Source organism: Acipenser ruthenus, chromosome 42 (genome assembly GCF_902713425.1).
Source record: "Acipenser ruthenus chromosome 42, fAciRut3.2 maternal haplotype, whole genome shotgun sequence".
Classification (NCBI taxonomy): Eukaryota; Metazoa; Chordata; class Actinopteri; order Acipenseriformes; family Acipenseridae; genus Acipenser; species Acipenser ruthenus.
Window position 1 is genome coordinate 9,473,018 of NC_081230.1, and position 141,971 is coordinate 9,614,988.

The following is a 141,971-nucleotide window of genomic DNA, read 5'->3' on the forward strand; positions in this document are numbered from 1 at the left end:
TATCAATAGTAGTACAAACAAGGAAATAATAGATTTATATAATTTTCTGTTACTCTGCTTCTTAATAAATAAACTCCTGGTAGTTCCTGGTAGGCGCTCGGCTTTGTTTTTCGTTCTCATTTTTGTAACTTTCGCGCATTCAGGCTCTTTGTATTAGCATGTTACCAATAAAAGCAGCATAGAATTGGTTTGTTACACCGTTAGAACAATATTTTAAAATAATAATAATAATAATAATAATAATAATAATAATAAGTACTATTTGAGATAAATGTTCTCAACAGATCCTACCATTACAATTCCACAAAACTATAATACACACTTCAGTATATTCTTCTGTAGATTATTATTATTATTATTATTATTATTATTATTATTAGCACATGTAAAATAATGTACCTTTAGAATAAGTAAAGTATTTGTTTTTGTGGTTTTGATTGTTATGGCTTCTGCTTTACTTTCAAACAAACAGAAATAAAATGCCAAGGATTTCAGGAAAACTGAACAAATAAACAGGAGAGGAAGAATAATAAAGGGGAGAGGGGAAGTCTTGGAGCAGTGACTGCCTGCTGATCTTCTGTGTCAGCTTCAGTGTAACAGAAAATTCTCCTGCATGATACTGTAACTGACATGAAGGAAAGAAAAAGAAAGAAAGAAAGAACGAACAAACTTGCTCTAGTACTGTAGCAATGAAAGAAAGAATAAAATAAACACTAACATACCAAATCAGTTCTACAATAACAAGTATCGATGCCATCACAGAGAGACAGAGCCCACAGAAATGACCTCCAATGAAAGCAGCGGGGTCGCCCTTTCACTGCAGTGCACTGCACTGAGAGTCAAGACTATGAGAAACTTAGTCAAGCAGACATACAGTTCAGCTAGCGCCTGACTTAGAATACCGACTGAGTGTTTCACAGCTATGGATGATGCACTGTACTGGCACTGCACTGTAAGGTAAAACTACAACTAATCCAACACTGGAGGAAACGCTTGCCCACTGGACTTTGTGAAGTCCTGGGTGGCGGATGCACTGCGCTGTACTGTACCTGGCTGGCTGGCTGGCTAGTGCGAGGCAGACATGGACCAGGCTCCCTCCATCCTCCACACGGAGAAGGCGTAGCTGAGCCGCTCGTGGGCCAGGTAGTTGCAGCTGGCCAGCTTGCTGTCCATCTCGTCGCTCTGCAGCACCTGGTACAGGAAGTCGATGTAGCGTGAGGCCAGCTTGAGGATCTGGATCTTGCTGAGCTTGTCGGAGGGCAGGGTGGGGATGATCTTGCGCAGGGAGGCAAAGGCGTCGTTCAGGGACTGGGTGCGCTGCCGCTCCCGCACGTTGGCGATCACGCGCTGGGTGTGCAGGTCTTCGAAGGACTGCGGGGGCCCCGTGTCCACGGGGCTCTTCTTGGGGCGCTTGGGCCCCGCCGGGATGGGATTGGGGCTCCCTCCGTCCTCGCTGTCCTTCTTGGTGTGGGGGATCCTCTTCCTGCCGCCGCACTTCTTCTGCAGCTCGTCCTCGCTGACAACCAGACCCCCCTCCGGGGAGTCGGGGCAGGCCAGGTCCTCTCTCATACTGCAGGGGGCCGTGGAATCCAATCTGCCTGCTCCTGAAATCACTACCGTGTAAAATAACAATGACAATTAATAATAATGATAATGATAACACTTAGCACTGCTGCAGCCCAAACTGAACCTCTACTCCCTGAGCATATCCGTTTATCCAGACAGTACTGGAATAGATGAAAGGGGGTGGGGGACGCAAATGCTTGGGGAATTAAAACAAGATCCGTCTTCCCTCTTCAGTCCTCAAAGTGTCAAGAGCAGCCTCAGGTCTCCTGCTCAACTTCACAAAACATCTGGATGTTCTGGAGCCACTTTCACAAGATCTCCAGCTCTTATTAGCTGGGGGAGGAGCCTCGGAACCCATTCATCTCCGCCTCCCATTGGCCGAGCCCCGGTCGGGGGAGTGGACAGCCTGAGCGTGTCGGCCAATCAGTGGCGGAACTGGAGTTTGTACAGAAGTTGTCTGAAGTTTATAGGTTCCAGATTTTTTTATGCCCCCTTCTTTGTTTAGAAACATTTAGAAAGTTTAGAAGAAAGGTGGTACCTCTCTCTCTCTCTCGGACTGGTTAACCCTGTCATTCCCAGTTCAAAGATAAATGCTTTGGGGGAAGTTGTCGGAAATGTTTTGAATGTTCAGTGTGGCGTGTGGGGTGAAGGGGCAGTTATTGTGTTTATATTATATCCGAGCCTCCCTATACGAGTACCCTGAAATTACAAGTCAGACGGCACAAGCAAACCCTGGAGATATGATAAAGTAGAAAAAATAACGTGCACTGTACTTTCACATGTGTTCACTTAACTGCCTTTTTGAAGATATTTATAGAAGTGACGCGTACGAAACACACACATGTGCCTCCCTGCCCCCTAGGCTGACACTTATCATTGAGTACCTAAGTGCAGAAACCTGCCATCCCAAAATGGATGGGTTTAGGGTTAGCATTGCTTTACAATGGATTCACTTTACCCCCCCAACAGCGTCACTTTAAAACGCTCCTTCAGGAAGGTAAGGCCTTAAATCATCTGCTTTTGAATTAAAAAAACTCTGATAGGTTGTACACAGAAGTATTTTATCACGTCAGTACCTAGACAGGCATGAAAAACCTGGATGAATGGATCCTTATTAAATGACTGCATGGATTATAACCACCATCGCAGGTATGGTAAAAAAAAAAAAAAAACTTATTTTAAATAAAACATCTTTTAAGGCACAAAGGCAAGTAAGCCTTCACTCACGCACACAGACAAACACACACAGGATGGTTCAGTTAAGGATTTGACCAGGCGACCCTTTGGCCCAGAGGTGAGAGGTGAGAGGGGAGAGGTGCCACCAGTTCCCTTCCGGCTCTGGCCCTTCCAGGGAGCCCCAGTGTGCGCGCGCGGATCAACTGTTATTTCTGCCTGATTGTCAGTAATTTCAGTCTACAGCTTCATGTAAACAAATTACATGGCACTCTCTGCACGGTTTAGGGAGAATGAAAGCAATTAAAATTGCGGTTCTGAGGAGCAGCTGGGGTTTGGTGCAATAAACATACTGAGGGTGGCCTGGTGGCTAGAGCAGGGGCCTGGAAGGCAGGTTCCCTTGGAGCTTGTGATTCTTCCATACATATATAACAGAGCACAAATCTACATCTAATAAAATATTTCATTTGATATATTTATATTACATAGATAGATAGAAAGCTAGACAGCAAGCTAGATAGATTGAAAGAGATAGATAGATACACTGCCCGGTAGATTAAAGCTAAAATATACTGACCAGCGAAACTAACTAACTGAATGAACGACTGACTGACTGTGAGAGTGCTGGAGGCTTTGCTTGTGTGATTCTGCAGAGCTGGTTTGGCACGGCACGTCTTGGGCAACGCTCCAAGGTGGGCGTGGCACGGAATCTTTTCGAAATACATGTGTGCCGCAATGGGGTTGCCATAGCAACGCAGGGACATCCAAGACTTGCATGTGAAATGTGCTTCTAGAACCCAGCTGCACATCGTCATCGCATATATCTCTATGCATGTATATATTATATACACTATATGCCCGCCGGTCACGATGTTTTAATTTCAGTTTTAGAAATTTTCAAAACAGTTTGTGTGAACTCTGTGGAGTTTGAGAAGTTGCCCTGCCCCCAAAAAATAAATAAATAAATAAATAAATAAATAAACATTATGCATTATAAAACAGATATATAGATAGGAAATGTAACATGGTTCAATTATACACACAGTGACTGTGGGGGAGATATATATACACACACATCACTCTACACAACACACTAAGTTTGCTTCATAAAGTCGAACGAAATCTGCTGAATAATGTCACGCTAACATATTGAATTACACACCACCACTTTGTATTTATCCCAGAAAAGAAACTGACAAATTGAAAGCGACATTTCAAAATCTAACATGAAATGGTAGACTTTTGCGATATCACTTTGTAGTTTTTTTTTATACATGATGTTAAACAAAATATCTAAATTATGTTCATATAGATTTTTTTTTTTTGATTTTTTTAAATGAATCCCAATCCTAAAATTCTAGGTAATACAAAACCTTAAGAATAATGAAACAGTCTAGCTAACTGTAATGTGACATTGTTTCTATCTGATACACACATTTCAGGTAACGTTGTATCACTGAATCAAATCAATAAAAAAAAAAAAAAAATCCTAAAAGGACATAAGAGCAGGGAGCGGCTTGTGTTCGATCCTCACCACGTCCTGTCTGAGTCGAAGCTCTGGTTTGCAGTCTGGCCCAGCCTGCATTGTTTTTGGCTGAGTGCTGTCAGTGTTGAGGTGGAGATAGTCCTCAGTACAGCCCTGCTGAGCTGCTGGGAAGCCACAGGGCTGACCAGACATCCCCCTCACTCACTCACGCGTACCCTGACGTCTCAACTGCCAGCCTGCACAGGCGCCAGAAGCCAAGGAGAGACAGTGGCAGGACGGCACCCAACAGGGATGGAAATAAGACTGCCATTGTATAGCAGTTTAATCCACTCCTGATTTTACTATGAGTTTAATAAGACACACCTGAGCTTGTTACTTATACACTAGTGCTAATCAAGCTGATAGTAAAACCTGGAATTGGGTGGAACTGCTGTGCAATAGGAGTCTTATTTCCGACCCTGCACAAGCCCTTTCACAGCACAGACGCTTCTCCTAAAATCGCAAGTAGTTTTCATTTTGACAGCCCTGCTTGAAAGACTAACACAGCGGCGGTGGAGTGACGATCTCGATGAAACTTTCCCCCCCCCCGTGTCTCCAGAAGGAGGCAGAGCGCCCCCTGTGTTTGGACCGCACTGTGCGCTCAGACTGTCGCTCAGTATAAACATTTCCAGCCTGCAGGTTTTTGGAATGTTCTCGCATGCGACTGTCTCCGAGTTTCATATACAGAAGATATTTGACTGCCTTGAGGTTTCTGCGCTGAAACAGCTATGTAAGCAACGGCTTACAATAATAATGTTTTCCATAAGGTAGCTGTCATAAAAAAATAAAAAAAATAATAAAGGTTCTGTACAACACACATAAACATACATAAAGCATCGAGCACGCCAGGCTGGCATCGGCGTACTTCAAAAAGACTCTGAGAGGATGTACGCGGACAGGCTGAGGTTTTAAAGAAAGCGGTCTGTCTCTGTCTCTCCGTCTGTCTGTCTGTCTGTCTGCGCAGATCCCTGGTTTGGAAGCAGTTAAAAGACGGCATTGTTCATTTAAAAAAAAAAAGGGTAAGCGCTCACCTAGCGTGCCATTGTCATGGAAACCCTGAGGAATGTTTAACAGGAAAAACATGGAAGGCCCTCGCTACGAAGAAACAGAACCAGATGCGCTGGTGTCGAGATGCCTTTGATCTCCGCAACGGGCCCTGATTGATGTTGCACATTTCATTTCCTTGTCAAAAAAAAAAAAAATAATAAAATGACATAATGTTTGGGTAACGCTGTTTTTTTTTACCCCTTCTTCTCTGCTGCTTCTCTCTAAAGACAGGGCGCCGCGAGAACGCCAAACAGATGAGCGCTTGCAGAAAGAAAAGAAAATGATCGGCCTTCGAGTGCCACGTTCATCCATCTACCGTCCCATATCTAAATCTCTCAATCACACATTTAGAGATATTGAGAGATCTTGCAAGCGCTGGTCCTCAGTGGATACAGCATGGATAGAAATAAGACTCCTATTGCATAGCAGTTTCCCCCATTCCAGGTTTTGCTATGAGCTTGGCCACAGTGTGTACAGGTAACATGCTCAGGTGTGTCAAAGTGTTAAGTGAGCCGCTCAGAGCAGCTCAGTGAACGAACCCACTTCACGGCACGCTCAGTTCTGCTCCCCCCTGAGCAGCTCCGAGCTGCAGAGCGGACTTCATCGGTGATCCGAGTGAGAGGAAAAACTCTCGCTCTGAGCCGCTCCGTTACTGAACACACCCAGTGGGTTCTGGAATGAGTGAAACTGCTATGCAATAGGAGTCTTATTTCTATTCTTGATGTACATTATTTATTTCACATGTCGTTTATTTAAGGGATGGAGAGGGAGAGGGAGAGCGAGAGGGATCTACGTCACTACAGGCATTACTGTGAAGAGATCCTGTGTCCTTCCTCTCTGACCCGCGACTGATAAAATACAAACCGCAGACAATCCAACACACACGTGGAGCCCGTCTCTTTCTCTCTCTTACACCCCGAAGCACCATCCCCAGATATTCCAGTGAATCATCGATAAATCACATGCCATTTCACAGGGACAGTCTCATTCCAATTGCACTTTGAAATAACGTCTGCAGTGCTTCACTCAAATTCATTCAGGATCTGTGGTTAGGTTATCCGTGCGACTGTAGAATTATCTGGAGGACAGTTACAAAACAGATACAGCAGCAGCTATTCAGATGGCACTCCTATAAGATAGATGAACGAGACTGCTTAAAATCGAGACAAAAAGTTATAAACATGCAGATGTGTATATCTCTCATTGAATCCTTATTTTTGTGCATCTCCAGATAATTCATTAAAAAATGCAATAAAAACTATACACCGACAATAAAACTAACCAAAAAAACTATACACCGACAATAAAAGCTAACTATTCTTCACTCAAAGCTTTAACAATTAGAATAAAAAAAAAATGAAAAGCATGAATGAAGTTGCCTCTATCGCCTTCCTTTTACTGCCTGACAGACAGCAGATCCCTGCGTGTGTCACTTTCAATCCAATCACACTGCGCTCAGCTCAGCTCAGATCCTGCAGTTTACACCTTAACATGTGGGCAGACAGGTACAGCACTCACACATCGACGGTACAGTGCAGTTTGAGATTTCCAAAGCGACTGCAAGGCAGCGAGGAACAGCAGGACCTGAAAATGACCTGCGAGTGGAAGACAGATTTGAAGAGTCGCAATGCAATGTATACAGTTTACAGTTTAAATCTAATTAGAATCAAAGGCAACCAGTAATACCCTAAAGGGGAGTAGATAATTGGGCTTTCTGCGCATTCCTGTAATGTATAGGTAGTGTGTATGTTCCATACTGCTACCACACCCCCCCCCCCACAACCCTGTATCCTGGGGTTACTAGGAGCCACATCTGGCATCCATTTCTCTCTGGTCAAGCGGCACTTCCTGTTTGATATATTTACTCAAGAGGAAGCTGTGTTGTTGAAGGCGGTGGAAAAGGGGGGCTGTGACAGACTGACAGGGATTGGGGGGTCTGGGGAGCACTGCAGCCCCACTCCCTGCTCTCAGGACCAGCGGCCCTGGACAGTCAAACACAGACCGGCAGGGTCCTTGCACCACCACACTACACAGCCCCCCCCCCCCCCCCGGGGCATGGCGATTCAGACACAGCGTTTATTCGATTTGTATACTATAGTATATTTTCTTCACAAAGCAACATCTGGGATCTCTGACCTGCAGTCAAAACTGAAGTGTATTGCAATAGACCCGCGATACAGTGGTGTCTTTTTTTAATGCATCGACTGCCAACTGATTGCATTGCAAGTTATAATAAAAAGGCATATTTTCTACAAAAGGAATACCTCACCAATCCTATTAAAATGCACACCTTTGTGGTTAAATGAAATAATGAAGAGAAATGTACGATTCAGGGCAGTCTGCACTCCAGCACTCAATCAGCAGAGTGCCTGTGAACCGTCCCAGTGTCAGTGCATTGTAAACAGGCTCAAACAGTTGTTTTGCGTGCTAACCTGTGTTATTTCTCTGCCCCCTTATCTCCCTTTATTAGGCAGTAATTTATAATAATATTTGGCATGCAAGCTTCCCCCAAAAAGTTTGCTCCTTTCATGTGAAACTGGGCCGCTATCCTGCCTTGGATCCGATTACAGTGTTTAAGCTGAGGGCTTGTATCAGAGGCCTGCTCTGAGCTCCTTAGGGAGCTGCAGCCCCACACCCCCCCGAAAACCAGCGCTTGCTGTTAACCCCTTCAGAGCTGGAGATTTGTCACACAGTATGCCAACTGCCCTTGTGAAGAAATGACTGCGGTGTGCCATGGTAAAATCACAGCAAAGTGTAGCAAAACCCAGAGATCAAGAGCAGGCAAGAATCACAGATGAATGTCTGGTGAAACCCAGCAATCCAGGACTTGTACAGCACTGTATTTATAACGTGTGCTGGGTGGGTGTGACTGAGTTTTGCATGTATTTGTGACTTTTACTCTTGACCACTCTGGGAAAACAGAATGTAATCTATTCAACGGGTTACCTATCTAGTAAATAAAAAGGTTACATAAACTAAAAGTACTAACTAACTGTCAGAGATTAAAGAATAGACCTGATTCAAGACCAGGTGATGTAGGAGTTACTTTTCCCCTTGCACTGGAGCACAACCTCTGAACGTCTGTCCCTTTAAAGTTAAATATGTCCTAATAAAGTGGCCTGCCCCCCTCTGAGGCGTTATTTGTTACCGTCCATTGTTATGGGACTTCATTAAGATGCAAAGAGATCTGATATCTCCACAAACGACCGGGTCAACTGGTGAGTGCAAAAAGAAAGAACCAATATTAATAAGTGACTAACGACCGACTGCCCTTTAGGAATTAACACCAGGAAACTTTTGAACCAGAGAGTGTCTGCAATTTGAAAGCCACAGCTACAGCAGAGGGAATGGTATACAGCACAGGGGAGCAGGGTACAGCACAGGGGAGCAGGGTACAGCACAGGGGAACAGGGTACAGCACAGGGGAGCAGGGTACAGCACAGGGGAGCAGGGTACAGCACAGGAGCGCGGGGTACAGCACAGGGGAACAGGGTACAGCACAGGGGAGCAGGGTACAGCACAGGGGAGCAGGGTACAGCACAGGGGAGGAGGGTACAGCACAGGGGAGCGAGGTACAGAGCAGGGAGAAGCATCGTGAAGGCACATTTATTTAAAATCTGCCTTTTATTTTTATTAAAAAATGCAGCGTGCTGGAAGGGAGTGCTGAACACAGAAGGGATATTACAACTATTACTGCTGCTGGTGTTATCGAACAGATACTGTGCGGCGCTGGGAGATAGCCATTTATATGACTCTGACATGTGTTTCAGTTTGTAAATAAAACCCTAAATTGCACTGGATATTGCTTAAATATCTGTGGGCTTTGTTCTGTTTTTGCGGAAGTCTTTCGAGAATCATTTTGAAGCTGCTTTTCAAAAGACTTTTAATGTTGAAACGAGCATCTGGTTCTCTACCGATTCAAGATGTTTCAGCTGTGTGTGTGTGTGTGTGTGTGTGTGTGTGTGTGTGTGTGTGTGTGTGTGTGTGTGTGTGTGTCTGTGTGTGTGTGTGTGTGTTTTCTTTTTGCAAATTCTTTTAAGCCAAATACCAAATAGCTAAAAGGCTGAGAGAGCTTTTATAAACCTATGAACGGGGAACAATGCACAGTGTTTTGCAGACAGAACTCATGCACGTTAATGTTTAGAAAGGGTGCTGCAGTCCGTCTCACTCTCAGCCTCAGCACCAGAACATCATGTAAATGCAAGGATGGAAATAAAACTCCCGTTGCACAGCAGTTGGATCCATTCCTGGTTTTACTAGGAGTTTAAGCAGATGCACTTGAGCTTGTTACCTAGACACACTGGGGCTAATCAAGCTCGTAGTAAAACCTGGAACGGGTGAAACCACTATGCTTATTTCCATCCCTGTAAATATATCCACAAAATGCTGTTTTATTTAAATAAAATCAAGCAGGTTTAATATAAATCTGCAATGGATTCTTTTTTAAAAAGGCTTTAATGGCAGAGAGTTGGCTAGTGCTCCCTCGTTTTAACGCATTGGTCAGGAACCCCGGGTTATGAGACTGTACATTCTGCTGAATATATCCAGCTTCATACTGAGGATGAAAAAGTCCAAGTGAACAGGAAGCAACTGCCAACCGAGCTCCGCGTATAAGTGATCCTTTAAAACAAGCCCCGGTGTTCTGCTTGACTGCTCTGTACCTTTAAACAGGCTTGCCGCAAGCGGGGCTCCGTGACCTACTGAATGACATCACAGAATTGTCTTACGTGTCGGATTTCAAACAAAAACCTGCTGGCAATCAAATCCTGCTCTGGCTGCGGCCCAGTCGCCAAGAGCGGGTTATAAAAGACGTGTCATTATGTCTTCACAAGGAACTTGGTTTTTTTTTCCCCCAGTTAGAGGGTACGTGTCATTAGAGCGAGGGGGTCTTCATTGATCAATCTGGCCAATCCCTGTATTATTATTATGTTCTCCTTTTCTTTGCTTGCCTGTAACTCTGCTGCCACATCAATGATTTCGTTTTCCAAGTGCAAGGAAACGTGTGCCGTACACGGGAGAAAGTGCTCCCGTTACTTCATTACTTTTGGGATTGCTTCTCGTGAAAGAGCAGCAACTCATGGAGCCTTGGGACGGGAAGCACCTGCCAACCGAGCGCCTCCTATACGTAATCTAGCGAAGTGGACAAGCATTCAGACAAACTGCATTTTTAAAAAAACAACAACAAAAAAAAACATAAGGAATAATGATTGCTTAGGATCCTGTTCACAAAACATTAAGCTCTGTTTTAAGGAGTATTTTGTTAAGCCCATTTTGATTCATTAAATTAATTTGCAAGAGTCCAGCAACCTGTTAGTTTATTCTCAATTTTAAGAAAAAGCAGAGTTTAACCTAAGAGAATGTTTATCTAAACGTTTACCATAGTAGAAGCATAGCAAAGTGGAATGAATCACAGTGAAAGCCTTGTAAAGAATAGCGAGGTATGGTAAAGCATATTAATAAACACGGCAAACCAGGGTACACTATGGGAAATGAGATACTGTAGGTACTGGCAGGGCGAGCCACTGGGTTTTGCTCGGACCCCACCCCACCCCCCCCCCGCTCGATAGTGGCGTCTCGCTCTCTGCTGGAGCCCCCTGCCTGCCGCTCTGCTGGGCCCCCCACACAGCCCGTCTCTCAGAACCCCCCCTGCTCCCAGACCACCCCTGCCATATAAAACCCAATCCATGCAATTATTTCCTTCCTGGCTCTGGAGAGAAAGGGCAGCGCGTGTAATTAGAAATAAAATTACCCCTTTCTCTTCAAATGACTCGGTCGAAAGTGCTTCAAAAGAGACTCCGAGGGGTAGCGCGGAGGAACTGAGCCCAGCCCTGTGATCTGAACACAGCTCTATGCAGGGTGCAGCCAGCGCAGTGTCCTTGGGTGTCCTGAGTTTACATGATGTGGGTGATTGCTGGTCCTGCACGGGAGCTAAAGCAAACACTAGCGAGCCCTACCCACCAGTCCACCTGCCTCCCTGCCATTGACACCACTGCATAACTCCACCGATTGCCATTCATTGATTTATGCTGGTGATCAAACGTTTACAGCCAAAGCATTTTATTGGTGCGTTGATTGCATTTTTTAATTTTTTTTTATTTTTACAATTATTATTTTCAATATTGCATGGTGCACTGATTTCTGCATGCTATTTGAATTTTAAAAGCCTCTTAGAATTATCCAGCTAATACAGCCCAATAAAAAATAAAAAAATCTGCTTGTTAAAAATGTGTCTTGCATCTGTGACTATTTTATTGTACAGAACCTGGTGACTATTTTTTTCTACCTGGGCCGTCTCAGCTGAGCAGAATTCAATATTACTTACAGTGCAGACTGGACAGGTCATCTGGAATGGTTTACATTAGAAGTGCCTCTCTCTGGCTTGCATGTCATTTACATTTTCTGTGTGCCTATTCGGATGTGTTCAAAAAACCTAATTAAAAACTTCATCACAAAAAAAAAAGAAAAAAACCCAGAGTCTGCTCTGTGGAGGCTGGCAGGCTTTCCTGCGCGGGTTTCTCCTGCACAGACAAAACAGCAGCCTGCAGATACAGTCTCACTTTATTAGAGGAGAGAAACTAGGCTCATTTTTTTATGGAACAGTAAAAGGCAGTTATTTCAGCGTTTCGAAACATTATTGAAACGCTCTCAAAACGAGAGCGACGGATGATTGAATAATTACGCTCACTTCAAAGCACAGGTTATTACCCGGAGCGGTCTGCTGCCCGCAGCGCCAGTGTGTTTTATGTGGACTGGGAAATGCTAAATCCTTTTGATTATAAATCCTTGTGTAAACTTGAGTCTGCCTCTGTCCTAACCTCTGCCCTTTTTGTTTTAACCGAAACTAAAAACACAAAAGAAATCTTAAATTATAAAAAAAGAAAGAAAAAAAAGAAAAGCAACATGGCCTATCAGTCTCTGAGCAGAGCTGCACCCAAACCAATGGAAGAGGCAGCACTGAAAGTCGTCTTGGTATTAAAATTACTGCACAGTACGTGGTGTTTATAAGACTGCAGTGTACTGTGGCAGTACAGCACACAGAACCCGTAAGAAGGCAGGGTAAATGAATTACGAGATGCATCTTCCATATGTGCTGGAGTTACATGTGAATTTGAATGTCTGATGCTTTATAAAATACAGAACGTCTCCATACCGGGTGACTCTATCGCTGTACAGGTGTGCTAAAAGGGAACTCTTCATTTTTGTCTGCGAAAAAGACAATTCTGTGTCAACAGGAATGAACCCGTATAAAATCAGCTAAGCGGGGAAGCACAGTCTAGTGGTTTTGAAGCTCCCTGTTCCAGGAATCGACTCCCACATTCTCTTGAACTATCCTGCATTTAAACCAGTTTGGAACTGGACTCGTGTTGGGTGTTTTTTAATGGGATTCAAGCAGGTCGTTGATAATGCCTGTTTTTTCAATTCCAATCCCATTTTAAAATCAATTCCCCTTTCCAATTCCCATTCCCTTTTAATCAATGCCAACACTTCACTGATCAAAATGGCAATTCGCAGTATTCTGTAAAAAACGAGTTTCTCACAGGCAGACAAATTGACGTCGCTGCATGTTAGCCAATTAAACCGGCTTCAAATGAAAGCAGTCGAACAATCTCAGCAATGACTATGTCTCTAAAATATAAATTCCTTCGAAAGAACTGGAAATGGAATCGAGAATTTATTCTAATTGGAATTGAAAAAAAGCACTTGAGCCGAAACTCTGGATTCAAGTGCTCACAGATTCAGAAGCATTCATTCCTCCAAGCCTCGCTGAGCTGGGCATTCGAAAGTACAGAAGGACTGATTCCCTGTGCATATAAAGGCGTTTTACACAGGACGGAGAGATGAGGGAGAGAGAGAAGCTGTTTTTTTTTTACCTCTAGAGCTTGTTGTTTCCTCCCCTCCCCAGATGCATCAGTCCCCTGCAGACTGCGTCTGTCACATCGACACTTTTCATCAGCCCCTAATTCAACACCAATCTGGAAAAGAAACATTAAAAAAAATAACATATAATTTGCAGGCAGACTAAACTGCATGATAGCAATTACATGTTGTACTGTAGCAGATGTTGAATTTGCTTTAGGGGGGAGTGTATGTACCCCCTAACGCGGTCATTATCTCATCATAACGCCCCGGCCTGCTTGCTGCTGTAGCGGCCAGCAACTCCGCTCCAAGGACCCCTGTCTTGTCATCAAAGCTTTTGATTTCCAGCGTGCATGTTTTTTTTTGTTTGTTTTTTTGTGTGTGAAAAGGAAATTAAAATAGCTGGCATTGTTACAAAACTGATGAAAAACAACTGCAAATTGAAGTACTAGTATGCTGAAGTCCTTCTAAGTTGCCCTTATTTTAACATTAATAAGTTTACCATGTTTTCTTCTCCCCCCCATGCTTCTCCCATTGTTATACTATGCATTTACTATTTTTTAGTAAATAGTTTTTAGTTTTTTTTTTAATATGCTTTACCAGACCTCTCTGTGCTTTACAATGCTTCCCTATGCTTTGCCAGACCTCTCTGTGCTTTACAATGCTTCCCTATGCTTTACCAGACCTCTCTGTGCTTTACAATGCTTCCCTATGCTTTACCAGACCTCTCTGTGCTTTACAATGCTTCCCTATGCTTTACCAGACCTCTCTGTACTTTACAATGCTTCCCTATGCTTTACCAGACCTCTCTGTGCTTTACAATGCTTCCCTGTGCTTTACCAGACCTCTCTGTGCTTTACAATGCTTCCCTATGCTTTACCAGACCTCTCTGTGCTTTACAATGCTTCCCTATGCTTTACCAGACCTCTCTGTGCTTTACAATGCTTCCCTATGCTTTACCAGACCTCTCTTGTGCTTTACAGTGCTTCCCTATACTTTACCATCCCTACAAAATGTATTTTGTAGTATGAAAAAGCTTTGAAAACAACAACGAATCTGGCATACATCCTAAACCACGGTACAGGGATGAAAGTAAAACTCTATTGCACAGCAGTGTCACCCATTCCAGGTTTTACAACTACAAGCTTGATCAGCCACAGTGCATAGCTAACGAGCTCAGGCGTGTCTTATTAAACTCACAGTAAAAACCAGGAATGGATCTCACTGCTATGCAATGGGGGTCTCATTCCCATTGCTGTAAGATATTAACAGAGGCTCTGTAACAGAACGCCGGAATGCAGAGATCTGAATTCCGGAATTAGTGCAGACAGTTCCGAGGCACGGAGAGCATTGTGATGTCAGCGCTGGACAGCGTAGGGTTGGACGGAGAGCTGAGCTGCATTTAATTTGAGGCGAGCGCCACGCCTGCTCTTGGACCGCACTTCAGAGGCAAAGCCCCAGAGGAGGTTAACCCCAGCTGGGCAGAAGCAAGGCGTAAACACCAGCAAGAAACTGGGGCCATTAGCGGCCCTGTCACGGCTGTGCCTGCTGGAGGGATGCATTTCAATGCTGCAGATCGTATGGAACAGGGGATTCAAACAGAACAGCTCTTATTCGTTTGTTCCACAGATTTTTGTATTTCTTTTTGAAAGATAAGATTGTGACTCAAGCCCACATGTTGATGACTGCACAGCACGGACGCATCTCACCCGTAAAGAGCTGGCTTTTTACTTCCCTCTCTTTTTCCCTACAGTCCAATACGATCTGATGAATAGATAGAAGGTGGTCACGGTTTGGGTTTTTTTTGTAACACTTCATTACCACAAGCTGTGCTGGTAGCAGAAGATCAACACGTCACCCAAATACCTCGTAAAAACAAACAAGAAAAAAAACAAACACAAACGTTTTATTGAATACTGGTGAGCCAGCGTTTCAGGGTAACCTCAGCAACCCGCTTACCCATCACGAGGACTGGAGATGATTGCCGGCCGACCTTGAGTGACGGGCGTTACTAAGCAGCTGAACCCTGGAGGCGAGGACGCAAGGACCCAGCCTGGGGAGACTCTGCCTGGACTCACGGGGTGTCTGACCAGCAGGGGGGGTCTGCAGAGTGATGGGGTGACTTCCCTCCTCAACCCCCAGGGAGCGCGAGGACCAAACCAGCTCATCCTGCGGGCCCCCAACTTGGTGAGACCAGGATTCTATCCAGCAGGCTCCGGATTGCATGACTGCACTGCACTCTGAAGAAGAAAAAAAATGAACAGCATTGTTATTAAAAAAAAAATGAACTATTGACTTGGTTAAAATGCAGAGGATATCTGAACCTGTTTATGAAACCTCTGTGCAGGATTAGGACACTTCACCCTGCCGTCGTTTTCTTGATCCAGTGTAACCACTACATATACAACTCTGTGCATTTTATTTTAATATTTTTATTAACGTGGGGAACATATGGGGACCTTTGCTACCACGGTAACTTCAAAATAGCCTCCCCCCTCCCTTCCCCCTCCTCCCTCCTTTCCATGGTAGTTGAAAGGTTGACTTAATTAGGGGAAAATAAACTTTGAAAATATACAACAGCATTTTTTTACGCTATATCCAAGCCCTCCCCCCCCCCCCCCCCTCCCTCCCTCCCTCCCTCCCTCCCTCGACTTGTGCTGGACCCCATGTGGGAGAAATGAAGGAGCAGCTCTGTGGTCTCTTTGAAGGAGAAGCTTTCTTCCTGCTTCCCACTCTGGGCTCCCGCACCCCAACTCTAACAAACACACACACACACAGACACGCACACACGCGCACACACACACACAGACTCGCTCACACACAGACACACACTCGCTCATACACAGACACGCACACACTCGCTAACACACAGACACGCACACACTCACACACACTCGCTCACAGACACGCACATGCGCACACTCACACACACACAGACACACAGACTCGCTCACACACACAGACACTCGCACACACACACACACAGACACACACACACAGACACGTGCACACACACACACACAGACACACAGACACACACACACAGACACGTGCACACACTCGCACACACACACACACAGACACACAGACACACACACACACAGACACGCGCACACACACAGACACACAGACACGCACACACACACACTCACACTCTCCTGATTGCGCCCCTTCCTCCGATCACTACAATGTATATATACGTGCTGGTATTTATTTATTTGATCCTCTTTCTCAGTGGGTGTTCCCGGACCCCCCCACCAGCCCCCAGCCCTGGAACCCAGAGCCGCATTCCTACCAGATTATAATTGTGTTTGTGTTCACCGATCAGCTGCGGCGAGAGGAGCAATTATTTTAATTACAAGAAGATAATTGGAGGAGAGGGGTTGGGGGGTTGCATGTGTGTGTGGGGGTGGGGGGGAGGGGTATCCAGCCCCTGCCCCTCCACCCCAGGCCGGGGCAGCACTGTAATCCTTGTGTATCATGACAGAGACGTAACCTCACACCGACCTCCGAACCAGCTCTGATTGAAGCAGCTCTGGTGGGATTAGGAAGTGGATACTAAAAACTTCCCGCTAACAAGGAGACCAGGTGCCCAGGGCGGCCTGTTTTAGGGCAGGATGGGGGGGGAGGGGGGGGGGGGGGTAGATCCCAGTGTTTTGTCTAAGGTCACTGGAATCCAAACTCAACAGGTCAGGGCAATTTCATGTTCGAAAAGTCAAAACAGTAACCTTTCTCTTGTTTTTCTTATCACTCCCCCAGTGCTGCTACTGCTCCCTATTACTGACCGTGCCTCACTCAAGAGACAGGGACTTTTTACACTCTTCCCAATCAAGTACAATGCTAGATAACATTTTGCGTTGGCGAGAAGTATGTTTGAAAGTTTTCTCAATCGTAGTATATATATATATATATATATATATATATATGAGAGAGAGAGAGAGAGAGACTTATGAAGCTTGTTACGCTGTGATAATACCAGCTCTGTTAATCAAAGCATCAAGCATTTTGTTTAAATATTTGTGATTCTTTGTCATGCTCTATACAAATAGCTTACTGTATTGACAAACCAAACTATACAAACTGAACTGACCTTAACGACTTTATGACAGTGACTTTTCGGCAAATTGATTCCAACATATTTTAACTAAAACAATTGTCGACTTTTATAAAATAAAAAGCCTTAAAAATAAAAAAACAGGATCTTAAAAAATAATTATATATATATATATATATATATATATATATATATATATATATATATATCAGTAACCGCTGGAGAAAATCGCTGTTGTTGACATCTGGAATTTTAACCAATTTCAGACAATTCAGTTAAACTTCCACAGTAATAATTATTTTCATAATTACACAAGGTCGTGCAGTTATGGAAAAAAATGTCTTTAAATGCCATTCCACTGTTATCAAGATTAACTGAACGTTTTTTCCATGAGACGTCAACTTTACATCAATTTCAATAGTTCAAAATATCCAGTTAGTAATATACAGAATTCCATTGTAACTTTGAGACAACAGCGACCCCTGCGGGAATGAATTATAAACGTCATAACTTCACAGTTTTTTGTTTTGTGTGTGTGTGTAATGAAATGATTTTACGAACCGGTATTCGTGGTATTACCGTACCCTGTAACATGTATGTAATTTGTTTTTTCCCAATGGAAATCACATCCGCATCACAACCTGTGTTTGTTGAAATTACTCTTATAATTTCGCCGAGTGATGAAATAAATAAATAAATAAATAAATAAATAAATAAATAAATAGCGATACATTCAACGTGTTACTCGTCGTAATTCCAGATAACAACATGAATATCGTAAACATTTTTTTTTTTTTAATAACTACAAATTACTTCACAACGACTCAAATAACGATCCAAACTAACCTGTGTACAAGGACGCCGAAAGTTTAAATACTGTGATGACACGTGCGCTGCTTACCCGAGCCGCTGTGACTTGGACTGAACCATTTCAACACAGAAATGGGGGGGGTTGCGTGTTCATTTTATCGTGTTTTGTTTATGTTCACCGGCTACCTCTACTCGTACAATATTGATTTACCTCGTACTCGCTTTCTCTTGTACTGATGTTATCTTAGAATATTGCATATTACTGTACTTTTAAAAGCGAAACATGTTTTTCTTCTTCTCGCTTACAGTGTACCTGGCTAGATTTCCCTGTAGTTGAGGCAGAAAGTTCAAATCCATTCGAAGAACCGTCTCGCTCGCGCGCAAGTTTTTTTAAAAATCTGAAAATTCCAAACAAGAACGCCGCGTCCGTTAGGACTTACGTCAGCATTATTTGCAGTTATATATAAAAAAATAAAACTTTCAACACAGCTAAAAAAAAGTCCAAAACGTACTGAAATAATTGAATATATATATGTGTGTGTGTGTGTGTATGTGTGTACAAAATGACACAAGTCTAAATGATAAAATATTTTAATTTTCTTTAATACGTTGTTACATACACAAGTACTTTTTTTTTTTTTTTACCACCAAAAGCAAACATACTAATTGTACTAGGAAACGAAAAAAAAGATCTGTTTTTAAAAACATGTAGATTAAAAGCGGTTTCTCAAAAAAAAATACCCACTTACTTTCATATTAGTTTATTATTTATCATCAGTTAAAACATGGACATGCGCGCATCGTAAGGTAAAGATGAACAGCGGCTGACAATTCATATCGACTTTACATGTGAAATTCACCTATGTAGCATAAACAGCGTTAGACTGAGAGAGGGCTGGGAGCCAGGAGATTGAGTCGGGTTCGAGTCCCATACAAAGCGCCATCACTAATTCACTGACTGCCTGTGTGAGGTGGGGTAGCCTAACGGTTAGGGCAGAGGGACTGGGTTTAAATGCCACTGTTCAGCCACTCGTGGTGGTGTCCAAGGTGTAATATCTAATATAAACATGCCCGTGTCCCGAAACAGGCGCTGCATCAAACTGTGCAAAGGGAATGATCCCGCAATATTAAACATTATATTTTAAAGTGCTCTGTTACGAACAGGTCTGTGTAAATTCACTCCGCTCATTCCGAATGGGAGACCTGGCTCCCCCTAGTGGACAGCAGGGATTACTGCAGCAGTGCGTTTCAATGCTGTAATACAGTGCAAAACAGCACAGGAAAAAGTCAAATTAGTGCCGGCTGCAAAACAGAAATAATATATCTTTCTTTTTTATTTATTTATTTAAGTGCTGACGTCAGACCCAAAAGGATTCCATTTTTTCAACATGATCTTGGCATTGACCCTTGACCCCCAGCCCCTGTTTGTTTTTCAATGCCCTTGCAGTTTTTCTCCTCCGTTTAGCGTTTGTTAATTTAAAGCACACGGGACAGAGACAATATACACTGGGTGCATTCGGCTCTGCGCAGAGAGAGCGAGAGAGTGTGTGAGAGAGTGAGAGAGATTGCATGAGTGCACCTAAATCCTGACGCGTAAACCAACTAGCCACTCTGTCCTCAAAAAAAAAGGACAAAGCGAGAAACGACCTTCCGTCTTTGCAAACTGCCTCGCAGTCACTGATGAACTGGAACACGAACGGCCGGTTTTAGTTTTTAATCTCCTCCTCCTCCTCTTCTCTGCTCCGTCCATCCGTCCGCTCACAACAGTAAAAAAAATCCACCGAGCCGGTAATGCATTTGAACAAAAACAATGACAGCATTTGAAACGGGGATGGGAACAAGACTCCTGCTGCACAGCAGTTTCACCCACTCCAGGTTTTACTCTGAGCTTGATCAGCCCCGGTGTTTCTAGCTCACAAGCTCAGGTGTGTCTGATTAAACTCGTAGTGAAACCAGGAATGGATCACACTGCTGTGCAGCGGGAGCCTCGTTTCCCCTACCTGAACAACGCTAGAAACGGCATGTGTTTCCAGTAATGATGTTGTTCTTGGAGGTGCTGTTAATGCAAAGGGAGTCTGCAGCGGTGCTGCACTGAGTCCCTCTCTCTCGGCTCTCAGAGGGGCACAGTGCAGCGGCTGGCGGGGGGGGGGGCGGGGCGCAGTGCAGCGGCAGGGGGGGGGGGCTGGGCGGGGCTCAGAAGTCACTGAGGATGCTGATGTCAGCGAACTCCCTGCGGTACCGGTACGAACACAGAGCCAGCAGGAAGGACCACTTGAGAGAGATGAAGCTCCACACAGACGACAGGTACAGGCTCCTCGGGTCTGTAAAGGCTGGAGAGAGAGAGGGGGGGGAGAGGAGAGAGGAGAGGAGAGAGGGGGGGAGAGAGAGGAGAGAGATAGGGGGAGAGGAGAGATAGGGGGAGAGGAGAGATAGGGGGAGAGGAGAGAGGGGGGGGAGGAGAGAGGGGGGGAGAGAGGAGAGAGATAGGTGGAGAGGACAGAGAGGGGGAGAGGAGGGGGGAGAGGAGAGGGGGAGGAGAGAGAGGGGGGGAGGAGAGAGGAGAGGAGAGAGAGAGGGGGGAAGGAGAGAGGAGAGAGTGGAGAGAGAGAGGGATCAATCCTCAGTGCCTGATTACAAGGGAGCACCTCACACGGCGAGACTTGGTCCCCTTTCCTTCCATCTATATTATAAATCATTTGATCTGCTTCTTTGCACAGTTTCTTAACAGATTCAGTCTTCTCTATGTTGCTGTGTTAATGTGAACGGGGTATTACTCTGTGTGTGTGTCTAAAGACTTGTAGCGAAGGGAGCTCTGTGATTGGTTAATAAGACACCTCTACTAGGAGGACTGCAAGCAAAGGGAGCGCTCGGATTGGTTGACTCACACTGGTGCTGGGTGATGGCGAGGGTGAGGAAGGTGATGAAGGCCATGACGGCCAGCGCGGAGAAGAGCACGCCCATGACGAGGAAGAAGCGCAGCCCCTTGAGCCACGTCCGCCAGAAATCCTGAACATACATGATGTGAGTGATGAGAGTCCAGAGCGCCAGCACACCTGCAGGAGAGGAGAGGAGAGGAGAGGGGAGAGGAGGGGAGAGGAGGGGAGAGGAGAGAGGGAGAGAGGAGAGAGGAGAGGAGGGGAGAGGAGGGGAGAGGAGGGGAGGAGAGGGGAGGAGAGGAGAGGAGAGGAGGAGGGGAGGGGAGAGGGATAGGAGAGGGGAGGAGAGGAGAGGGGAGGAGAGGAGAGAGGAGAGGAGGAGGGGAGGGGAGAGGGAGAGGAGAGGGGAGGAGAGGAGAGGGGAGGAGAGGAGAGAGGGAGAGAGGAGTGGAGAGGAGAGGAGAGGAGGAAAGGGGAGGAGAGAAGGGGAGAGGAGAGAGGAGAGGAGAGGAGAGGAGAGAAGAGGAGGAGAAGGGAGGGGAGAGGAGAGGGGAGGAGAAAGGGAGAGGAGAGGAGGGGAGAGGAGAGAGGAGAGGAGAGGAGAGGGGGAGAGAGTGGAGAGGAGAGATTAGGAGAGGAGAGGAGAGGTGGAGAGGGGAGAGGAGGAGTGGAGAGGAGAGATGGAGAGGAGAGGAGAGCAATTCAATATGTTAACGCAACATTATTCAGCAGGTTTCATTCGACTTTATGAAGCAACATGAGTTTATTTTACAGGGTGATACAGGGTCACAGCTGCAGACATCAGGGCTGCACAATCCGATTCCTCACTTCTCGTATGGAGCTCTGACCAGGCTGTCGATCGGGCTGATTCACCATTCAGAGTGACAGGAGTGAAGAAACAGCTGCTTGGGTTTGTGTGGATCGCTGTTCTGCACAGAGTCTAAGAGAAGCAGCGATCATCACAAACCCAAGCTGCTGTTTCTCTAAGTTGTTTTGCTCCGGTTGGTAAATGAGCTCAGTCAACAGCAATGACTCTCACCTGATTTCAGTGGAGCGCTCCACCTGAATATCCTCATCTGCCTCAGGTTATTTGTTTAGTTGCTGTACGAGCCAGCACACTCAAGCAGGAAGGGCAATTCTAAAACTTTTTTTTCTCTTCTTCCTCTCGATTGACTCAGCTTATTAAAGTGCTGTGTCAGTGAAGCCTGGTCTCCTTGTGATTCCAGGCTGACTCAGGAGGGGGGGGGGGGGGGGGGGGTGGCCGGGTCAAAGGGCACTGAAAGCATGACTCTGCAGAGAAAAGCACGCTCTCTCTCTCTCTCTCTCTCTCACTCAGGACTGCTCTTAATCAGCTATTTTTTTTCGTTCTGAATCACGAGAACACATTTTCTCTCTCTCTCTCTCTCTCTCTCTCTCTGTAACAAAACAGGAACCGTGACTTCCGACAGGCCGGGTCACTTCACGTGCCACTCTAACAAAACAAAAAAACTCCACTGTCATTGTTTTTCATGCAGTGTTGAAATTTGCCAAGTCATGTGAGCTGTAGGGGGGGTGGGTGGGGGGGTCCTTACTTGACTCAGCAAAAAATAAAACCTGACTTGTTTCAGACGTATGCGAGGGGTCACTGTTTAAACGCTGTGCAGCCCGCATGCTTTGAATCTTGAGGACGGACGGACAGACGGACACCTCCTCTGCATCCCGCTCTCCAGGGAACAGCCTGCCTCACCGCCGCTGCTAACAGACACACAAAAAGACTGAAGAAAAAAAACAACTACCTCCAAGTGGAATTCCCCTGAGCGAAAGAAATCTATTTGTTCTTTCAGGAAGGTTTTTTGAAAAATAGGACGCGGGTTTTACTTTCTGTTTGTTACGAACATCCAATCCAGTCGTGTTCCATCATTCTTCATAATGTAGTTATTCAGGGATGGGAATAAGAAAAAAGACTCACAGTAAAACCAGGAGTGGATCACACTGCTATGCAATGGGAGTCTTATTTCCATCCCAGTTATACACCTTTTTTTAATTATTATTATTATTAGTTTATTTAGCAGACGCCTTTATCCAAGGAGACTTAGAGACTCGGGTGTGTGAACTATGCATCAGCTGCAGAGTCACTTACAACTACGTCTCACCCGAAAGACGGAGCACAAGGAGGTTAAGTGACTTGCTCAGGGTCACGCAATGAGTCAGTGGCTGAGGTGGGATTTGAACCCGGGACCTCCTGGTTACAAGCCCTTTTCTTTAACCACTGGACCACACAGCCTCTTATAACATTTCTTAAGCCACCTAAGATTAAGAAATGTTATAAGAAAAAAAGAAAAGAGAAATCAAGTTATTATTATTATTATTATTATTATTATTATTATTATTATTAACAATATTTGTAGGTTTCCGTGCACAGCACAATTGCATTTTAACTCCAGCCAGCTTTCTGGACAGGATGTGCATCCTTCTTTAATATACAGTGATGTCTTGTATATATTTCACAGGAAGCAGATGAACACAAAATAAATAGTTTAACATGATCTGCTTTCCCTTCATAAAGTTTAAAGTTTGACAGGCAGGCCAACGAATATAAAAATATCACGCAGCGGCGACTCCAAACTGAACTGAGGAACTTTCAAAACCGATTAAAACAAACAGGCTTTACAAACAACTCTGAGGCTCAAAAGTATTTTTTTTTTTTTTTTTTGATGATGTCGAAAGAGCCGCCCCTGTCGACAGTACAGAGCTACAGCGGCCCTAAACCCTGAGTTATATAACAGTGCGCTTCAGAAACAAGATTTTATATTATTATAGATCTAATAGAAACTGCAGCCACCGCCACGCCACAGAATGCATTTACACAACGTATTCACAGCAACATTGACACACACACATTATATATATATACAGTGCCTTGCGAAAGTATTCGGCCCCCTTGAACTTTGCGACCTTTTGCCACATTTCAGGCTTCAAACATAAAGATATGAAACTGTAATTTTTTGTGAAGAATCAACAACAAGTGGGACACAATCATGAAGTGGAACGAAATTTATTGGATATTTCAAACTTTTTTAACAAATAAAAAACTGAAAAATTGGGCGTGCAAAATTATTCAGCCCCTTTACTTTCAGTGCAGCAAACTCTCTCCAGAAGTTCAGTGAGGATCTCTGAATGATCCAATGTTGACCTAAATGACTAATGATGATAAATAGAATCCACCTGTGTGTAATCAAGTCTCCGTATAAATGCACCTGCACTGTGATAGTCTCAGAGGTCCGTTTAAAGCGCAGAGAGCATCATGAAGAACAAGGAACACACCAGGCAGGTCCGAGATACTGTTGTGGAGAAGTTTAAAGCCGGATTTGGATACAAAAAGATTTCCCAAGCTTTAAACATCCCAAGGAGCACTGTGCAAGCGATAATATTGAAATGGAAGGAGTATCAGACCACTGCAAATCTACCAAGACCTGGCCGTCCCTCTAAACTTTCAGCTCATACAAGGAGAAGACTGATCAGAGATACAGCCAAGAGGCCCATGATCACTCTGGATGAACTGCAGAGATCTACAGCTGAGGTGGGAGACTCTGTCCATAGGACAACAATCAGTCGTATACTGCACACATCTGGCCTTTATGGAAGAGTGGCAAGAAGAAAGCCATTTCTTAAAGATATCCATAAAAAGTGTCGTTTACAGTTTGCCACAAGCCACCTGGGAGACACACCAAACATGTGGAAGAAGGTGCTCTGGTCAGATGAAACCAAAATCGAACTTTTTGGCAACAATGCAAAACGTTATGTTTGGCGTAAAAGCAACACAGCTCATCACCCTGAACACACCATCCCCACTGTCAAACATGGTGGTGGCAGCATCATGGTTTGGGCCTGCTTTTCTTCAGCAGGGACAGGGAAGATGGTTAAAATTGATGGGAAGATGGATGGAGCCAAATACAGGACCATTCTGGAAGAAAACCTGATGGAGTCTGCAAAAGACCTGAGACTGGGACGGAGATTTGTCTTCCAACAAGACAATGATCCAAAACATAAAGCAAAATCTACAATGGAATGGTTCACAAATAAACATATCCAGGTGTTAGAATGGCCAAGTCAAAGTCCAGACCTGAATCCAATCGAGAATCTGTGGAAAGAACTGAAAACTGCTGTTCACAAATGCTCTCCATCCAACCTCACTGAGCTCGAGCTGTTTTGCAAGGAGGAATGGGCAAAAATTTCAGTCTCTCGATGTGCAAAACTGATAGAGACATACCCCAAGCGACTTACAGCTGTAATCGCAGCAAAAGGTGGTGCTACAAAGTATTAGCTTAAGGGGGCTGAATAATTTTGCACGCCCAATTTTTCAGTTTTTTATTTGTTAAAAAAGTTTGAAATATCCAATAAATTTCGTTCCACTTCATGATTGTGTCCCACTTGTTGTTGATTCTTCACAAAAAATTACAGTTTCATATCTTTATGTTTGAAGCCTGAAATGTGGCAAAAGGTCGCAAAGTTCAAGGGGGCCGAATACTTTCGCAAGGCACTGTATATACTTTATATATATATATATATATATATATATATAATTTATTTATTTCTTAGCAGACGCTCTTATCCAGGGCGACTTACAATTGTTACAAGATATCACATTATTTTTACATACAATTCCCCATTTATACAGTTGGGTTTTTACTGGAGCAATCTAGGTAAAGTACCTTGCTCAAGGGTACAGCAGCAGTGTCCCCCCCACCTGGGATTGAACCCACGACCCTCCGATCAAGAGTCCAGAGCCCTAACCACTACTCCACACTGCTGCCCTCTATCTATCTATCTATCTATCTATCTATCTATCTATCTATATCTATATCTATATTAATAATAATAATAATAATAACAGTGATAGTGATAGTGATAGTGATGAAGATGATGGTGAAGCGGGTTTACCTGACAGCCCCCCCATCGCCGCTGTCCACGGCTGTTTGAACGCGATATTCCAAACGAGGAACGCGGAGACCCCCATCAGCACACCGACGCTGGCATAGCCTATACTGATGTGTGTCTTATTGAACCCCATTAAAAAAACAAAAAACAACAGCAAGACAACTGGGAAGAAAACAGGCTAGGATATTAATATACAATACACACAGATCGATCTATATGTGAAACACACACACACACTGGCGAAGAGAAGCGGCGCTACGCGTTATGCAATAGATATGAAAGCATAACAACATAAAGCAAGTATTTTATAACGCCTGCACCTATCTCATGTTTACACCCAGTCAGCTACCAGCGACACCTGTCGAAAAGAGCTAGATCCTGTAGTGCCGGCATCTGCGTGTCTGCTCTTATGACAGAGACCCCTAGGGCCCCGGGGGCGGTATTGCACGCTAGAGGGCTTAGTTTATTTGTTTTATGAGAAATGCACACAATTGTTATTTAAATGCGTTATTAAAGAAACCATTTCTCACGGTTTTCAGATCTTTCGTTTTAACGGGTTGTGAGCATAAGGGATATTGTGAACAGAATCTTGCTTGCTTGAACCAAAGTCATTGTATTTATCTTGCTCTTAATTGTATTATTACTTGTACTGCGATACTTGAAATGCATTTGCTTACGATTGTAAGTCACCCTGGATAAGGATAAGTCTGCTAAGAAATAAATAATAATAATAATAATAATAATAATAATAATAATAATAATAATAATAATAATAATAATAATAATCTTAGCGCAGCTTCCTAGACTCTGATAGACATTTTGGGATTGCTTTTTGACTGTATAATCCGACTAGGGCTGCCACCTGTCCGGGTTTGACCGGGACGGTCCGGGATTTGGCATCTGTGTTCGGGTGGCAGGAATTAACAAGCCCGGACGCCCTGGTGCCCGGGTTTAAGTGAAACGCATAAGAAACGCCAACCTGCCTTTAATATTGTCTTTGCCACACCGTATAACGGGACATTTTTAAATAGTCTTTATTGGTGGTTCGGATTGGATTGCCAGTAATACTTCCACCAATGAGAATGCGGCACACAGTGTGCGATCCCGCCCCTCGCACAGACTAGGGGTATGCAGCGCAGGTTCAAGAAGCGCTGGGCATGGGGAAGAATGTTTCGGATGTCAAAGTGAATATGAGAATGAGTGATACTGGAATGTCAATTTACTTTAAAAAAAAAATGAAAAGGATACCGGACATTTCTGGAATTTATGATGCGATCAGAAACTCTGAGGCAGTGTAAACTGCACCTGCTGCTATGGTACTGAACCTGTAGGACTGTTCTTGTTTAGGTTAAGCAGTTTTGTGTTGTTTTTCGTTTGTTTGTTTGTTTATATACAGGGGTTAATTAAGTAGCGGCCATTTGTTTATGTTAGAAAGTCTGTCACAATGGTGAACATTTCCTTTGGACTGTTACTGTCGATATGTGAAGATACTAATATTAAGACACACACCGCGCAGGTCTCGCAAACTAATATGTCGACCCTAACCAATATGTTCAAATAAACTAATTATGCACCGTGTAAAATAAAAAATAAAAGATTTTACCAATGCTTGCTAGTCTATTAACCAGTTTTAAATTTAAAGTGTTTTTATTTCAGCTTTATGGTTCAAGTTTTCACACGTGGCAGTACTGTCCTGCAATTACTTCATGATACTGTGATCACTCCCCTGTGTTATGTTAGTGAACCATAGCTAAGTTTTTAAAACTGAGAGTTAGCAAATGCCTGTCCTTAAAGTGTACTGCAGTTAGTAATCCTTTCCAAGTGCTGATGTCTTCAAATTGAAGGGCCATGTAAGAACGAGAAATACAGCAAATCATTTCTAGAAGGACTGTGTTGCTCTCCGAGTTGCTGCAGTTACATTGTAGATGCTGTAACGAGTTACTGTAAATGAGATACAGTAATAAATAAATAAATAAATACATAAATAAATAAATAAAATATCTAAATTGTGTTCATATAGTTTTTTTTTTAAAAGTAAATTCTAGGTGATGCAAGACCTTGTGATGCATCGCTGTAAAGCAGGGCTGGCCAGAGCTCTCTTTTCCACACCTGGTCTTTGTTCCAACACTAAATCTGCACCACGGAGCCTGAAGTCCTTCATGATCTCATTTACCCGCTAAACCCAGAGTGGAATAAATGGCCCCCCAGGACTGTGATTGATCGGACCCCCCCTGATCTAAAGGGCCCATGGCAATCTGACCCAGGTTCACCTTGCCTGAGACAGGCCTATTGAAATAAGCAGCAATCAGTCAGACAGCCAGGGCTACCACAGTACTCTTCCCTTCAGTTTGTGGTCTCAGTATAGTGTTTGCATGCAGCTGCAGGAGGTGGTTTTGAGCTCAGCCTTGCAGCTAATCAGATTCTGAAGATGCGGTTTTCTAACTCAAGACAGTGAGGCGTGGGAGTGAATTGCACGCTAGCTTCTACAGCCTCGGGCCGTGTCCTTTAAACTTAAACAACATTACAGTCACATTTTACACCCCCCTCCCCCCCCTCCCTTTTCCAGATGTCCCATTCAGATACTGCCTGTGCCATGACTGTTCGACTGCAGCGCCAGGACCCTGCCCATCCAGCCAGCCTCCAATCACAGAGAAAACAGGAAGCTGCTGCTTGGGGCTCGTGACAGAGGGGGCTGTGCTCCGTTTCCAGGACGAATTTGCACCGCATCAGAGCAGAAGGCAGGCAGGCTGATCGCAGGACTTGCCAGGTGTGCATCAGAAGAGCGCTGGATTGCGCGAGGTGGGCGATCAAACCAGAACAGAGACAAGGAGAGGTGAGTCCACACAGCGCCTCTGTGTTTCCAGGCTGAATTAGAGTATTCTTCCAAGCTGGGTAGCACCAGAGATTCTGAAGCCAGTGATTTCTGAACTCTCTATATATCTCTGTAAGATTTTCTCATGTAAACACCAGCATGGTAATTCTATCATGCCTGGATCACATTTGACCCTTAGCAGACTTTCACATACTTTCTGCACACTTTCCTTTTCCATGCATCACCACACTTTGCCATGCGTCCACAACGTTGCCTCGATTTCGCTTTGACAAAATTGCAGTTGCGGGTGCATGTTGACGTGCGTTCGTTGATTAGTGTGTGCTGTTCTTGACCTCATTACAGCCAGCTCTGTTGCACCGGACCCTGCGCCTCTTGCTTGGGCTGGACCCCCCTTGAAGGCACCATGCTGCAGCGCGGGAGGAACGAGGTGAGCAGAAACTTCAAAGTCCATTCTGCTTCCGCTCCTGCCCTTGCAAAGTTTTCTACAGTAAAACCGCTGCACAGTTTAATAAAGCACAGAGAGGTGTGATAAAGCATATTAAAAAAAACAAAAACATGGTAAACCACGGTATGCACGGTATAACCATGGGAACAGCTGCAGATTTACTGTGGTAAACTTTTACATTCAGCATGCTTTTCTTTCGCACAGTCCTGTGGATGGGAGATACTGCATTGAAAATGTTTAGTATGAGAGAGTCAAGCGTCTCTCTGCCTGCCTGCCTGCCTGCCTGCCTGCCTGCCTGGGAATGTGAGCCGTCCTCTCTCGGGACATAAAGAGCGGTGTGGATCTGGCTTCATGCAGACCACACCCTGCCCGCTGGCCTTTCCCATGGTGCAATGCTCTCCACGGTCTCCGCGTCCTTCTGCCAATTAGTGTCGTTTTCCCTGATGTTTAATATGCATCGTTATTTAGTTCTAGAGTTTCAAAAGAACAGGGGGAGCCGGATAATGCTGCAATACATTTAAACAAAACAATACCCTTTGATTATCAGTGAGAATACATGAAACCCTGGAGAGAGAGAGAGAGAGAGCTGAACTCTCAGGGTCCAGTACAGTTTCAGTAAAACACACACACACACACACCCCACCCCCTGCTGGGACAGCTCATCTCCGTCACCACAGGAAGCTCCACTGTGCAAGTTTGTACTTTCTCTGACTACCATTGAGCCTAATTCACTGCTGTGGTGGTGTCATATTCCAGAATTATATTCACGCCACCTGCTCAGTACTGTGGCATGGCATGGTATGGTGTGCTGCGCTATGCTGACAAATGCATTCCTTACATTACTTTCTAGAATGATGATACTTGCAATCACTAACGATTCAGTTAACATCCCACATCAGTACCGAATTTAGCTAAAAAGTTTTTAGTCCATCAAACTAATTTCACTTGTGACGTGAAGGTTTGGATTTGAAACCCAGTCGACAGAGGTGAGGGGGCAGCGCGTTAACTGAGACTCCCAGCCTGCCAGCCCGCCAGCCCGGCAGTGCCACCCGCCGCTTCGAGCTGCTAACAGCGCGATGGATAATTGACAAGCCAGAGTCTGCTCAAGAAACTGTAAACAACCTCGTCAAAGATGCTGAGGATGCTGCAGTACACGTGATGAGCCACCAGAGGGCAGCATTTCACCAAAACGAAGCTGCAAGATTCCCTTTACAATAGGTGGGAGGGAGGAGGAAGAGGGAGGAGGGAGGAGGGATGGGAGCACAATGGCAGGTCACCCTTGTGCTTGATCGTCCCTCACGGAATCCGGAGTCTCCTGCGGTTTTAATTAAAGGCAGGAAAGGGAGGAAGCGCTGGGCCGCGACGTTTCATTTCTTGTTTACTGTGCTGGCTGAGGTCAGTCAAACAAAGTTTCACGTACACAGAGATCGCTGATTAGCCGGTACGCTGGACAGGGCATAGCTGTGATGCATAGTTCAACCTCTAGTCTCTGTAAATCGCTTTGGATCAATGACTAACAACCCGAGTTTACTCGGGCTGAGAGGTTTTGTTTTCCAGAGCTTATCTCGGCGCGACACCCCCTCCCGGGTCCGGACTGCGGCTCCTGATAACGGCCGGGCTCGCTTTGCCTGGAGTCACCGTTTCATTGCAAATTACAGGACCCTTCCAGCCATATTCAGAAAAAAAAACAAAAAACTTGAGTGCTCCCTTGTTATTTTCACATCGAGAAAGCACACTCAAGTGAGCAGCAGCACTCGAGTGCTGTCTGTGAAAATGGTTCTTGTTCTCGGTGGGCTTTTGCTCCGGTCTGTAACCTATCCCTCACTCTCTGCGAGTCAAACACACGCCCCTGCGCTTTTAAAAGTGTACTATTAAAATGAAAGCACGAGTAAATTGTGTTTTAGGTGTGTGGTGGCACTATATACCAACTATTTTCATCATATGTGACTTGACAAAAAAAAAAAAGAACATACGAATGCAAAAGCAATTGTCCTGCACGAAGGTGCGCGTATCTATCCAGAGCAGCGCCCACTTGAACAGCATGTGTAAGCAGCGCGCACCGGCTACCCCAATGCAAGCAAACCAGCCAGCCAGCAATCTCACACAGCACGCCTGCCTCTCCCACTGCACGGGCTAGGCGCAACTCAGCAAGGGAGGGACTCCAGCGCTGAGGTCATCCGTCTGCCTGTAGTGCTGTGCGAGGTGCGAGCCGTCTCACTGCGCTATTACCGTCCGCACAGCTGGATCCCAGGAGGATCATTCTAATATTAGCAATAACCCCAAAACCAGGAGCGTGCCGACGTGTCTCCACTACACGCGTGTCTGTCGCAGCACCGGCACGGATTCCTGTTTGAAACGCCCGGAACCTGAACGGAACTTCACGGGGGCTTTGGAGGGAGCGTTTCGGTTCGGGTGAATGGACTGCTGCTCTATACGGTTCCCGCACTCTCAGATGTCAGTTCAAGCTGGGGGGGAAGTCAAGCATGCGTTTGTTTTATTCTCCGGTTTGAAGAGAAGTCAGCAGGGCGCTGTTGACCTGACTCGCTGCCCCGGTGGTTTTTTATTGCTATTGTTGTGAAGAGAAAAACCTGATGGAGGGTTGATAAAGGACGCTTATTAATCTTTCAATAACAAACCCGGGGGCATTTGCGCGTCACTGGGTATGAACTCGGAGCTGAGAGATATAAATACAACATTTCAAAAGCGAAACTTTATTTCCACTGTGAGGGCTTGAAACAAAATTACACCCCAACTCTCCACCCCCGAGTCCAAAACGAATACTTGTTCCAGCAATTCGCTTCTTGCCTGTGTTGAAATTGCATGTGCGAGGCGGCAGCAGCCTGGTCCCGTTGTCTTGCGTGTTTCATGATGATTGCGATGAAGACAGACTCGCGTTTCTTTCTGTCCGGCATGTGCGTCATTTGGTTTCATATTTAAGAACCGGAATTTCTGGAGTAAGAACTTCGCCTCACAATGGAACTAGTGGAACTTCTGCTCTCGTGCCGCGGGACAGTGTTCTAATCGAAGGCATTGCAGATATTCGGGACGCCCCCTCGCCCAGGGGGAATCCTCAATGCAGGTGGACTTGTTTGACGGGAGCAGGGATAATATTAACATGCAATTGTTTCGAAGCCATGTGTACCATATGCAGCCAGACTGGGGTTTGGCGGAGACCGACACTATACGTGGAATCAGCTGGGTAATTATTATTATTATTATTATTATTATTATTATTATTATTATTATTATTATTATTATTGCATGACGAATATAACTGTATAGCGATTCTATTACTATGATGTTTGCATTCATACTGCAAGTATATATATATATATATATATATATATATATATATATATATATATATATATATATATATATATATATAATTATATTACCGACTGCAGGGATGGTAATAAGACTCCTATTGCATAGCAGTTTCACCCAGTCCAGGTTTTACTACGGTCTTGATTAGCCCAAGTGTATAGGTAACAAGCTATGGTGCCGGCGGCGCAGCCGTATTGACAGTGTTATGGCAGGTGTTCCTATTTTTTTGTCCAACCCCTCCACGTACAGTAAGCGGGTACATTTCAGTTAAAACGCGAGGTAAAGAACATGAGCTTGAAAAAGGTGCAACATTACCTTGGTGCTGTCATCCAACACTACCAATTAAACACGGTGAAAGAACGGTGCTGTATAATTATTAGGATTTCAAAATCGGAATAACAGTGCAGGTACATCACAGTTAAAGTCTTAAAGAGAGCTTTCAAATGACTTAAAGCAGCACTCTCCCTAAAATAATACTTCAGGAAAGTGTTTCTCACAGAATTTACTTTTAATCCTTAGGAAGCCAGAACATGCTGACTGTCCAGTTTGTTTAAGTGTTCTTAAAGGTACATTTTCAGCTGCAGGCGCCCAAGCGTCTCCTCCCTGCCCGCCCAGCGCTTCAGCAGGGGGAGGTTATGAATGCCTGCAAGCAAAAACGTGACCCAGGTTTGAGGCGTGTTAATAAGGACGCTGATAAAGCAGAGGGCAAATTTACTGTGGTAAATGTCTCGCCATTGAAGACAGCAAGGCTCCAGCACCTGCTCTTCCTGCCTGCAATACTGCAGCTACAGAATCAGGACTTACTGCAGTGCAATAGAGACCTTGAAATGGTTACACCACAGAGCTCTTGCATAGTCATTGCAATGGCAGGTATCCCCACTGAAGACCTGTTTGTAAGGCTGCATGCTTTTTGGAACAATGAACCGGGAACGCACATTTTAAAGTAGGTCATGCTAAGTACACCCCCCCCCCCCCGGAAACCATGGTAACCGTGGAATCCAGTTCAGCCTCGCTACTACACCTGAAGGTGTGTGTGTGTGCGTGGTGAGGTGGGTGATTGGAAACTGCAGTTAGCCGGCTGAGAGTAATGCAGGCGAGGGGAAACCACAACGCAGAAACCCCCAGGTCTTCAAACTCTGAAAACACTCTCCGAAGCGAGTCACGGGGCTCAGTTCAGTTACAGCTCAGCCTGCTGTTATTTCGAGATGTTTCGTTATTTTTGAATACGCGTGAATGAGAGGCTCAGTGTCTCTCAGTGTTCATTCATTCCTGTTTCGCTGCAGTGAAGCACGGGGGTGCTGTGCTGACTGGAGTGCAGATCAGCCGGGGGAATAAGAAGCTGGAGCAGACTGCAGGCAGCAGCAATGTGCTGCTGATAGCATGTGATTGTGTGATTACTAGTAGCACCAGCAGTGTTTACTGTGTCAACAAGAGGCTCAACAGCTGGTGGGAGGGAGCCGGTACAGCACAGAGAGAGCCTCCCTCAGCAGCCTGCAAGACTAATGGCACTCTGCAAGGCCTTTAAAGACACAAACACTACACGACTGTCCTGTAAGTCCTGGGGCAGCGACACAGGGGTCTGATGATCTAGGGTCAGATCTCAACCCCCCCTCCCCCCCCCCCCCCCCATAGATCGGCATTAATTCAGCAGGTGCTGCACCCCTGGGCTGGTTTAGAACATTTAAGAACAAGGTCCATTCATGCCCACCTAAGCTCGTCTGGTTCCCAGTAGCTGATTGGTCTCTTAAAATGGTCAACAGCATGACTAGGCAGCCCCTTCCATGCATTCCACCACAGACTGCATGACCTAGTGGTTACAGCTGAGTATTGCACCCTGATCGCCCCCCCCCCCTCTCTCTCTCAGCCATGTGAATTAATATATAAATCTGTTTGTGTTTTAGACCCCGTTGCCTGAGAATCTGGACACTGCTGAAACCCTGAAGCAGGTAAGTGTCTCTTTTCACTATTTTGGATCTACCAGGCAACGTATTTAATGATCTAAATAAAACGTACCCTATTAATTCTTCAAGTGAGCAGAACACACCTCCATGTGCTGTCTGCGGTCTCTCCATGCAAGCCTCTCGTGAGCAATGCCCTGGGCTCACTGTCATTCTAAACATTATACATATACTGTATATATATATTTAAGATTGGGAAAAAATGTTCCAACCCTTCTTTCTCATGCTGGTCTCTAAGCGGGACGTCCTTGCTGGGAACAAGTTCTGAAATGACCTTCACTCGACCTCTGGCTCCCCCCCTAATCTCTCTGCCCTCCTGCACAGATTCCTCCTTCGCGTCGCTCGTGTTTGCCCAGGGATTTAGTTGTTTGCCAGCTTTCCCATTAACCCTTTCCCAGTGGTAAAAGCTCCCCGGATCTCTTTAACAAACCCTCCCCGAAAAAAAAGGGCCTGGAGGGCTTTTCAGACACTGCCCTGCTGCTTTTAAACTGCAGGACCCTTACTTGGTTTTCAGGTTGCTTTGTTTTACGTCTCATCCGAAGGACGGAGCACAAGGAGGTTCAGTGACTTGCTCAGGGTGACACACAGGGAGTCAGTGGCTGAGCTGGGAGGGATTGAACCTGGATCCTCCTGGAAACAAACCCCTTTCTTTAAGCACCAGACCTCACTGGTTAACATGACTGGGTCCCTTAAAAACTGCGACTCAGATTTCTTGACTGAAGTTCAGCATCCGCAGTTTGATTAAGTTACTTACAATAACTCGAGACAGCTTGTACTTCAAATCGAGACATTTCAGCCCACTGCTGTCTGATATTTCAATGGTGCCGAATCACAGATGCACCTGGAATTCAATTTGTTCACCCTTGTGTCCAGAATTGACAACAGCTAATGCTTTGTTTGCTTACAGACAAGGAGACAATGCACGCTGGGAAATAAGCTAAATTATTTAAACCTGGATGGTGACTGATCATTGTTTTTAAATTTCTTTTGTCTATATTTATATTGTCTTTTTAGTCCTTTTGTCAAAACGTGATGCGCGGTTTTGCCTGCGAGGCTTCCCTGTGAATGAGATTTCTAGGCTGCAGAAACAATATCTTTGCAATAATAAGCACACCACAGCGGACTGAAAACAGACCCTCCTCTTCATTCCAGAAATCTTATTTAAAAAAAATATAACTTAAGACTGATTACAAAAAGCGTAGAACAACATTAATAAAATAAATAATTATTAAAAAAAAAAAAACTCTACGTGATGGAATTAATATTTTTGAAACGAGAACAGAACAGAAACGTTGTAAGAGACTTGCAATTCTTCTGGTAGTCTGAAGAGCCCCTTGCTGCCAGCGTTGTGTGTTTCACCAGACGATACGCAGACTGCAGTAGGCAGACGTCTTTTTTTTTTTTTTTTTACTGTGAGAAAGCAGCTCTGTGATCCCGAGGGCAGACTGTACCCAGGACCCCTGGCTGGTGAGGTCAGCTCTCCAGGGACTGTGCAATCCTGGCTAGAGGCGTGACGTTCTGGGAATGGGACACTTTGTGACGCTTGTGTATAATAATAATAATAATAATAATAATAATAAACACACACACTGAGACACACACACTGACAAACACACACACACACCCTGACAAACACACACACCGAGACACACACACAAACACACACAAACTGACAAACACACACTGATACACACTCTGAGACACACACACACCCTGACAAACACACACACACACTGAAACACACACACACACACACACAGACCGACGCACACTTAAACACACACACACACACACATGTTATAACTAAGCAAATACAATTTGAAATAACAAGGAAACGAAATAATAAAGTACAACGTAACAGAAACTGAAAACAAAGCCGACATACAGATAGACTGCGGCATGCTGGCACCTCTGCTGTTGGCATGACCAGGTACAGCAGGTGCCAGGAGTTTGAACAATCAGGGCCCTGGTAAACCTGCCCTGATCCCACTGCAGTCACGAAACCCGACTCGAGCAAAGGCAGTTTGGTTTTGAAGCTCAGGGAAGCGTGGTAAACACAGTCTCAATTATACACACACTGTGCTCTCATCTCAAACAATGAGTGCCGACCAACCAACACCTTTAACAAACAGCAAGGAAATAAAGAGAAGCTCTTAAAACAAGCATGGAAAATCACAAGATCAACCGCAGGCTGCGTTCGAGGGGACAGAAGGGCTTCTGTTTGTAGCTGTTATGAGAGCGCTGTGTGAGGCAGGGTATGAGAGTCTTTTATTGCAGGTGATGCGTCCTTAGCATGAAAAGGAAAATATTTGCCAGAGGTAAATTTACATTGAAACACAGAACACCCCTCCCAATTACCTTTCCTCTGTTTGCTTGTCTACTTCTTTGCCGGTCTGCATAAAAACCAGCAGCGTCCTCTCTCTGTCTATCCCTGATAAACGCGTCTCTGAGTTTAAAGTTTGTTTAATTATTTATTTCTTAGCAGACGCCCTTATCCAGGGCGACTTACAATTGTTACAAGACATCACATTATTTTTGTGAATAAACCATGCACATTTTAAAGGGAGGAAAAAAGCACCGGAAAGCTGCGTAATCACTTTGCAAATTTATTAAGGCTCTATCTGTCTGCCCTCAGTTCTCATCGGAGCGTGTGTGGAGAGCTGGCAGAGTTCTATATAGCGCCTTGCTGGAACACGCCCCCGCGCTGATCAGAGACAGGAAGCACCATCTCAAGACCTACAGGTACGGGACAGATTTAACACTGTTGGAATTTCATTTCCATGTGAATCTAAACCTGATCAATATCAGCATGTTTCTCACCCCCCCCCCCCCCCCGACAGGCAATGCTTATCCGGCAGGGAGCTTGTTGATTGGCTGATCAAGCTCAGCACCTCTGTCCAATCACGGAGCCAGGCGGTGGGAGTGCTGCAGGTGTTGCTTGACGAGGGCGTGCTTGTTCACGGTAGGATCTGATCATCCTGATTGACAACGTTGGGGGGAGGGGGGGGGGGAGGGGGGAGTCTCTTGCTTCTTTAAAGTCTTGAGATGGTTTTGTTCCTCTCTGCTTGTTACACTTGCTGTTTTTGTAGCAGGAACACGATGAAGCTCATTCGTGCGTGGAGCGCTGGGTGAAGCACTGGGCGAGAGGTCAGAACACCTGATGAAATGCATCAGTGCTGCTGTGCTTTTAGCTTGTGCAAAGACCTTTTCCCTCGGCAGACATAAGTTCAGCGAACGGAATGTGACTCCAAATTAACTTCCTTTTTTTTTTTTTGCCAGAACAGTGTCAGCACTTTTATTTCAAGCAGCAGGGTTTATGATTAAGTGTATTGCTGTATTCTGGCTCGCTGCTAGGAAACAGCGAGTGGAGCAACACTGCTTGTCTGACGTGCAGGAGAACGCAGCTGAAGACAAACTCAACTCTCTCCTCTCGCTTCTTCCCTCGCTTTCAGTCAAGCAGGAGTTAAACTTCCAGGACAGGGACACGCAGTTCTATCGCTTCCCGGAGGAGGAGTTTGGAGTGGAGCCGGCAGCCAATGAGAAGGAGCGGGAGGAGGAGCTCCAGGAGGCCCTGCTGTTGCTGATTCAGATGGGGCCCGATGCTCTTCTCACTATGATCCTGAGGAAACCGTGAGTCCCACTGAGCCACCTCCCATCAGCGCTAAACTGGGCCCAGAAAGGCGCCTTTGAGATTTCCACCCCTCTCTCTTAAACATAAGAGGAATTAACAGGTTCTTGCTGTGGCTAGATTATAGCAATCCTTGGCTGGAACTGGTTACTGTACCTTTAAGAAGCGTATATATTATTATTATTTGTTTATTTAGCAGACGCCTTTATCCAAGGCGACTTACAGAGACTAGGGTGTGTGAACTATGCATCAGCTGCAGAGTCACTTACAACTACGTCTCACCCGAAAGACGGAGCACAAGGAGGTTCAGTGACTTGCTCAGGGTCACACAATGAGTGGTGGGATTTGAACCAGGGACCTCCTGGTTACAAGCCCTTTTCTTTAACCACTGGACCACACAGCCTCCTTCTATAGTTCTTTAGCACCACCTACTGGGCTGCAAGAATAACAAGCTTCCGTATAACATTTTTTTTTTTTAAAGAAAAAACAGGTTTATATTGCATTCCTGAAGAATCCCCTGGGCTGGTAACAGGGCTGGTTTGTACGCCCAGTTCTGGACAGAAAGGTGGTAATTCCTTGCCTGAACTGCAGGGGGCAGCATGTGCCGCGACAGCGCTGTATGCTGCACTGACCCGCTGGTTCTCCCCTCCCCCACCCCCCCTCTTTCCTTCTTTAGTCCGAACCAGAGGACCGCGGAGGAGCTGGAGGTGATCTTTGAGGAGCTTCTTCACATCAAAGCCGTGGCGCACCTGTCCAGTTCAGTAAGGCTCCTCCTTCTTTATATTTAAATACATAGTGACAGTCACCAAGCGGAAATAGTCTAAACTCCGCCCCCAGCTCTCCAGAGCTGTCGTTGCTCCGCACCTTAATAATAATGAGCACTAGTCTAAACACTCCACTCTCAGCGCTGTCCTTACCCTGCAACATTGAGCTCCGTTCTTGAATGTATCGTCTCCTGTGTTTATGGTGCCATCTAGTGGCTACACTGGTTAACACATGTGACTGAACATAGAAAGGGCCCCTTGAATTCACAGTCCCCAGCAGCCCATTCTTTGCTGTTGAATTTCAGGTTCGGAGGGAGCTCGCTGCTGTGCTGGTGTTCGAGTCTCATGCCAAGGCTGGCACAGTGTGTGAGTATCTCAGCACAGTGTTTAAAAGGACAGATGAAGCCTGTAAACTCCTATACAAATGTCACCAGGCCTGTCTGTCTGTCTTGCAGTGTTCAGCCAGGGAGACAAGGGGACCTCGTGGTACATCATCTGGAAGGGATCAGTGAACGTGGTCACGCATGGGAAGGTACTGGGATAGAAGGCAGGTGCGCGCGGTCGCCACGGGGCTCGAAGGTCCCTGGCACCGCAGTGCATTCTGGTACTTGTAGTCCAGAGAGTTAAAAGCACCATGTGTGGATGCATTGGGATGAGAGTTTTTAAGAAATGTCCCATAGTCAACCTTAAGCTAAGGGAACACACGGTGGCTTGAAACTTGGTTCCAGGAGACCGGGAGACCTAGTCTGAGGCAAATTTGAGGCAAAACCCCAAGTCTCCCCTTGGTGGCCTGAAACCAAGTTCTGTGTGTGATTGTGTCTCTGTTTGTGTGTGTGTGTGTGTTTATGTGTGTGCGTGTGTGTTTATGTGTGTGACCGCGCTGTGTGTGTGTTTATGTGTGTGCGTGTGTGTTTATGTGTGTGACCGCGCTGTGTGTGTGTTTATGTGTGTGCGTGTGTGTTTATGTGTGTGACCGCGCTGTGTGTGTTTGTGTGTGCGTGTGTGTTTATGTGTGTGACCGCGCTGTGTGTGTGTTTATGTGTGTGCGTGTGTGTGTGTGTGTTTATGTGTGTGCGTGTGTGTGTGTGTTTATGTGTGTGCGTGTGTGTGTGTGTTTATGTGTGTGACCGTGCTGTGTGTGTGTTTATGTGTGTGCGTGTGTGTGTGTGTTTATGTGTGTGACCGCGCTGTGTGTGTGTTTATGTGTGTGCGTGTGTGTGTGTGTGTTTATGTGTGTGCGTGTGTGTGTGTGTTTATGTGTGTGCGTGTGTGTGTGTGTTTATGTGTGTGACCGTGCTGTGTGTGTGTTTATGTGTGTGCGTGTGTGTGTGTGTTTATGTGTGTGACCGTGCTGTGTGTGTGTTTATGTGTGTGCGTGTGTGTGTGTTTATGTGTGTGACCGCGCTGTGTGTGTGTTTATGTGTGTGCGTGTGTGTGTGTGTTTATGTGTGTGACCGTGCTGTGTGTGTGTTTATGTGTGTGCGTGTGTGTGTGTTTATGTGTGTGACCGCGCTGTGTGTGTGTTTATGTGTGTGCGTGTGTGTTTGTGTGCTTGGTGACCGCGCTGTGTGTGTGTTTATGTGTGTGCGTGTGTGTGTGTGTGCTTGGTGACCGCGCTGTGTGTGTTTATGTGTGTGACCGCGCTGTGTGTGTGTTTATGTGTGTGCGTGTGTGTTTGTGTGCTTGGTGACCGCGCTGTGTGTGTTTATGTGTGTGACCGCGCTGTGTGTGTGTTTATGTGTGTGCGTGTGTGTTTGTGTGCTTGGTGACCGCGCTGTGTGTGTGTTTATGTGTGTGCGTGTGTGTTTGTGTGCTTGGTGACCGCGCTGTGTGTGTGTTTATGTGTGTGCGTGTGTGTTTGTGTGCTTGGTGACCGCGCTGTGTGTGTGTTTATGTGTGTGCGTGTGTGTGTGTGTTTATGTGTGTGACCGCGCTGTGTGTGTGTTTATGTGTGTGCGTGTGTGTGTGTGTGCTTGGTGACCGTGCTGTGTGTGTGTTTATGTGTGTGCGTGTGTGTTTGTGTGCTTGGTGACCGCGCTGTGTGTGTTTATGTGTGTGACCGTGCTGTGTGTGTGTTTATGTGTGTGCGTGTGTGTGTGTGTGCTTGGTGACCGCGCTGTGTGTGTGTTTATGTGTGTGACCGCGCTGTGTGTGTGTTTATGTGTGTGCGTGTGTGTTTGTGTGCTTGGTGACCGCGCTGTGTGTGTTTATGTGTGTGACCGCGCTGTGTGTGTGTTTATGTGTGTGCGTGTGTGTTTGTGTGCTTGGTGACCGCGCTGTGTGTGTGTTTATGTGTGTGCGTGTGTGTGTGTGTGCTTGGTGACCGCGCTGTGTGTGTGTTTATGTGTGTGACCGCGCTGTGTGTGTGTTTATGTGTGTGCGTGTGTGTTTGTGTGCTTGGTGACCGCGCTGTGTGTGTGTTTATGTGTGTGCGTGTGTGTTTGTGTGCTTGGTGACCGCGCTGTGTGTGTGTTTATGTGTGTGTGTGTGTGTTTGTGTGCTTGGTGACCGCGCTGTGTGTGTTTATGTGTGTGACCGCGCTGTGTGTGTGTTTATGTGTGTGCGTGTGTGTTTGTGTGCTTGGTGACCGCGCTGTGTGTGTGTTTATGTGTGTGCGTGTGTGTTTGTGTGCTTGGTGACCGCGCTGTGTGTGTTTATGTGTGTGACCGCGCTGTGTGTGTGTTTATGTGTGTGCGTGTGTGTTTGTGTGCTTGGTGACCGCGCTGTGTGTGTGTTTATGTGTGTGCGTGTGTGTTTGTGTGCTTGGTGACCGCGCTGTGTGTGTTTATGTGTGTGCGTGTGTGTTTGTGTGCTTGGTGACCGCGCTGTGTGTGTTTATGTGTGTGACCGCGCTGTGTGTGTGTTTATGTGTGTGCGTGTGTGTTTGTGTGCTTGGTGACCGCGCTGTGTGTGTGTTTATGTGTGTGCGTGTGTGTGTGTGTGCTTGGTGACCGCGCTGTGTGTGTGTTTATGTGTGTGACCGCGCTGTGTGTGTGTTTATGTGTGTGCGTGTGTGTTTGTGTGCTTGGTGACCGCGCTGTGTGTGTTTATGTGTGTGACCGCGCTGTGTGTGTGTTTATGTGTGTGCGTGTGTGTTTGTGTGCTTGGTGACCGCGCTGTGTGTGTGTTTATGTGTGTGCGTGTGTGTGTGTGTGCTTGGTGACCGCGCTGTGTGTGTGTTTATGTGTGTGACCGCGCTGTGTGTGTGTTTATGTGTGTGCGTGTGTGTTTGTGTGCTTGGTGACCGCGCTGTGTGTGTGTTTATGTGTGTGCGTGTGTGTTTGTGTGCTTGGTGACCGCGCTGTGTGTGTGTTTATGTGTGTGTGTGTGTGTTTGTGTGCTTGGTGACCGCGCTGTGTGTGTTTATGTGTGTGACCGCGCTGTGTGTGTGTTTATGTGTGTGCGTGTGTGTTTGTGTGCTTGGTGACCGCGCTGTGTGTGTGTTTATGTGTGTGCGTGTGTGTTTGTGTGCTTGGTGACCGCGCTGTGTGTGTTTATGTGTGTGACCGCGCTGTGTGTGTGTTTATGTGTGTGCGTGTGTGTTTGTGTGCTTGGTGACCGCGCTGTGTGTGTGTTTATGTGTGTGCGTGTGTGTTTGTGTGCTTGGTGACCGCGCTGTGTGTGTTTATGTGTGTGCGTGTGTGTTTGTGTGCTTGGTGACCGCGCTGTGTGTGTTTATGTGTGTGACCGCGCTGTGTGTGTGTTTATGTGTGTGCGTGTGTGTTTGTGTGCTTGGTGACCGCGCTGTGTGTGTGTTTATGTGTGTGCGTGTGTGTGTGTGTGCTTGGTGACCGCGCTGTGTGTGTGTTTATGTGTGTGACCGCGCTGTGTGTGTGTTTATGTGTGTGCGTGTGTGTTTGTGTGCTTGGTGACCGCGCTGTGTGTGTTTATGTGTGTGACCGCGCTGTGTGTGTGTTTATGTGTGTGCGTGTGTGTTTGTGTGCTTGGTGACCGCGCTGTGTGTGTGTTTATGTGTGTGCGTGTGTGTTTGTGTGCTTGGTGACCGCGCTGTGTGTGTGTTTATGTGTGTGCGTGTGTGTTTGTGTGCTTGGTGACCGCGCTGTGTGTGTTTATGTGTGTGACCGTGCTGTGTGTGTGTTTATGTGTGTGCGTGTGTGTGTGTGTGCTTGGTGACCGCGCTGTGTGTGTGTTTATGTGTGTGACCGCGCTGTGTGTGTGTTTATGTGTGTGTGTGTGTGTGTGTGTGCTTGGTGACCGCGCTGTGTGTGTGTTTATGTGTGTGCGTGTGTGTTTGTGTGCTTGGTGACCGCGCTGTGTGTGTGTTTATGTGTGTGCGTGTGTGTTTGTGCGCTTGGTGACCGCGCTGTGTGTGTGTTTATGTGTGTGCGTGTGTGTTTGTGCGCTTGGTGACCGCGCTGTGTGTGTTTATGTGTGTGCGTGTGTGTTTGTGTGCGCGCTGTGTGTGTGTTTATGTGTGTGCGTGTGTGTTTGTGTGCTTGGTGACCGCGCTGTGTGTGTGTTTATGTGTGTGTGTGTGTGTGTGTGTGCTTGGTGACCGCGCTGTGTGTGTTTATGTGTGTGACCGCGCTGTGTGTGTGTTTATGTGTGTGTGTGTGTGTTTGTGTGCTTGGTGACCGCGCTGTGTGTGTTTATGTGTGTGACCGCGCTGTGTGTGTGTTTATGTGTGTGCGTGTGTGTGTGTGTTTATGTGTGTGACCGTGCTGTGTGTGTGTTTATGTGTGTGACCGCGCTGTGTGTGTGTTTATGTGTGTGCGTGTGTGTGTGTGTTTATGTGTGTGACCGTGCTGTGTGTGTGTTTATGTGTGTGCGTGTGTGTTTGTGCGCAGGGTTTGGTGACCACGCTGCACGAGGGTGATGATTTCGGTCAGCTGGCCCTGGTGAACGATGCCCCCCGAGCCGCCACCATCATCCTGCGCGAGGACTGCTGTCACTTCCTGCGCGTCGACAAGCAGGACTTCATCCACATCCTGAAGGTGAGAGCGAGCGAGCGAGCTAGCGGGACGGGAACGTGCAGCCAGACAAGCGACAAGGCGCCCCGTCTCAGTACTGCAGAGTCTCATTGAGTCTCATGATCAGATTGGACAGCTTCTGTGGGGTTTCGAGTCCAGGTACATCTCTGTATGCCAGCTGGGACTTGAGAGCCGCTCACCCAGTTCCCATTAAACTCGCTACGGGCAGCCCTGAGCTACTGGTTACTGGTATGGGAGTTTTTGTTGGCTACAAGAAGTTATGTAATTGATGCTAAAAGTTAATTTCATATTATCATGGACGCCGAGCCTTACATAGACCCTTGCATTGCCATTGGGTCGTGCGGCATGGGGGCGTGTCTGCATTCCCCTCTCAGCCAATGAGCTGTGCTGCTTCGCTTGTTCCAGGATGTGGAGGCCAACACGGTCCGGCTGGAGGAGCATGGGAAGGTGGTGCTGGTGCTGGAGAAGAGCCCTCGAGGAGGACCAGCCAATCAGGGAGCTTCTGGGAACAGCCACAAGTAAGCACCCGCCCCCTTTCTGTATGCACGGCCAATCAGGTAATTTCAACTACAAGTAAGTGCACACTTTTTCTTGGCTGATTTAAGGTGCTGTAAAGTCCGGCTGGCCGTGTCTGTTACAGTACAAGTCTTTTTATACTGTACTGCTCTGCCTTCTCACAGTACAGGTGCCGTGCACGCGTTAACTAAAATCTCTTCCATCCATCCTTCTGCCACAGATACACTGTGATGTCCGGAACCCCCGAGAAAATTCTAGAACACTTACTGGAATGCGTGCGCCTGGATTCCGGCTGCAGTGACCTCACAGGTGAGCTCAGAGAGCCCTCTTAAGCTCGCAGATACAGACTCGAGACAGGTAGGACTGGGACTGTACACCCGCAACATACAGTATAGATTATACACAGCAGATACAGATGAAATATCCTGCACTTGGATCACGGTTTGAATGGATCTCTTTGGCCCTGCTTTATACACAGCGTGAAATAGAAATGAGATATATTCAGGGATAAAAAACAAAATAAAAACACATTCTTTACAAATCAACCCCCTCCTCTGTGGAGCAGAATACATGAGCCCCTGTCAACTCTTGTCACAATCACAGTAAAGCACAGGCAAGCATTGTAAGCTTATATTTAAATAAAATAAAAAAGAACATAGCGAACTATGGTAAATGCATGCACAGTATAACCCTGTAACTTTAGCTGATCCTAACCCCAGGCTCCTCTCTCTCTCTCTCTCTCTCTCTCTCTCTAGACACCTGCATGACTGACTTCCTCCGGACCCACAAGGTCTTCATGCCCACCTCGCTGCTCTGCCCTGCCCTGCTGCACCAATATCCTGCCAGTCTCCTGTGCCCGGGCCCTGAGAACACACGCCACGCCTCCCGCGGCACACGCGGGCACCAGCAGCACTCCGCCAAACCTGCACCGCTCAGAAACACTGATCGGGCCACAGAAACACACACAGAGTCTGGGGAGCGACCAGTGCGCTGCCAAGCAAAACCAGGAGTCCCATATTGTTGCTGTTGTGATGAAACAGCGCAGCGCATTTAATAAGCATGACGTAAAACACAAAGCAAAGCAAAGCTGATTCAATCCGCTTGGTGGCTGGTGACTCAGAGTTTAGTTTAAATGCTAAGGGTATGGCTAAACGGTTATTTGTAGCTGTGAACTAAGCTAAAGCAAAGACAAGATAGAATTTGGAACTTTTTTTGAAGATGGAACAGTAAGTCACACCCCAGTGCACTCTGGGACTTGTAGTCCAACAGTTAAAAGTAGCCTTCAACGGTCACATGGTCACCTTAAGAATGCATATTCCACTGTATCTGTTATAAAAGCAATTGCATGATACATACACAGCTGTGGCCAAAAAGTGTTGCATTACCTAGAATTTTAGGATTGAGACATAAAAAAAATTAAAAAATAAGATAAAAATAAGATGTGTAATTCAATATGTTAACGCAGCGTTATTCAGCAGGTTGCATTTGACTTTATGAAGCAACATTCTATAGGGTGATGCTAAACTTTTGGCCATAGCTGTAGGTCTGCTAGCAGCATGCAGACATGGAACAGAGGAAGCTGTCTCACAGTCAAGCAGACAAACATCTGAACTGGTGCCTTCAGCGAGGATGGCAGTCGCTGAAACGCTTGTCTCCTTGACTTGGAGTTCGGATTGAGAGTACACGGACGTTTCTGCCCACTGCAGCCCGCTTGTGAGAATGCCAGGGCCTGCTGAAACCCCTTTCCTTAACCCTTTGCTCACCTACCACGCGGAGCCCAGCGAGGGCTCTGAGCTGGAGAAGGCTGCCTACTCTCTCAACAAGAAGCAGAAGATCCTTCGCCTGGTCGGGCAGTGGGTGTCTCTGTACGGGGCGTTGCTGAAGGAGGACCCCATCGCCATGGACTTCCTGGAGGTGAGAGCAGGAAATCAGAATTACAATTTATAATACCAGCGAGAGCAGGGCTCTAAACTGACACAAGCCAGGCACGCAGCTCTGGGCATCAGAACTCCCCTGTAGAGGTATATTATTGAAATGTATGTCTTTAGATAATAATAATAATAATAATAATAATAATAATAATAATATACAGTCTCTGTGTGTGTGTGTTTTTATCTCATCTCTCTCTTTCTCTATGGCAGAGGCTGACCGAGGGGGTCCAGAGTGACTCTCGCTTGACCAGCATGCTGAGGGAGCAGCTCCAGGACCACAGGAAGACCCGAATGTGAGTGCTGGGTTCAAATGGGGGGGGGGGGGTCCCTGCTGTGTATCACTACCAGCACCCCTCCTTATCCCTCCCCTCTCCTCCTCCTGTCCTAAAATGCACAGCAAAGAGCAGGAAAGTACAGTTAAAATATCTACGCAGAGAGACCTGCCGTCATTCTCTGAGACGAAGCGCACACCTGTATTGAAAGCACGTCTCTTGCTTCTGTGTCGACTCACTTTCGTTTCTCTGTCTTTTAGATCGGAGAGCAGCTACCAGACATCTTCCCCAGCCCAGGTAACCTGACAGCCCGGCTCCCAGCAGGCCTGAGCAGCGCAGTGAGAGATCTCGCGAGTCTGTGTGGAGCACGTCGTTTGGTTTGGTGTTCAGTCGCGTGAAAAGGCAATTCTCACTCACTCTGTTCCTTACAGGCCCTGAACCATTTAAACTGGTTTACCAATCTGGACGAGCGCCTAGGCAGCTGCCAGCCAATCAGAGCGCAGGACAAAGGTGAGCATGCTGCAGCGGCCGGCATTCCGAAACAGAAGCTTAAGCAACACCTGCCTCCCGAGCCGCTAGGATTTACTAAGCCTTTCACTGCCTCTGTAACTGTTTCCTTCCCTCAGTCCTGCAGAAGTACTTCAGACCGGACCACACCTTCGTCAGCCTCATGCTGCCTGTGAATGTCTCTGTGGAGGAAGTGATGTCATCGCTGGTGAACCCCGGGGGGAACCAGGTCCTGGTGAAGATGAACTCGTCCGGAGGTAGGAGGGGGGAAGGGACCCTGGAATCTGGGGCTGGAAACTCAGACCCCCTGCCCGGACTGACTGGTCCGCCTGGGTGTGACTGCATTGCGGTTTGAGCCATTCCTGGGGCACACTTGACATAGGCAACGCAACGCAATTGTAATTAAACTGACATGCCAAAGCAGGGCAGGTCCTGGTCTTTGTTCCAACCCTGTTCTTAACGGTTTAACTGAATCAATTAAACCTCCAGCCAGACCCTGGAATCGTTCGTTCTGTCACTTGTTAAACCCGGAGTGGAATGGCTGTCCAGGGTTGTGATCGGTTTTTGCATCCCCGTGTAGAATGAACACGTTTTGCTGCACTAAGTCGAATGAAACTCCGCTTTGTAGTTTTCCATATACTTTAACTGACAAAAAAAACTGAAAAATGTGACATTTCAAAAATCCAGCATGAAATACTACTGTATATTATGGATTCCGGTAGACTTTTTTTTTGCAATATCATTTTGTAGTTTATTTGATTACATGATGTTAAATAAAAAGATCTAAATGATCTTTTTTTTTGTAATGCCTCAATCCTCTGTCTCCTCTCTCCTGTAGACAAGCTGCAGTTGAAGCTGGATGCCACCGCGGTGCACACGGCCCTGGAGCTGAATGAGAGGCTCTTTATCTGCACTGCCGATCAGGTCGACAAGCTGGTAAAACAAGAAGCTGTCTCTGAATCCCAACCAGACCCAGCCCAGCGTTACCCAGAGCTTCCCAAACCCGGCCCCGCGTTACCCAGAGCTTCCCAAACCCGGCCCCGCGTTACCCAGAGCTTCCCAAACCCGGCCCCGCGTTACCCAGAGCTTCCCAAACCCGGCCCCGCGTTACCCAGAGCTTCCCAAACCCAGCCCCGCGTTACCCAGAGCTTCCCAAACCCAGCCCCGCGTTACCCAGAGCTTCCCAAACCCAGCCCCGCATTACCCAGAGCTTCCCAAACCCGGCCTAGCGTCACCCAGAGCTTCCCAAACCCAGCCCCGCGTTACCCAGAGCCTCCCAGACCCGGCCCCGCGTCACCCAGAGCCCCCCAGACCCCCCCAGACCCGGCCCCGCGTCACCCAGAGCTTCCCAAACCCGGCCCCGCGTCACCCAGAGCTTCCCAAACCCGGCCCCGCGTCACCCAGAGCTTCCCAAACCCGGCCTAGCGTCACCCAGAGCTTCCCAAACCCGGCCTAGCGTCACCCAGAGCTTCCCAAACCCGGCCTAGCGTCACCCAGAGCTTCCCAAACCCAGCCCCGTGTTACCCAGAGCCTCCCAAACCCAGCCCCGCGTTACCCAGAGCTTCCCAAACCCAGCCCCGCGTTACCCAGAGCTTCCCAAACCCAGCCCCGCGTTACCCAGAGCTTCCCAAACCCGGCCCAGCGTCACCCAGAGCTTCCCAAACCCAGCCCCGCGTTACCCAGAGCTTCCCAAACCCAGCCCCGCGTTACCCAGAGCTTCCCAAACCCAGCCCCGCGTTACCCAGAGCTTCCCAAACCCGGCCCCGCGTTACCCAGAGCTTCCCAAACCCGGCCCCGCGTTACCCAGAGCTTCCCAAACCCAGCCCCGCGTTACCCAGAGCTTCCCAAACCCAGCCCCGCGTTACCCAGAGCTTCCCAAACCCGGCCCAGCGTCACCCAGAGCTTCCCAAACCCAGCCCCGCGTTACCCAGAGCTTCCCAAACCCGGCCCAGCGTCACCCAGAGCTTCCCAAACCCAGCCCCGCGTTACCCAGAGCTTCCCAAACCCAGCCCCGCGTTACCCAGAGCTTCCCAAACCCAGCCCCGCGTTACCCAGAGCTTCCCAAACCCAGCCCCGCGTTACCCAGAGCTTCCCAAACCCAGCCCCGCGTTACCCAGAGCTTCCCAAACCCAGCCCCGCATTACCCAGAGCCTCCCAAACCCGGCCCCGCGTTACCCAGAGCCTCCCAAACCCGGCCCTGCGTTACCCAGAGCTTCCCATACCCAGCCCCGCACATTAAATAGGTTTTTGTTTCGCTTGCCAAGCTGCAACAGGGATTTTGGTTGTCCTTCCTAACATCTGTAATATTAAATTATGCAGCCGCGCTCAGATCTGAGAACATCCTCAGTGAATCTGTCTTACATGCTGTGGGCCTCGTGCACGCTAGACTACCAGCTGATGAAAGTCAATCTAAAGACATGGAAATGGCATTAACTGTGTATTAACGTGGTTTATAATAAGTGAGTATGTCCCCCCCCCCCCCCCCCGACAGACCCCCCTGAAGGAGCAGCTCGGCCCGGAGGTGGGCACCACCGACTCCCTCGAGCAGATGAGCTCCAAGGACCTTGCTGGCCAGCTCAGTGACTACGACTGGGAGCTGTTCAGCTGCGTGCACCAGGCGAGTGGCACAGCGCAGGGACCACACACACACGCACACGCACACGCACACGCACACGCACACGCACACACACACACACACACACACACACACACACACACACACACACACACACACACACACACACACACACACAGCGTTATTTATAGAGGATTACATTTCGTTATTTAGCCCCATGTCGTAATATTCCACACTCTCCACCAGGTGGAGCTGGTGTACTACATCTTCGGCCAGCACAAGTTCCGTGGCGCCACGACGGCGAACCTGCAGCGATTCACGCGCCGCTTCAACGAGGTGCAGTACTGGGTCGCCACGGAGATGTGTCTCTGCAGCGAACTGGGCAGGAGAGCCCAGCTGCTCCGGAAATTCATCAAGATCGCCAGCATGTGAGTGCTGCAGAGCGAGAGAGCGAGAGAGCGAGGGAGAGGGGTGAAAATGCCCCCCTTAGTTTTCCCTTCCGGTGTTCCTTGTGTTATTGGCAGTAAGCAGCTCAACATGTTTAAGTCAATAGCCTAGATAAGAGGAAACATAGCCTAAAGTGTTCTCTACTCCACTTTCACACCAGCATTACAAAACGCCAGCCTGACTGTCTAACCATGACAGTGTAGCAGGTGAAGCAGGTGTTTCGACAGGTGTTCAGGTCTCTTTCCTGACCCCCCCCCTCCTCTCCTCTCCTCTCCTCTCCTCATTCCAGTCTCAAGGAGCAGAAGAACCTGAACTCCTTCTTTGCTGTCATGTTCGGACTCGGGAACAGTGCTGTGCGACGGCTGGCTCTGACCTGGGAGGTGAGCGCAGGGGAGACAGGAGACAGAGGGGTGTGCTTTCAGAACGTCCCATCTCTGTGCTGGGGGGAGTTCAGGGGGCGTGCTTTCAGAACGTCCCATCTCTGTGCTGGAGGGAGTTCAGGGGGCGTGCTTTTGGAACGTCCCATCTCTGTGCTGGGGGGGGGGGTGTTCAGGGGGCGTGCTTTCAGAACGTCCCATCTCTGTGCTGGGGGGTGTTCAGGGGGCGTGCTTTCAGAACGTCCCATCTCTGTGCTGGGGGGTGTTCAGGGGGGTCAGCTTGCTGGGGTGGGAGAGGCAGACCCCTTCAATGCAGGATGTGTCACTGTGGACAGGGTTTGATTTTTTTTTTTGTTTTTATACAGAGACTCCCAAACAAAACCAAAAGGATCCATTCAGCCTACGAGAGGTTAATGGTACGTATTATTATTATTATTATTATTATTATTAATTAATTAATTAATTTATTTTGTTAATGATACTCATTTCATTCACATAAGTAAATAAAACACAATTATAGTAAATTAAAAGCTGCACTGTGACTCATTCTGTTGACTAAACATCACTGCACTTTGATATATTCAACTTGGGCTTGTGGGCTAACAATGCCCCTTAAAGTCCAAACAACGTTAAAATGGCAAACGTTTCGACCAGACAGAAGTGTTTAATGCTGATGGAAGCGTATGTAAGGTTGCGTCACGCATTTGTAAGAATCATGAAGCCTTTTTGAACCCTCTGGCTCTTGTTTCCGACTGCAGGACCCCTCCCTCAATCACAGGGCGTACCGCCTGGCGTTCTCCAAGCTCAGCCCCCCTTCCATCCCCTTCATACCTCTGCTGCTCAAAGGTAGGGGAGCTGCTCAACATGAGGCCTGCGTCACTGCACACCTGTACAGAGACCATTGCAATGCAGGCAGGACAACTCCAGCATCCAGCTTAACGCGCTGGGTGCTGTTATGAGAGATCTCGTGCCGTTCTGTGCGAGAGGACAGCAAAGCTGACAATTCAATTTTGAATAAAGAGACTCCCAACACGCCACATATTAACCTGATTATGAATCACAAAACAAATTGTATTCAAGCTGTGTAAGTTAACTTTAGAAGCAGCCCTATGATGCACGTCTGGATTAGATTTCTACACAATATTGACAATGACGATTCCTATAAAGCTGATTTATAGGAAAGATATCTCGGATCAAAACAGCATACCAGCAAACAAGTCATGTGTAAACTAATCATACAAAACAGATATTTGGACAGACCCCCTTGTCTCTCTCACTCTCCACACAGACATGACCTTCATTCACGAGGGCAACGAGACCCACCTCCACAGCCTGGTCAACTTCGAGAAAATGGTGAGTGTCGTCCGTCCGTCCATCCCCCCGTAGCGAAAAATAAAACCTGACCCCTGACCTGTGACCTGTTTAACCCCCCCCCCCCCTCTATCCTGAACAGCGCATGGTTGCAAAGACTGTGAAGATTGTGGAGAACTGCCGGAGTCAGCCCTACAGTAAGGAGAGCCTCTTTCCTGCTCATGCTTCAGCTCTTAATGCAGCTGGCTTGATCTCAGCGTAACACACTGGGCAGGACAGCCGCCTGAAACCTTGTATTACACAGGATCACGCAATAGTCACGCAAGGAGAAGGACAGGCTGGTGTCATGCTGGTGCCATTATACATGAGATAAGTGCATGCAGGGGAAAACAAAAGACTAAATGCATTTGAACAGAAAACACTATGAACCCAAATACAAACGCATGCAGCAAGTTGCAGTTTTATTTCTAGATTCTATTGAGCATTCTAGATTCTAGTGTACATTCTAGTTTCCATTGAGCATTCTAGATTCTAGTGTACATTCTAGATTCCATTGAGCATTCTAGATTCCATTGAGCATTCTAGATTCTAGTGTACATTCTAGATTCCGGTAAAGAACAAAGCTGTTGTTTTATTGTTCTCTGGGTTTTGTTTCCTCGATTTCCCATTTGTTTTTCACTTCCAGTTTCCACGTCCCCACAGAAGAGTCGGAGCGACAGACTGTCCGCGGAGAGCGCGGCTGTGAGGATCTCCACCTGTAAGTGCAGAGGAGAAACCACGAGACTGCAAGACAGGCAGACCAACGTCTCGACCCCGTGCCGCCTTCAGCGCTGAAAAAAAAAACTATCACCGCTGGAGCTGAAGCGCGTGTGTGCGCTCCGCTCGCTGCACGGAGGAGCACACAGGCTCAACACTTTGTCTAATGCCTCTCTCTTGAAGTTTTAAATTTTAAAAATCTTCAGATTAAATGCTAGTATTTCTGCTGCAGTATTCTGACTCTTTGATTTGCTCACAGAAGGCTTGTCTACTTGACTTTGTTTCTTAATTAGAATTGTGTTTTTTTGGGCGCGCCCCAGTCCTGACCCTGCTGCTGTTTCCCCCTCCCCTTGCCAGGTTCGGAGCAGTCTCTGTCCCTCCGGAGCCCGCTCGGGATCCAACTCTACGTTCAGAACCTCAGAGTGATCGATAACCAGCGGACCCTGACCCAGCTCTCCCGAACCCTGGAGCCCTGAGGACGCACAGACAGACAGGGAGGGAGGTCCATGGCACTGCGATGGGAATCCTGTCATTACAATCCAGACTCCCTGCTTGCTGCACTGCAGGGGGATTTCTTGCGGCTGCCGCTGGACTCCTCCACTGGTTCTGTGCAGTGTGATGTGCCAGCCTGCTCCACTGCTTCTTCAGTGGGTGTCTGCCTCCCACGCTGTGCATGCAGTGAGATTGCATTGCCTGCCTGCCCAGCTGCCATTACAGACAGACCTCACGCGGGTGGAGTTTTTTTCAAACCCTTAACCCATCTTCAGATGAATGCAGTGCTCAACTTCGGACAAAACGCTGTCTTGATTAAAAAGCGCCGAGACTTCGAAAGACAGAATAAAAAACCCTTGCTGCCTGCAGTGCCTTAAAAACCAAACCTTCCGGTTTTAAAAAGCCAAGAGCCGTTATCGTAAACCCCCTGCAGGAGCCCTGGAGCGGCTGTGATTCTGCAGCTGTATTTATACAGAGTCAGGGAGAACCGGAACAAACACACTGACACTGCCACCAACGAAAGAAGCCAAAAACACTGTGGATTTGGTATACACTTTTGTACAGCAGATTTATATTTTTTACAAAGTCAGCCACAATGTGCTTTATGTTTGTGTATACACATTTTATATATGAAGTCAATAACTTTAATCTTTTAACTCCCAGTGAAGGAGGTGCAGTTACCAATTTGCTTTCTACAAACAGAACTCGTCCTGCCAGAACGGACTTGACCCTTTTGAACTTGGAATCGTCCGTTTCGGATTCCCCGCTATGCAAGAACCTTTCATTTAAACAGAGCAGGGGCGGGTGGGTTTGGATTGGTACATATGCATCTCTCTCAGTTCCTGAAGCCACTTAATAAAAAAAATAAAAACTAATTTCATTGTCAGTGATGCAGTTTTGGTTCTGGGCACCTACAGTATTGTGCATAGACTCCATTGTGCATTCCAGACTCCATTGCACATTCCAGATTCCATTGCACATTCTAGACTCCATTGCACATTCTAGACTCCATTGTGCATTCCAGATTCCAGTATAGAACAGAACTGCTGTTTACAGGATGTAATTTTTTTCTTATTGGAACTGAGGTATTTTTATAGGTGTATAAACCATGAATAAAAATCACCTGCAAAGTGACCCCAGTCCAGTCATTTTTACACACACCTACAGACCGTATTGAACCTTTGAGATGATTACTGTATTTCTAAAAAGAGAAATCACTGGAAGAACAGTTGTTTGGAAAAGAAGTTTATTAAAAATAGGAAAGCATGTAAAAAATGTTTTAAAAAGTTTAAATATAACCTTAATGGACATACAGTACATGTAAAAAAACAAGTGTATTGCAGACTGGACATTTAAATATTAAGTGCATTATTTTGAACACAAGAACAATTTCTAAACAGAAAGGTTTCTCCCTTTCAGAACACTTCTTGCATACAGCGTGACGATACAGAGAGAGATTTGCCCCGACGGAATTCAAGTCAAGTTTGACAGGCCGTTTGTTGCATTGCTCCTCGTAAACGCGCTGTCCAGAGATACAGGGAACACCTTTAGAATTTACAATCCATCTCCTTCATGGGGAATACGCTGGTGTGACTGTGCAAGAGAAATCAGGAACACTTTAAAAAAACAAACAAACAATCTTAACCCCTGGATTGCAGACAAACACATCAATAAGGAATCCAAGATCTCTGGAGCGCTCAGCCCCAGCCTCTCCGATCCTCAGTTGATCGCGATGAGGGGTCGATCCTCCCACTTCTGCCACGGGCTCCTCTTGTTCCCAAACTGTGGCATCCCAAACGTCACCACGGCCTCCCTGGGGGAGATCACGACCTCCTCCTGCTCCTGCTCCTGCTCCTGGCCAGACCCCGAGAGAGGAGCTCTGCGATTCCCCTCGCCAGTGGAGACCCCGCCCGGACAGGTCCTCCTGGGGGGTCCGGCGACCCCGGCCTGCCTCCCTCCCCTCCTGTGCCGGTTCTCCAGGACATCGACCCCCGAATCCAGGCTGCCTGCGTTCGCCTGCTGCACGGACTCTGCCTGCAGGGTCCTCCCCCAGGAGATGAACCAGGCCCTGGGCTGGAACAGCTGGCAGCCAGCCTTGGCTCTCTCCAGCAAGGACCGCTCTGATGGGACCTGGCTTCCCTCCTCCTCCTCCAACCGCCCAGAGCAGGAGCGGGGCCGGGGTCTGGAGAGGGTGCCCTCCAGGAGCTCCAGGAGGCTGGACCGGTCCCCCCTCGCTGTCCCCTGCTCCACATCGTCTGCGCTGGGCTTGCTGTTCAGCGGGCTACCGCGGGAGGAGGTCTTCCAGCTCAGCTGCCTGGGGAGGCTGGAAGCCCGGAGCGAGTGGCTGGACCCAAGCACTGGAGACTCAGCCGGCGCGGGGAGGGTTTCGGGGCTGGAGTTGCTCTTCATGGAGGAGCTGAGCCTGTCGGGCCGGGGCGGAACAGCGAGGTGGCGAGTCAGCGTCAGATCCCCTCCCACGATCGGAGACTCTGTGATCCTGCGCACCCCGCTCACGAGGCTCGGCTGCTGCTCGGGGGTCCAGCTGTGGAGAGAGCGCCTCTCGGTGGTTCTGGTGCCGGGGTCCCCAGGGCACACGCTCTGGTTCCTGCTGGTCAGCGTGACCGAAGTCCACTCCTCCTCCTGCCGGGTGCCCGTGCGGTTGCTGGGCTGGGCCGCGGGGCTCCCCGTGCTCAGCAGGGACAGGACGGCCTGCAGGCTGGGGGTGGAGGTGGCCTGGTCTTTGAAGGACTCCATCCTCGGTGTTGCAGATCTCCCCATCTTCTTGAGGCATTTCCCTCTGTCACACAAGAAGCAGATAGCCAGCGTTACAACCCCTCTGCTGCATAAACAGCCTCTACAGGACTTGCACAGTTTGTAACTTCCTCACAGCGACGGACTCCCACTGCAGAGCAGTTTGATCCACTCCTGGTTTAACAAGACGCACCTGAGCTTGCTACCTACACAAGCTGGTAGTAAAACCTGGACCGGGTGAAACCGCTCTGCAGCAGGAGTCTTGACAGCCGCAGTCTCTCTCTGGCTCACCTGCAGTAGTTCAGGAGCAGCACAGCCACTCCCAGCAGAAGCAGCAGCATGGTGACCAGAATGACCACGAGGAGCGCGGAGTGGTGAGAGGGGTCCATCGCTGCGGAGAGCCCTGCGACAAGAACAGGGGTACAGCGTCACACACACACACACACACACACACACACACACGTGCGGTACAGAGCGTGTTCAAAGTCTAGAACGTTAAAAGCGCACAATTCAATTCTACACGGTATAGGGGAGTGGATGCGCTGCTACTGACGGCATGATTTCTATAATACCAGCCCTGGGCAGCACTGTACCTGTTATCTACAGAGTGGCCACTAGGTGGTATCAGTGCGTTGCATGACCTTTTCGAAAAAAAAAATAAGGGTGGAAAATGTCCTAAAACTAAAAATGGGGGGGGGGGGGGGGGGGGGGGGGGAACCACATAAAACAAAGTGTTACATTATTTAAAAAATCAAAAACGCATATTACATATAGGATACGCATTATATAAACAATGTATCTGTGGGATAAAATCACTGCTGTGGGACAAATGCAGCCAGGAAGCACAAAGAACGCGAATTAAATTCAGACGAGGCACTTTGGAACCATTCTATTCTGACGTCATCATGACGTCATCCTGAATGGATCTTGCCTGCGTTAGCTTCTCACGTCGATCCTTCTGATGGACAGCAGTTTAACTTTCAATACACACAGTATGTATATAAAAACATCTTTAAAAAATACAATTCAAAGCAATTATTTATTTTATTTTAAATCAAAGCAACTTCCTCGACAGGTTTTATAAGCATTTCTTACGCGTTTTGCTTTTCTGTTTCTGCAGCCAACTGGGAAATTACATAAAAAAGTCCAGTTAGGTAAAATTTCAAACTTCAAATACAGTAAAACTCTGGAAGACAAATGCGTGAATCAGCCTTGTTTACAGGTGCGACTCTGGACTTCCAGATTATCGTGAAAATAAATGTTTATAATTATTTATAGGCCTAGTGAAGCTGTATTTTGTATTGTTTTCGCTACAGAACAGCCTGAGGCTGAAGTCAAGGTGCGGAGATATTTACCGCAGCTCAGTTCTGGCTGAATTTAAGCCCGAAATATTATATCTAAACACACTGTTTCCATGTTCTAACAGGGAAGGCAATACGACTCCTGTTGCACAGCAGTTTCACCGTTTTAAGGTTTTACTACGAGCTTGATTAGCTTCAGTGTGTTCAGGTAACAAGCCCAGGTGTGTCCGATTAAACCCGGATTGGAACCAAATTATATTGTGTCTTATTTCTATGTCTGATACAGTGTTTGAAATAAAGAAAAAACAGACATTTCTGAAAGTAGTATATATATATATATATATTTTCTAATTTTCAAACTAGTTTATTTCTGTTTCGGTTATTTTAAAAAGCGACGGACGAAATTCGAATTTATTTATTATACAGTGTTAAAAGATAAATCACAAAACTTACCTTCTAGAGATTCAGACCACACTTTTTAAATAAAATTAAAAAAAACCCCCAAAAAAACGAATTCAATAATCGAGCGATGGATAAACCTGTGGAGCTACACAGCCTAAATATACGTGTTTATTTTAAATTATAAAACGCCGTTATCTGGCTGTGACCGAGGCGTGGTGCAGGTTACACCTCACTGCGCAGCCGCAGCCGCACCTGCGCGTCCTCATTTAATCAAACCTGACCGAGGGTTTGCCGGATCACATTCTCACCTGAAACAATTAGCTGAACACGTCACTTACTGACGTGTCTATCCGCTGAAGTCTGCAAGTTACGTTTTTATTTTATTTAATTTTATGTTGTCCTTTCTAAATGCTTTATTAACAAATTCCTGTTTTATTTGTGTCCATACTAATGTGTCATGCTAGTCCGTGGCTTTGTGTGTACAGTAAACATATTGTAGACACATTGTGTGTATAAAATTTAGTGTATGACTAAAATAACTTGAATTAATGGTATTAAAGTTGAATTTTAGAAACGTTCTTGATACCTGCAATACGTCTGCTTCCTGATGCAGTGGGATCATTAGCGTGTGGCCGCTTACCTTTTGCAGACGGTCCCTCCCGAACACGCGTGTCTCGGAGTCGGAGCAGACCGAACACGCAGAGCGGCTGTGAGGGCTGCGGTGTGCAGGCTGGGAGAGAGAGAGCGGCTGCTGGATCGGGGTTCCACAGTGAAGAGAACTCTGGAGCAGCGGCCGCCGCTGTGCCGAGCTTCCCTCCCGACTGCCTGTCTAGAGTGAGTGTCTGTCCCAGCACCGCCACAGCCCAGCGGAATGACCCGGCCACGGGGAGCAGATGGGCAACCGCTTAATGCCCCTGGCCGCTATCTGTCACAATCTGCACCCCAGATCAGATTACCTGGGGTCGAGCAAAGGGTCTTATATCTTTAAAAAAAAACCCACCACCACATAAACTAACCCTTCTTTAGCGTATCACCACCCTACAATCCTTTATCACGGTAAGCTTGGTTGATGACCCCAGTACAAGTCCTGCTGAGGAGGCAATGATCCGAATTGTTTACAACAGCATGGATTATGCAGCAGTTTGTAAAGCACTGTGAAGTACATTGCAAGTCACATCCCCACTGGAGCCTGCCTATCTACAAGCAGCAGCTTCGCTTAGGATTAGTGTAGATCTCACACTCAGAATGTCAATGACAGAGCATTCAAAACGTTTTAAAGCAGGACAGGTTCTGTTCAAGCAGATTGCGTGCGTTAATATCAGGGTCGTATCTGTTGTTTTTTTTTTTTTTTAGATTCAGTGATTTACGTGTTTCTAAGTGTGGCTACCTCTAACTTTATCTCGCACTCAGTGACACAGCAAAGAGTGCGTGAGAGTGAGACACACTCTGAACTTGAGAAGAGCACTTACAAACACACAAGGGTCAGTATCAAATCCTGTGGAGGTCCACTAATGCAAAAAAAAATATATAAAATGGATGCAGGAGTAGAAAAATTATGATTTCTACAGCTATACCCTACGATACTTCAGTTAAAGGTGACCCTCGTCCTTTGTCCTGCATGGCATGGATGCAGTGTGTGACCTGGGGGAGCGTCTTACGCAACTGAAAACAGGTTTCCGAGGGCAAAAACTATCCTGCCCTGAACTCTTGCAATATAAAAAGGTCATCATATCTACAAAGCATTTGCCACAGCGTTAAGTTAACACTATTTTTTCTTCTATAAATAAATAAAAAGCAAAACAAAACTGATGTAAAAATAACTTTAATTTCATTAAATAAAAAATAAAAAAATGCAACCCTAGCCCAGGGGTGACTGCAGCCTAAACCCAAAATGCGAGACAGAGTTCCCCTCTGTGTGCCCGACCTGCTCCCAAACAGATGGGCTTTTAAATCCACATATGGACACCACCAACTCCACAGGGATTGGGATCCTGCTCATAATCCTGTTCCCTCGACCAGCGCAGGAGATCCTGAGATTCAGGGGGAGGAAGGAGCAGGAGAGGGACTGGTCACTTCCCTGCAGCCTGCACGCAACTCTCCCTCTCTCTGGCGACTGTGAAACTCAAGATGCTGCTGCTGTCATGGGATTATTCTGCCAGTTCAATGTGAACGCTCTTCCTCCAGTCTTTAAATACTTTAAGCACAGGACTGAATTTGGTTTAAACCTCCCCCCAAAATATAAATGAACACTTTGTTTGTTTAAAAACTTTATTGTTTTGAAAAAGCACTTGGTGGCATAAAAAGCTTTTTTTTTTTTTTTTTAAATCAACACAATTTAAATATACAGACCACACCTTTTATACATTTGGAAATTCTGGGGATTAACAAATACAATTTGCAAAAAAAATAGTCCTAAACCAAGACGCACCATCCACACTGACATCTGCTGGACCCTGGGAGAAACCTTATTGCAATGGGGCTGTATGATGGGGAATCTTACCTAAAAGTAACAGCCCAACATGAAATATTTACTACTGAAGTTAACTTTAAATGGAACTACCATAGCGGACAAATTTACAGACATGAACGTCTCTATTTTTGCCACATTAAGAGTTTGAAAGAAATCTCTTGGTGGCAAAAAAATAAATAATGGTTCTGCAACAATTTAACTTTTGAAAACCGTTCCTGCAGAGATTCTTCTGAAAACACCATGGGTCATACTTGCTTTTGTACAAAATCAATTTTATTTGCTTGTTAAAAAAAACAGTAAAATACAACAAAAAATGAAAAACAAAATAAAATATATATGTGTCACCCAATATGGGGAGAGGAAATTCATTTTTTCATTGAATTTTCAAAAGGCACACTTCAAATATTCTTCTCTACCAATACATATTTACAACTTTTGAAATTGCTTGGGGAAGAAAAACCAAGGAAGCCTAAATAAAACGTGAGAGGACCGACCCAGTTCAGTTCATTGCAGAGACCTGCAGACTCAGAATTAGACTCTTCTGAACATCCAGCTTGAGCAGCACCGGGCTCTGCAGGATACAGAAGACTTTGAGGGTACGCAATGGGCTACCGAGCGCGACGACAAAGTTTTAAGACCTAACGGCTATTGGAAACCGCACGAGCACCGATGGGCCGGACAGCCTCCTCTCGTTCATGAACGTTCTTGTGTTCTGCAGTGTTATCATGGCACTTTAGTGTTGATATGATCAGGAGTTACTTCTCCTTGATTGTCAATCCTTCCACCAGACTGTGACGTGTGTTTTCTGATGAGATTATGATGGGCAACGTTGCTGGACTGGCATCTTTACAAATGTACATTGTAAGACGGGAATGAAAGCCATCTCTGGGTCAGTCCTCCACACTCCAAGCTAGAATGACGTCTCTGACGTAAAATATATTGCACTTACAACACCGTTCAGGGATTCCCCAGTAACCCGGCTTCTCTACCGTCCGGCTACAGAACTAAAAAGCTGCAATCTAATCTAGTAACCCAAAAAGCTACCTACTTCTCTTAAGACCAGTTTTAAAAGCAGCAGCGTCTTCTGAGTCGACCGCGAGTACATCTAGGTACTGGAAACTTCCCAGATTAAATTAAATATCAAACCTAACCTACCAAAATCATTAAAAGGAAAAAAAAAAAAAAAAAAAAAAAAAAAAACACAAAAAAAACACAAAAAAGAAAAAGCTGCAGCTACTAGCAGTGGCGTTCGGACAGGACTTTCGGTGCGATTGTGAAAACGCACCCCTCACCTCTCCAGGGTGACCTTTGTTAAATCAAAGTTTATGGCGCTGCGATATCTATTCTTACCCCAGGTTTATATATATATATATATATATATATATATATATATATATATATATATATATATATATATATATATATATATATATATATATATATATATATATATATAATGGCACTGTAGATGACGTTTGCCATACTATGCAGTGCTGCTAGCATTAAACAAATGCAGTGATCACTACTCTGTTCTCATCCGATACTGGTTTGGTAAATCGATTCTAAATCCGAGGATGATTTTGGCAGCGCTGTAATTTTGATTTAATCCAGGCTCCTGTTTTTGCACTTTGAGCACCAGTCTGCAGAACCAACAGAGTGGTTCATTCCAGGAGTCCTGTAACAAAGAGCAGAGACCCCCACTTCGCTCTCCGTCAGGCACACACGTCCTCTCTCTCTCTCTCTCTCCTCAGTCCAATCCACACGGCTTTAGAACAAGACAAAACAGCCAGTGCAGGAACAGCACAGGGGTACCCTATTGGAACAGTCTGGGCTTTACAAGCGTCTCTGAATTGCAGCAAGGCAGGAAAATCTGCACCAGTCCCAACACTCAGCGACTTCTGAGCAGGGCCAGGACTGCTGGAGGCCAGGCAGGAAGACTGCGTTGTCAGGGAGGGAGGGAGTTCGCTGGGGAAATGCTAATGGAAAGCAGGGCTGGAGGAGGAGTGGGAAGGGATCCCTACGTTTTGCTTGGCAATGCAAGTTTCTGTACTGCTGCTCACTACACAGTTATACAGAGACAAGTTTCCCAGGCTTACCTGAATTGAGTGACTGAGGGAGGCAGCCCAATTCTAGCACCAAATAAATCACATACACACACAAAATATATATGGATGAAATCAAATGAAAGAAAATGTACACAAATTAAAAAAAAAAAAAAAAAGCACACAAACTGCAGTCGGTACGGTCAGCCAGAAACAGTTCATAAAAAGCCAACTAAACAATGGTCACCCATGACCATCCACATGACTGGAGGAGTGCAACGCAACGCTGTACAGATCAGGTTGCATTTTCATTTCAGTCTCGGATCTCCAATCCAGTCGCGTGCATTCGTTTGCTTGTATTCCCCATCCTGCCCACCCTCGTAAAATGAAATGAAAAACATTCATTTTGGGTTTTTTTTTTTTTTTTTTTTGCTGTGTTTAGTGCAGTCTTTGAGTTCCAGTGGTCTCCCTCCTCGCTGCAGTGTTTCACTCGAATGTTTTTTTCATTTAAATTTTTTTTTTTTTTTTTTTTTTTGGTCTTAGTGGCCTACTGCTGTTTAGGCCTCGGACGCAGCCTGGGGCTTGAGTTCGGCCTTTTCCATGGCGGTGCCGTAGGGTAAGGAGCGTTTGAAGAAACCAAGCTGAGGAAGAGGGGGGAAGAAAGAAGTTAAAAAAAAAAAAAATTAAAAAAAAGGACAAGTGACATAAAATTACTGTACTTTATTGGCCCAAGAATGTTGTTTTTCAACATTTCACGATTTGTCATTTAGCGAAAAAAATAAATTTTTTAGATAGATCTATATCTATATGCAAACAACATGCATCCACCAATTCATCCACCTCCTCCGTGTGGCGGAGGAGTCTTCACTGACAGCAGCATCACACTCGTACTTGCCTCTCGACTGCACAGCTTGCTCTTCAGTTGAACGGCAAGGCGTCTTTGAACAGTGCGGCTTGCGGTTTGCCTTTGCATTCAATTCAATGGGCGGTGATGCCCCCCACCCCACCCCCCCGTCACTTACCTTGTATAATATATAGATGAGCAGTGCCAGCAGCAGGAGTCCTGCGAGGACTGCCAGGATAATGATCCACAGAGGCACGGCGTACGGGTTGTCTGGTTTGGTCCAAACCACCGACGTGCTCACCTGGGGTGGGGGGGAGGGAGGAGGATAACGAAATGCAGGTTAGCTAGGCAGTGAAGACACTCGCACAGGGTGGTCCTGCCTTATATAGTCTGGAGTGTCACTGCTCATGACTGCTTGACTGGTTACTAGGGTGCGTTTCTGCGCAGGCTTCCAAACAGGCTCAAGTTTTAAAAGGAGATTTGTAATGCTGGTAGTCACTGATAACCCACAACGAGAAGCAGTCCAATGGAGTTTGTAATAAAAACGACTGCAGTTTTAAAATGTGCAACAGACTGTGAGAGGGCAAAGACATCACGGCATGTATGCAATTAACCTCAGAGTGTACTTGCCTGTATTGCTCCACTAGGGGACGTCCTGGGCAGGATTTCGTAGGGCATTTTGAGGACGTTGTAAGCAGCCTGGCACTCCAGCACGTAGGGGCGATACTTCCTCTGCAAGAGACATGTCGACAATATTAATTAAAACTTTTAGCAATACAGTTTAAGCTACTTATGCTTTCAGTGCTAGTGCAGTGCATTGTGCCATTAAAAAAACACTCTACAGAAAGGGCATTCTGAACTCTAGTTTAGTAATAACTCCAGGCAGCCACCAGAGGGCAGTGCAGACCAGCAGCTGGGGAGCAGTGGAGGTCTACACAGAACACTGAACACATTCCTATGCTGTGACCACAAAAAAAAAAAAAAAAAAACCACCAACTAATGTATTTTCAATGCCGACATTACACACACTGCACTGGAGAAACACGGCTACACGCAAGCTGCTGAAACCAGCGGGCCCTGGCTGTGCACCACAAAAACTACATTACCCAGAATCCCGCTCGTCACCCCCCCCTCCCCTCCCCTATATGCTCAGTGCTGTCTCTCTGCAGGTGCTGCCATACCTGAGTGAAGGTCTCTGCCCAGATCCGGGATCGCACCTCCAGGACCGCGCTGGTGCCCCTCTCCAGCAGCCCCACCTCACAGCGCAGCTTCAGACAGTCCACCTGGGAGCAGCTCTGCAGACAGACAGACAGACAGACAGGGGGCATGAGCAAGGACAGCACGCAGCAACGTGATGGTTTGGTCTTTAAAACATCAGAACTGTGCCCGAGCGTTAAACCGTTCTGAAAGACATGCGTGCAGATTACAGGGGTTTTAAACTCTCTGTGTTTGCATAGCAGAGAGCGTCCAGGGCAGCCCAATTTATTTCACACTCCATATGTCTTCACTGTTTCCCCGTACACAGTTAAATGCAGCTGTAATTTTTCTCAAATTAAGTGACGGAAGGATTCCAATATGTTTAGGGTTAGAATGGCTTAAGTTCACAGGCCCTCGATTTCTTCTTGCCCTAATTCACCAATTCAGGAATCGAGCAGAATGGAATCTGAGAATTCCTCATGTGATCATTCTCTTTGTAACTGTATTCCTGGCACGAATATAAAAAAAAAATCATCACGTTCACACACACAATTAACCCAGTCTCTTATGAGCAGTAACACTCCAGACTATATAAGGCAAGACCAGGGCATCGACATCAAAAGCTAACGAAGGGCCAGCTTCGCTCAGAGCATCCTGCCCGATCCTGGGAGACCGGGGCCTGGTGTGATCCAGCCAGAGACTGGGGGGGGGGGGGGGGGGCTAATTGAGACTGGCCCATTAATTAAAACCTGGCCCCAGGGGGCTGTTTGTTTGGAGAAATGCGACGATACTCAAGGCCAGGGGAAAGCACCGTACCCGACTGCAAGGCAGCCAGCCGTACTGGACATTCCAAAAATTCTCTGGTTCTCAAAGCCTCCAACGCAATCTTCTGGATTAATAAGAATGTAATGGTGCGTGGCCGGGGCAAAATAAATTGGAACCATCTGCTGCTGAGCTAAAGGCAAACCCACACTTCAAAACATGACCCCTAGCAACTCCTTTCCAAGAGTACTGACCATTAAAAAAAAAAAGCTGTGAAGTATAGTGGAGTCTGATGCAATCCAGCCATCCGAAATACCAGACAGCATGTATCAGATGGAAATGACATCACTAAAGATTAGCAATACTGTTTAATCATCCTTGTTTAACCCCTGAAGGTACACAAGGACCATTTGGATGACCGGATACTATATATATAACATTAAATATATCAACAACTTTAAACTCCTTAAGCTTTGAGTATAAAAGGAAGGGGTTTGTGTTCCCAGGTGGGGTCTTGTTCACGGTGCAGGTAACAGAGCGAGACATCAGGTGAGAGCGACTCACAGCAGCATCAATGGAGCTACTGTCTGCCCGACAACAGGGAGCTCATTTATTGCGATTGGACCAGAGATTGCTGGGCCCTCTCCACCACACGTGTAAAACAGACCTAAAGTGTCCCCATTAGCTCTGACATCAAAAGCTCCTGTGTCATAAAGACATCAAGCTCTGTGTAATTACTGCTGATTGAAGGTACAGCACTGGGACCAGCTCACCTGTGCAAACACACCTGACTCAATTACAGGGCTGTCGAAACTGCGCTGTTACAGGGGAGGGGGCAGTAAGTGCGCAGCACTCTCTAACTACGTCCAGAACAAAATGTCAATGAAGTGATTCAAAGGCTTATAAAAGGGCTTCTCTGTGTGTATGCATGTGTGTAGTGTCTGAATGTACTCCCTGTGGTGTTCTAGTTTAGAAACAATAGTTTGTTGTTCTTGCTCAGTTCTTTCGCACTGGAGTAAAAGCCTGGCTGAATGAATCTAGTCCCTTGTGGAGCGGTAGTTTTAGTGAAGGGCTTTCTATTATCATAGGAGTGACTTTAGGTTTGCTTTCAGTATAAAAATTAAATGTTGTAACAATAAAAAAAGGGCTTAGAGACGGATTCACTTTGCTTATACATCTGTGTGTCCGGGTGTGTGTGTGTGTCCGGGTTTCTCAAACGTCGCTTGCAGCAATGGGATAAGCCTGGTTCTGGTGTACCTTGAGAGCGTTTCAGCAAGGAGATCGAGGTTATATTTTAAAAAGGAAACAGCTCATTAAACACCCCCCTCCACCCCCCGTCAAGCACCTCAGAGTCAACATCCGGCTGCTTTTATTTGTCGAGCGATAAAGAAAAAAAAAAAAAAGAGAAGGTGCAATAAAACAAATGACCTTGAGGGCACGAGCATGGGGGGGGGGGGGGGGGGGCTCATAAACCCAAAATAAATGTGTCACTGACCGCCCCCACCCCCCAACCAAAACCATGTGATTCCATAGAGCAAGACCCCCCCCCCATCCTGTTCCACACGACACGCGAGGGGTCAGGAGAAGAGAAGGAGGAGGCGCTTTATTAAAACACTTAATAAGCTGTTTGTTTAACTTCAGATGAAACAAATCTCATAGTGTGTTCAGAGCATATAATATTAAAACTATGGTTAATATCATTATTATTTCTCTTATGGCCATTACCAATACTTATTTAAACAGGTTTCATGCAAGCCCAGCCCTGAATAATAATAATAATAATAATAATAATAATAATAATAATAATAATAATAATAATAGGTTTAACAGCAGCCCTATTCTTGAACTTCCAGTCCCAGATTCCTGCTGTTTCAGGGGCTGTCGCTCCAAGCTGTTTGAATGGGTTACCCAGTGTCCCGCCACCCACACTCACCAGCGTGTCCATTTCAGAGAGAGCGTCCCGCGGGGCGTCCCGTTTCTGGATGTAGTGCTCGGGGCCGGGGGTGAGGGTGGGGGTCTGCTCCGTGGGAGAGTGGTTCAGCTGGAACACAAAGGGTTAAAGAAACAGCAGTGAGTCGAGTCCGTCCGTCTCCAGCTGCAATCGCGTCCAATCATTCCTCATAACCCACAGGGAAGGAAGTAAGACTCCAGGTTTTACTACAAGCTTGTGTAGAGGGAAGTGTGTCGAGGGGAACAGCCCTGGCCCTTTAGATCCATTCTGGGCTTCTGTTCCATCAGATCCTAAAATTAGTGACTCTTAGCAGGTCCAATACACTGATTTAGGATCAAGTACACAGGCTTCCTCCTTCCTTAAAACAGACTGCCTGTACAATATTTGCTTTTCAGCGAGAGAGAGAGAGAGCGCGAGAGAGCGAGAGGAGAGGAAATGTCACACAAACATCTGGAAGGTTGCTTTCCAAACTTCCTTTGTTTGAGCGAGGCAACTCCTTGAGGAGAGGGAAGGGAAGAGAAGCGAGGGGAGCAGGGCGAATCCCAGAGAAAACCAACACCATCTCCTCCTGACAAACCCCCACGCTCTTCCCACGCTACAGCGACACACACACACTTGTCCAAAGTGCATTCTGAAACAACTCGTCACAACTTATAAATACACAAAAAGATACGTGGCTGGTTTGTACAGAACCTGACCAGCACTAATCCAGGCGCCCCGACAGTAAGGCAGCCCAATAGCAGCGCTAACGGGGGTCTGCGAAGCCAACACGTCTCTTGCAGCGATTCCTACAAATGTTGTAACGTAGCATCCCTCTGAAAAGGACATTCTCTTCCTTACCTCCTTTGGTCAGACAAGCAGAGCCTGTCCCGGTTTTAAAATCTCGTTTAAAAGGCATTTCTTGGTTCGTTTTCAAAAATTACATGTTTTATTAAAAACTATTTGTTTAATAATATTTGCGGCGGTAAAATTTAAATGCGTTCTGCAAGTGCAATATTGTAGCTGTTGTAAAGACTTTGATCACTGTACAGTTTTTTTTTTTTGCACACTATGTTGGCACATACGGTTTCTTTCTTATGCTGCCAGTTTAATAAAACTACAGGACCTGGGTTCAGGGAGTCTGGTGTGCCAGCAAGCCAGGCAGGGACTCTGCAAAATAGTTCCTAAAGAAAAAGTCTTTGCACAGGCAGGGTCTCCTTCACCCATCTGGACCTGCTTAGAGCACACCGTCCGCCCCCCTCAATCAAGAGGGTTATAACTCCTCGGGAAGGAGCAAAAGTTTCACGGTTGAATAAAGAAAAAAAAAAAAAAAGCCTCAGGAGATTTATTAAAAGGTAGGTGTCGGGAAGCGGACCAGGATAGCTTGTTAACAGTTTAGACAATCCCTCCTGTACAAGACAGCGCTCCTTTGTGAAGGTCAGAGAGGAGATTGATCATCTCCTGGGATGGCAAACCGCATTCGCCTGCCACCGTTCCTGTTGCTCGCACGCGGCTTTCCTGTGCATGTGGAGAACGGTGTATCTGACAGTTCTTTGGAATTCTACACCCAAACACGATTCCTTTCAACCTACTACACGAGTCGCATAGAATCTGTAAAACCAGCCCTTAATGTAACAGGGATGGCAATAAGACTCCTATTGCACAGCCATTCCAGGTTTTGATACAAGCTGCATTAGCCACAGTGTGTGTAGGCGACAGGCAGTTTGAGATCCTGATCATTGGAGGGTTTGACCCTTACGTTTGACAGCAGAGTGCAGGGCGGAGGAGTGACCTACCTTGACCTGGAAGGGGTTGATGGTGTTGTTGGTGGTGCAGTTGAGGGGTCCGTGGGTAAAGACCTCCACAGGGTACATCAGCTGGTGACTCTGAATCTTCATTGGACAGTTCAGCTCCAGGACGGCATGGCTTATCAAGCTGGGGCCGTTATTCACCATCTGTGAAGAGAGAGCGACAGCGACGTCAAGGTGGTCGAACGGCAAGAACATAACCTCAAACAAAATGTCTGTCACTAATCCAGCAGTCAAACTGCAGACCGCCCTTTCACTCTGGGCTGCCCAGAGCAGGGCTCCCTCCCTCCCTCCCTCCTCACCTCATACACATGCCTGACCAGCGGCCCGATGTCCTGCTCCATCACAGGACGCTTGCTGGCCTTCCAGTTAACCAGCGGGAAGACCACGTTCTCCGGCTTGGACACCCTGACGAGAAAGAGAGAAAGAAAAAAAGAAAAAGAAAGAGAGGAGGTCAGCCAGCACAAGACAGCTCATGACAGTCATCCTTTACCCTCTTAACCACTGAACCCATCAAACATACAACTGCCTCCCAAGACAGCTCTGCATCATCTCTCAATATAATATCCGTTCAGGGGTCAGTAGCGTGAAAGCCCCGGTCTTGTGACCTACAGTACATTCTTAGTCTTTCATTGCAATGCATATTCCTTTGTATGATGCCTCCACTATATAGAGCAGGGGTCCTGGAGGGACACTCCACTCCAGGGTTTAACAGGTAAAATGAGACCATGAACGACTTCAGGGTCTGGATGGAGGTTTAATTGGTTCCATTAAACATTTTAGAACAGGGTTTGGAACAAAGACCTGGACTGGAAGAGCCAGCTTTGACCACACATTTAAAACAGAGCCAGACTGGAATCAGAAACCCACCTTACTGTAGTAGAGTGGTCCCTCCCATTACTCCCCTGTGTTTAAGAACTGCTTTTAGTTCAGTCCTTGATTGAGCTTTACATGCAGTATTACCAAGTGAAAGATTCTAACTAAATAGTAATTATTTTGAGAAACGTTTTGACTAGAAGGCTTTCCCCAATGTCTTTAAAAACGCTCCCGTATATGTTCCATTGAACTGCGGCTTCAGTATCACAGCAAGTCTCTGCAGCAGCTTGTGTTCAATTAAAGAATTGTATTATTGATAGTGGAACTCACCCCTGGAAGATGACCTCTGCCAACACTGCGACTTCCAGCTTGTACGCAGCGACTTCACTGCGGGAATTCATCTCGTTTTTACTGCAGAAAAAAAAAAAAAAAAAAAAACAAACTTCAAATTTTACAACTGCAATAGCATAGCCTCTTCCCAGCTCTGGTCGGGGCAGTGCTCCTCTCTCCTGGGCTCCTTCTCTGGGGCACAGCGCTTGGCACAGGCAGTCAGGCAGAGGAAGCTCCAGCCATGACCCACAAAGCTGTCTGGAACAATGAGTCATGGGTTGGAACAAAGAAACACACACACACACACACAGAGGAGGAAATGAAGCAGGAGCAGACATGGAAATCAAAGGCAGTAGAATATTTGTCAGAAAAACAATGGAGGGAATGTAAATAATGTGGTACGATTATATTTGCACTGCAGCGCACAGAAAGTGTTTCTTCAAAATCGTCTGAAGCTCTGTTCTACATTTTCCATATATCGGTCTATGGATTAGTTCCCTTGATCAGTCTAACTTGACCAGATCAGCTAAACTAAAATTAACCGGATCTTCCCATTGGTACGCTGCAATTGAGACTCGTTTAGTTCAGTTCCTGGGGAATTTTCTAGCACTGAAGTGGAGTCCGGTTGAAGTGGACTAAACCATTTGCGTCGTCCCGCTTACCTTCTGATCTGGAAGTCGAACTGCACGGTCCTCTTGGAGTCCTTCAGGTGCGGCACAGTGAAACGCAGACCCCCCCAGAGCTGTGGAGAGAGGAGGGGAGGGTGAAGAAGTGTTGGAACAGCATCCCAGCGAGAGCAGCGCTGAAACAGACCAGCTGGCTCAGCAACACCGCCACGGTCCCACACGCTTTTTTATTTTATTTAAACTTTGTCCCGTCTCCTGCTGCAGCTGTTTCACACCTGACTGTGAGGGAAATGCAAGTTTCTCTCCCTTCAGCTTCCCCTCGGCTACACTGTTAGACTAGGGAGGGCTGCCTGTCTAGACAATGTTTTTTTATATTTTGCCACAGTTTAGATACAGTAAAATCAAGATGCACTGCCATTCCTAATAGTGTTGCATCACACACACACACATTGTAGCTTTCTCTTAAACTCCTGGGTCGTGGTTCTTGACTGAATTCTTGCTAGATCCAGACTGGCTTCCTCGAACCGTTTCGCACAACTGGAAACGCAAATTCCCTTGAAACACATACTGCAGCTTTCATTTCAAGGGGCCTATTCCTCCCCCTCACCCCCCCACCTCATGCATTCATGAACTTAAAACAAAATTACATAAAATAATAATTCTTCCGGCATCCACTTCGAATTCCAGTTTGAAGAGATAATAAAATAAAATGAAAGCGACCCTGGTAAAAGTGTGGTGGAGAAGTGGGCCATACCAGTGAATGCAGCCCCCACTCCCACTCCTGGAAATACAAAGTGGGATCCCAGACTGATCCAGCACACAAACGGAAACAGGACCAGAGAGGAGCAGAGGCAATGCTGCTCAATCCAAAGCGCTCTCTCGGTCTCTCTCACATACAGGATGCGCTCTCATGTCTTTCCCTAAGGAAGCCAGCGTTCGCTCAGCAGCCCCGGTGGAGTCTATATTTAAAACAGGCAGCAGCTTCCTCCCAGCATGGCTGCTTGCTGCCGCCTTCCTGAGAATCAGACACCTTCCTTAGATTAGAGAACTTTATTTTATTTTTATTTTTTTTTCTAAGTTCCTGATTTCAGTTAAATTTGCTAGAACTTGTTCTTGTTGCTAAAAACACGTTCTTGATCACACAGTTGAGGGATGGAAATAAGCCTCCTGTTGCACAGCAGTTTGATCCATTAAAACACACCAGAGATCAAAATCAAGCACATATTAAAACCTGGAAGGGGTGAAACTGCTATGCAATACCAGTCTTGATATCAAACTCAATCTTCAAAACTACAGAGATGGAAATATTCAGTCCACATTAATAAGGCAGATGTTGTTGATCTTGTTTATTCTGACCCTTTTGAAACCTATAGACTCCTTCATCACAAAGTCCAGCGGCCCAGTAAGAGGCTGGCACACTTACGCTGGTGCCGGACCGCATGGGGTTCCCCAGGTCACAGATCACCACTCGGGTCTGGTTCTCAGTCTCGTAGCTACAGGCGAGCTGGGACAAGCTCTGCAACACAAAACACCGACATTAAAATCACACGTGTGAAAAGACAACACAGTAAAAAGGACAAATCAAAATTCTTATGTTGTGTATAGATCATACGACATAGATCAAAAAGATTAAAATAACTGTTCTGTTTAAAAGTAGTTCAGTTTTGTGATTTATAACAAGTTAATATGTGGTGTGTAATGTCTCATGATAAAACATGGCTAGGAATAAGACTCCCATTGCATAGCAGTTTGACCCATTCCAGGTTTTACCAGGAGCTTGATTAGTTGCAGTGTGTAACGGCAACAAGCTGAGGTGCATCTTCTTAAATTCTTTGTAAAACCAGGAATGGATCAAATTGCAATGCAATGGGAGTCTTTCCCTCCCATCCCTGTAAAACCCCACAGAACCAGCCAAACCGCACCAGGCGACATCTCTGTTATATAAAAGAATAACCCAGCTGTGCTCCCACCTCGTTGTTTCGCACGATCCCGCTGTAGTCGGCCTCTGGGGGCGGAACCACGTAGAGCTCCGCCTCATAGGCCCCGCCCTCTCCCTCGTTGCAGGCGTTGAAGGTGAGCGTCAGAGAGTTGTCATCCCCGAGGTGCACTTCCTTCCTGTCCCTGCAGACAGAGGAGAGAGGACCCAGTCAAGACAGCGCACAGCAGCACACAAAGAAACAAGCCATCAGCACACAGTTTTACAGTGTAGCATGTGTCTGAGCAACAGAACATAAAAAGATTCCATATGAGGCACAAGCAGCTGATTCCAATTACACAGACCCTCATAAAGAAGGCCAGAGGAAGCAACGGAATGGAGACTTTTCATAGGGCTGGCTGGCTGGGGAGCCCTGCCTTTAGACTGTTTCAGGAGGGGTAAAAACGGTTACACACGCAGCAAGAGAAACTTGTTCATTTAAAAAAAAGGTGTCTTGTTACTAGTTTCCGAACGTCAACAGCACTCTGGGGGAAAGTTCCAAAAATACAATGTGGAATTTCAACATCGCTGAAGTGGAATGAAATCACCCAGCCGCTTCTCAGATGACATTTCATTTCAAAAGCTGCTTCTCTATTTTGACTGTTCTTGCCAAGCACCCACATGCTGCCGGGCTGTACAGAAGTCGAAGCTGCTGCTTGCATGGAATAGCCTGCAAATAGGCTAAAACTGGGAACATTAAACAAAACATCCTGTGCTTCTAAATGAGCCCCCACCCCAGGTAAAGAGCCTTAAATGGGCCCAATGGCCTTACTTGGATGTACCTGACAAACAGCAAACCCAGAATTACACTGGGAAGGGCTTTGGGGTGAAATGGTACAACGAAGATGTTTTGGTATTGGGTAATACTAACCCTAGCAATGGTGACAAGCTGTGAAAAAAAAGAAAATCAGATCCCCCCCCCCAAAAAAGCGGGTTTGAGTGCAGGGTAAGCACTTCCAAAGGGCTGCTGCTGCTCGATTTCTTTCCGTTTCTTAATCTTATAAGACCTGCTAATCTTGAGAACGCACCCAGATGTCTTCAATCAAAACTGGCTGACAGTCCTTCCAGGGCTTCAAAAAGCAACCAGATTTCTTAAGTATTTTTTTTCCGTCACTTTGATCTTAAGATTTCCTCCCTGCTCCCTATGCATTTTTTTTTCTAATTTGGCAGACTGCACCAGCTGGTAATTGTGCTTTCCACCTGCTCTCTGCACCACGTCTGCATGTTTGTATATTACAGCGCATGTCATTAGGAGACACACTTTCCGGCTGAGGCCTTCACTCGACTGCTACACTCTGAACCTCATAGCCTCCCTCCCGCTGAACTTCCACTGCACAATGATCGGGAAAGAAAGAGAACGACACCTGATGAATTACTATTCAATAAATGGAGCCAGTTCCAATGTTTGGGTGTCATGAGTCAAATTGGACAATGACATCATTAAAATGTACGGTACACAGTGATCGTGGCGACAGCGGGGCTGCAGAGGCTTGTAAAAGTCTGATGGGATTGTGATCGGAGAGCAAGCTTCTTACCCGTGGACTGTGAGCTTGAGATCTGGGACACAGATGTTGTCATCCCCACAGTCGAGCTGGATCTGAGCCTGTGTGCAAATCAGAACAAAAGAAACAGACGTGTTAATAGAGAGACACACACACACACACTTCATAACTCCTCTTGGTCAGTTACCGTACTAAAATGACAAGGCAGGCGCCAGGAATTTCAACAATCAGGCCTCTGGATGAACAGATTGCCCTTCTGACCAGCAGGCTTCCCCAGCAACCCACAGTGACCCCTGAAAACAGACCGCATCCTTACAGGAGGAGAAATCCCACAGTTTAGCACATGGGCCGAGAGAGAGCGAGCGAGCGAGCGCGCGCGCGAGAGAGAGAGAGAGAGCGAGAGAGAGAGAGAGCGAGAGAGAGCGCAGCTCCCTTTCAAAATGCACAGCACTACAGAACACTGTCTCAATCACATTAATCGTTTCCCCATGCGCTCTTGACTCGCATATGAAAATAAAATAAATAAATAAATCCACGAGCTGCCAAATCAAAACTCTTTGTGCGGTTGTTTCTAATTAAGAGAACAGGGGGGGGAGATTATTAAAAAGCACCAGAATGCCAGCCGTACGGCTTCAGCTCCAAACATCAGCCGAAATGAGATGCTGGACGCGGTTCAGAACAAAAACAAGGATTCAATTCCACTGATTACACTGGCTTTGAAGCTGTGGGCACATGCGTCTCGATGCACACGCTCTGCCAGCAAATTAACAACCACTTACACTGCGCTTTCCACTCGCAAGTCTGACCTGGCTCTGAAGACTCCTATGCGTTATATTGACCATGCTCCAAGCTGGCTTTGGTCCTGTTTTGACTAAGGGGCACGGCCCCCATTGCAACCTCACTGTACAGAGAGCGTGAAGTTAATGCGACGAGCGTTGCGCTTCTCCGAGCTCACAAAACGATTTTAACATCCCTTGTGCATGTTCAGGTTAACGAGTGTCCTTACTTGACCTCCAGTATGTAGATCACTATTGATCCGGGAGATGGCTGTATTGCTGGTACAGTTGAACAGGAGACTGCACAACCTCTGTTTTCTAAAAGGGCCTCTCTGTAGCAGAGACAGAGTGAACTGGTTGGCAGATTCTGTGCCCTGGGGCTTAAGTAGAAACCACTGGGACTCGGTATGCTTGTGACCAGGTGGAGACTAAACGTCATGAGAAATACAGAATGAATTAATCTTCTGAGCTTTGGAAAAGCTTGCAGAATCAGGAGATATAGATATATATATAGTACTATTACCTTCATCATTATGATTTTTATGGAAAGGAGCCAGTCTGACATTTAGATTGATTGGGGACTCGTTATTGATATTCCTGACATCCCTCCAGCATTGAAATACATGTGTTGCAGCCATTGTTCATTCATTTGCCATGCATCTGGTTCAGATTATGCAGTATGTAAGTGCGTGTTCGTGTATAGCATCGTTCATGCTGTACAACACTGTACACACCAACACCATTTTTAGTTTATTATAGTCCATAATACATCTATTGTTCAGTACGATAAAGAATCAAAACTGAAAATTATCAATAAAATCTTGAGCAATTATTGTTCCAACCCTTGACATACAAGACGTTGGCAGCCAGTACTTCAGCTGATGGGTTCAATACAGTACAGCATAGGGGAGGGGAGTCTGGGTGCAAACCAGCAACCCTCCACACCGCAAGTCAGCGTCTTAACCGCTGTACAAGACTGCCGGGCTCCTGTGCAGGTGTGGCTGCACAGCTTTTAACCTCATCTCCTCTCACTGTCAGGGGACAGAATCCGTGAAGACTGTGTGTCACACAACGCTGCCGGTCGCATATGCAGATACAGTCTGCTCTATAAAAGGCTTGCAGATATTTCTTTGCATCACATCACATGCCTGTGCATGTGTTCCTCATCTCTCTTGCCTGTTATTTGCCTGGCTGGCTGGCACGCTCGCACGCCAAATTAGAGGTCTCTTTATAAAATCAAGACCCAGAACAGTCCAGGGAAGAAAGAAAAAAGAAAAAAGTAAAAGTGAACACACTTTTAAAAAACCTCCCTCCCTCTTCTTGTCGTACTTCAGAACAGAACATGCTGTGGCTACCAGCCACAGATGTGCATAAATATAAAACAAACCCACCCAAAAAAAAAAAAAAAGGAGCGCTCTCCCGTTACAGCTCTGGGCATAGTAACTCTACAGCGGATTATCTAAAGCAGATTGCAGATCTGTGTGGGGCAGCAGCAGCAGCAGCAGTGTATTCAAGACCAGGAACTCTAGGAGCACAGCTAACTGAATTAAGCTCTCAGGTAGTGGATCGCACTTCAATACAGCGTAAAGTTTCACCTCTGAATCTCTAGGTTTACTAGTAGCAGTTGCTCATGCAGCTATATATTAGGAACGATTTATTTAACAAGGAGACTCCTGGGCTCCTGATCATTTTAATAGACTTCATTGAGGGGAGTGCTGAACCCCAGGACTGGGCTGGCGTGAGTGAGTAAGCCCCGTTTCCAGCTCGGTTCTGGTACCTTCTGCTCGATGAGGTCCTGGGTCTGGTAGTTGAGGATGGGCTGCAGGCCGTGCCGGTCCGCGGGGGCGAGGGGGTCCAGACTGAAGTTCAGGGAGAGATAAATGGAGGAGAGCTTGTCCCTGAACTCTGACTCATCCTGAAAACACAGAGAGAACATGGTCTTAATGCTAATCCAGGACAGACAGCTATCTATACCCAGAACAGGGTTTTTTCTTATTGGGTATGCAACATTTACTGACACTGCACTACCTGTCTTGTGTTTGTAATGTAAATGTTATTTTAATAACCCCCAATACTAACCAGTGCCCCTATTCATACCCGTGGGACAACCACCTCAAATGGAACCTATTCTATTGCAAAGCAGTTTAAACTATTTCCGGTTTTACTACAAGCTGGCCACATTGAGATGTAAAACCAAGGTGCTATTGGAAGTGACTCTGCAGCAGCAGTTGTTGATGCATAGTTCACACCCTAGTCTCCAAGTCGCTCTGGATAGAATGGTCTGCTAAAATTACAAAATTCATAACAAGCTCAGGTGTGCCATTAATCTCACATCAAAACCAGGCAATGGATCACAGTGCTATGCAATTGGAGTCTTATTTCCATCCCTGCTATGAATATGGTACGGAGGAGGAGGAGGAGGAGGAGGAGGAGGGTTGGGCAGGGGGTCGTACCCTCAGGTAGATCTTCATCTCCCTGCAGATCTCTCCCAACCCGTTCTGCACACTGATGGTTTGCTGCAGGCTGGGCTGCCTGGACTGCAGGAAGAGAGCCCGCTTCACCGCTCCCTTCTGCTTCAGCCGGTCCAGCTGCAGCTCCACGTTGAAATCTGAAGGAGAGTGAAACCCAGGTGAGGAGACTTCAGCAAAATCGGGAACGGCCAGCTGGCACCGCCCGACTTGGAAGATGACCGTTCCACAGTCATCTGTGACCAAGGCTTACAGCTTTACCTTTTGGAACACAGGACTACGGTGCTTAAACTTTTTGGCTAACTGTTTAACCCCGCTGGCTCTTGCTAGACCTCGAAAAGAAAGTGCTACATGACTTTCTGAAATGAGGAAGTGTGGCAATGTGCCCGCCCCTGTGTGCATATGTGTGTTATGTGTTGTATGTTGCGTGCGTGTGTTAATGTTGGTGTATAGTCATTGTTACACGGGATATAAACGGGTCTGTGTTTCACGTGTATTTAAAAAGTGTAGATTTGTATTTAGGCACGAGGAGGGCACAAATCACTTCACGTGCTGGTTAAATGTAATATGTGAGCACAGGGTTGCACAGAATTAATTCACATGCTGGGATTCAAGTGAATAATTAATTAGTAATTGAATCCCAGCACAACAGTATATATAGATGCACGTTTCTTCACTCGGGGTTGGGTGTTCGAGAGTGGAGAATGGGTGAGAAGGAGAAGGAGAAACGTTAAAGTAAAGTGAAATAATCTATAAGTGTTGGTACTCACCGTGTTTGTTTGTCTCTCCGTGCACCGTTTGTTAAGTGTTTCGTACGTTTTGTTTGTCTATTTATTTTGGCGCAAGTGCCGTGTCCTGTTTTGTGTTTAAAACCTTTTATTTTCTGTGCTTTTTATTAAATGCTGAGCGAAAGCATTCGCTCAGCTCCACCAAACCACAAGTCTCTGTCTGTTTATTTCCTGCTTCTGGTCTGACGCCACCCACTCCGGCCATCTTTGTGACAGGAAGTCACACACGATAGGTGGGCAAGCTAGCACCTTGGAGGGGGAGGGGGTGCTTAATTCAATACTGGAGCAGTAGAAACAGAATTTGCACACATGCAATAAAAATGGCAATTGCACCTCCTACAGAATATAGGATTTAAGCAGCTGTGCAGTATCGGTCAAACAGTTGTGAGAGTCGGCTGATGACAGGAGGGGGCTGAGGATTTGCAAGCAGAGACACAAATCGCAGCTCTTACCTATGCGGTCTGAAAGGTGCTTCCCATTCGCGTGGAGACAGAAACCAAGGGTGACACTGCGGGAAAAGAAATGAGAGAGATGAATAAACTGCTGAGTCCCATTGCAATCATACCTGCAAAATGCCACATACAGGGCTGAGCAGTGCGTGTGCATGTGCATGTCTCTGCATGGGTGTGTGGGTGTCCCTCCTCCACAGCAGCTGTGAACAGTTCTGTGGGTGCTATGAGAGTGTGATTTCCGATCGGGGAACTCAAGCGGAAGTCCCTGGCTGGGGTAGTAACAAGGGCATGAGGTTTGGTGTTCGGTGTCTGCTCTGCACTTTGCCATTGTGGTTTCTCCATAAAAGGAGTCTGCAATCTTTTATTCTTGCTTTATAAATGCTTCTGTTAAAAAAAAAAAAAAAAAAAAAAAAAAAAAGTGCAGGGCATGTATATAAAAAGTGAAAAAAGATGCACCCCTGTTAGTTCATTCTCTATCTCACTATCTGGAAAGCAGAACCACTGAAGGCTGCCCTGGGGCTTCTGGCTTTAATAGTGATCCCATGATGTCTGCTGGCGATTACAGCACAGCAATGACATCGCTACCACTGGCCCCGCCTCCTATCCCCTTAATCCACAATCCCACGCTCCAGTGGAGGGGTGGGGCAGTGATGTATCCCAGCTGTTTTGCCCACTGAACAATATATCTCATTCACTGGAGGAATGACCCCTCCCCCCCCCACATCGCCAAGCAACTATTTCTCTTAAAAAAGTTTCATGCCACACATTTTCCTCTCACCATCCGTCACAGAAAACCAACATTCTCTCAATTAAAATATTCCTTTAACAAGCTAAACCAAACCCTAAAATAAAAGAAAAAAAAGGTAGACCATATAACAAAAACATTAAATATTAAAACCAGGGATGGAAAGAAGACTCCCATTGCACAGCAGTTTAATCCATTCCTGGTTTTCCTATGTGTCTAATAAGACACGCCTGAGCTCGTTACCGACACACACACTGTGGCTAATCAGCCCTTACCAGGAGACGGGGACGCTGGTGTTGACCCCGTTCTTGGTGGTGTTGATGGAGCACGCCTTCTCCTCCGGATTGATCATGGCGGGGTACACGAAGAGCGTGGCGCTGGCGTTCACGATCGGGCGGGCCCTGGAGAGTCACGGAAACATCAGGGATGGAAGTGAGACTAAGCAACATCACGGATCACACTGAGCTGCTTGTCATGAGAGCATGCGAAAAAAGACAGGAGCTACTGGGCTGCCAGACACCATAATAAAAAGTTACCTGTATAGAACTGCCTTGTCTACTCCAAACGCCCCGACTAGGAGATCTGAAAAAGAAGTTGCAGATCTCTTAAAATCCCATTCTACCTGTCCATAACTGCATTCAGCGTTCACGTCACTCCCCTCCTGCACCAATTGATTATTTTAACATTATTCAGTCCACACACACCACCATTCCAGGAATGGAAATAAGACTCCCATTACACAGCAGTCTGATCCATTCCTGGTTTTACTACAAGTTTAAAGATCACACACCTGCACTTCCTTCCTATATACTGTGGCCAATCAAGCTTGTAGTAAAACCTGGAGTGGATAAGGCTGCTATGCTATAGGGGTCTTATTTCCATCCCTTGCCACTCTCTCAGAAGCAGCCACAGGGTGGTTTCCGTAGTTACCTGGGTAGCCATTCCCGTCGAGGTCCTTGCCCCCACGCATGGCATAGCCGAAGCTGGCTGGCAGGCTGCTGGACGCCCACTGCCCCACCAGCACCTGGGATGGGGTGTCCCGGAGCCCCCTGGCCCCGCCGTTATAGATGTAGACCCGACCCTGCTGCTCCTCGCCGCCGAACGGACAGCTGACTGCAACGTCTGAGTGAGGAGGAGATCAACACACAATGAGAGGATACAAGAGCACACATCCTGTATAGAGGATTTACCAGAAAGAGGGTTAGAGATCACACACTACAGGGATGGAAATACTCTTGTTGCATAGCAGCTTGATCCGTTCCTCTCACCGTTGAAGCCGTCCTGGTCCAGGTCTCCGAGGGGGGCGATGGAGCTCCCGAATCTGCCGAACACCTCAGAACCTGTCAGTGTCTGGGGGGAGGGGTCCTGCTCCAGGGGGACAGTCTGCAGGTACAGGTATGTGCGCCCCACCTCCTCAAGCCTCCCGTCTGAACCCCTCACCATGAACATGGGGGCGCCCACGAGGAGGTCATCCAGACTAGAGAGAGAGAGAGAGAGAGAGAGAGAGAGAGAGAGAGAGAGAGAGAGAGAGAGAGAGAGAGAGAGAGAGAGAGTCGGTCACTGTTCCTTTAGTCTGTTCAATGGTTTATTAAGTAATGTGATCAAAAAACTACAGGAAGTCAGAAACCTGCCTCAAAAGGTTTTTTATAACGGTCTGTACTTTTAGTTTTGAAACAAATTATATTTTCGGTTCTTTGATGTAAATTCAACTTAATGCCATGAGCTCTTTCAAACACTCGGAACACCTGGAAATTTATTTGTAATAAACGGTTTCGGCTTTCATCAGCGTACTCATCTGCAGAACCCTAAAGACACCCTTGCTTCCGCTGTTCAGTAGCATGCTAGTGCTGAATGCAATGACCCTTGGGGTTGAACCCAGGCCCCCCCTCTCCTCAGCTTGTGTCTGTAAAGAGAAAGCCCCACTCGCAGACTCCAAGCTCATCCCAGCCCTGACTCACCCATCGTTATTGACATCAGTCACAGCCACAGCGTAGCCAAAATAGGAGCCCATCTGGAAAATATTACAGAAAAGAAAAAAAAATAAAAACACATCAGTGTCTAATTACACAGATAGGAATTTATGATGGTGCAGGATTCTCCTCTTCCCTGGAATCTCATTTCCTTATATTCCACGCCCCCGTAACTAACTGGCTATCCAAGACTGCTTTATTCCCTCCTCCTCCTCCTCCTCCTCCTCTCTCACTACTCTTACCGCTTCTAAAATGCTTTACTCTGTCATTAAAATAAAGTCAAACTCACCTGCTCTCCCGAATAGTTGAATATGGATTTCAGGTCAGTTCCATTCAGTACAGCCACCTGGATGAAGATCACATAATTATTATTAAACAGACAAATCACCCCAGGTCTGCCTCGGTGCATCCTTATCTTTGAACAGGACACCTGTGTTCAATACTTAAAATGAACCTGATCTGGGGTTAATTAGAATAACAAAATCACAGCTGAATTGTTTGCTGAAATTGCAATTATAAATGGTATTTGTTAAATTACAATTAGGTATAATCATACTGCAGGAGTTACAATTACACTAAAAAATAAAGTATGAATTACACACCAACATATTTACTCTAAATAACCAGCAATAAATCACAGGTACTGGCACTGCATGGTCCGGTAGAGAAGATGACGGATGGAGACACAAGCAGATCAGACAGACAGATACACATTCTATATGTGACAATCCATACAAGAGTTTACCACAGTCATTATACAGGTTCCGTGGCTAGCTTCTTATAAGGAAATTCAGTGGTATGATTACTTACATAACCATTTATCAGAGCTCCCTTTGGCACCCCGGCTACAAAATCTAGAAAGAAAAATAAAGACAGGGATTGAAATACGACTCCCTTTGCATAGCAGTTTGATCCATTCCTGGTTTTACTACCAGTTTAACAAAATGCACCTGAGCTTGTTACCTATACCCTGGGTCTATTCCAGCTAGAATTAAAACCTGGACTGGCTGAAACTGCTATGCTATAGGAGTCTTATTTCCATCCCTGCACAGTATATCTCACTTGCATGGTACAATAGTAGATTTTTTTTTTCCCCCCATACATGCCATCAATTTGTTCTTCCTGCAAATGACAATCCTGTCAATTATTTTATTAGCTCAATGATGCATTGCTCTCTGACTCACCTTCATCTGCATCTCCAGTGAACTCTCCCACAGCCACAGAGTAACCTGAAACCCAAACAGACCGGTCACACTGCAGCCTCCGAGCCCCCTGCTAATAAAACCAGCCTGTACTGCACCTGCAACCTGGCTCCAGATGTGCTGGAGCCAATATTCAAAGACAACGCTGCAGGACAGGCAAAAATAACCACGCTGGTATTGAAACAGAGCTTCAGAAAATGACTGTAAAAAAGATATCATGCAAAACACACCAATGTGTAATCAATCAAACACCCCTGCGTCGCCCCCGAGACTCACCCAGGTAGCTGTCGTCGTACGACACGTGAGCCTGCCGTGTCTGGATCTCCCCTCCCACCTGCGTGATGAAGTACTCTGAGAAATACGACTTGACAATCTCCTCCTGAGTGGCAGAGATCAGCTGACCTGCGGACACGACAGCCCAGAGTTAGAAACGTGGCATCAGTCACAAGCCGTGGGGTTTCAGGACGGTCCGGTGCAGTGGAGGGGGGGGGGGGGGGCGCAGGGAGGGGGGATATTATATATTTAAGAGGTTTTTTGCTCGGGGAAAGTCATGCAGAAAAGCATCCCTGGATTATCACAACAGTTCAATTATTTGAACACTCCCTGGTCCCTGGTTAGTTCCGATAACAGAGGTTTTACTGTATAGGGATGGATATAACACTCCCATTGCATAGCAGATTGATCCATTCCTGGTTTAATGAGACACACCCCTGAGCTTGTTACCTATACACTGTGGCTAAATCAAGCTCGTAGTAAAACCTGGAATGGGCAAAGCTGCTATGCAATAGGAGTCTTATTACCATCCCTGTTATGGTGCAATGGGGTATTGTTTTGGTTTAATGGGGTATTGTTTTGGTTTTGCACTCTGGGTGACAGAACCACAAAAGCACTCTCACACACCCCCACACACAACAACAGACAGTGTTAGCAGCACATAGGAACAGATTGTAAAGCTACTGGATATGAAGATTCAGTACGAGACAGACAGTCTGGTTTCCACAGATCTCCTCCACAGGATGCCTTACCTTGCCAGAAGAAACTTCCTGGTCCGCCAAGGACGACCCTCCCCCTCTGCAACACAGGACACGCACACATTAGAGACAGTCTATCATGGTTTTCTGCACTGGATTGCATTTATAAGCTGCTTGGATCCAGGCCACAGTGACTGAACACTCTGGTCCTGTCAAGCAGTGCTGCAGGAACAGATTATTTGGATCGAGCGCTCCGCAAAAATCAGGGGCTGACAATCAGGGGAGAGTCGCTGCTGTCGATCGGGCTGATTTACCCTTCAGAGTGAAACGAGTGAAGAAACAGCTGCTTGGGTCTGTGATGATCGCTGCTTTCAGACTGTGGAGAACAGCGATCCACACAAACCCAAGCAGCGGTTTCACTCGCAATGGTAAAATCAGCCCGATCGACTCCAACGACCCTCATCTGTGGAGAGCTCCATCTAGACAATTGAATAATCGGTTTGTGCAGCTGTTCTGTCCAGGTCAGATTCAATGGCTATAATGAATTCATGAAGTACGCTAGGACGTGGTTAGAGACTCTTACCTTGGTGAAATCAGCACTGAAACCGCCCTGGCAGTATCCCTGACCCCCTGAACCATTCCGATCTAACAAAACGCACACAGAAAGGTTAGTTAGTCTTCTATACAGAACACCAAGGGTACCACAGAGATGGAAATAAGACTCCCACTGCATAGCAGTTTGATCCATTCCAGGTTTCACTAGGGGTTTAATAAGACCCACCTGAGCTTGTTCCCTGAACACACTGTGTCTAATCAAGCTGGTAGTAAAACCTGGAACGGGTGAAGCTGCAATGCAATAGGACTCATTTCCAGGCCTGTAGCAGGAATGTATTTCACTGTACCAGTCCCAGGATCCTCACCCGAGCGGCAGGGCGCGTACTCCACAAACTCTGTGAAGTTACCGACTGACAGGAAGCAGGTCCCTGTGGCGTCGGAGCCAGCCTCGTCCTTCTGGGTCCTCCAGTGATAGTGCGGGGCGCAGGCCTGCAGGGGCAGAGGGACAGGGTAATTCAACAGACCCCTCAAAAACAAAACTTCACAGTTCTTTAGCTCTAACCACTAGACCACTATGCCGCCCACCCAGTCCCTTGGCTTGAACAATAAAACCACACCGCCTCACACCCTCCCAGTCCCTCTTCAGCTCTGCCCACTAGCCCCCACTGCCTGCCTGCCTCCCTCCCAGTCCCTCCGCTCCATCTTACCAGTACAGTGCCGTTATGGGAGCGCACAGTTGCTCCGAACCACTGATTGGATTTGAACTCTGCCTGTTCTGTGGCGTTGATGATGACTGTGGTTCTGTCCCCTGTGGGAGAGAGGAGACCAGGCATGAACTCTACTGCCAAGGAAATATGAGAAACTGTAAAAAGGACAGAAAACAAAAAAGCAGCCGAGTAGACAAAGGCACGACATCTTAAAAGTTATGGGGGGGGCAAGAAAAAAGCTTTGTCAACTAGGATGAAGTTTTAGGTTCCGTGTTCACACCCTGACCCCTGGTGACCCCTAGCCTAAAGGAATCAGCGGCCATCTGTTGTGTAACACAACCAGTAAAACATGAAACCAGATAGCAATCAGAACTGGGCTGGAGAAGACCGACTGTGCTCAGGAAGAGAGAAGCAACCCCGAGCTCCCAGCCTGTCCACAAGCATCACTCTCATTGTGGGGGACTGGTGACCTGTGCAAAGGGGCCTGCAGGGCAGATAGCTGCTCCAGCCTCTATTCACCTTCAGCCACCAGGACGGACAGATCAGGTGATCATATTAAATTCACTCAATACTCCAGGGAGCGGAAACAGGGTGGGTCTTTTTGTTTGTGTTGATTGATGATAGCGGAGCTCCTTGCGTTTGTATTCATAGTAAAAGGTTTGAAACTCGCACTAGCCCTGCGTTTCAGAACTTGCACGTTAGGAATGTTATTTAAAACGACTAGGTGCCAGGAGTGTGAATAACCTCAGGTCCCTGGTTAGTCTCTTCTGAACCGATTGCACTTCTCATCACAGCGTGAGAAAGTCACATCTGAGAAATCACGTCAAATAAAAAAAAAAAATTACAGGTGCAGGAAGGAGCCATTAGCATGAAACTGCATTCACCAGGGATGGAAAGAAGACTCCTGTTGCATAGCAGTTTCCCCCATTCCAGGTTTTACTATGAGCTTGATTAACCACAGAGTACAGGTAACAAGCGCAGGTGTGTTATTAAAATCATGCTAAAACCTGGAATGGATCCAACTGCTATGAAATAAGAGTCTTATTTCCATCCCCGATTCATGCTCAGTTGCAACTAACACTAATAGTAAAAATCTCTCTGCATCTCACTAAATTCAGTAGCACCTTTCACAGGCATAATATACAATATATATATTTTTTTACCTTCAACATAAATCAAAGAAAGACAGCAGCCTGGTAGAGTTTCCTCTACCCATCAGTCATTTGAACACACTCACAATGCAGCAGCAGCTTTGACACAGACAGGTCGAATAGGGATGGCGTCCCTTTAAATCACACTCAAATACCTCCTGTGCTCACACCCCCCTTCTCTCTTTCTCCCCCACAAAGCTCTGATCACAGTTGAAGACCTCCCTAATTTATCCCTCCCCGGAGCCCGTTTAACAGTTCAGAAGGTCTTATTAAACTTTAATGGAGTTGCTCCCGAGCGCACTGGAAATTCCCCCGAAATCGTGAGCCATGTGAAAGCCTATGTGAGCTTCAGGGACCGGACTGGACACAGACAGCAGCACAGCACTACCCTGGCAGGGCAGTCTGGTGGCGAGGGCAGAGGGACAGAGTGGGTGCATCTGTATAAACAGACTCTGGTGTGTTCATTCATTCCTTCCTTCTATTGTTTTGCTCAAAGCTTTCGTCAGCGTTATTACATCACTACTTGCCTGTCCGCTTGGATTCTTTTTGGCCTTTTTTACGACCGTGACATCAGCAGCGTTCTGTGTCCCTGTCAGCTGGGCTGGGTTACACTAAACAAGACCAATTAAAAACTCCCAATGAAGTAACTGCTCAGACAAACAGTCCAGAGCCTTGACTCCTGCCTGCCTCCCACTCTCCTCTTAAACCCCAGAGTTATTGAGGCGAAAACTCAAAACGCCCCCCTCCCTCCGAGGAACACAAAGAACCCTTTTTCCAAATTCTAACCCCCCACCCCACTGCAGGGCAGAGTGATACTGCCTGCGTTGAGCCATTTGTCACCCCCCCGCCCCGCCCCTCACACCCACAGGCGGGGTTCAAAGAGAATCTGCTCTTCAGACACACTCCAGGGGTACCGGCAAGGCAGGGGGGCGATCAGTGAATAATGTCTTTAAATTTGGGGGGGTAGGGGGTTAGTTGAAAACACTAGAGAAAGGTGTCGCTTCAACACAGCTAGAGATCTGCTCTGATGGGTAGAGACAGACAGACAGACGCACAGAGAGGCACAGACAGACGAGCAGACACACACAAGCAAGCACAGGGACACACTTGCAAACAAACACATTTTGTACAGTGTAATTATAGCGTCGCTATTCCTACAATATGTAACAATTAAACGGTGATGCAAGCAATTTAAGCAGTTGGCTAAAAATAAATTATCCATAACTTTAAAAAACTCTAGGGTACAACTACTGTATAAATAACCAAGTGAAGCACAGTGAATGAGTCACGGGCCGAAACATCAGTCTACTTCACTTCTAGTTTTATCTTGCAAAAAAGTCTTTGAAATTCTCTTTAAATCACTGTTGCCCTTGAAGGATATCTACAGTCTCTGCAGTTTTCCCAGGCGTTTGTATTCATAGTAAAAGCTTTTAGCACAATTTTATTTAATCTGCTCGCCACACGGAGGTATACGATGCCTCACCTCCATGGAGAGACTGCACAAAGCTTGCTTCAGGTTCAGCAGACCACAGCGACTCAAGCAGTGCAGGGCAGGTTTAGTAAACTTAGGAGGAGCAACAGAGTTTAGAAGACATGGAAAAAAGACTTCTAGCCAAAAACGCTTGCCACTGAATTGAAGTTGTTTAGTGTTTCTACACTCAGTGCTATTGAGTGTTTAATAGGTTATGGATTTGGAGTGCAACTGAAAACTGAAACACAAAGCCACGAGGCTCTTCCTTAGAAAAACAAACTCTTTTCTAACAGCGTGCCGCACGGCAAGGCCGTTTCTCTCTCCGTGACCCCCGACCCCGGGCCCACGCTCATTCCAATTTGTCCCCTCTGCGTATCCCGTGTTCTACCCGTCTGGCTGCAAGCTGAACGGATTCCTGTGTAAACACACAAAGCGCTCTGTGATCCCGGCTGGGGAGTTGCGCTATTCCTCCACATGTTGCAATGATTTATTTTTCTCAAGGAATCCAACCCTGAAGGAATGCAAGACATAACACCGAGGTCCTGTTGTAAATGACTCTGCCGCAGCACTTGTGACGCACAGCTCACACCCCCTCGTCTCTAAGGTCACTTTGAATAAAAGCATCTGCTAAGTGACTAATTAATAATAAGAATTATTATTTTTATTATCAACATGTTGCTGAGGCCAGACTGCTTCCAGGATCTGGGATCCCAACAAAAGCAGGATTCCAGGAAGCAGGATCGCAAGCCTTCATGAGCTGGGAGTTCGCCATTACTCTTACTGATAATTCTGTTTAATTCCCCCCCCCCCATTTAAAACTTTAACACGTTACCTTTGGTGTCGAACTCTATGATCCTGCAATCTGATTGGTTGCGGGCCCAGGGGCAGTAGTACACAGCTCCGCCCTCGGTGATATTCGGTTGGCTGGTGTTGGCTTTGGGAGCACCAATCAGAACGCTTACACTGCAACAGAAGAAATGACACGGCAAAGTTTAGTCCATGCACAGCGAACAGGCCCTTTCATCTACACAGCAGGCTCAATGGGGCTCAGGAGGAAATCTGTGCTTCTGAATCCGTGTGCACTTGAATCCCATTAAAACCACAACCTGATTCCAGTGCCGAACCGGTCAACGTGCAGGACATGGATCTGGGAATTGATTCCTCGAAACAAGGGGCTTGAATACCATTCGTAGCTCCAGGGGGGTCAAACAGGAAGACAAAAATAACAGCGCTGCCCTCATATTTCCCTTTTCGATAATTTACTATTTTGCCAAATCCCCTGTTGACACAGTATGTTGTAAATTACAGAAGATCATCTGCATTTTCCTTCATAAGGGCCCCACACTAAAATGCACGTTTCAGTTTTTTGATGTGGAACTCGGATAGCGAGGAGTGCTGCATGAATCGATAGAGATCGGGCTCTCCACAGAAAATCAGGTGAGGGTCGCTGGTGTCGATTTACCATTCAGAGTGGAACGAGTGTGGAAAAACAGCTGCTTGGGTTTCTGACGATTGCTGCTTTCCTGAGACTGTGGAGAACAGCGATCCACACAAACCCAAAGCAGCTCAGAGCTCAATCCGAATCACTGAATAAAAAACGGTCAATGCAACTCTAATAGCGCCAAAGAGAAAACATGCAACACACAGCTTGGGCAGGTTTAGATTACAGAGGGGAAAAAAAAAAAACACACAACACTTGGCAACAAGCTTCTCTCCAGCAGAGTATCCAGTCCAACCCCTGCATCCCTAAGGGAGCCCTGCTGTAGTTCTGCTGCCACCTGATAAGTGGAACCGTGCCAGGATCGCAGCGACGGAGCCAAGCGAGTGCGCTCATCTCTCCAACCCGGGAGGGATTACTCTCCGCTGTGCACAGCTGCTCCCCGTCCCACAGCGAAAGGCAACGCTCACTAGCCAGTCAGCCCGGGATGTCAAAATCGAGGGAAACAGCCGAAATCAATCCCGCGTGGGAGAGCGGGCCGTGCGAAGCCAGTGGCTGGGGTTTAGAACACACCCCCCAGAAAAAAGCAGCTGCTTGATCAGTCACAGATCCACCAGCGATCTGCCATGTGCTTTTTATATTGTACTGTAAAGGGGAGGAGGTGTGGAGGGGGAGGGGTGTTCTACATGTTGCATACTTCCTTCAGCCAGAGACAGAGAAACAGAAAGCTTCAAATACAAGCAGTGAAGTGCTCGTTGTTATACACGGAGTGGAGAATTCATACATTTTGTTAATTCATGGTTAGGTGGGCATGTCGACTATAAATTGTACAAGTCCTGTATTTTCCTGCACAGGGGCCTTTCTCTGATTCCAGTATTGTTTGCACCCCTGCGACAGTTAAAGAGAGAGCTGTATTGTGCTATATTGCGGATCAGTGATTAATCTTCCCCGTGATTTTACAGAGACACACGCACACAGTCCGATCGGGAGTCATACAGCAAGGCACCAACCACCACCACCACCCCCCCCACCCACCCCAACTCCTGCCTTGTAACAGCTGAGCGTGCGAGGCAGGAAACCATGTGAGTTTCCTGTCTTACCACCACACCCCTCCCCCCCTCCCCCCTCAGACGGGTAATAGTATAATTATTTTAAAGTGAGGTAATGGCTACAAGAGTGGACTTCAATCAGCACTCTCTTTAAACATTTTAAATTGCAGCCTCACAGGGGCAAATCGCAGGAAAGTTTACAACCAGCGGCACTTTGAAACAGAAGAGACAGGGGCTGCTCCAATCCCACTGCAACCCAGGCTGGAGTGGAGGGGGGGGACGACACGAAAAAAATCTGAGAGACTGAGATATAGAAATGTACTTAACTGCTGCACAGTTGTAGAACTTGAAGGGAGTGTGGGTTTGAAGTTTTGCCAGTGACAGTACATGACCCTGCAGCTAAAACAGAAGCATTGGCGCGGTGACCACTGTGGTCAGAGCTGCGGTCAATGATATCTTTGTTCCTTAAACTTGATGCAATTTATCTTTACACAGCAATGGTTTAACATTTATAAAGTGTTACTATTGCATGTAAAATGTTGAAGTTTTGGACATGCTGTTTATATGGCAGAATAGAGGCATGTTCCCAGAAGTTAAACTTGCAAAAAAAAAAAAAAAAAAAAAAAAAACTAATTATAAATGACCCCGGACAGTAATGGAACTGCCACTAATGGACATGCATGCAGCTTCCAGTATAAATTATTCCCGTCCAAGGTCAAGCATTGCCACCGGGTGATTATCAGCTGGTAATTGCATGCACCAGATATCCAACATGCTTCTCACATTTCAGTCCAGTTGATCTAAAATCAGCAGTCTGACGCGAGGTGTTATTTTGAGATGGGGGGGGGTGACAAGCCTTCGAAGCGATCCTGCAAACACCATTCATTCATTCAGATGAACTATACGAGCAAACTGTACTCCGACTCCTGATCTTATTGTGCTTTCACCGAGGTACTCTGAGGTTCGCTTTCTTTGCACATTTGCGAGTGTCATTTATAATAATATCCCGTTCTACAAAGATACACGAACATGTGACGTTTTTCCAACACATTTCAAGCAGTGCGTGTGTTCAAGCATTGGCTGGGTCTCCATCGCCTGCTCATTTATAAAACGTCGTGGTCAAGCGAAGCAAGACATTTTTAGGATCAAGGAGTTCCTGTTTTTCTAACACTAAAATCACATTACAATAGATTCTTGCTAATTACAAACCTGTGTGCCTGAAGGTCTTATACCTGACTTGCTGCACATAAAAGTGATCTTATAAAATGTCATGGCAGTTTAAGCAAATAGTCTATAGAGATCAGAGGTCGTGGCCATGTCAACATCTTCATCTACACAATGTGGGGAAGCTATAAAAAAGGCCAACAAGATGCTCGGATATATTGTGAAAAGTATTGAATTCAAAATCAAGGGAAATAATGTTAAAAGGACCAAGGGTCGCAGATGGAGATTAGATAAAAGGGGCATTCAGAACAGAAAATAGGAGGCACTTTTTTTTTTTACACAGAGAGTCTGGATCCAACTCCCCAGTAATGTTGTTGAAGCTGACACCCTGGGATCCTTCAAGAAGCTGCTTGATGAGATTCTGGGATCAATAAGCTACTAACAACCAAAACAACCAAGATGGGCCGAATGGCCTCCCTCTCGTTTGTAAACTTTCTTATGTTCTTATGTCACAGAGCATCTGCCATCTTAATAAAGGAAGGATTTGCACATTCTAAATAAATCTTAGAGAAAAAAAAGTTTCACATAGAAAAAGAACCTCTAAAATTAAATACCTTAAAACAATTTCAGATGGCCCTGAGCAGGCAACACTGCTGCCCAACTAGGCCAATGCAATTACAGCTGGGGTGAGGTCATTTCCTGTCCCCGCAGCCAACTCCCCTCCCCAGTCTGAGACTCCGCCATGGAAAGCAATAGGAGTCTTATTCCCTGTTCATATAACAGAATTTTACAGCATCAGAAAATGCACCGACGAGGAGAGGCAACATGGCAAATCAGGGTAGACTATGGCAAATGCATCGTAGCAGCAGCATGGTAAAACAGTGAAAATACAGAGGTGCACTTTTCTAAGGGTGTGCAGCTCTTTACTTGGAACATTTTTCCCCCCAAAGCTTTAAAAAATGAATACAAATGCTTTGAAGTTAAATCTCAGGAGCACGTAGGATCCAGTCACAGAGAATCTCCAGCCAGCCACACTCCAGACAAGTGCATCCTGCCTTTGGCATTATCCATCTTTAAATCAGCAAGCAGCTTTTTTCCCCTAATGTGATTAAACACTCAGGACGGATCACAGGATAAGAGATCTCTGAAGAGTAAATGAAGGGACAATTAACATTTAAATGGGAGTTTGTTTATTTTGGGATTGAAGCTCACATCTCTCCCCAAATCCCCAGAGTCTGTGCACAACAAACAGACTTCCTAATGAAGTATCGAAGACTGGGATGCAGCCTCCCTCTACAAAGTCACCGGGTCTGTAACACGGGGCTGACGAGAGACTGCCAAAAAACATTTACTGTGGAAGTCGCTTCACTTTCAAATGGAACTACCATAGACTACCGGCACGTTCTTATGTTCCCCCACGTGTATCGAATTCTATGAACCGCAAGCCCATTTGTTACTGCAGACCGAAAGAGGACGTCCACAATTAAACTGAAACTCAAAGCAGAAATAAAAGCATTGCGAGTGTTTCTTTTGTTGCAGTTACAAGTAACAATAATAAAGATTATTTTCAGTAAAACAATACAGATTTCCAATCCCCATGCCCAATTTTTTTTTGTTTTGTTTTATAGCCAGCGTTGTGTTTTCTGGTTGTAATTAGCAGAAACTAAAGCTATGTAGTTATGGCCCCAACAACAACAAAATATGTCATTCCATCCCTCAGTTGCCAAGCACTGTGGAAAGTGTTACTGCCCTGGATGAGTGAGGTCATGGAGAGAAGTCTCCGTGTCCCCCAGGATTCGAAGCTCTTAATGATCATTAGGTGTTCATACAGAACCACCGAGAGAATTTCCACCCATAAACTCCTGCATCCCAGCTCTAAATCACTGGAACGCTTATTACTGAGAAAATCGTAAAAGACCCCAGACTTTGTTTATTGCAATATTAAAAAAAATGCCAAATTGAAAAAACCCAACACTATAAACTAAATGATTGCAAATTATGGATTTTAATATAAAAGAGAATTGCTTTCCAGTTTCCCCTTGCTTAGCAGTTTTGGGATGTGCTTGATGGTTAAATTATATCAAAAGGCCACAGACTGAACGGCTTACTGGGTACCTTGAATACATTTATTCAGACATGGAGGTTAAGCTGCAGTTTAAACCAAGTATAGAAACAAAGAAGGAAGTAGTGATGCTGGGAGGAACGTGTGTTTATCATAATCGGATAACAAAAAAAATAAATAATCCAGTACCCCATCAAATTACTAAAAGAAAAAGGAGAGTTCTACACTCTTGTGCAGGGTATATTATTCAGGTCAGACCTTCCCAACACACGGGTGTCCTCTGGGTGCTTTTGACACTGTCGTTTATCAAGTCTGTTACATGAAGGAATATGGACATGGTCATTTCTGCACTGAAAACATTCAGATACTGGTATATTTAATCTTTGAAATCCTAATCCAATAGCAGTGGAGCTGCATCCAGGGAGATAATTTATAGCATTGCTGCCTGACCCCACACGAACACCCACCCCCCCCCCCCCCCCCCCCCCACCCCTGCCAAAAACACCCCAAGTTCAGAAAAACCAGTAGAGTTGGGTATCTTTTTGTTGGAATGCACATCCTGTCCCTTGAATGAAAATCTAGACAGATACAGAATGAAGCAGTAATTAGCAGAGAGCAGAGCGCAGTGGCTCATTAAGGAAAAAAGCATTTCCTGAACAGAGAGCTGGGACAAAGTCAAACTGGGCTACTTTGCTGGCGAGTCAGCAAAGCCGTTTGATATGTGGGTGTGCGTAGTTTGGGAAACAGGGCCAGGGTAATGAGTCCAGCCGTCCCCGTTGAGTGACTGTGCCAACAGACAAGCCGCTGTAACTGCAGCCTAGCGTGAGCGCGTACTGGAGAAGAGAGTCCTGAAAGAGCCTGGAGCTGTAATCTCAGCCCGCAGGGCAGTGATCTTATCAGCAGGGTTAACGGATTGGGGTTGGGCTCGCCGACCAAGCCAGCCAGGAACAAACAGGCACCGCTCAAAACACAATTAAAACCACGTCTGGAAAGGAAGAGCTTTGGGGTAGGAGTGTGTGAGATGCATTTAGTCAAAAGCTGCTGAATTCACTTTTTTTTTTGTTTTGTTTCGTAAAAGCCTAAAATTGTTGAATGCTTTTTATTCGTTGCGTGCCTGGAGTCTCTTATTGTAATAGGAGATGCTATCTCCTGCAGTTTGACTGCTCCAACTGTGCAAAACTATTCTGTTATAAACAAGAGACGCCCTCGATACATTAACTTATTACAAAATCACATGGCTTGTACTCTGTGTGTGTGTTGCTGAGCCCCTGCACCGCTCCCAGTCCCAGCACCGTCCCGGAGCTCAGGGAGCTGCCAGCGCTCTCTCCTCTGCAGTCACTGGCAGCGGCTGAGATCGGCTCACTCACCCCTCTCCCAGCCAGGAAAATACACAGCATCACCCGGGCAGCCGTGCTCGCCAGGTCCCACCAAACACATGACACGGGCTTTCAACAGGCAGACTGAACTTTACTCAACATGACTGAACAGCAACATCACTGCATATTTTCACTGCTGTTCCTTGGATATAAAGGAAATGAAAGAGCCTCTCTTTCTCTGACACACCACCACAGAGCAGAGAGAGGCTGTGAAGAGAAAAGAGCCTCTCTTTCACCCATTCCAGGTTTTAATAAGAGATTAGCTCCCATGAAACTGTAACTCGATTAAACTCGGAGTGAAGCCAGGAATGGATCAAAACGGCTGTGCAAATGCGAGTCCTATTTCCAGCCCTGGTTTACAATCACACATGCGGTAGCAGCACCCTTCCTTGAGCCAGGGAGAGTTAATGAAAGCAGATGTGCGAGTCAGCCGGCCTTTGGTATACTTCTGCACACGAGAGAGGCAAACGTGTGTTGCACAAGCCTGCTTAGGGAATCCTCCCTGAGCCAAACACACAGCTCTCCAGCCACTTTCCAATCTGGAATTAGGAAACACTTAAAACTAAAGCGAACCGAATGAAAACAGGAAAAAAAAAACTGGCAAAAATCGACACAGCTTCAAATGAGCAAGCTCAGTGCAGCTTGTAATGGTATCTGAGCGAACAAGAGAGTCCACTGGCTGTACAAAGGAATAATTTACCTGACAGAGTCTAGCATTCCCTCTGTATTTTGCTTGGCACGCACAGAGCATATTCCGAACACGGGCAGCTGGAACAGTGAAGCACACTCTCTCTACAAACTCCAGACTTTGTGAACAGCTTGGCAGTCCACAAGGAAGAGGTGGATTAGCAAGCAGCTCTGTGCAGGAGGAGGGGGGGGGGGGGGGGGGGGGGGGGTGACCCATGCTTCAAAGCGGAAACAAAATTACTATCTTACGTCAGCTTTTAAGAAAACAAGCTTGCACCTTAAATCTGTATGCTTCTCATTGTAAATTGCTAGACTTCCTGTTTTAAATTAGTGTTTTTTTAATCGTTAATTTTTCCACTGCACTATAAACCTGTTTGCTGTGTTACAGATAATAGTCACCCCCCACCCACCCAAACCTGACTCTACATAGTTCCCAATGGGAAGCCTATAAAAGCATGAACGATCAGGTGGGGTCCGGTTAACTGTAACACTGGAAGCAAATGTGCTGGGGCAAGGTCTAATGTCAATCTAATCAAAACTGTCTAAACATGGGTGCAGGGATGGAAATAAGACTCCTATTGCATAGCAGCTGCCCCCCCAATCCCAGGTTTTAATACAAGCTTGATTGGCCTCAGTGTGTAGGTAACAAGCTCAGGTGCGTCTTGTTAAACTCACAGGAATGGATCAAACTGCTATGCAATGGGAGTCTTATTTCCATCAAGTTAAGTAAATCCAAGCTGTGAAGTGCAGTTCAATACAGTCCCGGCATACACACACACTGCCAGTGCTTTCAATAGTATACAGCTTAGGAGTCAGGTTTCAAAGGGGCAATCTATTCCTGTCATCCAGAGTGACGCTACAATGTTAAGAGTTAAGTGATAATGGGTTTCGTGACAGCCTGTGAACAGCTGTAGTGATGTGTTAATATATCCACGGCTAACGCTGAGCCAGCATCACAGGGCAGAGCGGGAGGTTCACAGGCTTCTAAACACTGCTGAGTTTTGTTGGTGCACCAGGGCACGCACAGGCAGAGGGTCCTCAATCTCTTAATTGCACAAAACCAGAAAGGTTACAAATATTTACTTAAAACCAAGTGTCAGATTGTAGCCAAATGCATTCTGCAGCATCTATAGGCAACCAGGAGTTTATGAGAAGAGTTTTTTTGAGGATTGATGTAAAAATCAAAAGGCAGAAGGAGGCACTGGATCAGCACAGAAAAAATGCCAAGGAAAGGGGTCACTATATATAATGCACAGATAATGCACAGAGCCAGAGCGACTGCTGAGCAATCTGAAACTGTACACAAAAAAATACAACTGAGTACGGGAAAGTAATGCAGATTTAAAATGCATATTTAGGAAGTGGATTACAAATGAGATCATTCTCATCCAAACCTATTAAAAAAAAAAAAAACGCTCAGTTGTGCTAAATTTAGGAATGCCAATTCAATGATGAACGTACCTTTTCATGATGCCCTACAACATAAATGTAGATGAGGCTACATGTGCACAAGATGTGTGTATTGTAAAGGACTCTACATAAGCATGGAAGAGACAACCTTGCACAGCACACACTACTGTATAAACCAGGGGTGTCCAATCCACTCTGGTTTAACAGGCAAAATGAGACCATGAACGACTTCAGGGTCTGGAGGGGGGTTTAATCGGTTCAATTAATCAATTTAGAACAGGACTGGGAACAGAACAGGAGACAGTGGAAGGGACAGCTTTGGACACCTCTGGTATAAGTGCTACACTTTGCAACGGTTTAGGGAAACATCCTAAAGACTAACAGCGTGAGTTGCGAGCTCTCCCTAGCGTGGTGGGGAATCTGCAGCTCTCTGGAGTGTCTCGGAGCTGTGATGACCCTTCCCGGGGTCACACTGATAAACCAGCAGGCTGGAGCGGAGATCACAGCCCAGGGTGCAGAGTGAGCGGCTGGGCCCGGCAGGGAGCGGAGCAGCCCCTTGGATCAGACGCGACTCGGGCATCACATGGAAACTTTTACAGCCTCACACAATGACTCCCATTGTCCAGACATGCCTGTGGAAACTGCTAAAAATCACCCGGCCAGCACATTCAGGGTTTAAAAATACACACCGTTTTATTGATTTTCCTGTTAAATTCCATAGCTTGAGGTTTAATCACTTCCATTATATATATATATATATATATAATACACACACACACACATACAGACTGCGTGCAGCATGTGTATTTCTACAGTTCAACTACTTATTCAAGTGGCCCCGTCCTGCTAAAAAAAAAAATAACATTTGTGCCGCATTCCTTCAGGGTTACGTCTGTCGTACGCTCCTAACTTCATCCGAAAAGAAAAACAAGGATTTTATTGGCTTGGTTAACGTCAGCTGCTCAGCCTTGCCACTGTGTCGCTTTGCGAGACAAACCGACACGCACTCACCGCTGCTACCTATAAACCTGCACCACATTCACAGACAAAACCTATTTAAAACCTAATCGTGTGAATAAGCTGACAACTTCAATACTTCACAGCCGCTCAGCTAAATCTATATACTACTGCAAAGTAATGCGTGTGTGTGTGTGTGTGTGTGTGTGTGTGTGTGTGTGTGTGTGTGTCAATAAAGCTTGTGCAGGCTCAGTGGTCTTGAACGTGTGTGCATGTGTTCTGCTGTATAACCAGGTCAGGGCTGATTGCACAGTGTTCAGACCTGTAAACAAGCTCGTTATCTCCTTGCTAGCCTCCTCCTGCTCCACTCTGATAAGCCACAGAGAGGAGAGGGGTGTGTTTGTGTGTCCTGCTTAAGTATTTGAAAATGTGGTGTTCCACAATCACGATTAATAATGCTAGCTTTCTGGTGTCCGCTTTACTACATCTTCCACCGTTTCACAGGGATACCGGTTCATGGTTTTACCTACAAGAAGACTCCCGCAGCACAGCATTTTGATCCTTTCCACGTTTACACTTCTCTTGCTATTTGATGGTGCTCGCAATCGTTCTGAGTGGTGCTGGGCTCTTCCAATATTTAGCTATTAAAACCACATTTGATGCGACTCACTCTTACATTAGCCAGCGTGCCTTGGTTACAAGCTCGGGTTTGTCTGAAGCTCACGCTGGACTGCTTCTCATTTCCATCCCTGCCAGCGCGGTTCGGAGCCAGCCCACCGAATCCCTGCCACGGTCGAGTCACAGAGAAGGATCGAGGGAAGCTGACAAGCTGCCAGGCTTGGCACAGGCCAGGCGCATCCGTGCAGACTGATCAATAACAGCAACGCTCTGGATCGAAAGCACGTCTACCCAGATAACACCCGTCTGGAAGTCATGTGAAAAAAATAACAAATAAAATCAAAAAGCGGGAGAGTCCGGGTAGCCATAAACAAAGAGGATAAATTCCCCCGGTGTGCTTTCTGGATTGACGAAGGTTAAATAAATAAATAAATAAAAAGGTTTGGATGATGTAATCCGTACGGGAGGCGTTTTTGTTTTCATGAAGATTTAAATTACCATCAACAATATGGATAAGTTATCCATTCCACAGCCTCACCACCAGGGTAGGTCTCAACCCTGTTTTCCCAATTCCTTCTTAATCAATCCCCCCCCCCCCCCCCAATTCCAATTCCAATTCCATCGCAGGAATCAGAATTGATATTGGAGACTTCATTGTCACGATAGTTCAGTTGCTGTCGTTTGAAGCCAATTTAACTGACTAACAAACAGCGACTTCAACTGAAGTAATTTGTTGCCACTGTGAGCAGCTCACTTTAACAGAACACTGCCAATGGTGTTGGAATTGATTAAAAGGGAATGGGAATTGGAAATCGAGAAACAGGAATTGCCTCACCTCACTGCACCCCACTCTATTGCACTCGTGCCATTAGAAATCACCACACTGGAACAGTGCAACAAGGACAGAAAGCCAGTCGGCTCCCTGCAGAGCGCACTGCAATAGCAGGGACCCTACAGCGGACGCCCAGGCACAGCCTCTCACCGACTCCCTCCCTCCTCCCTCTCGTGTTGCTCACAAGTCAGCTGGGATCTGGATGAGTTTAGCAGCTCAGCTCTTATTGTGCGAGTGTCTGGACTGTGCAGGAAGACAGCGTCTAAACGCAGAGGCTAGAACTACAACTTCAGTTTACCTTTAAACAGCTGGCGGAAAAGGAAGCCTTTTGGTTGGGGGGGGGGGGGGGGTTACATCACCACAGGGATGGAAATAAGACTCCTATTGCATAGTATCTTCACCCATTCCAGGTTTTACTACGACAAGATTGATTATCCACAGTGTGTACAGGTAAGAAGCTCAGGTGTATTATTATTGAACTCATAGCGAAACCAGGGAATGGAGCTATGCAATGGGAGTTGCATTTCCAACCCCTGCAATAATTTGGACAAAAGCTTAAATTTAAAACCACCGAGTGTAGGCAGCATGCGCTGGCGCGGCTTGGTATGACGAGGGCTCTGGAGTTGTGCTCAGCAGTGGGGGTCTCATTGCCAGCTGGAGCACAGTACTGGTGCTGCTCAGCTGTGATGCAGGGCTGTGCAGAATGAAGAAAGGTGTGGAGGTATTGTGCAAGGGGTTCTGCCCTGTCTCTCCCCGTCTTTCCAGTGACTTCACACACACAGGGAGAAAACCACCAGAGACCAATTGCAACACACTCGCTTGCAAATCTTCAAAAGAAAACAAAAAAAAAAAAACATATGTCTGAACAAGGAAGCTGTATTAAAGTGACGTTCACGCCATTGTGTGCTCAGACAATAGTGAGTGGGGTCTATTCACAGCAGCTATGAAAGAGCAGTGGTTTGAGTGGCTCCATATGCAGAAGTATGTTTAGTAGCATCAAGCAGAATGGAGCTTAAGCACTGCTGTAAATCTTCCTTGAGTGGTAGAACCCAGACCAGAGCACAGGGACCAATTCCCCCAGCAGTAGTCCTGAATCGGGGCAGCAGTGTGGAGTAGTGGTGAGGGCTCTGGACTCTGGACCGGAGGGTTGTGGGTTCAATCCCCAGTGGGGGACACTGCTGTTGTACCCTTGAGCAAGGTACTTTACCTAGATTGCTCCAGTAAAAACCCAACTGTATAAATGGGTAATTGTATGTAAAAATAATGTGACATCTGTATAATGTGAAATAATGTATAATGTGATATCTTGTAACAATTGTAAGTCGCCCTGGATAAGGGCGTCTGCTAAGAAATAAATAATAATAATAATAATAATAATAAAGTATAAATAATACACTAACAATACCAGGAACAGCTCATGCAGAGACTAACTACTGGAGTTGTACAGAGCAGGGCTTGGACCAGGACTTCCTAACCCTGGAGCCCCCAGTGTCTGCTGGTTTTCATTCCAACTTTAACAACTATAACATTATCTGTTCAATGAAGGGTTTAGTTGAGTAATTGAGAGCTCAGGTTGGAATGAAAAGCAGCAGGGACGTCCTGGCTGCCCTTACAATCATAGCCATCAGTTACACAGCAGCTTCATGATAAAGAAAATACAAACATACCAAATCAACAGGACTACATAAAGATGAACCGTCACTTCAGACAGACCAGACCTATTGAATGGGTGCGCAGTGTAACCTGCACAGAATTACTAGGGATAAATGGACTAAGTTTTAGACAATACAAGCTCCCCACATTTCCTAAATGCATGAATAAACTAGACGGTGGTCGAAACTCAATGTGTGAAAAGCGACAGCAAGAGATCCTGCTATCTGTTTCTGTTGTGCAATACACGGCTATTCTTTACCCAAACCAAATACCTATTTATTATTAGAATGGTCAGTTTTGATATTATGTATATATACGCAGGCACGACAGGTAAATGTGAAGTCGGCCGACTATATTTTGAAGGGACGCGACCCCTTTAAGACTTGCGTTCAATTTGCTTGGCTGCGTTTAGGACAATACATCGTTTGTTCAAATACGGGCAATTCAACTTTTGATGTAACATGAATGACAAAGTGGAGAATATAATGAAAAAGTGATAAGAATGGGTGGGGGGAGTCAAATTAGTAAACGTGATAAAAAAAAGGAACATTGGTTTTGAATAAAAGATAAGTAAAAGTTTAACAACTTTTGAGAACTGAACTTAAATACTAAATTGTTTCAAAATGAACAGGTTTGTCTTTAAGCAACTAATATATAAATTACAAAAAATCCACGAAAACTACAAAAAGACTAATAAAACAGATTTTTTTTTTAAAAACTTTGCTTAAAAATAAATTCTTAAGTTATTGGGGATCCGTGCTATTAAAATAATGCCTTTGTATCGATGGAGCCGAAAATTCTCAAACAGAAAAAAAAGTATATTTTGAATGCGTCTTGTCGCAAATCGCACGCTAAATAAATTCTCGACAACTGAGTGAGGAAGGGGGGGGGGGGGGGGAATCAATTACTCACCCAGAACTCTGCTATTTCATTCTTTCCGTCGCCCCCCGTCCCTCCCAAATAAAGAAAGTCAACTTTAAAATTGCACGCATATGTAAACAGAAACTCAAAAACGGGGCACTGACCTTGAGGAACCCGGGAGATAAAACTCCACTGAAAACCCGAAGTAGCTCCCGTTAGGTCCGCTGAAGAGCGTCGGTGTCTCCACGTCCAAATTAAGCCCAGAGCACAGCGGTGCTAAGACCAGCAACAGGGCAGCCAGGGAGCACGGTAATAACAACATGCTGGGAAGAGAAGAGTTTATGAAGAAAATCAACTTTTTACAAAGTTGCGGGCTGTCTGCGCGTTCCCCCGTCGCTCTGTTTAATAATCCAGAACTAGCCATTGATAAGATGTTGAACATATATTTATACACCACAGAAAGAGGCGCACAATAAGTTTTGCGAAGTTCCTCTCTCACTAAAATTGTTTCATGTCTCCCCCAGTCAAGCACTGACTGACTAACTCGCAAACTCTCGTCCCGCACTCTCTCTCGCACTCTAGTACTGGAGCAGACAGAGAGGGGTGGGCCCCCCAAAAAATAGGCGGGGCTTAAACTTTCTAATTCACAAAAAAATAGCTTTATTATTATTAAATCATTCCGTGTTTTTTTAAAAAAATATAATTTAATTATTATTACTTAGTAATAGATTACTTAGAAAAGATTACTTTACATGAAACTAAAGTCTTTTTAATTAAGTGCTTTACAGTGACTGCTATTTTAGATATTTTTCGGATATATCGCATTATGAATGGACGGATTATTATTTTTTAATTATTGGATTAAATTCACTTTATTAGGCACGCTTCCCTTGTATAAGTTTTGCTTTTTCCTTTGCATTCCCCGTAGTTTACCCTGCTTGCCATGTTTATTACTATGCTTTAATAATACTTTTTATTATTTAATAATAATACCATACCTCGCTATTCTTTGCAGTGTTTCCCTATGCTTTACCATACCTCGCTATTCTTTACAATGTTTCCATATGCTTTAACATACCTCGCTATTCTTTGCAGTGTTTCCCTATGCTTTACCATACCTCGCTATTCTTTGCAATGTTTCCCTATGCTTTACCAGACCTCGCTATTCTTTGCAGTGTTTCCCTATGCTTTAACATACCTCGCTATTCTTTACAATGCTTCCCTATGCTTTACCATACCTCGCTATTCTTTACAATGCTTCCCTATGCTTTTCCATACCTCGCTATTCTTTGCAATGCTTCCCTATGCTTTATTAAACTTTGCTATGCTTTTACTATGATATACTTCTATGTTTTTTTTTTTTTGTTCACGTTAACTGTCACTATCATACAAGTGTTACAAAAACGAAATAATATTAGCAGAATTTACATATTTCTTGCTCCAGGCTATTGTTTATTTCAACGGAATGGTGCGTTTTTATTTTGCAGTCTATGCACGGTATGCCGTTTGTCCTGCCGTATCTCATTCGATAGCAGCATCACGACTACGTCATGTTGTTTAGACAGGTCAGTAAACAGTCGTTTATGAGCGAGCTACTTCTGGAGATTCTGCAGAGATAGCACAGCCCCGCCCCCCAAGCCATTCTGTCCATTAATTAAAACCGAGTCGCTCCGTTTCCATTAGTGAATGTAGTGAATGTTCATAATCTCAAAAGATCTAATTAGTTTCTCTGTATCTAAATACACAAACGTTATAAAACACACACACGCTAATTGCAGTGCACTGCAGGGACGGTCAATATTAATTGCTAAATACAAAGGACAGCTTGCTTCTAACCCAAAGAACAAATAGCTTCAAATTAAATGCTTTCAGTTTTTTTTTGTTTCTGTTTCCTTGTGTTATTGGACGTTTGAAATTGTTCAGAATGGTTCTTATTTAAAAAATAAAAAATCTATCTATCTATCTACAGTATCTACCTATCTATTATTATTATTATTATTATTTACTTTTACCTGTGTTAAGGTGTTTCTGCCTGAGTTAATCAATTTTATATGCCTAGATCATCTGAAGTGTCTTTATATTATAAGTGTCAGCCTTATCTAGCCCACAGCTAGTGTGTTGACAAAGTGGCAGATCATTTTGGCGGATCTAGCCTGTGTTACATGTATCTACAGCAGGCAAGTGAAACTGAAGAAAAGTTCTTGAGCTAAAGAGAAAGCACTTTGGCATCACAGAGACACACAAAAACACACTGTATTGGAATAATTGCAACAAGGGCCACGCCAAATGATTACCAGCATTATAAAAGTAAGACTTACAGTAACACTGAAAGTTGAAGCATGGACCTAATACAAGCTTCCTATAGTAAAAGCAGCTCAAAGTGTTATAAAGCATAGCGAGAGCATTGTAAAGCTCAGAGAGGTATGGTAAAGTATATTCAAAACAATGGCAAACCAATGCATCGTGTAGCCATGGGAAAAAAATGCTGAATTACTGTGCAAATCTACTGAACACCGCCAAGCTTGAACCCAGGTAGAGGGGCCTGGTGGGTGGTCTGCAGCTCAAGCATCCCCTATAGATATATAACTCATTCAGATCAATCTGACAAATATTAACCACCGCCAGACACTTGAGCAAACAGAGAGAGGAACACAAAAGCAAGGTCGGTTACCCCAGGGGGTGATGTCATCGTGTGTGCCGATTGCACACAGCGGGCACGGGAGCAGGGGATCCTGCAAAGTGAAATAACGGTTTAGCATTTCACTCGGCTCATTAATTACTGCGCTGCGGCCACTGGGACGGAGAAACACAGCCTTTTTAGGAGCACAAAGTGGAACTGCTGTCTAAGGCTTCTTGCTTGGTCGGTACTGTTGCTCCTGAGAATAAGCAGCGAGATTCCAGGCACAACTCTGAAAGCAGACTGTCTCAGTTAATAAGTCAGCTGAATGATTTGTATTATAAATACTTATATGATATTTTGCTCAGCCTCAAAAAAGTTAGTAATAGTTTTTGGAGCACTCTGCTTCCCTGGCAGCGCAGAGAGCATTTGGGACAGCAGTTAGTATTCATTTACCAGGCTGGGAGTTCAGCAGTACCATTATAATAGTTTCCCACAGTCAAAGCAAGGCCAAGTGTAATCAAGCACAGTGGAAGCATGGTAAAGCACAGAGAGGAGAGGTATGACGAAGCACATTAAAAAAACAAACAATGATAAACTAACCCTTATCACATTTTCCCACATTAAAAGCACAGCCAAGTGTAATAAAGCACAATTAAATAATTGTAAAGCACATGTAAGCCTTGCAAAGAACAGGTATGGGGATGTATATTAAGAAAAACATGGAAAATTTTATGACTGTGAAAAATATACCAGGGTAAACTTGCCCGAGGGTATTGTGTGTTCAGGAATGACCAGCTCCCTGCAGTGCAGTGACATCACCTCAAAGAATTCCCTGGATGACAGACTGTGAACCAGACTGCGGACGGAGTCTCTTATCAGGGATGATAAATCAAGCAGCGGGGCGAGAGTTAGACTGAATTACAGACTTGAGAAGCCCACCTCGTAGACACATCACAGAGCACTGCTCCCTGCCCAGACCCCTCCTCACAGCACAGCCACCCCCCCCCCCCCCCTTGTGGGGTGCACACTTTGTGGGGGGTAACGTCTTGCTGCCTTGCACCCAGACTCTGGATCTCCGTTCCTCCTCACATCACAGACTCACACCTGACCTCAGTCCTCCGTTCTCTGGTCTTGCGTGTTCCGAGCCTCTTGTCGTTAATCTCTTTAATATTTTAATTACAACGTCAATCAGTGTTCAATTCGTTTAAGTGACGATGAGATTTATATCAGGTTCACCTCCCTCCTCTCTTGTTTTTGGATTTACTGTTTTACGAACAGCACTATAGAAATATAAGCTTGTTTTTGACACCAACATTTTTCAACGAAAATGAATTTTCTTCCATTTCTGTATGCGTTCTGTTTCTAGATTTACTGACTGCCATTTAGAGCAGGTAATATTCAAAACAAACAAGAATATAAGAGAAAGGGCAGATCCTGCACAACAATGTCAGTATAAATAAACAAATAAAAAAAACACACTTCTGCAAATTAGCTGTAAACCATGTTTAGTAAAAGTGCTGCAAATTAGCTCTTGTGGTGGAATGCTTTGAAGCTTCCCCCTATAGGAAACAGCAGTGTGTTGGTGTTGTTTTCTTTTTCAAATGGGAAAAGAAGTTTCTCACGGAAACTAATCTGATTGCATTCTGAATTCTGAGTTCCGTGTTTGGAATGCTGAGGGTGTTCTGGAACACTCCGCTCTAGTTACTCAGACCTGAACATTCTGCAGTTGCTCACTACTCTTACTCACTGCTGAGGTAGGCTGATCGGTCCTCAGCCTGTCCTAATTTGGCTGTGTGTGTCCCCACTTGCAATATTGTGTTTATATATTTAGAAGCAGACTCTCTAGCGCTGGGGTATCCCAAGTAGAGTTAGCTGACTCATCCACTCATTGTGGTGGTGGTGGGGGGGGGGGGTTTCACAGCTGGAGCTCGTCTGCGGCTTCTGGAGGGCAAGTTAGACACTTCTTCACACAGAGAGTGGGGAGGGGATGGAACGGGTTTCCAAGCCACATTGTCGATGCTGAATCACTGGGGTCCTGTAAGACCCGACTTCACAAAGTTCTGAGATCAATCAGCTGCTCGGACCCGGACGATAGCCGATGGGCTGAACGGCCTCCTCTCGCTCGAGCATTTTCTCATGTTTCTGTTTTACATTCTTAAATGCAAGAGGGAGACAGAACCCTGTTAACCTGTAATATTCACACTGAAAAAAAAAACCCTCTTTGATGAAGGTCTGATTGTTGATGCTGATAGCGCCCAGCCCTCAGCACCTGGATCAACGCTCAGCAGCCTAACAATAGTCCTGTAATCCCAACGAGACACCGAGCTGAGAGAGCCTTGGCAGCTAAATCCATTGTCATTGTTGCCCCTCAAAATCCCTTCAAAAGAACGCTGAATAAACGCTCCGCACCGTTCCTTCAATCTGACCTGCGGGACGGGCAGTTCAAAGAGAAGCCACTTATTGTTTTGGGATTGTTCATTACTCCCTGTGCAATGACCCCACCCCCCCTGGGGAGAGGGGGTAATGAGAGACCAAGATCTCTGTGATGAAGGCCGTTGAGACTGACCGAGCCAGGAAAGTGACGCTAATGAGGCAATGACCAATTAAGAGAACGTGCCTTGTGCTTTCATCCAGAGAGGGCCGGCCTCCTCTCGTTTTATCTTTATTTTCTTTAATTGTTCGGGGAACGGAATTTGGCTCCGGTACGTGTGGGGCTTGCGAGCCAGTCCTGTTTTTATGAGAGAGGTTGAAACACAGCAGTATTTTCATTATGAATACATATACAATATTTTGAGGGGTATTTACAATGAGCCCCTCTTTGTAACAGCTTCCAACTGTCCCACTAAGTAAGGCTTCAGACAGGGCCTCTCCTGAGCTGCACAGACTGATCCCCTCACACTCTCTTCAGTGCTAGCAAGAGGCAGACCTTTTCACTCCTACTGACAGAGGAGACAGTGATGCCCTGTCTGAAGTCAGGTTGGAACACATAATCCATTATTGTTATAATTTGGGAAACATTTTTAGCCTTGATTTCCTGCACTTATAAATGATTATCACACCCACCACTGAAATAAATAAATAAATTAAAACACAGAATCGTCTTTTGTGTGAGATGTAATACGGTATTTCCAGACTGGTGTATCCGATTGCCTGTTGGAAGGCAAATAGCTTCCCAATTGCATCCTCAGATGAATAGGTCTGTCTGAATAATACTCTTGAGTCTCTTTCACAAAAGACAAAGCTCTTAATCAGACTCCCCGCTAATCAGACAGCCCTCCCCACCCAGGGGGTCCCAGACTGGGAATGAATGAGAGCCCCCCTCCCCTGCTTGCAGTGTGGGATGGGACGTCACAGTAATGAGGGTTAAGGAGGAGATGCTAAGCCGGGCAGATCCTCTCTCTAGACACGAAAAGCCTGTCTGTGTGTCCGTGGCTGCTGCAGGCCCCCTACTCTCCTCCTACCTGCCTCTCAGCCTCTCTCAGTGGGTGTGTTAAGTGAGTGAGCCGCTCAGAACAGCTCAGTGAAAGAACCCACTTCCCGGCACGTTCAGTCCCGCTCCCCCCTGAGCAGCTCAGAGCTGCAGAGCGGATTTCATCCGTGATCCGAGTGAGAGGAAAAACTCGCTCTGAGCCGCTCGGTTACTGAACGCACCCACTATGAATAGTGGTAGCCACCCAACACTTAGAAACATGCAAACGGTTCTGTGAAGCAAAGGGAGTCCCGATGTTGCCTATATTATGACATCTCCCCCGCTGCCATGACGACCCGTTGTGTTTTCATAAACACTGCTCTGCGAGGTCACCACAGCACTGACTCATGCAGCTGGGAGGGGGGAAGCTGTAATTAAACACCTAGAGAAAGGCCCCCTCCTCTAAATACTCAGAGTCTAAGCTAAACTGCCCCTCCATGCCTGGTAAAGCCTGTGTTCATTTCTAGTTTAGTAACTATAACTGGCACTTTTTGCCGTTTTAATAATTTAGAAAACCCATCAGGTACTGCTTGTGTAATTGCACCATGTTCTGAATAATGCACACATGTTTTTGCAAAGTTCTCCAACCCCATAGAGTTTGAATAGCTTTTAAAAACCGAATTCAACGTTTTTTCCAAAAAAGAATGCGAGAGCTGAGGTCTAAATGAATTATAGAAACAACGTAGAATGAAATCCTGAAACCACATCCAAAACCCATGGAAATGAAAAAAATCAGATCAATTTTTTTTTTTTTTTTTTGTATCCGAGCATAGCAAAGTGTGATAAAGCACAGTGAATAAAGCAGAGGTAAGCATTGTAAAGCACAGAGAGGTCTGGTAAAGCATAGGGAAGCATTGTAAAGCACAGAGAGGTCTGGTAAAGCATAGGGAAGCATTGTAAAGCACAGAGAGGTCTGGTAAAGCATAGGGAAGCATTGTAAAGCACAGAGAGGTCTGGTAAAGCATAGGGAAGCATTGTAAAGCACAGAGAGGTCTGGTAAAGCACAGGGAAGCACTGTAAAGCACAGAGAGGTCTGGTAAAGCAGAGGTAAGCATTGTAAAGCACAGAGAGGTCTGGCAAAAGCATATTAAAAAAAAACAAAACTATGGTAAACCCTTATAAAAGTTTTCCATAGTAAAATAACAACAAAGTGCAGTAAAGCACAGTGAAAGCACGGTAAACCACGGGTAAGCACATTGTGAAGCACAGAGAAGGATGGTAAAGCGTATTTAAAAATAAATGGCAACCCATGGCAAACTTTGGTAAATGCATAGCATTACCATGGGAAAAGAGCAAAATGAGCTTGCAAATTTACCATGGTAAACTTCTCCACATGTGTAGCGTCCCCCAGCTCTCACAGTTTTGCAGGGGGATGCTGGACTGCTTGTCCCACGGTTCAGTAAAGAAGCCTGGCGTGTACACCCCCTGCGTGGAAAAACAGCATGACATGACATTTCCTACATAGAAGAGGAACAGCTAATTGAATCAGCAAAGAACAGCATCCATAGATTAAAGCCAGCTCGGCTCAAACGAGAGCCCGGAGCAGCTGCAATTGAACACACATGATGGAGCCAGGGCCAGACTCGGCGCAGACGCTGAGGGTCTTCTCTGGGTTAATCTATCATTACCTCTGTGCTGCGTGTCTGCATTAAGGCTTACTCGCTGCGCCGCACCGCAGGCAAACACATCAAAACCTTAGGTTTCAGTGCAGGCTTTTCAGTCAGTTCTACTGAAATAGCCCATGGCAATCGTGATCCGATATTTTTGCCTAGTAATGTGGTCCTAGATATTAGTCTTCAATGACCATTGACATTGATGACACCGTCTGGACTGTGAAACACACTAACCCTGCTCACTGTGACTGCGGGACTATACAGCTAACCCTGCTCACTGTGACTGGACTATACAGCTAACCCTGCTCACTGTGACTGCTGGACTATACAGCTAACCCTGCTCACTGTGACTGGACTATACAGCTAATCCTGCTCACTGTGACTGGACTATACAGCTAACCCTGCTCACTGTGACTGGACTATACAGCTAACCCTGATCACTCACTGCGTTTAAAGCGTGTTTTTGTATTACATTTTTATGACAACATGGGGTCCTTTATTTTTTTATATTATTATAGGGCTTTTAGTTTCCCTGCCCACTCCCTGCTGGGCTTTCCACCAAAATAATGTACCCCCCGCCCCGTCCTTCTCTTCCCACCCTCCCTGCCAGGGTAGAGACTGGGCCGGGGGGAGTCCCTCTCTGCAAGCTGAGCCTGGAATAGCCCAGTGCTCCCAGCACTTAAGCTCTTAATTAGAAGGCAGGTGACCGTGTTGGCGACACAGCATTTAGCAATCTGAGAGCCTTTGTGTTTGCAAAGACTGACTGGGACTGGTACTGGGTGGAAGGGAGGAGCGCTAGAGGGGAGGGAGGGGTTTGTATTGATCCATAACTGGGGTTTCTGATTGAAAGAAAGAACGAAACTTACTGTGTTGCAATAGAGCCCCATCTGTGAATGAGTTGATTTGCGCAGAGTTGCTGTTAGGCAATACCACAAAGAACAGATCAGTTCATTTTTTAAACAGTGTAAAAAAAATAACATCGCTTCTGCCCATGTGCAAAAAAAAATAAAAATAAATAAATAAATCTGTAAATAAACCTGTTAACAGGCAACAGATAAACACAAGTAAACAGAAACTGTGTTTATAATCTCTGAACATTCAAAGGCAAAGAGCATCATTATCTTGCTGTTTGTGTCTAGCATACCCATCACTGCTGAGAAACGGGGGGAAATTATAGCAGCTTTCTTGCTGAGTAACGTCAGCAAACTGACAAGTTCAGCAATCACAGACTGACATCCGCCAACAACAAGAAAACATTAACACATATTGCCAGGATACTGTAAATACTAGTTGTATAATTATACAAGAAAAAGTTAAATGTGCTTAATTCATAACTACAAAAAAAAATAAAACAATAGATTATAAATCACGCAGGTTAGACTGACTACACCAAACCTTTGTCTTCTTGGTTTATTTCTAGTAAGTTCCCATCCATGGAATCACATCAGCTCACTGTCTGTCGTCTCTCTCAGTCTCTGTAAGGCAGAGAAGTTAAAAAACAGATCCTCATGACGTGACTGACCACAGACAGACGCAGTCACCTGTACAAGTCTCGGGACAGTGACTCTCCCACAAACCCGGTGAGCCCCACACTGCAAGGGTGGCAATAAGACTCCTGTTGCACAGCAGTTTCCACCCACTCCTGGTTTTACTACAAGCTTGATTAGCCACAGTGTAAAGGTAACAAGCTCTGGTTTGTGTCTCATTAAACTTACAGCAAAACCAGGAATGGATCACACTGCTGCGCAATGGGAGTCTTATTGCCATCCCTGTACTGCAACATTATTAGTCATTTCCTGCTTCGGCATACCCACAAGGGCAAGGCCTTGGTCTACAGTTGAACATTTACTCCCATGCCCCCCCCCCTCCCCCCACTCCACACACACACACACACACCCTGGAATCATACAGACTCTCTCTCTCTCTCTTCATGTGCTGTGATATAGGCCCGCACTTACCACAGCCACTTCCTTTAATGATTAACAAGGTCTCCCAGTCCTGGGGAGGAAGGGTGGGGACACTGAGTGTTATTTTTCTTTGCTTCATTGTTGTCGGGTCAGGAGCTCCCTGCTGCACAGAGCCACATGCCACACTGTAAACCTTTAACCGCAATGCATTAGCCGTGGTCAGGGTGTGATATAACGGGGTCTTGCTTTCGGAGAATGACAGGGGAAGCACTTCACTGTAACCAGAAATAAAACCCACCCTGCTGGTTTCATAACTGCCCGCTAATGGCATTAATAATATGTACCTGGAAAACGCGCTGCTCAATCCCTGGCCCCTCGGAAACAACATCAAACCCCTCCATCTGCATGCAGTAAAAAAACAGCTTTACAGTCTCATTAAAACACCGCTGTGTTGTTAAAGGGCTCTGTGTCCTGTCCCCCCTCGTTCACACATTTGTCCCGCTGGAAACCACTGGAACCAGCAGCCACTGGGAACCCAGGGGGGCTCTTTAACAGGGAGCCTGAGGAGAGAGAGAGGGGGGCCGGGGTCACTGGAGCAAGGAGCTGGGTCTCAGTGTGGAACAATCGATTGGCTTTTATTACTGTGTAACTTGTGTAGGAAACACTGGGCTGCAAGACACATTGAACCAATGACACAGACAGAAACTTTTTTTTTTTTTCACAGACCCTGATTATCTCTAAAGTGGAGGCAGTGTGGTCCAGTGGTTAAAGTCCAGGGCTTGTAACCCAAAGGTCACCGGTTCAAATCCCACCTCTGCCACTGACTGACTCACTGTGCCCTCCGTCCTGCAGATGAGATGTTAAATCAATGTCCTATTGTAAGGGACTTTGCATATAATGCACAGTTCACAGCCTACCTCTGTAAAGCACTTTGTGATGGTGGTCCACTATGAAAGGCGCTATATATAAAATAAAGATATTATTATTATTATATATTATTCTAATGTAACATTAGGTAGTCCAAGACCAGTGCTAAGAGCGGTCGTTGATTTAATAAAGTTTCTTTTCTATCTAAAAAAAATACAATCCCAAAAATAAAAAAGAATGATGATGTAATGCATCTCCTCCTAGCGATTGATGAGTTAATAATACTGAGTTCAGCATAAGACACATACTGACCTCTCGACTGCAGAGCTGCCTCTTTTATTGAATGGTGAGACGTTTGTCTTTGAGCAGTGAGGTTAGAGGTTCACGTCCAGCCCTTGTCTTTCCGTTCGATTCAATGGGCTGAGATGCCAATTCGTTACAATGAACAAGCCTTCTGGCATACAATGAGCTGCTTAAGAGACTGAAACAATGTTCCGAAACCTACTCTTTCATTTACCCTTCAATCGCTTGTCGTTACTTTCTTGTATTCTCATTCAGTTTCTTTCACTCTTTCTCTCTCTCATTTATTCACTTATTATTTTTTTTCTTTTATCAATATCTTGCCTATGAAGTGAGCGCTCCAGCAGAAAGAAAGCTGAAGAGCCCAGATGTTGAGGAAACATGTTTGGAGACAGTCAGGGTGCCTCTTACAAGCGCATGTGTTTGCGTTTTCCCTGAAACAACTTTCCCAGTAACCGAACGTGGTCCTTGGAGAGGAGAGGAGGCCCCTTCAAAGCGGGGGAGTGATGTTCGCTCTTTAGAAACCTCTGGCCTGGGCCCAGGGGCTCCAAACAGACCCTCTGGAACGCTCTCCCAGGCATCCAGTCACGTCATCTCACTAACCTGGAACTGGGGCTTGCTCTCCAGTCAAAACCGGCAAGATTGTATTTTTTTTTTTTTTAAGGGACAGGAAGCATCGAAATACTGAAGCTGTAAAACAAATTTCGGAGAGATCCTGTTTCTCACACGGCGTTTTAACCAAGCGAGACAGAGCAGGGGAGCACAGGCGCCCCTTGTGAGGCGAGGACTGGGGATTTCTGTTGCTTTATAATGGCAACTTATCCTTGATTATGACATTACCATTGTGGTTGATCTTGTCTGTACTGTAATGCCCTCTGATCTACTTCTTAAATGTACAGCCCCTTATAAAACCTTTATAAGGGATGCACCCTCTTCATTTTGGTATCTGACTTACACACCCTAAAAGTGCGCTGGCCAGATTAAGGGATGGTGCAATACTGAGAGAGAGAGATGGGTTTGCGAAAGCTCTCTGTAACCCATTCCTGCGTTCTGACTGAAACCAGAGCGCCAGCAATCCCTGAACTCTTCAATTGCTGTCAGATGTTTCAGTAACAACGGCAGCAACAATAAGCCAGTATCTACAACAAGCTCTCCCCCGCGCTGCCCTGCACTGCGCTCGGTCTCTCCAGGGAGGGAGGGCAGTGATCCAGCTCAACCAGTGATCAGAGAGGCTGGGGGAACGAGCGGAGGCTCACACCAGAGATTATAATCAAACCCATCTTGAAAAGGGGGGGCATGATTATATTAATATTATGACCTTGGGGGATTATTCTAACCCACAAGAAGAGGATCGGTACAAGATTATATCATTATAACCCATAAAATAATATATCGTGCGGTGCAATAATATACTACATGACTTCGGAAAAAACAGGAAATATTGAAAACAGAGAATCAGTTAAGGACCTTTATACAGTAAGTTACAGTACGATGTACTGCCTAACCATGAATCAGCAGAACTAACTAACAGCAATATATAAAAGCATATAAAAGCAATCCATTTTCGTTTAACAGAACCTGAAGATCTTGTTTGTAATCCGTGAGGGCAGCAGTGTGGAGTAGTGGTTAGGGCTCTGGACTCTTGACTGGAGGGTCATGGGTTCAATCACAGGTGGGGGACACTGCTGCTGTACCCTTGAGCAAGGTACTTTATCTAGATTGCTCCAGTAAAAAAAACCTAAATATATAAATGGGTAATTGTATGTAAAAATGATGTGTTATCTTCTAATTGTAAGTTGCCCAGGATAAGGGTGTCTGCTAAGAAATTAATAATAGTAATAACCCCCTTCTGCTGCAAGTAGGAGGCCTGCTATTCAGGATCACTAGGAGCCCTGGCTTCTTCCTCTAATCGGCCTTGCTTTTTAAAATCTTTCTGAACAATCATAAACAAGAGCCAAGAGAGCTCGCTCCACCAGGGTCCTGTGTTCTTATCAGGACCGGCCAGGGAGAGACATTCTCTTGTGATAAGCACAAAGAATGGAAGCCGTCCACTTTACTTTATTTTTTCCTCTTTTTTTTTGATTGTCAAAGGCTTTTTTTTTTTTTTTTTGTATTAATCAAAGTTTCCTAAGCAGCATTTTAAAGGGTGTGGCCCGCCCCTCACTAAGAAGGGAATGCGCCTAGCAAAATTTTTTTTACTGGGAATGGATCCTAATTTGCCATTAGGAATCCAAAAAACAAATACACCGGAGTTTAGATGCCAAACTTAATGGGATTTGGAGGAATTGCTGCTTCTGAACCTGTGCGCTTGAATCCCATTAAAACCCCTCGACTTTATTCCAGCCGATTCAATTACAGCAGGTCCTAATACAACACATATTTAATTAATTATGTACAACTGCCCTTGTTTAGACAATAAATCATTCAGGAGTAGTGACTGTGTGTGATTCAACTCTCTTCACTATGATTCCGTTTTGATCAGCCAGCCCCCCTGCAGTCCTCATTAACTCAACCCTGCTGCTGAATAGCCTGAGCAACGCGGGGGAGGTGATCAGTCTGAGCCTGATTTAAAGCAGGCGCTGCTGTGGGTCAATCAGAGGCACTCGCTGAATCAGGGATGCTGCTCAGACGAGGCACAGTCTGGCAGTTATCGAGCTAGCCAGCCCCTCGCCTCTCCTCTCCTGGCACGCTGAAGGTGCATTCTTAGCAACATCCTGTTTGGACATCCATCAGCGGCATTGTGTATACAGAATATAAGGACAAGGTACATACTTGGGAAAGCTTGAGCGTAAGCAAACGTGTGCTAATCCCCGTCATCCCTGAATCACAGCACTTCCTTCCCGGGGTCACTGCCTGCTCCGAGAATTCCTCATCAGTCAGCCAGCCCTCCTCTCCAGCATCGCCTGATCAAAGAAACTTCCCTGTAAGGCTGGGATCACAGACTCTGATTAGCAGTGATCTCAGACTGCCTGTTTGTAAGCGCCCTTAAAAAAAAGTCCACCATGGATTGCAGTTTTTCCCCCCCATGCTTTTCCCGTGGCTATACTCTGCATTTACTATAGTTTACTCTGGTTTGCCATGTTAATTAATATGCTTTCCTATGCTTTTCCATACCTCGCTATTTATTACAATGCTTCCCTAAGCTTTACTGTGATTTCACTATGCTTTATTACACTTTGTTGTGCTTTTACTATGGTGCACTTTCGTATAACCATGGTAGAAAATACTGCAAAAATACAGTGCCAGAAATAGCATGGTAAACTTTTATAAGGGGACTGCCTGCGCACTCGGCAGTCTAAAAATCCTCATTCCACACAGTATCTATCTCTGTATTTGCAGCAGTAAGAAGTGCGTTCTCAGTATTGTAACAGTGAGCAACACAGTTACCTCTTGTACTGTACTGTCAGAGGCAGACCCAAGCAAAGTTAATTTCTTATGTCAATTTTTAAAAATTTTTTATTGGCATAAGAAATAATTATTCAGCCGGTATTTTAATCCACGGATGCGAAGTAGTGCAGGAATCACTTTTATTGGACTCCTGTCTTCTCACGGAGTAGAGCAGGAAAGCAGGAATGCATTTTCTTGGACTGGTTGAGATTATAGAGAATTTAGTCTAAACCGAGAATGAGGAGCTGGGAGAGCCTGCTCCTCCTCGTAGTGCATTGAGGAGCATTTATTATACCTCACATTAACAACGACGAATCAGACACGGCGAAACCACATGCTTGCACTGATCGATGTACAATATACTTTATGGATGCTGCTTGATGTAAAAAAAAATTACATCATATTTGTACTTCTCTTCCTTTACACAATAGTTTGTAGCATCATTGAAAACTACCAGTGTTGAGAATAATTCTCCAATATTCCGCGTTCGGCTTCACACTAACCTCCTAACCCTCCGTTCACTACATTCCAGTTTAGTTTGTTCTTCAATCAGGAACCAGACCTTGCTGGCTGCCCAGTTTGTTTCCATTCTTTATAGGCGGTTCCAAAAGACCTTGAAACCGTTGCATTAGTTATCAGTATAGAGTTACTCTAAATGCGAGTCTAGCTCACAAGCGAGGGTGCTGCTGGCAGAGACAGCAGAGTCTTCCTGTATAGCACACCTGGCACACAGCCAATACAATTACACAATTATATGTAGGCATATATATATATGTGTGTGTGTGAGTGTCCATTTCTAAGGGTGTATCCTGTATCAGCCCCTATTGAAAACATCAACAGAGGGGATTCATGGAAAAAAGATACTAGAATAACAAAAAACACTGTTTGAAAAAAAAAAAAAAAATCTGATTTTTATGATTCCTGAAATAACACACAGCTCAAGGTTATTGTCTTAACACTTCTTATTAACATTATGAAATGCAATAAATTGGGTTTAGAAATTCTAGGGCGGCGTTATTAAGACCCGGCACTCTTTAGATCATTAAAATAGACCCCCTGATTTTAAAACAGCGTGATAAAATAAGACCCCGTTTTACCCGATTTCCCCATAGTCTGTGTGCATGTCCGGGAACAAAACCTGATTTCAATCTATTTTCTATTTCAAAATATAGACTTTCGTAAGCTGAGAACAGCAAAAAATAAAAGGTGAAAGTCAGTACCAGAGATCAGGAGAATGAAATCTGACTTCTAAGTTATCTCTTACTGGTTCTGCCCTCCCACCACTACAGTGTAAAACACAGAATACGTAGGAAGACTTCTACTTCTTTATTAAGAAAAACAATATGACGAGAAAGAAAACGTTGAAACGTTGTTTTTCCTTTCAGTAGTTTCCTTCATTGTTACTACATTACTAATTATGTATCATCAGTGATGTGTTTTCTAGTCACTTCAACAGGTCAGCCTGTACAAAGTTTTGATAGGAACTGGGGCCATGGTGTGCCTTAACAAAGGGCTTCTTGAGAAAGCTGTGAGATTGTGTCTGTGTGTGTTTGAGAGTACAAGACTAAGAGCCAGCTTTGACAAACCAATTCAAAGAGAGAAAGAAATAAACCGATCCAGCTGAAGTAAATCAAAAGCAGGTGGTTGGTGCTCTCTCTCTCATCACACACGTACACACACGAGCCCTATCCGCGCTGCGCGTGTATCCACTCCAAAAAGGATCTGAGGTTTCTCTGCAGTGCCAGGACCCTGACTCTGGCCAGTTCACCCCCCCCGGAGGAGATAGTGGGAGGCGGAGGTGGGGAACAGGTGTGGGGTCCTGGCTTCTGACGGTCCGCGGGACATATACAGGTCGCAGTCTGTAAACAGAGGCATGTTTGAAATCCGACCCGTAAACAAACAGACAGACCCAGGTGAAGGGATTTCAGAGTCCCCTCGTTCCTGAGGATCGAGAAAGAATTAGGAACAGATTTCTTTAAAGGCTTAAAGACGTGATGCATTTCTTGGCATGGGCTGCCTGCCTCCAGCAAGGCACATGCTTGCTGCTCTGTGGACTGTGTGTGATTCAGCTGCAATGGGGCTGGGAGTGGGAGAGGAGTGGAGCCACCACTATGTCACTGCTAAGTCACTGTTGGTTAGGGTTGGGAAGCAGCTGGATGAATCGAATTGAACCAGAGCATGGAATCTCTGACTGTGCTCTCTCTCTCTCTCTCTCTCTCTCTCTCTCTCTCTCTCTCTCTCTCTCCATCTGCATACATCTCATCTCTTCTCTTTCCCCCTCCCTTGTTTCACTCTTTTTCCTCCCTTCTTTAGAGATACTAAAAGAAAATTAATTTCAATGAAACATGTTTGGACTAGAAGTCTTTCTCAATGTGTTTGAGTTTTGCAGTGGTTTGAGATCCCCTCTCCTTCACTCTATGCCAGAGTCCAGGTCAGAGTGACAAAGGGGGGGTGGGTGGGCTGCATCTCCCCTGGGCAGAATGGAGCACAGAGAGAGAGAGAGAGAGAGAGGACAGACAGAGAGAGGCAGTGACTCAAAGAAAACATTCCACAACATGATTCCTGAAGAATCCTCCAAGCACATGCAGGTCGGCTGCAATCCTGAACAGTCCCAACCCCCAAAGGCCAGCGATCCTGCCTCTTCCTTTATCACCTCAGTGATAATGATGCAATTCCCACATCCCACATCCTTTAAGTGCACAGGAATTTGCCGAAGTTTCCCACGCTTTCCCTGAGCGACACACACACACACATAGACACACACACACACCTCGATCAATGATTACACAGATCGTGAATATTAAAACAAACCTTTCTGGAGCACTCCCCGGAGGAATAATCCTGGATCGGGTTTGGAATTCTGTTTCTAATTTGCTGGGAATAACATCTGTCCTGCCTGTTTGCAACATGCCTGTGATTTTTATCTGTCCTCTAAACCTGTCAATGTCAGGTCCCCCCCACTAATAAAACAAGAATAGACCGACCCCCCCCCCCTGCACGCCCCAAGCATGTTCCTGGGAATGTTCGAGCATTCCTATTGGAAACACGGAATGGCGGGCTCCCAGGGAGAGCGTCATGTCATAAATGTGTCATGTTTTGGCAGGAAAGCGAGTCCATTCGGAAACCTCTGGAGAGAGCATGTGTATATATATCATCACTGTTCAGCTTTATTACAGGAGGATAATTAAACCCATGCAGCGCTGCCCGCCCCCACCCCCCCCCCCCCAAGCCTGAGACCTGTGTTAACATTGCAGGGATACAAATAAGACTCCCACTGCATAGGAGTTTCAACCCATTCCAGTACAGCTAACAAACTCAGGTGTGTCTTATTATTAAACACGCCGTAAAAACCAGGAATGGATCAAACAACTGCTATGCCATGGGACAATGAAGATCAGATATGGGACCCTTTTAAAGTCATGGAAAATACTTTCTTTCTGCCAGGGGAAAGCATTGCTCCGAGATTGCCTCAGAGGTGGGTGTGAGCCGGAGAGCTGCAAAAGGTCAGGGAACCAGAACAGCAATCAAGACAACTCGGGGGAGGATTCAAACTGACGAACCACGGCAGGGAATATGACTGTTCCGCGAGGGTGGGGAGAGGGAATAGGGACTATGAAGGGCTTTAAGATTACATCCAGAACTATTTAAACACACAACAGTGCTAAATTTAGAAATACTTATACATTAAATGGCAAATGTTTCCAAATAGAATGTTGAAATTAGTTTTTTATTCACGTGCTTCGATCACTGGGTGACGTGGAATCCGACCCCCCCATTGATAAAGTGTGAATGGTCTCTTACTGGTCCCATTAAGAGATGTGCACGTGTGCTGCTTTTGCATGTAGGAGACGTAGTCGACCAAACAGAGGACTGAATGGTACCAGTTACAGCACGTTACTTTTCTTTTCCACAGTAAAAGCACAGCAAAGTAAATAATGAAGAAAAAGGAGAGGAAAGGGAAAGGTTTTAGATTTGGGGAGAAGTGGGAAATATTTTCTGGTACAGCGGTACTGGTCAGAGTGAGGCTATATAGGAAGATCCCTGGACCCCCTACCTTGCCAAAGACTGACCAATGAGGAGGCCAGAGCTGTGAGCTCACAGAGCAGAGCCCCGCCCCCTTCTCCCCACGCCCCGCACCGCTCTCCTGGTTCTGATTACATCGCTACCGAGGCTCAGATGGAACCGCGAGAGCCCGGGGAAGTCATGGAAACAATTAAACTGCAAAGACATATTTGGAAGCTGAGCAAAAGCAGAGAGGGAGTTCCTTTTAAAGAAATGCCAGCTCGCTTCTCCTGTATTTAACAGGGTAGGATCTAACGACAGGAGGGGTGCTTTCAAAGAGCGCTGTGTGAATAAGGTGGGGTGCTGCGTCAGCGAGCGACGTGCCCAGGGAACAGAGCCAGATTTGTTCACTCCTCTGAGAATCTGGGAAAGGGAAATAGGTGGGTCAGGAATACTGACACATGTTAAACGTGAATCTGTGTACAAGCAAACTGGACCGCTTCAGGATTCAGGACAGACGTTTACTGATCGTGACAACAAAAACACCATCTAGCATCACCGATGAAATATTCCAATTAAACACAAACAGAAAGAAGGCAAGCTCTTGTGTTTTTTTTTTTTTTAACGACTCAAACTTCCATCATTATAATACCCGGGTGAATTTGATAGGATTACACAGGGATTGGGGGGGCAGAGGGGGTAAGACTCCCATTGCAATATCCAGTCATCGCGGTCTGACCGTTACTCAACCAAACGTGTGAATTATTGAGCAGCACAGCATTGCACAACCAGCGAGGGTGGGATGGTTAGCATAACGGCCTTCACTTTCAGTTCTGGTTGTGGTTATCTACGCCTTTAGGGATAGCAACAGTAAATCTGCCCGGAACGAGAGTGTAAATACCTCTTGAGTGCAGTAATGCAGGGCTCTGCAAGTGGAATAATACGCCACAGTCTGCCCCCACTGTGTGGAAATATCTAATGTACCAGCATGATGCTACCCAGGGCTTATACCAAAAAGTATTAAAATCCCAGTGACCCAATATGGAAAAAATGTCTTCCCAATAACAGTAAATCTTTTATGAGGCGTGGGAGCAGGGCTGATGCAGTCTGCACCAGATCAGAGGGGTAAGCTGCGAGGAGGCTGCATGGATGCCATCATGCCTCTAAAGAAATACTGTAAAGTATAAAACAGACATTGAAACAGCACCTCTTTGCAGACAACGAAACGCAAGACTAACTAATAACCGAACACTGAGCTGCTGAAGGCTGTTCACACTGGCACTCAACTGGAACTTCTGTAACGCCTTTCACAGTGTATAAGATGTGTATATATAAATAAATAAACAGTAATGTAGCGCAGCTGAAAATGACTCAGGTGGTCCTCAACACGGGAAGTGTTTTCACAGTTTTTTTTTTATTTTTTATTTCTGCAGGATAAACTTTTTTGTTTCACTTGATTTTGAGTCAGGGAGATTTGACCTTTTCCATAACACTACTGCAACACCTGTCTCTCTCTCTCTCTCTCTCTCTCTCTCTCTATATATATATATATATATATATACAGTATATATATAGAGGCTTCAAAGCCTTCCACGAAGGCTTCCTCGAGCTTGCTAAACAAGCGGTTGGGTTCCTAGCACTGCAAGGAGATGAATGCCGTTTTATTTTATTTTTGGCTCTGGTTTTGCTATACTGCATTCAGTTCTCCTTTCCACTCCCCAACAGATTTGATTTTAGTTTCCTAATAGATGGCCTTTGTGTCACCATCATGCAGTGATGGACTGAAACCAACATCATGAAGTGCGCCCCTGGCTTTAAAGATGGGATTTGGGGAATGGCTTCCACCCTCCTGCCATTGCCTCTCCTTCAGTCCACACTAACAAACAGATCCATGACTCAGTCATTCTGTTCTGTGATCTCTGTGTGCTGCTGATTGAGTTTGAACCGCACATGTTTTTATTGTCTTTTTTGTTCTTGTTTTCCAGGACCCCCTTGTAAATGAGGACTCAATGGGTAATTCTCCTGGTTAAAGAAAGAGAGACAGGAGTCCTCTTCAGGTCCAGCCCTTATGAAGCTCTACAGCTTGCAGCCGTGCAGTGCTGTGTAATCTCAGAGCAGGGGCTGGCTGAGTGGATTATACATCCATGGGAGCTCTGGTTACGAAGCACAGTGGAGCCTCAAGGATAGTGATTCACTAGTTGATTAGACACAGTGAGCTGAAGCTGGCCTCTATGAGTAAATGCACAGCATTACAGTCTTGGAAAATGAAAGGCAGGCTGCGGTCTGATCACTGCTGTTTGGCATCTAATTGAAAGCTTCGAGGACAGTTCAAAAGAAGGATGTTTCATTCCTGCTTCTAAACAGTTTATCCAGCGGAACCAAAAACAAAACAAACAAACTAAAACTGAAAGCTCTCGCTGTCACACACCGGTTCCAAAGCCTTCTCCTATTGATTTACAGCGTCGTTTTCAGCTCTCGAGACATTCCTGTTTTTAAATAGAGAGTTACAAATCAAACTGTTCTCACTTTGCTTTCAAACGTTAAAGGAAAGCGCAGCGTTACCTGATCCTGCCGCATGCACGAGGCTTTATCTTTACAAGAGGAATTAGTGTTCATTTGAGAGCCTCTTCTGATACTTAACCTGACCCCAGGAATGGAATCCATAGCTAATAAATCATTTTTTTTGCACAGCATCTATTATATATATATATATATATATATATATATATATATATATATATATATATATATATTCCCTGCCAAATACATTTCTCATAGAATGCATACAAAAAATTAATTTATATATATATATATATATATATACACACACACACACACACACACACACACATCATAAAAGCCTTATCACAGGTGAGATATTATACCAAATATTCATAACCTCCTACTGCTGCAGAGGGAGGACCACTGTTGCCTATCGGGACATCACCTGGTGGCTTCACCTGCCTTGCTTCCTTGCTAAAGTCAAAATATGTAATTCATAGCTAAGTTTCTTCTTCTTCTTCTTCTTCTTCTTCTTGCTGCTGCTGAAGGAAGTACCAAGGCAGGAACACCACCTCGCGCAGGCAGGGTGACGAATCACACAGCGCTACACCTCTGCTGACTGCGTGTAATTAAACTCTGTCTAACCGGCTGGGAGAATGTAGCACCTCTCTGGGGTTTACTGGGGTGAGTCTTTAAAAACACAGCCGTGAATAATCAGGCTTAAATACGAGCGGTGACAGCTTAATCCCCTTTAATGAAAACGAGAGCAGAGCCCCAGGACTGCACGCAGCGACGGCGGTGTCGCGATACGATCTGTATCACGATATGCGTCGCGATACATGTGCTGCTCCCGGGGGGCTGCTTGTATGACGCATAATAAGATGAAATAGTCATTTAACGATGCAGCACTTTGTTAAAAGACAACAATTAAATGAGACAGGGTGAGCGTGTATCTATGCCAGGAGAGCGAGCAGTCTGTCATTCAGCCTGTCAGTCTGTCTGCCTGTCTGGCGTTGGGATTCAGGAGTTTGTTTTCCACGTTGAAGACAGGAAGTGAAAGCCGCTGCCGGTTGCTTCCTGTTCTTGTCACAGGAAGCCGGTTGATCCTGGCGGCTCTTCCGCTCTCCTCCTTCTCGACCCGCCAGGAACCCTGACTCATCCCTCCTGGGCCAGCCGAGTGGAGATTCCCTTTCAGCTTTCCGGTCTCATCTCCTGGCATGGGTCTGCACTTTCCAGCTTCCCTTCCTGGGCATTAAAACCAGTCCTGACACAGGGGGCTTGACCACAGATTAGAGTCTAGTTACATCTCAGCACTGCTGAGTGGGCATCATTGTTTTTATATGTCAGCAAGCTGTCCTCAGTACTGGATCAAGCTGCAAAGCACGATGCAAGCACAGGGTGCACATGTTACCCATTTGTCAATGCATCTCATATTTTAAAAGGATGATTAGTTGTCAAGAGATATTGCAGGCAGCACGCGCTGCAATGAATTGGCATCTCAGCCCATTGAATTGAATGGAAAGGGCTGGATGCGAACGTCTTGCCATTCAACATTCAACTGAAGATCTCCTCTTAGCGGCTAATGAGTTAATCAGACTGACATCAGCATAAGGCCCGTGCTTGCCTCTCGTCTGCACAGCTTGCTCTCGGGTTCAGCGGTTCCAGACCTTGCCTCTCCATTCAATCCAATAGGCTGGGATGTCGTCAATACAGAAGTGAGGGGGGGGGGGGGCATTGGAGCTGGGAAGGGAAGCAGGGATGCAGTTGATAAAGGAAAAAGGAACGGTTTGCTTTTGGAAAAGCGAGAAGACAAAGCACTCAAGCCCCCCAGCTCTGAGCTCAGCTTCCTGTCTCGGCAGTCACTTCTTCCAAAGGAAGCCGCTGGGAGCCGCTCTTGTTGTTTCAGATATTCCCTCCTTTATTGTTTCTTGTTTGCGTTCTGCTATTTTTGGCAGCAGGATCTTGTTTCCCCTTGCACGGTCCTGGACTGTGTTTTGTTTTGATGGGTTTTTTTTAAGTTAGGATGGGGGAATGTGATGCGCACTGGGACTGAATAGGCAAAACCACCAGCTTGAAAAAAATAAATGAAACAGAAATCAAAGAAAGGTTTAACAGGTAAAGTGAGACAATAAACGACTTCAGGGTCTAGGCGGAGCCTTAATTGGTTCAATTCAACAATTTGGAAGAAGGTTTGAAACAAAGACCAGGAGTGGAAGGCCAGCTTTTGCCAGCCCTGATCTAAAGTAACTCTCCTCGTCTCCAAAACACTGTCAGGTTACGTCATATGTTTCTCCTCAGCTGCACAGCGTTTCAAAGGAAAAACCAGAAGAGACGCATCTTTCTTGAGAAACAGGGCAGCTGTGCTAACAACACTTCCTCCTTTGAAAGAAATTCCCAGCCGCACTTCTCACTGGCTCCAAATGTGAAATTCATGAAAAGCGAGCAGAGGGAGCGATTTGCTCTCAATGCATCAAAGACACCAGCGCTCGTGTCAGGATCTCCTCAGGATTTTTGGGGTCCTCCATTCAAAATGTGGAACCTTATTCCTCAAGCACACCAGTCCTGTCTCTCTGAATTGGCACAAATAGGGACAATGCTTTCTTTATATAAATGAGCAGTTGTTGAAGTTTATAGTCTCTTAACAACAAGCTTACTAGCACGCCAATAATTGTGTTTCGTTGCCTCTAACATACAGCGGCTTGTGCTAAGCATTTCCAGGTCAAATTCCCCAGCCTTGGTCTCTCCGTAATACTGATGGAATATAAAAGTTGAATTAGAGCCTTAGAGGCCAGTGGCTTCTCTAAGCTGCGACTTTGAAGCTGCAGTTGCAATGTGTGTCGCTGTGGGAAGGGCTGACTGGGTCACAGGGTCAGTGCAGCCCCTCTCCTCTCAACACCCCTCCTCTGGTGCTCCTGATTCTCCTCAGCCAGGCGATTGTTTCAGGGCGCTATGATGCAGCGGTTTCCGTCTCTCTTCCCCGGCTGTCGGAGTTAGCAGGCAGGCGAACGGCTTCCTGGTATTGCTTCTCAACACAATGCACAAAAACAGGAAGGGGAGAGCGCTGCAGCCACTGCTCTGCTCCTGTCTCTCTGAACACAACGGCGCTTCACAAACACAGCCTGGGCTTAACGACCAACACTGCTCCCAGCATTCTATCAGCATGATCCAAAAGCAGGAACACCTTAAAGGGGAGAGAGCAATATTTGCAAAAAAAAAAAAAAAAGTATTTATTGTTTTATGTGTAACATCACCTGGTGAAAGCCTAATAAAAAAAAAATCAGACCTTTTAAATGTCTAACAAAAATAAAGACGAAGGAGTGATGATGCAATACTTTACCAATATGAATAAAACGCATTGTAAAAAGATGCACGCATGCGCATGCGCACACACACACACACACAGCTGCAAAGGAGATGACATTTTGAATGTTGTTTTTCTGAGTGTCAGAAGCATGCCAGAGAAAACACCTGGAGCTTGTTGACACCGGCAGAGAGAGTTTCCATTCGTGGGTCCCTCCAGGACACACAGAGGCTTCAGAGGACACTGACCAGCCGGCTCTCGGGGAAGCAGAGCTGCGTGCAACTCTGTCCAGCCTGTGCCCCTGACACTTCCAGCTATTCAACCCCTGCACAAATACTATGTTGCCAGGATGTCTAAAATAAATAATAATAATAATAAAACTACAAGATGTACTGTTACTAGAATCTGGACAGATTTCAGGAGCGAAGCAGATCAGCTTCTCACACCACAGAAACTGTGCAGCGCCCCTCCTAGCGTTTCCCATGGCTATCTCATGCATTCACCATAGTTTGCAGTTCTGCTTTATCTCTCTGGGTTTTCCCTTATAAAAGTTTACCATGGTATTTTTGCAGTTTTTCTCCATTCTTTTCTATAGTTTATGCTGGGTTTGCCATGTTTGTTAATACACTTTACCAGACCTCTCTGTGCTTTACAATGCTTCCCTATGCTTTACCAGACCTCTCTGTGCTTCACAATGCTTCCCTATGCTTTACCAGACCTCTCTGTGCTTTACAATACTTCCCTATGCTTTACCATGCTTTCACTTTGCATTATTACACTTCACTATGTTTCTAATAAGGGTTACAGTGCTTACCTAGATGCTGTGCCATGCTTGGAAAAAAAATAATAATAAAATTTCAGAGCCGCTGCCAAACCATGAGAGGAGCTTCCAAGCTAAACAGCAGCAGAGGGGAGTGTAACGCAGTGCCTAAAAACGAATAAAAAGACCTTTCTCCCTGGCCTCGGCTCAGCTGCTCCCTGGAAGCCAGCTTTGCAACCGTGCTTTATTACAGCAATCTTTTATAAGTGCACCTTCATGTTCAAAAATGAATGTCAGTCTCTGTTTAGCAAGTATTTGGTGCCCTCTGGTGTTCAAGAGAAGCATTGAAATTGTCTGTCACAAATGGTTTGCGTGAGGTATCTTCATTAAAACCAAAAAAAGTATAATTTTTTTCATCTCGTTTTTTTTTTGGAGGGGGGGGTCAGCTCTTAAATAATACCAATAAATGAGAACAAAAAGATCAAACAACAACTGAAACAATGAATTCATTTAAAATAGCTTTTTATTTTTTTTATTAACCACAAAAGCACAAACTACAAAATTCCAGATTATTTTATACTAATCTTCATTCATAAACTGCATATAGAAACCGAGCAATTATGGAGCCGAGTTCTTCACTCCCCAGAAACTTGCATTGAAAACATGGTTGAATTGTTATCTATACAGGAAAAAAAGAAATATTTTAGAGAAACTGAAAATGAAATTTGAAACAGATTTTAGGCACAGGGTCTAGAACGAGCACCTGTATCTTGTGTTATTAGCTGGATAGATGCGATTGATAAAGCATACAAACACCCCTCCATCCTGTCACATGCAGTAGAATAAAAAAAGAAAAATCGATAAGTGAGCTTGTAGAGAAATCCTTTACAAATCTGGAGTCCGCCTTGTAATTTATAACAAATGAAACGCAGCACAGACCGAAGCAAAACAAAGCAGGGGACAGTGCGCACACACAGAGGCTCCTCAGCATTTACTTATTTAGCAGATGCCTTTAAACAAGACAACTGCAGAGTCACTTACAACAACATCTCACCCGAAAGACGGAGCACAAGGAGGTTAAGTGACTTGCTCAGGGTCACAGTGAGTCAGTGAGTGAGCCGGGATTATAACCGGGGACCTCCTGGTTACAAGCCCTTTTCTTTAACCACCTGACCACACAGCCTCCTCATAATGATGTTTTGCAAATGTTTCTACTGGAAAATTCATATACTATCAGGTGGCACCCAAACCAAAAAGTCTATAGGAGGCTGGGAGTCCATTATCAAAGTTCGGAGACGATAAAAGGCAGTTATCGTGTTCACCGTGCAATGTGCGTCCGACAGACAGACAGACACACAGACAGGACTGGCGTGCTTGAGGAATAAGGTTACACATTTTGAATGGAGGACCCCAAAAATGACTGAGAGGATCCTACGATCCTGACACGAAAGGCTGGTGTGTTTGACATGTTACCTCACTTTGCTCTGTGGTTAATAAGAGACGAGCATTCGTTCAACACCTGAACTCCAGTCAGACTGGGTTCTGGGTGCTGGGTGCTGGGAGAATCACTTAGTAAAGAGAGACACTCACCCCTTGCCGTGGCAGCGCTTAGCCTATTGGGTCTCATTTCCTTCTCCACCTCGATATCGAGACGTTTCTTGAAGCAGAACCAAAGCGCCACACAGGCTGCAGTTTTGACAGTCAGATATCCCACCAGCACACAGAACAGCACAGAGTCAGTGAAACAGCCGTCCAACAGCTCTGTGCAGGAATCCCAAACAAGGAGCGGATGAGACGAGAGCCAACACACACACACACACATACACAGACACACACACACACACACACACATACATAGACAGGCTGACACAGACACACACACACACAGACACCCACACAAATACAAACACACTCTTTCAGACACAAGCAGATACACACAGACAGACAGACGTGCACACACAGAAGCAGACAGACAGACACTCTCACGTACACACACACAGGCAGACACAGACGCACAACAACCTACATTTCGGATGCCAACAATGAGTAGCACCTGCACAAAATTTAAAGATAACATGTCAGAAAACATCTGCAAAGATTTCACAGGACTGTATAACAATCAAGGAGGAGCAAGAGGACAAGAATTGCAAAATAAGGGACTCCACATAACATCCATATTACAACTCTGAGACTGCAAGAAGCGAAATGTTTCAGCTAGGGCGTTCTTCAGTGTGCCGATCAGGAATTGTGCATGTTGGCACACACTTACATATACAAACCCGATGAAGGCACTGGCCGACTTACTTCATTCCAGATTTACCTGTGACTGTGCTGGTGTCCAGCTGGTAAGGGTAGACTGCTTTTGGAAATCCTCCCTCTAGCAGGGCGCAGGTCCACTCTCCTCGCTGTACATCTGTAGGTACCTCCAGGGTCAGGGTCCTGTTGCCTCCCTCCTGCCCCGACACAGCCTCCCTGCCCTCCCAGTCAATCCAGAGCAGCCTGGTCGAGGCAGGGAGGCTGGAGGCAGTGCAGTGTAGAGACACGCTGCTGCCTTCAACAGCCACTGAGACTAGAGGAGAGAGAAAAGAAGAAAGGAAGGGGAAGAGGAAGAAGGAGCAGTTAAGTTAATGCTGCCAGTCTTATCCTGTTATTGTGCTCCTCACTGTTTTCCTGTGTGGAGCACTTTGGCCCTCTGCATCAAAATCAATTCCCAATTCCAATTCCCTTTTAATCAATTCCAATCATTACTGATCCAATTGCAATTTCAAGCGTTCTGTTAAGATGAGCTTCTCACAGTGGCAACAAATTACTTCAACTGAAGTCACCGGTCAGTCAATGAAATCAGCTTCCAATGAAAGCAGCTGAACAATCACAACAATATGTCTCTAAAATTTCAATTCCAATTCCTTCGAAGGAATTGGGAATTGATTTTAAAATGGATTTGGAATATTAGCAGGCTTAGTTGGCTTTAGTTGCAGTTGGAACAAAAAAGAGACAGATGCACTGTATAACCAAACCCAGTCCTTACCTTGAATTGTTATTAAGCGGTAATCCATCTCAAATGTTCTGTAATTATCTTCATGGTCTCCTCTGGTTGTGTATTCTCCCGCATCTTCAAACAGTACCGGTGAAATCTGTATACAGGATATTCCATAGTGACTGGACTCCACATAGAAGGATGTGCGGTTTTCAAAGTGCTCTGATGTTGTATTTAATTCATATTCGTCTACGTGCGCTATTGTTGATGTTTCATAATGTGATGATTGTGGCACCCAGTATACTGTATATCGGCGTGAAAGGAAATGCCTGTAATTGTAGCTTACTCTTGGTATCACAAATTGACTTTCCGGCAAACTTGTTCTGTAGAATCGATTTCTGTAGCCTCCTGTCAAAAGAAACACACTGTTTACAAGCTATTACTTTGTTACTTTCCTCCCATGAAAATAAAGGGCACATCAATGCAATGAACTCCAATTAAAAGCTGTACTACTCCGCACACATACAACGGAAGGGAGTTTTATTTCCTTAGTTCCTGATTTTTTACATCAATGTTTTTTGTTTTTTTTTAAACCAACCCTTGGATAAAAATGGGATGACAGCATAGTGGTTTAGATCAAATTACCAGTTATATTATGAACCGAGACACATTCTTACTGTTTTAAATTGTATTAAGTGTTTATAAATATATATATATATATATAAAGATCTAAAACAAAAAACAGTAACGATGCACATACTCATATGGAAATCAGAATAAAGGTGCACTGATTCACTCTGCAGCACAGTCCCGTTGTATTGCAGTTCACAGCGGCAAAGCGTTGCGGGACGTTTGCAGTCCGGCCTCATGATGAAGTACAGTGCGTTATCAAACCGCAGTACTGAGTTCTTCTCTTCATAGACTCCGTCTGTTTTCCACGCGAGGCTGAAACTGTTCGGTAACAGTTTAGAGGCTGAGCACCGCAGTGCAACATCTTCAAAATCCCCTCTATAATATTCCGATGATGTAGAAACTGAAAGAGACAGAATGGAGTGAACCGCCAAGACAGCGAATGAAGAAGGATCATGTTTTCAAAGCGTGTACTTCGGTCTTTAACTGCTATTTTTTGAAAGAGGTAAACACCTTTTTTTTTTTTTACAAAACTAGAACTAAAAAGGAAGCGATATCTCTCTTTTCAACATTAACATGAATTTTCTACTTCCAAAAAAAAACAGACGCCTTCAAAGCCCTGAATGCTTTACAATTAATCTCCGAACCATATCTGACTTAGCGTTAATTAATGAAATAAAAATGGGTCAAAGCCACCAACCTTGCAAGCCAACCAGTTCATACCGAGCCAGAATCTTAGGACCTGGCGCGATTTGTCTCAAGGTGAAAGACCCGGCGCTGTCGAACCTGGGTCTCTTTATCTTCAGGGCGCAACAGTCTCCGAACTCCAGGGCTGCGTTGAAACCCGAGCTATTGAAATAACGAACAGAGCCTCCGGAAAACTCAGCCGCAAGCAGCGTGACGCTCCGGACCCTTCCGTCATGGGACCCCCAATCCCAGGACACCGCCGCGGCAGCCGGGTGACCCGTTGCGTTTAAAACCACCTCACTGGTGTCTCCGTTAAAATACAGCACCTCCGGCTCCACCTCTGTAGGAAACGGTTAAAGAAAGATTGGGTATGCTGGGGATAGAGAGGCATACAGTAATGCACTATTGCACTACTAATATGTCATTGTATATATAAAGTTGTTGCATCATATCTCAGATTGTATTTAGTAGTAGCCTATTGTTTGCACTTACTGTAAACTACACTGTATTTAAATATTAATCTTGCATTGTAACCCTGCAGTGCCCTGTCGCACCAAGTCGCCTTGGATAAATAACCAGGAACAGCAGTCTCCGGTTTGATTGACAAGCTGTAGAAATCAAACCACTGGATGCAGACTGACTGCTTTGAATACACTTTATGAGGACACTGAACAAGTTATAGAACAAACAGCACTATCAGCACCAACGCATGTAGTCTACTAGAACATTTCAATTACTAAAACGTTATATATATATATATATATATATATATATATATATATATATACGAAGTAAAGTTTTCCTGCAAAGCCCTGATGCTCACGTGATGATCACGTGTGTTCCTGTACACTACAGCAGAATTCAGGCAAAAAAAAAAAAAAGTCTGCAACAGTTTTTTTTAAAAAATGTATGGAGCGCCTTTTTGTTTGAAATGTAATGCCTGTAAACTGTAAATATACAGTTAGGAAAATAAATACAATTCGACACCGCTAATTACAACTTCTCTAAACGATACTAAAATGCGCAAATACGGAACCTGCTAGAACACACTCTGTTAAGGGTCCTAATCTGCGCGATGTCTCAGACAGTGTTGTACAATATAACCCTGCGTTTATAAAGCAGGCTCACCTTCAGTAGCTGGTGCCCGGATGAACAGGCTCTGCAGAGTCCACAGCTGGAACAGCCAGCGCAGCATAGCGGTGTTCAAAGAGTGCTTTGTTTCTTCAGAAGTGACTTGACCCTGCGGGGTAACTTCTGCGATTCTCTCAGAGGATAGACTTCCTCTTTATAATAAAAGCACAGTCAAAAATAAAAAAAACGGTTTCATGTCAAACATGTTGGTTTCATCGGTTTGCAGTGTCAAAACGGGTTTGCACATTTCTGATGATATCTTTACAAACCAGCAAAGAGTGTTTTTTGAAAGGAAGTATATATACACGACGTTTCAGACAACTGTGTAAAATGTGTTCAGAAGTGACTTCTAAAATATGAATATTGTTCAGAAGTGACTGTTGTAAAATATGAATATTGTTCAGAAGTGACTGTTCTAAAATATGAATATCGTTCAGAAGTGACTGTTCTAAAATATGAATATTGTTCAGAAGTGACTGTTGTAAAATATGAATATTGTTCAGAAGTGACTGTTGTAAAATATGAATATTGTTCAGAAGTGACTGTTGTAAAATATGAATATTGTTCAGAAGTGACTGTTCTAAAATATGAATATTGTTCAGAAGTGACTGTTCTAAAATATGAATATTGTTCAGAAGTGACTGTTCTAAAATATGAATATTGTTCAGAAGTGACTGTTGTAAAATATCAATATTGTTCAGAAGTGACTGTTGTAAAATATCAATATTGTTCAGAAGTGACTGTTGTAAAATATGAATATTGTTCAGAAGTGACTGTTCTAAAATATGAATATCGTTCAGAAGTGACTGTTGTAAAATATGAATATTGTTCAGAAGTGACTGTTCTAAAATATGAATATTGTTCAGAAGTGACTGTTGTAAAATATGAATATTGTTCAGAAGTGACTGTTCTAAAATATGAATATTGTTCAGAAGTGGCTGTTGTAAAATATGAATATTGTTCAGAAGTGACTGTTGTAAAATATGAATATTGTTCAGAAGTGACTGTTGTAAAATATGAATATTGTTCAGAAGTGACTGTTGTAAAATATGAATATTGTTCAGAAGTGACTGTTCTAAAACATTGATATTGTTCACTAGAAAAATTGTACAGGCAACTTTTTATTTTATTTTTTTTTTCTTCTGGCAATTAAGCAATGTTCACCGTGTGAATGGGCCAACTTAAAACTAGCCACAAATTCTAAACCGTCTAGATTCGCCATACTTTGTGAACATTGTTTGAAAAAATGTAACCCTTCTATTTATGTATTTATTTATTTACCGGTATTTGTTATTGTAAAAACATTACGCTGAGGGAACACATAAAGCCACTTTTTCAGGTACAGTCTCCACTGGTGTGTCCTGTAGCGGCCTGAAACCTATAGTCTCCTGAAACCAGGTTCCTAAACCACAAATACAAACACAAATATGTATAAATACGGTGTATAAATACGAAGCGTTGGGAAGTTGGCTCTTTTGAGCAAAAACTATATATATTTTGTGTCCCACATGTTTCTTACCTGCCCCTGGTTCAACGGTAACTTCAAACCATTCCAGACCCGAGACCTCGATAGCGGGCCCTCGGCTTTCCACAAAGTGAATCATTACTATTATTTACAGTAAAAAAAAAAATGACCCGAAATTGTATATTCCATAATAACGATACAAATTAAATGAGGTACTGACAGTAAACGATATAAAACACAAGCTCTGTGGTGGGTTTGAAACACGAAAACAGTACAGGACTCCCGTTACCTCGCGCACCTCAACGACAGATTCAAATTCAAACCGTCGCCCGCCGAGGAACGTCACCTTCTTTCGTTGCCATGGCAATTAATTCGGCGTTAGACACGTGGCTCACTCTGGTCACTTATTAAACCTGGCGCAGCATTACAAATGCCAGACACTGTGTTTGTAATGCTTTGGTCATAATGTAGAACTGTATCTAAAGTATATATTAATTTTTTTTTTTTTTTAACAAAATCCGATGCGCAGGTATCCTGTCTGAAACCGCCCACAGCTTTGCATCGTCATGCACCAGTCACTTGCTGGTATGCATGTCGTGCATTTGGTCGTGGATCACGTTTATTGTCATATACCATGTTAAGAACCACTCTTCAGGAAACACAGTGATTATTTCAACCCTGAAGCTGCAGGAACACGAAGCTGCTTTGTGGCTCCGAACTTGGAGACCCGGTTTCAGCCCGCTGCACGGCGCACCGGGAGAGACTTGGGGTTTGATAGAGCAGCGAGCCTCAAACTAGGTCTCCTGGAACCAGGTTTCAAGCTCCTGAAAAAGTGGCTTCGTGTTCCCTCAGCTTAACACCCGCCACAAACAGAAGCCTTGAATTAATCAACAAGCTCTGATGGGCTGCGAATTTTTATTTTTATTAAGCTTAATATCTTTCTTCATTTCTTTTAATTAAGAAAAGCAATGCCACTTTCTAAAACACACTTGAGTCAAAATATTATCACAAACATACAGGCATAAAAATATATGCCATCTTACTTCTGGGCAAGCAATTAAAAAATTCAATTTGGCTATTAAAGGTAAAGTCATTTTCATAAAATCAATTTGGTTATTAAAGGTAAAGTCATTTTCATCATCACTGCAAAGTTCCCCTTTTCTAATGAAATAAACTATTCAAGGGCTTTGAGTGTCAAATGATTAGTTTCCATCATGTTTGTATAATCTCATATAAAACGCATCTTCAGTTAGTGTGTGTGTTGCAATGTTAATCAGATCAGTACTTAACGGTACAGCTTTTAGCCCTACATATCAGTATATTCGACAAGTCCACTGATGTCTTGAGTGTACTTATCTTTCCTGTACTACTAATCAGGGAGGCTGACACGGACCGTGTCGATCCCTCGTTTATTTCACTGCATAGCCTATCACATGGGGTTTGATCAGCGGCATGAGCGGAGCCTGGATGTGTCGGAGTTTCAGCTCGGAGAACTCCGCTTCCTCCAGCTCCTTCCAAGTGGCCCTGGTCAGCTCGCAGCCGTCTCCGAAATAATACCACAGCGGCTGCAAGACGTGCTGGAAAGCGTGGACCCAGGTGGACGGGTCTGCAATCACGTGCTCCATGAAGAAGAACGCGCCTCCCTGGAAAAAAAAACAAACAACAGAACCCGCGCTTGCAGGGTGACGTTGTTAAGCTCTGACCAATGGCTTTACAGCCTTTTCCGTCCTGAGGATGACGTAAAACCTAGGTCCTATTGCAAGTGACTCTGCAGCAGCAGCAGCAGCAGCAGCAGGTGTTGATGCATAGTTCACGCCCTCTAGTGTATGCAACTCGCTTTGGTAAAAGCGTCTGCTAAATTAATACTCTCTACTGTCAGTGGTTTCCAGTTTGCACCTTTAGTAGCTACACAGGGACGGAAATAAGACTCCCGTTGCCCAGCCGGTTCACCCATTCCAGGTTTTAATACCAGCTTGATTAGGCACAGTGTGTGCAGGGAACAAGCTCGGGTGTGTCCGATTCAACTCACAGTGAAACCTGGAATGGATCAAATTGCTGCGCAACGGGAGTCTAATTTCCTTCCCAGTAGCAGGCGGACCACAGGTTGAAAACCACCGATCTAGACCAGAGTTTCTCAGCATTTTTTTTTTTTAGACCACTTGTAAAGCAACCAGGTATCCCTGTATACAATTTACTTCCGAGAAGGTTAACTGTGGTGCCAGTTGTTTTAATAGGCTGTGCTAAACTGGCAGAGAATGACTAGGAGGGACAGTTCAGAGGGGCACACATTCTTAACAGAGCGAATTTAAACAAACTAGACTGCCCTATAAAAGGACGAAACCAAGGTTTTTATCTTATTTGATTCTATCTTGCTTCCTTATCTTTATCTTATCTTATATCAAGGTTTTTATCTTATTTGCACAACCTCCAGGTTCTCAAACCCACACCGGTGTGTCTGCGTTGTTGTGCAACGCTGCGTACTCTGCAAACAGAGATCAAAAGTCAAAACCGATAGGCTTCATTCCAACCAAGAAACCCATTTAAAAAAAAAAGAGTTTTCTGATAGTGTGGTGTTGCAACCTTCGAGCGATTAATTTAGAGGGGGGAAGACTGTAGAGAGTTTTGTTCAACGTGCTTCGTTTTAATTTGATGCTACACGCCTCCCTAATCATATTTGAGCACGTTCACTTCAATGCGTTTGCTTGTTGTTTGAGTTTTGTTGTCGTCAGATGTTCCTGCCAGTATGGTTTTGAGTGAAGGCAGCGTTGTTCTCATTTCAAAACAGGCTAGTTGATTTTTCTTTAAACATTTTTAATTTTCTCTTAATGATAAAAAGTACTCCACGTTATTGAATTGTGAGTCTGAATACACTGTGTATGGAATTACATGCACACAACACGTGTTCTCATAGTTTTTAAAAGAAAATTATATTTGGTACTTAACTCGCCTACTTAAGACTCACCTCTTCAAACAGCACCTGTAGAACTCCTCTGTTTGTATCCTGGGACACTATCACCCTTCATTTAAATGTGCTTTATTTTGCTCTTATCTGCCCCCTATTTTACTGCATTTAATCCTGTACTTCAGAATACTGTAATCTGCCAAGTGTTTAACCTGTAGTATGTTGTATTTAATCACATCCTGATGTAACTATCACTATTACCTGCTGTATTATTGAATTGTGGTTTGTCACACTTGTACTTTGCTTGAACAAAAGTTATAGTATTTCTTGCTCTTATTGTATTACTTGTATTGTAACACTTGAAATGTATTTGCTTACGATTGTAAGTCGCCCTGGATAAGGGCGTCTGCTAAGAAATAAATAATAATAATAATAATAACTAGCGCTGGTCACTCAATACAAACTAAAACACTTATTGTAGAACTACATTCTACTGTTGTTAATAAATGCCCGTGTCCGTATTACTTACCCGCTTCAAAACGCGGCGCACTTCTTTGAGTACCGCCTTAGTGTTTCTGACCGAGCAAAGGACCAGGGTGCAAACCACCACATCAACCGACCCGTCCGCTATCCCTTTTAAGCTCTCCCCAGGCGTCACCACGAAGCTGTCGAACTTCAGGTGGCTGTTTTTGGCGAAGGCGCTGTGGAGATACTTGTCGAAATTGGGATTCGGATCCGTGCAGATGATTCTGCAGGACGCCGGGTAGAATTCAAAATTCGCCCCGTTGCCGCATCCGATTTCCAGCAGGAGCAGGCTGCCGCCCGGGGAGGAGAACTGGGACAGGTTGCTGAAAAGGTCCTTTTTGTGGGCGTGCATTTTGCGGTTGTAAGTGTCGGCGATTTTGAAAAGCAGGTACGGGAAGAATTTTTTGTAGTAGCGGTATATCCCGACGAGCTCCAGAAACTGGAGAGGCAAACTTAGGATTTGAAAAAAAACCGTGAAAATAAAAATAAACAGCCCCATGATTCAAAGCCAGGGTCTCGATCTACACAACTGTGCGTTTCTGAGGCAGTAACTCGAGAGAAAAGCGCCTGTTGCTGTTCTTGCAGATTGTAACCCGGAAGGTAAGCGGGCTAGGGAGTCCAGCCAAGCTCGGTAATACCCACATGCCACCAATAGGCGGCGCTGGTGAAACAAAAGAATGACAGAAATTAATCTACAGCTCTGGCCAAAAGTTTTGCATCATCACCCTGTAGAATGAACTAATTTCGCTTCATAAAGTCGAATGAACCCTGCTGAATAATGTTACGCTAACATATTGAATTACACACCGCGTTGTAGTTTCCCATCTACTTAAAAAAAAAAAGTGACATTTCGGATTTTGAAATCTAACATGAAATACTGCTGTGCTACTATTGTGGCTTCTGGTAGACTTTTTTAAAATGTTTTTTTGTAGTTTATTTGTACATGCTAATAAAAGATCTAAATTAAAAAATAATAATAATATAAATAATAATAATAATAATAATAATAATAATAATAATAATAATAATAATAATAATAATTATGTTTCAATCCTAAAATTCTTGTTGATGCTAAACTTTTGGCCAGAGCTGTACAGTGCAATATTTAATCCTTTATTTAATCCTCAGTTTCTGATAACAGCAATAGTATTTGTTTATATATATATATATATATATATATATATATATATATATATATATAGTACACAGATAGCAGACAGCAATCGGATATACTGCAGTGCTGTTCAGTTACATATCTTGTAAAAGTTTCCCCACAGTAATTTTCCTCTGTAATTTTGCCCATGGTTATACTATGCATTTACTATAGTTTACCATGGTTTGCCATGTTTTTTTATTCTGTGCTTTCGCTCTACAGTCTTATTACACTTTGCAAAGAGTAAGAGACTCAAACTGTATCCGTACACAGTCTCAATAATGAAACACAAGCAGGGCCTGGTGCAGTTCCCCCACATGTCCACACGGGGGAGCCTGGTGCTGTATTGAGCGAGCCCAGCCCCTCCTCCCCTCTGCTGCATCAGCACTAACCTGTCTGCCGCTTGCTGCAGATCCTCTCTTTCCTGGAATGGATTCACGGTTATTCCTCATCATTTCCGCAAAGCTGCTCCACTTGCTTCCTTTCAATCTTTGCTTTTGTTTTATTTAGTTTTTTTTTTTTTTTTAATCTAGGAAGCATTAATTTTTCCGACACCTGGGTTAGTAGCACAGGCGCTGGGGTTGGAAATTTAAGAAGGAATTGGCATTAACTTGGGGCGTTTGAATGGAATGGCTGAAGCCAGGGTGGGGCTACAGGATCTATATCCTGTGTTGCCTCCCCCTCACTATCTCCAGCACCCTTTTTAAACAGCATGTGCTTATTCTAAAGCCAGGAGCTGTACACTGTCAGCTATTGGCGACACTATGTCATAGTACAGAATGGGAGAATCCTCTCGTTGTTTTTATAGATGTGTTTTCTACCACATGCCTCCCTGAGAGGTGTCTGTGCGTTCGGCAGCTGTCTCTGAGCAAATAAACGGCTGCAGTGTTTCTATAGAGACTGTCGCTGGGGGCTGACCGTTTTGCACACTATTGTGAGGTATGTTTTAAAACACATAGGCCTACCAAATTTCTATCAACATAATAAACCCAGACAAGGAGACTTGCAAACCCAGCGCACACACTTCACTAAAGAGGCCGGGTGGGCACCGATACAAGACAGCAGCGGTTTATTGAAGAAGGCACAGTTACACGAGGAACATCAACAGCTTTGTATTTCCTTAGACGAGTCGGTTAATGAAGAACGCTCCGACCAGGATCAGCAGCAGCAAATCCAACGGTGTCCAGCGCACAGAGCCGAGAGAGCTGCCACTCTGAATACTCACAAAACTGCGCAGCCAGCCCACGTAGCGAGCCGTGCGCACGTACACTCCGGGGAGCTTTGCGCTAGCGCAGCCGGATCCGAAACTCGTGATGCCCGATAAGTAGAAGCGATCGTCTTCCTCATTAAAGCACTGGAGGGGACCCCCGCTGTCCCCCTGCACAGAGAAAACAACCCTTAACACGGCTGGCATACTTCATAAATCAGTTATCCAGACTCCTCACCATAAGCGTACCTCCACCAGCCCCAGCTCTCCTGTCTTACAGTAATCACACTGTGTGTGTGAGAGAGTGACTGGCAGAGAGCAAGCTGGACAACTTAAGGTTTTACCCCAGAAGACCCTTCGCCTGAGCACTGTACCTGGCAGGTGTCAACCCCTCCTTCTTCGAAGCCAGCGCACTTCATGTTGTCAGTCAGGAAGCCTCCGTACCAGCCTTTCTGGTTACAGGTGGAGAGGGGGATAGAGCCCACCTGAGCCTGCTGCAGCGTGTCTGACCCCGTCCCTGATAGAGCCCGGAGAGGGGAGGAGTTTAACACGAGGGGAGGCACATTCTGTTCAAGCTCATTATAACGCTTAGCCCCTTTAGGATTAGACACGCGTTCATACCTTTGAAGGACGTGTGCCCCCACCCGCTGATGAAACACAGGGAGAGCTGCAGCTTCTCTACTGCCGGGGTCGGCCAGCAGACAGGCTGCACGTAGTCGCTGTAGACAAAAGGGCTTTTCAGTTTCATCAGCGCCAGGTCATTATCGTTGGTGCTCTCGCTGTAGCGGGCGTGTATGAAGATCTGGCTCACCTGGCGGATTTGAACGTTCTGATCAGGGGCGGATAGCTTACGGAGCCCGGCCACTACCCTCCAGTAATCCGCATTCCTGTGGGGAGGAAGCAGGGCTATAGAGACTAGCAGGGGTATAGAGACTGAAAGGGTTTTAGAGACTGGCAGGGCTATAGAGACTGGAAGGGCTATAGACTAGCAGGGTTATAGAGACTAGCAGGGCTCTAGAGACTAGCAGGGCTCTAGAGACTGGAAGGGTTATAGAGACTAGCAGGGTTATAGAGACTAGCAGGGCTATAGAGACTAGCAGGGCTCTAGAGACTGGAAGGGTTATAGAGACTAGCAGGGTTATAGAGACTAGCAGGGCTATAGAGACTGGAAGGGTTATAGAGGCTAGCAGGGTTATAGAGGCTAGCTAGGGTTATAGAGACTAGCAGGGCTCTAGAGACTGGAAGGGTTATAGAGACTAGCAGGGTTATAGAGACTAGCAGGGCTATAGAGACTAGCAGGGCTCTAGAGACTGGAAGGGCTATAGAGACTAGCAGGGTTATAGAGACTAGCAGGGCTCTCGAGACTGGAAGGGTTATAGAGACTAGCAGGGTTATAGAGACTAGCAGGGCTATAGAGACTAGCAGGGCTCTAAAGACTGGAAGGGTTATAGAGGCTAGCAGGGTTATAGAGGCTAGCTAGGGTTATAGAGACTAGCAGGGCTCTAGAGACTGGAAGGGTTATAGAGACTAGCAGGGTTATAGAGACTAGCAGGGCTCTAGAGACTGGAAGGGTTATAGAGACTAGCAGGGTTATAGAGACTAGCAGGGCTATAGAGACTGACACTAGTCCTGTCAAAGTTCCAGTTCATTTCATCTTGTGTATGGAAGACTTTTTACCTGAAAGCGTCTTTTAGAATGTGAAACATGTTTTATATTGAGATCCCCACTGTAGATGCCAGTTAAGACATTCTGTGCAGCGTTATTAGCATCAGGTACCTGCACACTGTCATATAGCACCTATCTATCGATCTCTCTGTACATACAGTATACGGGGGAAGCTCCCAGTCATACGTACTGTAGTGAACTTGGGAAGCAGTGAGCTGCCGTGGCCACCCAGCTGCTGTTTATGATCGAGCCCCCACAGACGTGGCTGTGCTGTTTGGAGCGATAGCGGTAGAACTGGAGGCTGACTTGCCACGGCCAGGCGCCAGGGGGCGCATTCGTGCCACCAACTATCCGAGAGCCGCCGGGCACGCCCATCAGCGGTCTCTCTCCACAGCTGACTAGGAAACAACGCGGCAAAGAAGTTATATCTGAACGGGCTTGAAAAACCTCGAAAAGGGTCAAACTGTAGGAAGCATGGACACAAACGTTTCGACCAGTGCAGCACACAGAGGGTTTACATTCACAAATTACACTGCCGAAAGTACTAGACTGCTGAAGCCACTCTCTCTAAACTGAGCGACGTGTAGTTTTAACCCTAGCATTCTTAATTGAGCGTAACAAAAAACTGTAACAAAAAGAAAAAAAAAAACAAAGGCAGACATTTTAAATACATAAATGGATTTGCATTACAGCAAAACCCCTCTCCTCTTCCTCGACTCGTTCAGAAACATTCAAAGCACAAGATCACTTAACGTTTGCCTAAAGGTTGTTTTGATTTTGCACGAAATCAAACCACTGTAACTGAAAATCAGTGTTCTCAAGCTGGAAGATTTCCAACAGTGACGTTCACACTAAAACGAAACAAGCCGAACGATGATCACACGTTATGAACACACTCCCGCAGGACAGCCTGCCGTGAGATCAATTTCTTAAGACAGGAAGTGGTTCTGACCACTAGGTGGCGTGCCAGGAACACGCGAAAACTGCCCCCAGCGCAGGAAAGTACCAGGAAACGAATGCTATTTAACTAACCCGTTTGTCTGCCCTTTGTAAATGTGTTTGTGTCCCCCCCCCCCCCCCCCCCCCCGCACTACCACTTAGTTTAGCTCAGGTTTTAATTCTATATTTTTCAAATCTAAATGTAACTTATTCACAACAACACCATTTAGTAAACAACTTTTCTAAAAACGTCTCGTGTATTCTCTTACTATTTTAAATTAATTGCGTGTGACCTATAAAAGTCATCCGTTAAATTACATCACGTAACGTGGCTATTTTGACCATTTCCAGTTCCAGTGGTTTCATAATATGCACAAGAAATCAAAACCACAGCAGCAATGGGGGTGTTCACATCGCCCCCCGTAATAAAGCCGCGTGTTTCATTATTCTTACACGTCACGTTTTCTGTCGCTTCCACTCGAGTCCCGCCGCACGCCGCCACCACGAAATAAAACAGAAAGACACGCGACTCCATTCCTCTCAGAAACCGGGCCGCCGGTCACCTCAGCCTGGCCAACACAGACTAAGCACCGCTGAAACGGCTTTTAATAGGGCAGCGGTTTGGCCGCTGTGGTTTGTGACAGGTAAGTGCGTAGAGTTGTGTCTTCAAATGATATCGGACAGCCTCACCGCCGGGGAGCCGCTCAGCACATATTTTCTTACAGTCGGCACTAAAAGTCGTCTGGCTAATTTCTTTTCCCATCTATCTATCTATCTATCTATCTATCTATCTATCTATCTATCTATCTATACAGTATATACAGTATATACAGTATATTACCTCCATTACGTTTTGCTGTGCTTTTACCATAAAACGTGTATAAGGCGCGCTCGCCCTCCCCCAGCCCATAAAAGAAAAACGACGCC

The 141,971-nt window shown here is 45.5% G+C and overlaps 8 protein-coding genes across 9 annotated transcripts in view; 1 reads left to right on the forward strand and 7 right to left on the reverse strand.

Moving 5' to 3' along the window:
* Positions 1-1,877, reverse strand: part of LOC117967056 (twist-related protein 2-like) — a 9,081-nt gene extending 7,204 nt beyond the window's left edge. The window contains exon 1 of the mRNA XM_059011458.1: positions 1,050-1,877. Coding sequence (XP_058867441.1) covers positions 1,066-1,569 — 504 coding nt within the window. The 5' untranslated portion in view covers positions 1,570-1,877 and the 3' untranslated portion in view covers positions 1,050-1,065. The remainder of the gene's footprint in view (positions 1-1,049) is intronic.
* Positions 1,878-18,777: 16,900 nt separating this feature from the next.
* On the reverse strand, positions 18,778-26,211 carry LOC117400910 (heme transporter hrg1-A-like). The gene is made up of 3 exons (XM_034001266.3): positions 25,829-26,211; positions 20,918-21,085; positions 18,778-20,362 (listed from the first exon to the last, which is right to left on the reverse strand). Exons 1-3 carry the CDS (start codon positions 25,956-25,958, stop codon positions 20,226-20,228), a joined length of 435 nt encoding a protein of 144 aa, XP_033857157.2. The 5' UTR covers positions 25,959-26,211; the 3' UTR covers positions 18,778-20,225.
* A 2,219-nt stretch (positions 26,212-28,430) lies between these two features.
* LOC117401125 (rap guanine nucleotide exchange factor 3) lies at positions 28,431-54,050 on the forward strand. 2 transcript variants are annotated; one of them, XM_059011503.1, is made up of 28 exons: positions 28,431-28,658; positions 29,001-29,085; positions 34,332-34,376; positions 37,024-37,130; positions 37,229-37,350; positions 37,841-38,018; positions 38,693-38,777; positions 39,086-39,146; positions 39,236-39,312; positions 43,589-43,735; positions 44,138-44,250; positions 44,469-44,557; positions 45,004-45,082; positions 46,012-46,162; positions 46,390-46,472; positions 46,712-46,748; positions 46,883-46,961; positions 47,078-47,215; positions 47,797-47,894; positions 49,450-49,575; positions 49,780-49,961; positions 50,270-50,360; positions 50,723-50,773; positions 51,116-51,203; positions 51,646-51,710; positions 51,811-51,865; positions 52,354-52,425; positions 52,782-54,050. In XM_059011503.1, the coding sequence occupies exons 2-28, from the start codon at positions 29,062-29,064 to the stop codon at positions 52,898-52,900; spliced, it is 2,562 nt and encodes an 853-aa protein (XP_058867486.1). In that variant the 5' UTR covers positions 28,431-28,658; positions 29,001-29,061; the 3' UTR covers positions 52,901-54,050. The 2 variants fall into 2 exon arrangements, with proteins under 2 accessions (XP_058867486.1, XP_058867485.1); XM_059011502.1 differs by lacking the exons at positions 28,431-28,658; positions 29,001-29,085 and adding an exon at positions 31,119-32,302.
* A 147-nt stretch (positions 54,051-54,197) lies between these two features.
* Positions 54,198-58,258, reverse strand: LOC131709244 (uncharacterized). Its single transcript, XM_059011504.1, has 3 exons — positions 58,011-58,258; positions 55,959-56,070; positions 54,198-55,713 (listed from the first exon to the last, which is right to left on the reverse strand). Exons 2-3 carry the CDS (start codon positions 56,054-56,056, stop codon positions 54,636-54,638), a joined length of 1,176 nt encoding a protein of 391 aa, XP_058867487.1. The 5' UTR covers positions 56,057-56,070; positions 58,011-58,258; the 3' UTR covers positions 54,198-54,635.
* A 1,837-nt stretch (positions 58,259-60,095) lies between these two features.
* On the reverse strand, positions 60,096-101,597 carry LOC117401124 (integrin alpha-5). The gene is made up of 30 exons (XM_059011367.1): positions 101,200-101,597; positions 87,761-87,891; positions 84,307-84,407; positions 83,965-84,088; positions 83,628-83,689; positions 83,099-83,144; positions 82,350-82,475; positions 82,056-82,100; positions 81,682-81,725; positions 81,161-81,217; positions 80,860-80,912; positions 80,170-80,378; positions 79,832-80,023; positions 79,438-79,483; positions 79,177-79,302; positions 78,157-78,212; positions 76,902-77,056; positions 76,226-76,363; positions 73,706-73,773; positions 72,166-72,316; positions 71,619-71,711; positions 70,232-70,311; positions 69,570-69,650; positions 68,726-68,831; positions 68,412-68,570; positions 66,619-66,726; positions 63,908-64,021; positions 63,357-63,458; positions 62,905-63,027; positions 60,096-62,523 (listed from the first exon to the last, which is right to left on the reverse strand). The coding sequence occupies exons 1-30, from the start codon at positions 101,475-101,477 to the stop codon at positions 62,440-62,442; spliced, it is 3,258 nt and encodes a 1,085-aa protein (XP_058867350.1). The 5' UTR covers positions 101,478-101,597; the 3' UTR covers positions 60,096-62,439.
* Positions 101,598-126,268: 24,671 nt separating this feature from the next.
* On the reverse strand, positions 126,269-133,597 carry LOC117401116 (uncharacterized). Its single transcript, XM_059011585.1, has 8 exons — positions 132,470-133,597; positions 131,186-131,340; positions 130,071-130,397; positions 129,501-129,773; positions 128,792-129,148; positions 128,084-128,332; positions 127,354-127,524; positions 126,269-126,442 (listed from the first exon to the last, which is right to left on the reverse strand). Exons 2-8 carry the CDS (start codon positions 131,250-131,252, stop codon positions 126,399-126,401), a joined length of 1,488 nt encoding a protein of 495 aa, XP_058867568.1. The 5' UTR covers positions 131,253-131,340; positions 132,470-133,597; the 3' UTR covers positions 126,269-126,398.
* Positions 133,598-133,736: 139 nt separating this feature from the next.
* LOC117967001 (N6-adenosine-methyltransferase TMT1A-like) lies at positions 133,737-136,721 on the reverse strand. Its single transcript, XM_034914052.2, has 2 exons — positions 136,085-136,721; positions 133,737-134,296 (listed from the first exon to the last, which is right to left on the reverse strand). The coding sequence occupies exons 1-2, from the start codon at positions 136,577-136,579 to the stop codon at positions 134,063-134,065; spliced, it is 729 nt and encodes a 242-aa protein (XP_034769943.2). The 5' UTR covers positions 136,580-136,721; the 3' UTR covers positions 133,737-134,062.
* Positions 136,722-138,321: 1,600 nt separating this feature from the next.
* LOC117967030 (acrosin-like) overlaps positions 138,322-141,971 on the reverse strand; it is a gene marked incomplete at its 5' end in the record, with an annotated part of 6,655 nt that continues 3,005 nt past the window's right edge. The window contains 4 exons of the mRNA XM_059011387.1: positions 138,322-138,611; positions 138,815-138,957; positions 139,062-139,327; positions 140,296-140,503. Coding sequence (XP_058867370.1) covers positions 138,354-138,611; positions 138,815-138,957; positions 139,062-139,327; positions 140,296-140,503 — 875 coding nt within the window. The remainder of the gene's footprint in view (positions 138,612-138,814; positions 138,958-139,061; positions 139,328-140,295; positions 140,504-141,971) is intronic.

Coding starts and splice junctions, on each gene's coding strand:
- LOC117401125 (XM_059011502.1), top strand. CDS start 32,177: ATGCAGGTGGACTTGTTTGACGGGAGCAGGGATAATATTAACATGCAA. Junction 51,866..52,353: donor CTGCCGGAGTCAGCCCTACA/GTAAGGAGAGCC, acceptor TTTCACTTCCAG/TTTCCACGTCCCCACAGAAG. Junction 52,426..52,781: donor GGCTGTGAGGATCTCCACCT/GTAAGTGCAGAG, acceptor TCCCCTTGCCAG/GTTCGGAGCAGTCTCTGTCC.
- LOC117400910 (XM_034001266.3), bottom strand. CDS start 25,958: ATGGGGTTCAATAAGACACACATCAGTATAGGCTATGCCAGCGTCGGT. Junction 21,086..25,828: donor GGCGATGGGGGGGCTGTCAG/GTAAACCCGCTT, acceptor CCTCTCCTGCAG/GTGTGCTGGCGCTCTGGACT. Junction 20,363..20,917: donor CGCCATCACCCAGCACCAGT/GTGAGTCAACCA, acceptor CTCTCTCTCCAG/CCTTTACAGACCCGAGGAGC.
- LOC117401124 (XM_059011367.1), bottom strand. CDS start 101,477: ATGTTCAACATCTTATCAATGGCTAGTTCTGGATTATTAAACAGAGCG. Junction 76,364..76,901: donor AGATGAAGATCTACCTGAGG/GTACGACCCCCT, acceptor CTGTGTTTTCAG/GATGAGTCAGAGTTCAGGGA. Junction 68,832..69,569: donor GCAGAGGTCATCTTCCAGGG/GTGAGTTCCACT, acceptor CTTTCTCGTCAG/GGTGTCCAAGCCGGAGAACG.
- LOC117401116 (XM_059011585.1), bottom strand. CDS start 131,252: ATGCTGCGCTGGCTGTTCCAGCTGTGGACTCTGCAGAGCCTGTTCATC. Junction 129,774..130,070: donor TGAACTGGTTGGCTTGCAAG/GTTGGTGGCTTT, acceptor TGTCTCTTTCAG/TTTCTACATCATCGGAATAT. Junction 127,525..128,083: donor GGACACCAGCACAGTCACAG/GTAAATCTGGAA, acceptor ATTCCTGCACAG/AGCTGTTGGACGGCTGTTTC.
- LOC131709244 (XM_059011504.1), bottom strand. CDS start 56,056: ATGGACCCCTCTCACCACTCCGCGCTCCTCGTGGTCATTCTGGTCACC. Junction 55,714..55,958: donor CTGCTCCTGAACTACTGCAG/GTGAGCCAGAGA, acceptor CTTGTGTGACAG/AGGGAAATGCCTCAAGAAGA.
- LOC117967001 (XM_034914052.2), bottom strand. CDS start 136,579: ATGGGGCTGTTTATTTTTATTTTCACGGTTTTTTTTCAAATCCTAAGT. Junction 134,297..136,084: donor TGCGCCGCGTTTTGAAGCGG/GTAAGTAATACG, acceptor TTTTTTTTCCAG/GGAGGCGCGTTCTTCTTCAT.